Below are 128,402 nucleotides of genomic sequence, written 5' to 3'. Positions count from 1 at the left end.
TCGAGTTTCACCTGTATATATATGTTGTGAATGTTGTGCATACAATGTTCCTTCTCTCTGAAAATTATAACTGAATTAAGTCTCACCCGTCTCTGTGACAGTACTAGACTGTGTAAATAGTAAGATAAAACTGTGCTTTGGTTTCTGCCTGTCAAATATTTTGTAGGTTCTCAGTGTGTAGTAGTTGAAGCGGTTCTTTCAGGTTTTAATGTCATATTCTGATTCATAACAGTCGTCAGTTGAGGGCGCTATTTTGCTACTTTTGTGTTTGACAACCCTGAGAAGCTGCAATGCTGCTTAGATCTCAGCTACATCTGTGGAGGGCGGGGTTTATGATAGAGGGGCGTGTCTAATTCTACACCTCAGTCTCGTGAAAGCTCTAATAATATTTATGTTACCTGCCTTTTGGAACAGCCTTCAGGTTGGAAGCACACTTAAAATGCTGCCTCTGTAGGTAGCTCACTGGGTTTTGGAACAGAGGATATGTTTCAGAATCTTGCCTAATATTTGGCGAATTTTAACTACTACACCTGATTTTATTGAACTTATACATATGAATTAACTTGTACTCCTTGTAATGTAATGTATACAAGTGTTCAGGATTTCTGTAAAAAAAACTTCTATTGTTTTATCCTGTTAATTACAGTCTTTTAGGCTTAACAAGCCTTGACCTTGTATTTATTTTGATCAGAGCCTAATGTTTTTGTTAATCCAAAACTGTGTTTTCATAACTTAAACTGTGCATTGATTTTAAATGTTTACTCTGTTCATTTTTCTTAAACGAGTTACAACCCTATAACAAGATATCAAGGGTACTTGAGAGTTGGGAGGGGGGACATACAGTCATTAGATAGAGACATTTGTCTGCTGATCATAAATAAAGCTCAGAAGAATAGGGTCTTCCCATCCCTTTCAGGTTTTCAGAGGTGTGAACAACTGCGTCTTACAGTCTTTTGACTAAAGTATCATATGGGTGGAGGTCACAATCACTTTTCTAACACCAAAGTTTGTATACTTTAAAGTTGTGCCAATAATACTCAAAGTCATTCCTGAGACTTGATAGTCTGGCCTGAAAAGCCTTTATTATTATTATCATCAAACGGTACATTGTAACTGTAATGTACTGAAATGTAACCTGCCGATTTATTTTACTTATCATCCTGTCTGTTTTCAAGAGATCAACAAATTAGACTGTAAGAGACAATTACCAAGGCAAGAGAGAGGAGCTGAATGCAACACAATACTACGGAGCCTGTCTGCGCCTCTCTGTGACTTGCACCATTGTTGGCTTGGCATGATGAACTGATAGATGTGTTGGATATTCTGGTTCTTGTTCACTGTGCATTAAGTTTCTCCTGATGTACAGAGAGCAAATTAGGTAAACATACTGAAAAAAATATGCAGTATTTGAAGAAATAAATTAAGGCCTATTTTAAAAAATATTTGTTTGTGAAGTGATTTTCAAATGGTTTTGCTGATTTGACATTAGGCATCAAGTGGCAACCCAATCAACATATAGTGGCAAAATTGTTTATGGTACAAAAGTAAAAAAAAATATGTATTAATATATCAATGAACTGCAACAATACACAAAATTGGCGAGGGTTTGGCTTCTAAATGTCTCTGTAATTTAAAAGGTTTGCATGATCTCAGCAGACATTATGTAGACATATGTTTATCCTCCTTGCAAGTGAGCATGTATTTAATGTAGATATTTTCTTTTGCCTTGCATAGTTTTTATGGTTTTTGAATACGAGGGGATGTCACACAACCTTTGTACGTTGGCATTTGCCTCATATGGATAACTTCTATCAAACATGGCAAATGCATTTTAGGCAAAATACTGTTGTTTGATTTGAAGCACAACAACAATTATCGATACGGGAAGCGTTTTATCCTCCCCTTTAAAAGTTAATAAGCCTATATATTGCTATCCTAACTAATTGCAGTTTATTATTTGCATTTAGCATTGTTTATCATTGCTTTTCACAATCCTATCAGTACACTAGTGATGGGAAGTCTGATTCTTTTCCACAAACCGGTTCTTTTGGACAATTCTTTTCAATGAACTGGTTAAAAAAAAAAAAATTCACCAGTTCATTTACATCATCACGTAATAACGTCACTATATATCATGCTAATACGCTGGTATTGTAGAATATATGCACAAACACATTCAAAAAAGCCATGTGGGCATATTGCTGATTGTACATTTTATTTAATTAAGCTATAATAATAAGTGTGTTTATGGTCATCAGTGTTACATTCAGTGATCTTAGAATACATTCTACATTAAAGATGTGCACCTAAAGCACCTAATACTGACACTGATATACAAACGTGGATGTTCTACACATGTTTAAAGCATAAAAAGTGATTCAACTAGACTTAATCAAATGTTTTTTACAGAAACCTTGATCAAGCTCATCACAACTTCAGATATAATCTGCATGCACAATACTGTATAGTAAAATTTTTTACATCTCTCGACTGAAACGTTTCGCCCCCTCATTCAAGTCCTCAGTTCACACATGCTCATTATTCAGTTCAGTGTACTGGTGACCCGCAAACTGCTGTGATCAACTCAATGTACTACTGATGCGAGAGCTGCTGACCTCGGATCAGTGTACTGTTGACTCGAGAACTGCTGTCCTCGGATCAGTGTACTTTTGACTCGAGAACTGCTGACTCGAGAACTGCAGTCCATGGATCAGTGTACTGTTGACTCGACAACTGCTATCCTCAGATCAGTGTACTGTTGACTCAAGAACTGCAGTCCTAGGATCAGTGTACTGTTGACTCGAGAACTGCTGTCCTCGGATCAGTGTACTGTTGACTCGAGAACTGTTGTCCTCGGATCAGTGTACTGTTGTCTCGAGAACTGCTACCCTCAGATCAGTATACTGTTGACTCGAGAACTGCTGTCCTCGGATCAGTGTACTGTTGACTCGAGAACTGCTGTCCTCGGATCAGTGTACTGTTGACTCGAGAACTGCTACCCTCGGATCAGTGTACTTTTGACTCAAGAACTACTGTCCTCAGATCAGTGTACTGTTGACTCTAGAACTGCTGGCCTCAGATCTGTGTACTGTTGACTCGAGAACTGCTGTCCTCAGATCAGTGTACTGTTGACTCGAGAACTGCTGTCATCAGATCAGTGTACTTTTGACTCGAGAACTGCTACCCTCGGATCAGTGTACTATTGACTTGAGACCTGCTGCCCTCAGATCACTGTACTGTTGACTCGAGAGCTGCTGTCCTCGGATCAGTGTACTGTTGACTCGAGAACTGCTGTCTTCAGAGCAGTGTACTTTTGACTCGAGAACTGCTGTCCTCGGATCAGTGTACTGTTGACTCGAGAACTGCTGTTATCTCCTCAATGTACTGTTGACTTGAGAACTGTTTTTCTCGTATCAGTGTCCTGTTGACTCGAGAACTGCTGCCCTCGGATCAGTGTACTGTTGACTCGAGAACTGCTGTCCTCAGATCAGTGTACTTTTGACTCGAGAACTACTGTCCTCAGATCAGTGCACTTTTGACTCGAGAACTACTGTCCTCAGATCAGTGTACTGCTGACTCTAGAACTGCTGGCCTCAGATCTGTGTACTGTTGACTCGAGAACTGCTGTCCTCAGATCAGTGTACTGTTGACTCGAGAACTGCTGTCTTCAGATCAGCGTACTGTTGACTCGAGAACTGCTGTCCTTGGATCAGTGTACTTTTGACCCTAGAACTGCTGTCCTCGGATCAGTGTACTGTTGACTCGAGAACTGCTGTCCTCGGATCAGCGTACTTTTGACTCTAGAACTGCTGTCCTCAGATCAGTGTACTGTTGACTCTAGAACTGCTGTCCTCGGATCAGTGTACTGTTGACTCTAGAACTACTGTCCTTGGATCAGTGTACTTTTGACTCGAGAACTGCTGCGAATGACTCAATTGGTTCTCAGTATGTCGGACACCTCCGAAAGAGGAGATTCTCTGCTCAGTGTACTGTTGACTTGAGAACTGTTTCGAGCAACTCATAGTACTGTTGTGGCCCAAGCGTTCAGTCCAATTTGTGAACTAGTTGGGGCGGTTAATTGCAAAGAAGAGTTTGCAAAAGCAGATATCACCAGTTCTAGGATCATCTCACTCCCGGTTATCGGTTCTTTTCGATTCGGAGTGTCAGGCACATCCGAGAGACCGGTTAAGATAGAGTGACTTGTGGATCACTGTTGACTCAAGATGCAAACTGTTTCAAACAATTCAGTCCGATTTGCTGAACTAGTTCAATTTGTTCACCAAAAAGAACCAGATCAAAAGAATGATTCGTTCACAAACTGGACATCATTACAGTACAGACCTGCAACTCTTTTGGGGTCTTGATCCACTAATTGAAAAACTTTGTGTTAGAGTGTACAGTTCAAGCAATAAAAAGTGTCCTATTCATATCAAAATAATGTATGTATACACTTATAGACAGTAAAAGTAATCATGATCCTGATTTAAAAAGAAAAACTATGCACACAAAAAAATAGTCTTCTTCTGGTCTTCCTGAAACTATCTTTATTTTATTTTTTTCTGTCATCATTTATTTTTCCCTATAGACTTTCTGGCTGCAGTCGTGAGAAATAGATCCCTCACAACCCTTCAGGCCAGGACTGTAGTTCCTGTGACATGAGTGTGAAGGGTGTTAATGTTCCCACATAAGGCTACACTGTAAATTTAAATGACAGTGCATGAGTGAGCGACAGATCTGTGTTGCATTCTTTGAAGCTGACTCCTTGATCAAGCATATAAAATTGGAACAAATCATGCCCTGGGGCAAAAAGATAATTTCCTTCAATTACAAAAATAAAATAAAAATAAAAAAATCCCTTGACTTACACAGGATCTTTGTGGCTAAAAGTAGAATCTTTTTAATTATTGTAAACTATATATGTATATTTTAAAATATATTGCTCTAAGGATGCAATGGTGTCCTATTTTTCAAAATCTAATTACAGATTGCCTGTGATGAATGTCCCTTCTTTTCCCTTTCAACTTTTCATGTCTGTGGCAGGTTACACACATCAGCAGGTCAACTCCTGTTCCAACATGTTGGCTCTTGCCAGAGGCAGATAATTTCCTGTGACCACTTATGGTAGGAAGGGCTGCAGCCACTGGCAGGTCATATGTGGCCATTTGTATGTCACCTCCTGTGAATCCCCACTACAGGACAGCTGTCCCCTGCTGTCTACTGCCACTGACGGGCTGCAACCAACCAAGGGAAAGACTGCGCATTTGGAAAAGTCTGCTACAGTAAGTTGTTTTGAGATTACTGACAGACTAATATATCAGCTAGGCTGATTAATTGGCCAATATTTGGTAATTTGCCAGCATTGTAGCTAATATGTGTACAATAACATACAGTATTTTCACAAAGTTTAATTGCATAAGTTACATTTAAATGTATATAAGTATTGTTACTCCAGGGATGCTTGCGAATCAGATGCTGGAAATGTCCAGCCCCTTACTGAAATGGAAAATATGAAAGGTTAGCAAATATCCAATCGCATCTGAAATAAACGTTCTGATTGGTGGGTTGGCTTAGTCTGATTTGCCCATGCCTTCAGTTGCACTCCCACATCTCTTTCACACTTTTTAAAATAATAATAATAATAAAAAAATAACACAATTCACTCAACATTGCTGTGGCATTGCATTAGTAGATTGAAAAAGTTCCGGGTCAAAAGACTACTCATTGTACTGGCGGCCAGACATGTCATCAAATATTTTAGGTGGGCATATGCAAAATCCTAAGAAAGATAGGTGGGTATACATGCCTGTGTATGCCCTAGAATACCCAAAAATGAAAATTCTCTCAACATTTACTCACCCTCATGCCATCCCAGATGTGTATGACTTTCTTTCTTCTGCAGAACACACATATTTTTAGAAGAATATTTCTGCTCTGTAGGTCCATATAATGCAAGTGGATGGTGATCAGCACTTAAAAGCTCAAAAAAACACAGACAGTTGTAATAAAAGTAATCCATACGACTCTAGTGGTTAAATGAATGTCTTCTAAAACTAAACAATTGCTTTGGGTGAGAAACAGTTCAATATTTAAGTCCTTTTCACTATAATTGTTTACTTCCTTATGCTCTTTGATGCGTGTCCACAAGAGGACTCAGTTCACGCTGCGTCTCGTGTGATGTAAGTGCATTGGAATCTTAAATATTTATTTATTTATTACCGGAAGCGATCCTTTCACTTTAGAAGACATTATTTAAACACTGGAGTCATATGGATCACTTTTACTATGATTGTCTGTGCTTTTTAGGAGCTTTAAAGGTCTGGTCACCATTCACTTTAATTGAATGGACCTACACAGCTGAAATATTCTTCTAAAAATCTTCATTTGTGTTCTGCCGAAGAAAGAATGTCCTACACATCTGGGATGGCATGAGGGTGAGTAAATGAGAGAAGCTTCATTTTTGGGTGAAATATCCCTGTAACTTTCTGTTAAAACTTTTGCAATATTTGAGCTGTAAAGTTGTTTAAATAGTAGTGTTTACAGTCATTTTAGTGTTTATGGTGTTACGTCATCATGACAACGAAGTTGTAAAATTGGATTTAATTTTACACAGAAAAGGTTAGTAAATGATTTTAGCACCTTAAAATCATATTAACACATATAGTGTTTATGTCTTGTAGCTATACTTTTAAAATAGTGAACATTTTCACGTTTACTGATTGGTTCCATTCACTTTCATTGTAAGTGCCTCACTTTAACCTCGTTTTTTGCTAAAATACAATTTAACAATACAATTTAAATATTTTTTTTATGGTAATCAATATTTTGCCATTTAAATTGTGTGTGTATATATACATAATTCTACATCAGCATCTTTTTTACAATAAAAAAAGTCTGTGTTATATTATGGGAATCAATATTGACAATAAGAATAGTAAAGGTAAAACATCCGGACATGTTGCTGATTGCAGGTTACAGGAAGAATGAGCTTAATTATTCTAAAGATAAAGTCACAATGCAAACAAATAATTATGGTTTTTAATGTAGGATTCATTTTCTTACTGAAAAATGTGTCATATTTTTTAGAAGAGAATCTCTCACTGTGTCATATCCTGTTCCCAGCTAGATATTGTTATTGGTCATTTATAAACTCAATTCAGTTGATCTCTATTTTAGAGAACCTATAAAGGTATAAAGAATTACTAATGCACAAGTTTGTAGGTTAAAAATGCAACTTTGATTGCATTAAAACAAGGTAATACACTTGATAGACAATAAGTAGTCTATCTTCAAATCTACACTGAAGAGTCACAGCTATAATTTCTTTAGATGTAAAGAACAAAGGCAGGTGAGCCCTATGAAGGCAGAGGAAGAGTCGATGATCGTCAGTCCTCATAAATAGGAGGGGTGTTTCTAAAGACAAGACGCATGTGCTGAGCAGCGCATTGGGTGTCGAGGCAGGAACTTGAGCGCACGTTCAGTCGCTACAGTTGAGAGATCGACAGTCACCTGCCGTCATGGAGTTGTAGTGGATTAGTTTGCCACATGACGGAGTGGAAAGGGAGCCACAGTTGTTTTTCCAAGCCAAAGGAATATCTACCTCGCTGCCTTGGCAAACAGTTTTAGAGCGTACTTCGCTATTGATATTTATTTATATTTATTTATAACCCGCGTGTTTCGTTTCTAGATTGCACTGAATTGTCCGCCCCGATGCTTTTACACCAGTTCGTGAATGGGACGTTGGAAACGATGTATCCCAGTATTCAGAAAGACACGACTTTCACGAAGATCTTTGTTGGCGGTTTGCCGTATCACACAACGGACGCGTCGCTCCGAAAATTCTTCGAGACTTTCGGCGACATCGATGAAGCCGTGGTGATAACGGACCGACAAACGGGGAAATCCAGAGGATATGGTTTTGTAAGTAACAATGTCCTCTCGTCCATCACTAAATAACCCCACGGTCTTTTATCCTTAACATAACACCAGTAGCTATATGTAAGTTTTTCTTTGAAGTCTTTCTTTAGTACGCAAAATTGTCCAAATTGTTACTCATAATCTGCCGTTTAGTGCCTCATTTAACCGTACAAAAAACGACAGAAACGCAACTTTACGTTATTGCCGATGTCGATGTGAATGTTGTTCGTGCGCGTGCGGACTCCAGGTGACAATGTCAGCGTCGCGTGCCGTTGGCGCATGTCTTTTGTTACAGTTCTGAGGAACAAAAGCCAGTAGAGATCTATAAAAGAAACTCCAGCAACACAATGAACTGCATGTTTTTAATGATCTCCAAATTGCCTTTAAGTCCTAGTCACTAATGATGACCACTGGCTATAGGCTTATTATGATCCTTTTTAAGAGGCCTACATGTTTTTCACCTTGTCCGATTTAGTGCTGAAGGATCTTAAACGTAATCCTGAGATATTGCGAGATTTCAGAGGCACAATATGTCCTCACATTTTTGCTCCACAAGTGTGTGTGTGTGTGTGTGTGTGTGTGTGTGTGTGTGTGTGTGTGTGTGTGTGTAGAGAGAGAGAGGGAGAGAGGGGTTGAGAGTCGCATGTGGCACCATAAGTAGATTATTTCTAAACAAGCATGTCATCAATTATCTCCTTAGCCTTTTGGGTGAATTTTGAAAGCATGGCTTCAGATTTCTGTGTGGTGACCCCTTTTAAATACTTTTGCTAAGCTTTGTAAGAAAAATGGTCAAGGGTTTATCTGCTGTGATGTACAGCAAGGTCAACTGAATATGAAGGGGCCTAGAAAAACAGTCAATGAGTTCATTTGTTTGCCTTTATAATATCAAGCGAGCATTTTATTTTTCCCTCACCATACTTTTTCTAGGCTCTCTGCTGCTGTTTATACTGGCCTAACAAAAGAGTTCTGTGGTGTTACCCTGGTACATTAATAATATCACAGTAGTTTGATATATTCCATGATAATGAATGATCACTGTATTCATGTACTATGGGATTTACACAACGCATCAAGGTAGTATCAAAGAGTATCTAGTGCTTGTCAAAAAACAGGTTTTATTTTACTTATATTTTAAATACGTAATCCCATTACATGTATTCCGTTACTCCCCAAACCTGGCCATAGTACCATGACCAGAAAACCATAGTAGTACCTTGATACTTTTCAGATACTTTATATACTGTATACATTATATATATATATATATATATATATATATATATATATATATATATGGGTGAATTTCACAAAAAAATGAGTTCACATTTCACCCCCACAATAAATGAGAAAACTATATATATATTATCCTCATCCACTAAATGGCTCTATAACTCTACTTTCAGTGTATATATATAAATATATATACACTGTATTATTTTGATAATAAGATTTAATTTGTTAACATTAATGTATTAGATATCATGAACTAAAAATGAACAATATATTTTTACAGCATGTATTAATCTTTGTTAATAGGTAATAAAAATACAGCACAATTTAAGCTCAATCAACAGCATTTGTGGCATAATGTTGATTACAACAAAAATTGAGGTTACAAAGAGGCAATTACATTGGAAGTGAATGGGACCAATTTTTGGAGGGTTTAAAAGGCAGAAATATGAAGCTTATAATTTTATAAAAGCACTTACATTAATTCTTCTATTAAAACTCATGTATTATTTGAGCTTTTAATTTGTTTAAATACATTTTTTTTACAGTCGTTTTAGGGTTTTTTGACATTATCCTAGAGCGCTTTTCATAAAAGAGTAGGGGTGTATCCCCATTGTCCTGACTAAATTCCCCTCATTGGCCCTTCTCAATCATGGCCTCCTAATTATCCTCATCCACTAAATGGCTCTATAACTCTACTTTCTCCTCTCCACCAATAGCTGGTGTGTGGTGAGAGTACTGGCGCACTATGTCATGCAGGTGGATGCTGCATATTGGTGGTGGTTGAGGAGAATCCCCTGTTCACTGTATAAAGCGCTTTGAGTGTAGTGTCAGAAAAGCACTATATTAATGTAACGTTCATTCGTCATTCATTCATAACATCGTCATGGCAACAAAGTTGTAAAATTGGCTGTAACTTTACACAGAAATGGTTAGTAAGTGATTATCACACTAAAATCATGTCTGCACTCATTGTTTATGTCTTGTGGTTATACTTTTGAAATAGTGACAATTTTAACGTTTAAGGAAACGTTGTAAGTGCCTCTCCGGAACCAACATTTTTCTTTTCCTAAAGAAAAGGAAGGGCAAGTCAAAATATTTTTTTGTGGTAATCAGTATAATTCCACAGATGCTGTGGACTGAGCTTAACCTGTATTGAACTCGGAATTTTCTTTTTAAAGATTTATTACATGTTGAAATTAACATTAACCAAGATTAGGCTACTAAATGCTGTAAAGTATTGCTCATTATTAGTTCATGTTAACTAATGTTGTTTACTAATATTACCTTAATGATCCTAAAATATTCTTAATTTTCTATAAACAAAATATAATTTCTTCTTTTCATTTTAGGGTGAAATATGACATATATACCCATCAAGATCTCTTTTTCTCTTTCTTAGTTAATGCCTGTGTGTTCATTGGTATGGAACGACATTGCGGTTTGCCTTCAAAACCAGTTGGAGAGCACAGATAAGACCACACAGTTTCACTTCACGTGGTCTTTTTATTTTCGTGTGTCATCTGCCAAGGTGTAAACATGAACACAAGATAAACAAGAGGGCATACATTTAAAGAAACAGTATGAGAAGGCAACATATTTTGGTGTCTTTGCCATTAATGATAGTCTTTAATATACTGGCTTATACACTCCCTATGTGGGAGACCTCTTAATCTCTGTATTCAGGAATAAGAAAAGAAAGAGGGGGGTTGCCAGTGCAGTTCCCAGAAGATTACTACACAACACTAATATTTTCCCAACACACTCACTTCTGCTTGTCACCTCACTTACTGGCCTGGTTTAGTGACTACTGAGATAATTTTAACATGGTTGTAGCTGTGTATGTATGTGTGTGTGTGCACTTTTTTTTGCTCATGATCTGTCTGAGACACTCGCCACACAATGGCACTACAGAAAGAAAACATACACTCTGGTGTTTACCTGAGAGAAACCAGATCCCATTCTCTTCCTAACTGCTCTGCTGCTGCTGCTCTGGCTGTATTTCTAGTTCCACAAGCCCTAGGGAACACAGCTGCCACTGGGTCTCCACAGGGTGGGGCGTGTTTGTGTGTCTGTGTGTTTGTGTGTGTGTTCAGCTATGGCCAGGCAGCAACAAGCAGCTCGCTCGAAGAGTATTTGTCACGGAGTCCCAAGCTTTGAAAACAAGTCAGCAGTTCAGTCTGATCAACCATTTCACTTAAATACCCTAAACCCTTTGTACTGTCATATGATTAATGACATACACAATTTTTCAACCAAACTTGTTATGGATTGATGCCATGCTTGTATTTGTAGCATGCATTTAGCAATAACTTAAATACGTTTAAGTTCAACCTATTATTTGGAATAAATGCCATGAATTTATTAGTCGATTAGATCAAATATATAGACCTTATTCTCAGCAGCGCCATCTTTGATTTTTGACATGAATGACAACAAGGCTGTGATGGACAGACATGCAGTCACTTCAATGGGTTGTACTGCAGTTTAAAGGGTTTTTGGATCGTTCCGTGGACAAAACATGTAAAAAATATATTTTCAGAACACTCAGTAGACATGTAGACAACATGAGTTGTGGAAAATCAAATGTGATGTAGGAACTTTTTACAGCTTTATACTGTTCGTGCCATTGAAGAGATGGTTAGTCTATCCATCACAGCCCCATTCAAAATCATAGTTGGCACTAGCATGAATAAGGTCTGTGTATTGTACTCAATAATGGTGCATCATATCAGAGTTTATTACATATAGTATTGTAATAACAATACTATACACAGCTGAAGAAGCCTTATGGAGAACATAAGTTGAAAAAATGGTGAAGTGATTTTTCTACGTATTTGCCAGTTGGCAAAAAGACATGTCTAATAATTTAACCAAAGATACAAATTCTGTTATTATTTTCTAACCCTCACGTTGTGGTTAAACAGTCACAGCTGGACAAAACACATCAGGGCTGTGTTCTACGGTACTTCACATTTAACATACACTCGCTAACTCCCCTTAGCACTTCCTCTCGGGAAAATCCCCTCTGCCATTTTGGAAGTCTGTTCCTCCTCATTAATGGAGACAAACCCTCAGCCCCTCGATTTTGACCAAGTGAGTGAGCCTACTCCGAAGTATACTTCAGGCAGCTCCATATCCCACAATGCAAATCAATTGTGACATCACAGCAGATCGAGCTTTATCAACCCCCACCCCACACAACATTAGTGATATTAGTGAATGATATAATGGAAAGATGTTTACAGCTGTAAGTAAAGTTAGGCCAATCAAGCAGTTTAGAAGAGTTTACTGCATGATACTTAAACTAACATGTGTTCATTGCAATGTTACCATTTCTATTAGTGTAAAACTTGATTAATCCTTTCTAACAATTCATTTAATAAAAAAGTTAATTTATAAAAAAACATGACAAGATTTAACTATCCATAAGCCTCGGAAATTACAACTAAACTTTTCCTGAATCTGTGATTTCATCAATATCTGAAGTCATCTCAGGTGCAAATAATCGGCAAATAATTCCACAAAATGACATCAGCCTTATTGCACGAGTGACATCAAGTGATCAAGGGCTTAGGTCTTTCCTTTTCAACTCATTGCACAGTTTCCATTAGTAGTGGGCTATCGTGCAGCCTAAGCAGTGGTGTACATCCGAGTCCATGAGACGAAGGGAAGTTAGTGAAGTTACTTTTAACTTGACACAGCATCCAAAAAATGCGGCATTTATGACAATTAAAAACCATTGAGATGCTCCAAAACCATTCGCCTGATGCATATGTACATTTACTGACAGTATAATTAAATGTAGTGCAGACAGATTTTAAGAACACGTCCATAGATAAAACAGATTGACATACTTAATTGCTGTCGACTGTAGGTTTATTTTCAATGATATGGGAATAAAACAAACATTCTATTGATGTCTAAAGCCACTTTTTGTACTTGGCAACAAAAATGGCCAATTTGACCTTAATTCATAGTCTTGTGTTTGTGTGTTCTTTTTCTCTTTTCTCCTCAGGTTACTATGATAGATAAAACTGCAGCGGAGAGAGCTTGTAAAGATCCAAACCCTATTATTGATGGACGCAAAGCTAATGTCAACCTGGCTTATCTTGGGGCGAAACCACGTAGCCCACCGACAGGTAAACACATTTTCAAGAGTAGGTTCAAACTTCATTTAGAACCTATAATGACCAATTATTCCATCACTTTGAAAGTTAAAGTTTGTAATTTCTGTGCCATTCCATCACAAAAAAGAATTGCAAAATGAAAAAAAAAACACATCTGTTTTGAAACACTCTCCCATCTTCCATTGGTCGACAAACAATGTTACTATGATCGGGCTGGTCGGGATCCTCAAACAAACAAAACAATATAAATACTTGTCATGTTTTCATCCAAGTAACAAAGTTAAATACATTGGAATAATGTTTTGGAATAATAAAATTGGAGTATGGCAAAAACTATTTGTGAATAAAGCATAGTTTCCATCCCATGTGTTTAAGAGAATACCATCGTCACTTCTGGGGAAACTGGTGCAAAATAGAAATGAAAATATAAGTTTGAAGCCACTTTCATGAAATGTAATGAATTACTTGGGGTTTAGAGCATGCAGAACAAATGCTCTGTTGAACTTTATTTTGCTAGCGCTCAGCCCTACGTAGCAACATTGGCTCAACCAATGGCATGAGTTGAGGGCTGGGCTATGTATTTGTCCAACTAATGGAAGTGAGTGGGAGTGTTCAGAAAACCCTGTTTGAAAATATTGTGCAGTTAATTACATTTGATGATGCTAGTGTTGTACAAATGACACATTTCAGCTGTAAGTATTAAATGCTAAGTAGATTGCCTTTTGTTTGAAGTTGTTTGAAAGTTCCTCTGCCCATACATGGTAGTGCAGTTTGTTGGCAATTGATGCAGCTTTGCTGATGATTTAGCAGTGGATGATTCATATTTGCATAAAAACTGATGTCTGGCCTTCTTTTGTACTCCCCACAAATACAGAATACTTCACATACGCACAAAAACACTCTCTCACTCATAAATTCACACAACTCTGCCTAACGCACACACAAACTCACACTTATTTTAACGGGTCGTTTGACAAGTTAAACCTGTCAAGAAATTACCACCATCCTTCATTTGCATCTATGCATGTGTGTAAACGCCTGTGCAGAAAGTGATATCTGCTCACTCAGCATGTCTTTTGTTGCGTTCAACCTCCAACTTTGCATTTTTGTGTGTGTTCTATGACTAATATATCAGAAAAGAGGAAGGGTATTGTACAGGGTGCCTAAATCACCTGTCCTAACACACCATATTCACACAGGATATTTTGGCCTCTACTCTTGTTCCCGTCCAAACATGTCTGCAACTGTAGTCCTGTGTCAGTCTGTCTCTCTCTCCTCTGCTGTTGTGGGCATCATCGCGTGACTCGCGCCTCGGTTCAACAGCTTTCTCAGCCCCTGCGTGACTATAACGTGTGATGGATAATATGTTACTCTGGGAATGGAAACAATATTGTTCATGAATATAATTTTTGTATATGAGTGATTCTTCTGTTAGTACCACTTGAAAGCTTCTTATGAAATTGAAGAATGAATGATTGTGATGTCATTTAGAACAAAATCTGTTCAAAAAGGTGTTTTTGAGTTTGTTACAGCTCATCTGGGCATACTTTTAGGAAAACTTCTAATGGGCTACTTAACACCTTCTTACTGCCATTGGTTCATGCATCGGTAGGTGTGACCTGAAGATCCATCTTCTATGTTTACATTGTTCAGTCTGTCAAGAGCAGTCAACATGAACGCACTGGCATGCAGAGTTAATAGCAAGCTGGTGCAAATGTACCTAGATCTGTATGATCGCTCACGTTGAGACATTTTCCAAGACCATGTCATGTAATTTTGTTTTATTAGTCTACAAAAGGAATCAAATCTATTCTAATACTCTTTAAGTGCACATTCACTCTATTGTTTGATATGCTGCTTCACTTGCCTTCTGCAGCGAAAGCCATCATTATCATTCTTTTGTCTTTATTTTGCCCATTAACACTCTTTTATACACCAAACTTTGCTGTAGGATCAGTGTCATCATATATTACAATAGCAATGTGTAATCGGCACATATTATGGCCGCATAAACCGCGTTGGCACATTAGCGTTATTAATTCAGAATGTAAACAAGACAAATTATGCATTTTCTAGTGCATGTTACTTTAGTTCTTCATCGAGAGGTTAAAATGCATCTTTTACTGATTTAGTGTGAATTCTACTCATAGAATGAGGCATAAAGTAATTTAGAAAAATTAAAATTATTTAAAACTGAGCATCCTCATGTTTAAATGTATTTCTAAATGCCTCCCACAGCGTTGTGGCGGGTGTCTGAAAGTTGGTAAACAATATACCATTGCTCGGCTGTTTTTAGCTTTACCCCTGAACGAAGAAGTAGTTCTCCAGAAGTAAATCGGGGCCTAATTGACTTACAGACCTTATTCGCAGTAGAGCCATATTTGATTTTTCATGTGAATGAAAATGAGAATATGAAGGATAGACTTAGTCATTCACTTTAAGATAAGTAACTAGTCTTTTGAAGTGAATGACTTTTCAGGAACTTGCCCAGCACTATTTATTGTAGAGGGGAAGTTTAATGGTGTGTTCACACTTGGCAGGTTTGGTTCGAATAAAACCAACTCTGGTGCGATTGCTCTAAAAGTGCGGTTCATTTGAAGAAGTGTGAATGCTGCCATCCGAACCTTGGTACGCACCAAACAAGGCCCGGTCTCTGTCTGCTTCCAAACAAACTCTGGTGCGGTTCGATTGATATATGAATGCAGCATGGACCAAAGACGTCTAAACGGACCAATAACAGGAAGTAATTTGCCTAATACTTACCTCAACATGCCTGGATCTTCTCATAATAGGAGCTATGTTGCCCATTACAGTCGGAACCGCCGTCTCCTTACAGCATATCTTCGTTTTTGTGTGCAACGGAGGAATTCCGGCCACTGTTTTGACTCCTTTACAAATGTTTGTAGCTTTCGTTTGTTCTCAAAAATGCCACCATATATACATAAATCCAACGAGCGCATTTCGCCCAGAAGCCAGCATTGTTTTGGATGTTCGGCAAGTTCTGTCACAAAATATATGTCATAAAAGCTGTCCAATCAGGTTGTGACCTTATCCTTATACCTTTTGTTTTGTATCTTTAGGATTGGTGTTAAAAATGCCAGTGTGAATGCCAAGCAAACCAGGACTAAATGTATAATTTTCTTTTTTGGTCTGGACCAAGAGAACCAAGATAACTGAACTACGAGTGTGAACTATCCTACCTAGAAAATCTAGGTAGGATACAAGCCCAAAATAGAGAAATTCTGGCAACTGTAACATTTCAACACACTTGAAAATTAGAATAAAGAAAATTAAGAGACAAGAACTTTTTTTTTTAAACTGTTATCAATCCAATAAAACTTGAAAGATTGTTTTTAAAGAAAAATTATTATTCTTTGAAATCATCCTAGACAAAGGTGCGGGAGGGGGTTGCTGAGGGTGCTGAAGCACCCTCTTTTGAGAAAGAATTGAAAAAAGTATCAACGAAATCTCATATATTTCATTGTATTTATGCAGTATATATAATGCAATTTTCGCTTTCGGTATATGATTTATGTTAATAAAAATGGCGTCCTGTTTCGGAAAGATCTGCTGAACTGAAGAGAGCCCATGTGATGAATACTAGTGAACTTTATTTTATTCTCTTCTTATTTGTGCTTTTGTATCATTACTGTTGTTTAATAATAATAATATATATTGTAGTATAATATTACAGTTTATGAATAAAACAAATGAATCAATCCTCAAGATTCATTTCTTCTGAAGAATATTGTGCTTTACGCATGTGTAAGCTCATCCTTTGAAATGATGATAATTTACGAAACAAAACAGTACAGGTTAGAGCTTTTGTGTTCACGTGATTCGTCGCCCTGCGGAAGGCGCTAAAACCACAACTGAGCAAAAACTTCATCTTCTGGTGTTTGTTTGTGTTAAACATGAATCACTTGGATATTCTCATGAAGACATTTACTAGCAACACCTCTGAGTGCAAGGCCACATTTGGGGTCTTCAAGTAACCGGTAGGACATTTCTTAATAGCTTAATATTTTAGCACACAAGTTCATTTTGATAGCTGGTTTGTCTGAACAATTCTATTGTGTTTTATAGTTATTTCTCATTCACACTGACACCACAACCGATTTGAATGTGGTAGAATATAACTAATGCATTGGCTGTCTTATTGAATGACTTAATTGCTGGTGAAAGCATTCTATTGCAGGGTATTCAGCTTTACAGACTCCATATGGTTAGGATTACAGTGGAGGTGGGGTAAGGGCATCTGCTGTCTCTCAGGAACAAACTGAGGCACCTTTGTACAATGGCCGTACAGTGATAGGGAGACACGTGGTTCTCTGATGTTCTCGTTGCCTGAGCATGATGTGTAAATCATCCACTAAAATTGCAGCACCCCTTGCCAAAAATGTGTTCCCATGCCTTTGATCCTAGGGCACAGAAATATTACCCTAATTAAAGAATCACCCAGATTTAAGAGAGAAAAGAGCTTACTTTCTTTTTTGAAAGAAATGGTCAAAGGCAAGGATTTAGAATGACATACTGTAAGTTAAATTATGTTCAATGGAAGGTTTATTCAAAGGGTAAAGTGTGTGTTTATGCAAATGCTGCTGTGATGTGGGCGTGTGTGTGCGTGAATGTGGAACGGGCATCCAGGCAAGAGATGTTTCTCATCAGTGTCCGGGCAGATACACTGATACGCTAGAGAACAGACAGGCTGGAGTTTTTCACTTGGCTGCGTAGGAGCACAGAGACAGGGAAAGAGAGGGAAAACTAGAGAATGCATAATGGATGAATGGAGAGAATGAGTGCCAATTAAAGGCTAAAGGAATGAGTGTTTGTGAAAGGCACAGAATTATAAATGCATGTACGATAAATGTCAAATATGGGGCAAGTAGGAGATTGGAGAATAAATGACAGAGTTAAGAGGACAAAAATCCTGAAGTGATGGTGAAATAATGAATCATTCACATGTAGCATTCAGTCTGTTAAAGTAAGTAATATTTCGCATTCAATACAAGTTGACACTTAACTGCATACATTGGGTTTTTAGTGACCCAGAACCTCATTCCTCCCCCTTTACCTCATACATGTTGAAATCGGTGAAATTACTATCAGTATTATACTGTAAATCTAACAGGACATTTTATTAGAATGCAGAACAGTTGATGTTTAACCCTTTTTTATTTCTTTTCTTTTTTTGACACAGGATACTCTACTGGAGTACAGCAGGTTCACCCAGCTCTGATCCAGAGGCAGTATGGGTAAGCATCTCATTTCATTCTGCTAATGTCAGGGGTTGAGGGGGCTTTGTATATAAATAACATGAAATCCTACGGTGACCCCACAGAAACGGCTCTGCCAAATTGCCATTTCATTAAGCGGAAAAAACTAATTTATGCTTGCCAATCTGTCTTCCTCTGGTGTCCTGTGCTCCTCTCTCATACAACGCCTCTCTGCCTGTTTTAACTCAGCTTTAACCGACACAAGCAGTCAGTATTGGAGATTAACTCACTTAAAGTAGTGACGAGGTATGGTATACAGGATATATTTAAGCAAATACGCTGGTTTCTTGATAGTAGTACAACATATCACATACAAAACAAACAATAGTGCAACATAACAGTGCAGTGCAACAGTAAAGTGTCTGGTATAGTTCGGTAGTATGTAGGTGTATGTGTGTGTCAGTATGCTATGTTAGCTGATAAGTGGTTTTAGTTTAGTCTCAAAGTGTGTAGTAAAACAATCATAACTGTGTAATTTTAATTATGCTACCTCATCTGTCAGCATGATGCCGGTGAATCACGTTCAGTCTCTTTGTACCTTACGTCATTGTTTTTGCCGATGCATGCTTGCGTCTCTATGGAGTGTGTGCATGAGCAACAGGTAGCTCGCTGCAGTTCACTTAACGGCCACAGGTGTCATTAATAACAAGGGTTTCTAAATCTTAGAGACAGCACCTTTAAAGACCTTTTTTTTCTACAAAAGTAATTAAATGATGCAAATATGCAGATACTCTCAAGCATCTTTGCAGTAGTATCAGTATCATCATAAATTACAATAACAGTGTAATCTGCATATTATGGCCACGTATAGCATCACATTAGCGCATTAGCATCATGAATTCACAATGTAAACAAGACAAATTAAAAAATGTCTGCCGCATATATATTACTTTATATCATCGAGTGGTTAAAACAGTTTCTTTTAGTGACCTCATGTGAATTCTACTCATAGAATGAGGTGTAATGTCATTGATAACACTTTTTGTCACATTAGTTTATTTAAATGTACAGCTAAATGCCTCCCACAGTGGTGTGGTGTGTTTCTGAATGTTTGGAAACAGCATACCATTGCTCGGCTATTTAGAATTTATTTTTACTCCTGAATGAAGAACAATGAACTTCTCCAAAAGTATTTCTGGGACTTTACAATGAGCAGCATATTCCAAATATGGTGAAAAGTTCTCATCATCTCTCCACAAAACCTGGTGTCATAGGGATGTTTTTAGATTTGTAGAGTAACTTTTAGTGGGCAATTAAACTGAATTTGGAGTGCTGTATATATAACATACTCAACGCACCTTACCAAACCGAATCGAACAACACATCTTTAATTCTGTGCACTAGATTAAATTTGTGGAGCAAACACGAAACTGCCTGACGTGTGCTCCGAACATACCATGCAGGCTGATTAAATCACAGCCCTTTGTGGTTTAATATTCGAATAAGGTCATATTGGTTTTTTTTTTTCGGTTTTATTTTGATGGATCGTTCGGCCTTACACAATGCAATATAAAGGTATGTTGTTGAGTTATTTCATGGCACACGCTCTTTATAACATCACACTCAATTCAGCCTTCAAGCTCACAAATTGGGTACCATTCTTTTGGCGTGGAGCTGGAGATTTAGCGGCGGAACACTGCTGCTGAAAGCGGTGTAGGAAACACTGGTTTACAGTGTTATCTTCTTTACCTGCTGTGGTTTATTTTCATCTCTACCTCCTTGCCAAATTCCCTTTAGTTGTCACACTATCGCTGTTCATCTGTTTCTTACCGTTTACTCTTCCTTTTCTGTATTTCCCGCTTGGTTTATCTCTGTCTGTGCATTTCTTTTTCTTTTACTTTCTCTGCTCTCTCTCTCTGTCTCCCTTCCCGATCCTGTTAGACCTGTTTGTATGTCAGTTAGGTCACCACCTGCCTCAAGTCTGCTAAGCAACCAGGTGTTATGCAAAACAGTTTTTTCTCATTTTATCTCCCTCTTTGTCTCTGTCTCTTTCTGTATTTCTTTGTCTACACACATCTGTCTTGTTCTCTATCCCACCCACACACACACTCACAAATATTGTCATATGGCATTCAACAATATTACATTCAACAAGTCATATTTTTCTATCATTAAATAAACTTTGTCATTTGAAAATGCCATTCTCAAATTGTCATGCTCTTTCTAGACTGTAATGTATAGGTTGCATTAGACCACAGGAATGGTGGGAGCACCTATGGTGGATACAGACTGGGAGAACATTTGTGAATTGCACTTCTTGTCCATATCTGTGGTAGCTTCTATATAAACTCACTAAGTATGAATGTGATGTATGAACAGGTGTATTTGTACCCATTGTGGGTCTGATTTGCTTGGTTGGCTAATGGTGCTACTGACTAACCCTAATTGTCAACTTCCTCTGAGTTGACCAAGGCTAACTACCAATAGGTTTTTCAAAGTGTTAGATCTGAATATAATGGCACTAAAGTACTGTAAAAGCACAGGTAAACATGTTGACAAGAAAACAAACATGTCCTGATACAATATGTTACCTAAAATGGACTATTTAACCATTGGTTTGCAGTTAGCATAAGGTCTGATGCTAATGCTGCTCTGTTTAGTATTTAGCATCTAGTATTAACAATACAACACAATAGGATATATTTAAAGGTACACTGTGTAATTTGTTTTTGTTAAACAACAAAATGTTATTAACGAGAGAGTGCAACAAAAATCCAATAATAATAATTTATATTTTAGATCTGTCAGGACGGATTTTGCAGGAAATAGCATACATGCGTCATTCGCCCGTGCATGTCACATGATGTCCATACACAGAAAAATTAATATCCAGCTACTGTAACTCGTATATGTGTGGGAGTAGCATGAAGCTGAAAGTTTGTTGTCACAGCGTACAAGGAAAACTTTACCATGGATCATTCGAAACGGCAAACCTCTGGGGAATCACCGGTTGTAAAACCAAAGAAACCCCGAACCGAACAGAGTCTACAAGCAAAAAGGGAAAGCGACAAAGTCCGTAATAAAATCACACACACACACACTGTGTGTGTAGTGAAATACAATAATTATACTGTAATCGGTGCAGATCTTTTCCCTTGCTAGCACACGTGTGTATTTTTCTTTATAACGGCAATAATTTATATAAATAAATCCTTTAGTCCTAGACTTGCTAAGGACATGTGAGTCTTGAAATGATGTTGACCACTGGTTAGTAACAATGACAATCTATAAATTAGTTACTACCGTGGTCTATTTGGTCAGAATATCCTGCAATTATAAAAATGTACAACGTTTGACCTTATCAGACTAGCAATCATTGTGTCTAATATTAACAAACGTTGCCTTACTTTTGTAATGTCATTAATTTCAAAACATCAATGGTTCCAATAATTCAAAACAACAGCATAAGTTATGGCTCTTAACTGCTCAGATGACATGATTTTGGATATCCATATTTTCCTTTCTTTCATTATTTATTTGTCCATTCGCTCTGATTAGATGTCCTGTATCCATGTGTACACCGGTGCCTCGAACCACATTCATCTGCTCAGACGAGCAGAGCCGAAGTGCGACTTACGTCATTATCATAACAATGTTCTTCAGCAAGACACATGCAGTTCTCTTACGAGAGGTTCTCTCGTATTGCGTAAGCTAGCTTACGCTACGGGAAAGATTAATCTTTTCTGAGATATTGAAGCCAAAAAATTATCCTTAATTTTGTATCCATTGTCAACGCAGTGCGGCAGCTGCAGACCTTGAGCGGGCTAGCTAGCGAGCTCATTGGTTGCTCTGCGGCAACTGCTGCAGCCTATAGACGAGCTTGGGCGAACTCGCATCCAATGAGAGGCGTCCGCGCTCACTGCATCAAAGCCCGCCAAAAAGGGCGTGACTAGAGTGCATAGAAGCGTAGTTCGTAGGCTGGAACCCTGATTTTCATCTCTTCAGCCAAGCTCTTCGCATCACTGAACCGGAAGCCGCGTCGCCGTTTGAGGGGCATCAAGCAAGCGTGGACAGCGCTCGAAGAAGCCGGCCGTCTTCGCCACCTTCAGCCGTCCTGCGAGCTACGCCATCCGGCGACGTATCCTTTTTAAAAGCAAGCTAGTTCTTAAAGAACTTCACAAAAGAGTACGAGCGTCTTTTTTAAGATGCCTCGCTCCACTTGCGCCTCATGCCGCACTCCTCTCAGCTCCGGAGACCGCCACATCATCTGCGCTCTCTGCCTGGGACTGGGGCATGCAGAGCTCGCCCTCGCCGAAGGCGGATGCGATCTCTGCGAGGAGCTGCCGATGTCGACCCTGCGGGCTCGACTCGAGCGCTCAGGACCGAAGCCGCCGCGCCGGCCTCAGTTCAGCCACGCAGAAAAAAGCGCACCTCTCAAAGGCTGCCGGAAACAGTGGTAGAAGCGATTGCCTCGCCGGAGCCCATCCCTCGAGCATCGCCTTCACCCTCCCCGCCCACCCGGGACGCGCAGTTGCCGCCGAGCGGCTGCTCTGCTGCCATCTCGGACGAAGAAGCGGAGGATAAGGGCTGTTCCATCATGGCTTTGGACAGCGAGGAGTGGTCAGGCTCACGCGCCTCCTCCTCAGCCCAGGAATCCAGCAGGACCCGCGCCGGAGTCGAAGGGGAACTAACACGCCTCCTCACACAGGCCGTCGACCGCCTCGGGCTCGAGTGGTCACCGCCCCTTGAGCAGGCACCCAACAGACTTGACGGCTGCTTTCTACAGAGCCGCCGCCGTGCAGCACCCGCTACCCGGGCCGCTCCCTTCCTGCCGGAACTCCACGCCGAGCTTTCCAAATCATGGAACGCGCCTTTCTCGGCCAGGGTCCGATCCCACGTCTCCACCTCTCTTGCTTCGGTGGACGGCGCCACTGAGAAGGGCTACGCTTCCATCCCTCCGGTCGAGGATGCGGTAGCAGCACACCTTTGCCCGCCCTCCGCGAGATGGTGGTCTAAACCAGTGCTCCCGTCTAAGGCCTGCAGAACAACTTCCGCCTGTGTTGGCTGCGCCTATTCCGCCGCCGGCCAAGCTGCATCTGCTCTGCACTCTATGGCCGTCCTACAGATCCTCCAAGTGGACCTTCTGCGGGAGTGGGATGAGGAAAGCAGGCATCCAGAGGCGGTTGCAGACATACGGAGTGCTACGGACCTCGCCCTCCGCGCTACCAAAGCTGCAGCCCAAGCTATAGGGAAGTGCATGGCCACGCTGACTTTGACCGAGAGACATCTGTGGCTAATGCTAGCCGACATGGGAGAAGCAGAGCGCTCTACGTTCCTCAACGCACCGCTCTCTCCATCCGGTCTCTTCGGCTCCGCGGTGAGTGGTATCATTGACCGGTTTTCAGAGGTCCAAAAAGCCACACAAGCCATGAATCTCTTTCTGCCTCGTCGCGCTAGCTCCTCTGCAGGCCGCCCACGTGAGCCTCCTGCACGAGCCTCTTCACAGCGCCCAGCTCAACAAAGCCAGACTTCTCAGCGTCGACAGGGCGGCCGCCCTCGATCGCGCTCAGACAGCCGCCGCAGACTGCCGCCCCCCCGTGGGCCTCGGACTAGAATTGCGCTGAAACCTGAACAACCGAAGTCCTCTTAGCTTTGTTGACAAAACGACGGATCAGTCCCGCTGCGGCCGGACCACCGTCAAAGCTTCGCCCCCTGTCAGTCCCCTTCCTTCAGGCTACTACAGTGGTAGATTCAGCAGCCAACAAGCCGGTGTTAACGCCCGCTTGCCTGTGCTCAAACACCGTTTTCACGGCGACCCAAATAAATCTGGTAAAGAGCAAGCATGCCATATGTGTAGAAAATGTGCCCACAATCCAGTGTTCACCCCTACACACAAGCATTACACATCCCGTGGCCCTATCACGGCACACTCACATAAAGCGGTTATGAACCGCTCGAGTGTTAGGGTTAATAAACACACCCACGAATCCGTGTGCGCGCCCATTCTCTGGCCGCTCTGTCACACGACCAGCCTTATGTGTAGAAAATGTGCCCACAATCCAGTGTTCACCTCTACACACAAGCATTACACGTTCCGTGTCCCCATCAGAGCACACTCAAAAGCGGTTACGAACCACTCGAGTTGTAGAGTCAATAAATGCGCTCACGAATACGTGCACGCGCCCATTCTCTGCCCGCTCTGTCACACGGCCAGCAAACACTTCTCTGTATGTAAGTCCCGTGCCCGTGACTATGCTTGCGTATCACTTAACAGACGTGACTCTTTCCCCATTCACCTCAATCGGGAAGTCACTCACAGAACAGCCTGTCCATGCTGTCTGCGAGCAGTCCAGCATAAGCACAGTAAGCGCGCTCACACATTCTGTTCAGCGCGCTGAGTGCGGCAATCAGGGCGATTTGGCCACTCACCCTCTAACATTACGCTTCAAAGTGTGGGAAGATATTCCAGGGATATCCGAATGGGTGTTAAGCACAATAAAACAGGGCTATTTGCTACAGTTCGATCGCCGTCCTCCTCGCTTCAGAGCGTGGCTCGAAACTACTGTGAACACGGAAGCAGCGTGCATGCTTCGTTCAGAAATAGCAAACCTGTGCAAAAGGGCCATAGAGAGAGTGCCGCCTCCCCTGAGCGAGTCGGGGTTTTACAGCCGTTATTTTCTTGTCCCCAAGAAAGACGGCGGCCTCAGACCAATATTAGATCTTTTGAACAAAGCGCTTGCAAAAAGACCGTTCAAAATGCTTACAACCAGCAAACTCCTCGCGCATGTGCGCCAGGGGGACTGGTTTATTTCTCTCAATCTGAAAGATGCATACTTTCAGATTCAGATAAATCCCCGTCACAGGCCATTCTTGAGATTCGCCTTCGACGGCCAGGTTTATCAATACACCGTCCTTCCGTTCGGCCTGTCCTTAGCACCCCGTACTTTCACGAAGTGCATGGACGTGGCGCTCGCACCCCTGCGGAGTCAGGGTTTGCTAATTCTGAACTATTTGGACGATTGGCTGATTTTGGCACAATCACATACGGAGCTTCTGTCTCACAGGACAGTTCTCCTCAGTCATCTGAACAGTTTGGGCCTTGCAGTCAATTGGACCAAGAGCTCACTACAGCCCAGTCAGACAATTTCCTTCCTTGGAATAGAACTAGACTCTGTGGCAATGATGGCTCGCTTATCTACACAGCGCGCGCGCCGTGTTCAGCGACTAGCCGCGTCATTTCAGATGAACAGCCTCACAACTCTGAAGAAGTTTCAGAGAGTGCTATGCTACATGGCCTCAGCCGCAGCAGTACTTCAACTGGGTTTACTGCGCATGCGCCCGCTTCAGCATTGGCTAAACACCCGCGCGTCTCGCCGGGCTTGGGCCACAGGCCGCCAGCCAATCAGAGTGACTCAGACCTGTATTTCAGCTCTGCAGCCCTGGACAGTGGCCAAGTGGTATCAGCGGGGAGTGATGATGGGAGCTGTATCTCGCCGAAAAGTTGGGGCGCGGTCTGCGAGGGCTGTCCGGTTTTTGGCCTATGGTCAGTTCAGGAAAAGCTCCTTCACATAAATTGTCTGGAAATGATAGCGGTCGAGTACGCGCTCGTGCGCTTCCTCCCGATCATTCAGGGTCACCACGTCCTGGTCCGCTCGGACAACAGGTCTGTGGTATCCTATCTAAAACGTCAGGGCGGTGTCAGATCCAGGAACCTCTTCCATCTGACCAAACGCATACTGAGTTGGTCCCAGCTCCACCTGCGCTCGCTGAGGGCGACGCACATGCCAGGCCACCTGAACGACGGCCCAGACAGACTGTCCAGAGGCAATATTCCCCCAGGGGAATGGTCCCTGCACGCTCAAACAGTCCAGACGTTATGGCGCATATTCGGCAGAGCAGAGATAGACCTCTGCGTCAGAAGAGAACTCTCACTGCCCAATATTTTTCTCGAAAAGCGAGGACGCGCTGGCCCAGGACTGGCCCAACCGCCCGCTTTACGCCTTCCCTCCCGTCTCGCTATTGCCACAGGTAATGCAGAGGATCAGGGAACGCGCCACTCGGTGCTCCTCGTAGCCCCGCTGGGAGAATCAAACATGGTTCCCGGAGCTTACGCAGCTGTCACTGACAGCGCCGTGGCCCATCCCAGTGAGAGCAGATCTCCTCTCGCAAGCTCGCGGAACGATCTGGCATCCCCACCCAGAGCGCTGGGCGCTACAAGCGTGGTGATCAACGACTACCCGTCGCTTTGCCAGAAGGAGTAATAAACGCCATCATACACGCTAGAGCCCCTCCACGAGAAGACTCTATGCGTCAAAATGGTCTGTGTTTTCAAAATGGTGCACCGACAGAGACCTGGACCCACGGACATGTGGGGTGTCGCCGCTGCTCGTGTTTTTACAAGAGCTGCTGGATAAGGGCAGATCCCCATCCACGCTCAAAGTGTAGCGTGGCGGCCGTCGCGGCGTTCGCTGAACCCCTGCACGGCCAGTCACAGGGTAAAAACGAGCTGGTCATCCGCTTCCTCAGGGGAGCTAGAAGGATGAACCCTCCGCGCCCCCATCGGTTCCTATCTGGGACCTTTCTATAGTTCTCGAGCTATGAAAGCCCCCCTTTCGAACCGCTTCAATCCGTGGATGTGAAACACCTCTCACTTAAAACCGTTTTTCTAACTGCCCTATCATCAGTTAAACGGGTGGGAGACCTTCACGCGCTATCTGTCAGCGCTGCGTGTCTTGAGTTTGGACCAAGTGACTCCAAGGTCATTTTAAAGCCTAGACACGGCTACGTCCCCAAGGTGGTCGGTACTCCTTTCAGAGCACAGATCATTTCCTTGTCGGCGCTACCAGCATCTGATAGCGAACGCGACAGCAATCTCCTTTGCCCAGTCAGAGCACTGAGATTGTATACTGCGCGCTCCGCATCTTTCAGAAGCTCCGAGCAGCTTTTTGTTTCGTTCGGAGGGCGCACCAAAGGTCTTGCCGCCTCGAAACAGACACTGTCCAGATGGATAGTGGACGCTATTGCTGCCGCGTACGTGTCAAAAGACCTACCATGCCCGCTAGGCATTAAGGCTCACTCCACTAGAGGCATGGCCTCCTCGTGGGCATGGTCCAGCGGGATTTCCATTCACGACATATGTGTGGCAGCGGGCTGGGCTTCCCTCCACCTTTGTCAGATTTTACAATCTGGAAGTACCCGCTCTGCAGGCTAAACTGCTAGCGGTTTAATCACGCTACAGCTCCCCTGGTGAGCTGCATTAATGGGACACAGTCCACACAGACCGGCACCGCCGCTCTGTCTATGTGCTTATGTACTACACACACACTGGCCCGCACTCTTGCCGGCCAAATATTAATTCCCCACTCACAAGGGCTCCCCGGGTCCCCTTAATTCCCTGGGGCTCATGCAGTGGATGCTTGGCGCGACGGCGTTGACAAAGGGTTCCCGTAGCGTAAGCTAGCTGATGCAATACGAGAGAACCTCTCGTAAGAGAACGAATCGGTTACTAACGTAACCTCGGTTCTCTCTAGATGAGGGAACGAGTATTGCGTAACCGCCGTGCTCACGCCACGAGCGATTTTTCGCTTCATTCAATGAAAACCAGGGTTCCAGCCTTACGAGCTACGCTTATATGCACTCTAGTCACGCCCTTTTGGCGGGCTTTGATGCAGTGAGCGCGCGGACGCCTCTCATTGGATGCGAGTTCGCCCAAGCTCGTCTATAGGCTGCAGCAGTTGCCGCAGAGCAACCAATGAGCTCGCTAGCTAGCCCACTCAAGGTCTGCAGCTGCTGCACTGCGTTGACAATGGATACAAAATTAAGGATAATTTTTTGGCTTCAATATCTCAGAAAAGATTAATCTTTCCCGTAGCGTAAGCTAGCTTACGCAATACTCGTTCCCTCATCTAGAGAGAACCGAGGTTACGTTAGTAACCAATTCGTTTTATTTATTAACCGTTAGAGGGCCAAAAGTTACATATTGTAGCGTTAAAATCATGTTTCAAAGTGCATTGTGTTAAAACCACGCAGTGTAAGATCTTTTAGTGTATCTGAGGCAAATGTTAGTGTGACCTTTTTAGTTGTAGTTTCAGTAATATTTCAAGATTTACTTCATAAATTACACCCCACAGATTTTAACATTTAAACTTTTTCTATACAGTTTATTATATTTCTTCAAAGGATGGCTCCATACATATCAACAGATGTCTGGGCTAAGCCCAGAATAACCACTGACCCTAGAACTGCCCCTGCCTGTGACCACTTGTAAAAGGATATATTACAGTTGAACTAACATTGAAGTAACTAAAGACTTTGTCAGTTCTGATCTTTAGGCCACTAACCTGTATGTGAGACTTGTCACTCTTCACAAAAACATCCAATGTCAGTTTTGTTTTAAATCAGATGTATGTTGCATTATCACTGGTCAATTGGCTCAGTTGGTCAGTTATGTCCTAGTTGAGAGGAAACAGGTTATAGTTTGGGAGCCCATTCGAGGTCACTACTGCTGTGCTGGGTTACCACTTCTGCTGTCTGTTTGCTGGCATTAGAGAGATTTCTTTTTTTTTTCATCTGGAGAGTAGGGTGTTGGTGCTTCCTGAGGTAGGAAGCGTGAAACAAGCACACACTACACGGCATGCAGTCGCCACCCTACGACTCATAGTCTTGTTTTCTGTTGTGCACGACTGCTGGTAGACTGGGTGTATCAACAACATGACCATTCATCTCCGACTGAGGCCCTGTGTACACCTGGTATTAAGATGCGTTTTGGATGATCCGATCACAAGTGTACAAGCGAGACAAATCACTGTTAAGCCTGGCTGTCTCTTTTTCTTTCCCCTTGTGTTCAGATTTTGAGGGGAGAGTCTTTGGTTTCATGAGGAAATACATCAATCATTACATCTGTGTTTTAATGAATGATAATAAAAGTAAAAGAAAAAAGGGTGTACAGTTTATCCTAATTATTTGCAAACTTCTCATTAAGAGCAGAATTCTGAGCTATTTTAGTGCAGTACCTGTAACTGAGTTTCTAGTGTGCTTGCTTCAGATATCCGTGTACCTGCATGTTGATATCAGACACACTGATAGAATTTCTGTTCTTGTGCATGGACATGCATTGGCTTTAACAATGTTCCGATTGTATGGTTATTTCCCTTTAAATCCACATGTAACCAGTTTTAACTCTTGTTTTATAAGCCGCCACTCCGCTGCTGTGGCACAACGAGCCGGATGTCTGAATGTGTTTGAAGTGGCCAAATCTCAAAACAGTTTGGACCCCGTTACAACTGCCTTTAGCATCGTCCCATTTCAAACAGATCGGCCAAAACGCATCTTAAAATTAGTTTATTCTTGATAGCATGTCTACAAGTAGGAAATAACAGCTCGAGGACGTTTTTTCCCTTATTTGCAAAGGAAAAAATTAAGAAAAACTGCTGAAAATGCATGTAGGGAAATGTTTTTTTTTTATTTCATTTTGTACGAATTTTACAAAAACTGCTTCCCAGTGCCTTGCTCTCATCTTGCACTCTCCCTATATTTAATTAGCTTTGGCTCATTGTCGGCCTCTCACTTGTCGGGACAGTGTACACACCTGATGACAAGACCTTTAGCTATACAGCTGGTTTGAAATGTGTTGTAGCACCTGCAATTAGTTGGGGCGTGTCGCAGGAGTGTGCGCACTACAAGACCGTTAGGTGTGAGATCTGAGGCTTCTCATGACTTAGCAGTCGCCAACACAATACATCAAAGGAGACGAGCTTGAGTCATGTAGTGTGACATATTCTTTAGCAGGGTGCTAGAGGTGGGGATTAGGGACGTGGAGGGTGCCGCTGTCAGACCCTCTGTGTTTGGGGGTTGGGTGTGAGGTAGCAGACAGCATTATAGGAGGTTCTTCAAACCAATTAAAAAGCTAGACTCTGCTGAATTAGCACAATGAGGATCAAACTACTTGAGCATCTGAGATAACATACACAAACACACACCCTTGTTATGCTTAGATTGTCAGCTCATCACTTCCTCCTCTCTCTTCATTTCTTATTTGCCCACACCCCATGAGCCCCAAAAGTGGCCAGTTATGAAGTGTAGTAACTAGTAACAGACATAAATGTATTTGCTTTATGTAGTATATATTGTTTGTTATGTGTTATGCTTTGGCAATATCTACTAAGATATGCCATCCCAATAAAGCAATCTGAATTTAATTGAATTCAGTATATCAACCAGGGGCGCGTTTTCCAAAAGTATCGTTAGCCAAATATGGTCACAAGTTCCATCGATACCAACATTCCAACAAACATTCTGAAACGTTTCGTTCACGCGAATGCAGCCATTGCGACATAGTTACTACAGTTTCAGGAAACAGTCTTGACTAGCTAGTTAATTTCTCCAATGATTCATCATACTATGGTGGTTAACCTTTTCATGAGTAGGGTCTAGAATCCTCTGAAGTGCTGCTGGAGTGAGTTATTTTTGCATGTCACTGCACAGCCAGTAGAGGAGGCAGAGTGTAGAGGAGTATTTTTTTTTTTATAATTTTAATTTGTGAGTTCTTGCCATAATAAAAATACTATATATAATATTGTAAACGTGAACAAATGGGTTATGTCTAGTGTAATGGTTTTTGTTTTATTTAATTTTTATAGCTGTAAAAAACAAATGAACAAATAATATCAGCAGTCCAGTTTGCATATGCACTGTTTGACACCTCAGATTGTGTGAGCGTGTATTTATCAATTTGTGGGGACCAAATGTCCCCATAAGGATAGTAAAACCCGAAATTTTTGACGTGGTGGGGACATTTTGTCGGTCCCCATGAGCCAGCTTCTAACTCATACTAAATTATGTTTTTTGAAAATGTAAAAATGCAGAAAGTTTTCTGTGAGGGTTAGGTTTAGGGGTAGTGTTAGGTTTAGGTGATAGAATATAAAGTTTGTACAGTATAAAAAACATTATGTCTATGGAAAGTCCCCATAAAACATGGAAACCAAACGTGTGTGTGTGTGTGTGTGTGTGTGTGTGTGTGTGTGTGTGTGCACGACAAGTGCTAATGTAAACAGACTTGGCTGTGTGCATCAGATAATCGTGCTAAATCAGCATCTGTGAGTATATGAGTTTAAACTGTTATCGTGGTGCTTTTGTGATCTCTTTCAGAAAACAAACCTATTTTATGCCTGAAAAGACTGTTTGAGTTGCTGTTTGTGTGAATGAACCTCATCTGCACCTAATAAGTAGACGTGGATGTGTGCATGGGAAGATCGCGTTTAGATATGATGCTGATACAAGCTGTGAACAGTTATCGTGATACCTTGGTGACAATTTGGCTGTTTGTTACATAAAATAAACATATTATGTGCTTGAAAAGACTCTTCGAATAGCTGTTTGAGCTGAACTTTTTATCGTGGTACTTTGTTGATGAGTTGGATGCATGTATATAAAATATACTTATTCTGTGGTTTAAAAGACTGAATGAGTAACTGTTTGAGCAAATATAAACTACAGATGCTTAACCAGCGCAGCATGTGTCGGCACAAAAGCGAATTTGATTCTGACAGCTTGTAATGTAACTGGCTGTGGCAGAAACACATATGTGTGACACTACTCTGCAGGGCCCAGTTATTAACGTATGAAAATGTTAAGCAGAGAGTTGCATAGTTGTACTGGAAATGCAACCCAGGTCAAATAATAATGGACCGATATTTGGCCATTTTGAGATTATCTGCTTCATCGGATAACTTTGGTCATAGACATAAAGTTCTGATGGTGCTTTCCTGTGACACCATCATCAGAAAGAGCACATTATTTAATCTTTTTTGTTTGTATTATTCACTATATACTTAATCAAACTTTATTAGAGCAAGTGGTTGTCATCCAGATCAGTGCAGAAGCAAAAGTGAATGAGCGCGTGGTCACGTGATGTTACCTTACTCAAGAACCGAATGGACCAATCACATTCGTTTGTGATTGCAGGATCAGTCTTCTTTTGTTTATCTTTTCTTAAAGACTGCAGGTGTGGATGTCCATGTGTACCTCATGTACCAATCCTTGGATTCAATATATTTAAACAAACATATTTTTGGGGTACAGAAATCCCCCATTAAGACAAATTAAATGTGGCCTAATAGAGGATATGTTTTTGAAGCTGATAAACAGCTAGAGGAAGACACTGTTTTGTCTCATAGGCCACAGTTATTAGTTGACTATATTTGCCACCCAACATGCTTGACCAAATAACCACAATGGTAGTTCCCACTTTTATAAAATCTACTGACAGCTGCCTTCTTATTTAAATAAAATACGAATTTTAAATAGCGTTTAATTCCCACAATTTTCTAATTGTCTCATATGCTATCATTAATTTGTATACTATAATATATACTTTATATTGTATATACAGTATATACTGTGCATACACATTCACAGTATGTACGATTATTCTCATAGTTTTTTCGTACTTGTTAATGGTTTTAGTTCCTTTCCACTGACATTCACACACTTGTCTCACTCAAAAAACATTGACACTCAAACTGCATGAAATTTGCAATTATAAAACCGCTTTCCCTACACTTTATAAAAATAATCTTACATGTGTACAGATGTTTTCACCACTGTCCTGCAGTCCTCCGCTGGTGTTCGCAGTTCTTTGAATGACGGTGTTTCTCTCATGTGTGATATTTCACTTGAGCTTCGATGATAATTCAATTTCACCATACAAAGACTTTTGTTAAATGTCCTGTACAGGTTTATTTATAAATAAATTGTAAATGGAGAAAGACATTATTTACACACAGAGAATTGGGGTTTCAAGGACTAGCTACCCTGCTCTCTAGATATTGACATCGGTCATTTTAAAAGCCCTATCGGTCGACCTCTAGAAGTGTCTTTACGTCTATATTTTTGTGAAGCATGAGCATGTGATTTCAGAGACTTTATATTGCCAAAGCCTCAATGTTGGTTGTCCATCAGTGATTGAGTGATTCTACTGTATGTTTCTGTATTTGCTAAGAAATGACCTTTAAACCCCCTCTGTCTATCTCTGCCTGTCTCTGCCCCCCAACAACTGGGGCTGCTAAAAGTTATGTTCTCCTCTGGGCATGGAGACGTGAGCCAAGATTATCTGTCCTTTCTATGTCGTCATAATTTGCTCTCTGTTCCTTGTCTCTTCATTTCTTTTCTGTCTTTCCCTTTGTGAGTCTTTCTGTTCTTTGTCATTCTCATGGACAGACACTTTTCTTTTAAATGTTAATTCGGGTCTCCGAAACAACAGAACCACCCAAATCAACAACAGATAAATACTCCAACATACTGTTTAACTCATACTGGATGTAATTAAGCATTATCATTAATGCTTATTATTATGCTAATTAAAATCACTTATAATTCACTAAAACATATTTAAGAACAAATATGATCAATATTTTGGTCCATAACTATTTATGAGTAATTTTTGTTAAATTCAGCAATTTTGTGTTCATCTTATTTGCTATCATTAAAGTGTGTGTGTGTGTGTGTGTGTGTGTGTGTGTGTGTGTGTGTGTATGTGTGTATACTGTATATACAAAATGTATACCTTGCATTTTTTGTTAATTTCATTAAAAGTCAAATTAATCATGATATTTTTGTTATTATTTGTTATTTGTTAAATTATTATTATTTGTAGGTTTAATGAAGCACATTTAAAATCTATCCAAGTACCCCTAGACTAAAATATACTAATATGGCTGTTTTGGTGCATCTAGCAGCACATACTTCTAAAATTCACTTTATGCTATATAACAATATCAGGGTAAAAAAAAGAAGAATGTGGGATTTACTGATAGACTATACTTAATATTATAGAATTAACCACAGACCTTTAGATTGCATACTGAGCCTACATATGAAATTGTAAAGCCTTTTCACAGCGCCAGTGACACAATCCTATTAATTTTCGGTGAGGGAACAGCGACTTCCTGTGACACAAGTTGCCATGGCCGTTGGTGACAGAGATTGCCGTGGAGAGTGACCAGATAAGTTGAGAAATTTTAAACTTTATGCAAATGACGAGTGACATTCGCAAGCGACTACCAGTGAGAGTGAAGACAGCAGAGCTCACATTATACGTCTCCTGGCAGACTGGAGATGAGTGCAGGCAAGATGGAAAAGTTTCAGTTTCGTGAGGGATTTTTACTGTTCTATATCATTTGTCTGTAACCACATGCATGGATATAATAAAAAATGATGCGTGAAAAAGCATGTCAGAAACTGGGTTTGATTCATACATTTATGATGGATTTATTGACTTTTTAATGATTTATATTGATAGCTTGATCGTATTGTTAATTATTTAATGAACTGAACACTGCTGCATGATTTATAAAACACTCTACAATGCTATATTTTTAAAGACAAGAGAACTGATTCCTTGCCAAATTGAAATGATATCATACTTTTACTGCTATTAGGTCTCATCCGTAATAAACATTTTGAAAAGCCATGGCCAGACGTGCAGTGACAAACAGTAGGAATACCCACTAGCGACAGATCACAGAGTATATCGACACCAAGCAACAAAGTGGCTGGCGCTGTGAATGGGGCTTAAAGAATATTAATCAAACAACAATACTGAAAAAGAGAAAAATGCTCACGGCTCATTTTAATTTACAGACCTAAAGTCCGGTAGCATCCAATCTGTATTAATGTTTCTTATCTTGAAGGACAGTTTTTACCTGTATTATTTTTTCTTGTCATTATTGTCATAAGTGACTCGAACAAACTTCAAAGTTGGAAAAGAAGTGTTATTCTGGGTTAGTTGTGCCACTCAGATCCAGATTCAACTGAAAAGTGCTTCTGCATTGCTGCACATAATGTTCTATATCACATAAGAGGCACGTTATTGTTTGATGGCTTGTTTAAAGGAAATAATTAGAACTGAAAAAATGTATTATGGCATTATTTGAACATACTCAATGGAATTATTTCATAAAGAGAATACAGAGAAAAAATGTTGACGGTCTTGAGACCCGATGAACAACTATAGCCATTGTAAACCAGTACAAAATAAACTAAAAGACTTTACGTATTCTAAAACATAATCGCATAAAATATTTAAGATGTGTAAGAAACTTTAAAAGTGTTTGTTAAATTAATAAATATATATTTCACTCAGAGGGGCATCTTAGCCATTGTGGCCAAAAGGGCAGTTGCTTGGGCCACTGTAGCCATCACCCTGTTTCACATCCTTGACCCACCCTCATGTCACGATAACCAAACTTTTGTTACTTTCTTTCCTCTCTGAACGCAAGAGGAGAAATTCTGAATAATGTTGACGGGGATCTTTTTTCCATACAATAGCCACTTTTCCACTATTGGGCCAGTGAGGGCCAGGACTAACAACTGGCCAGCCGGGCTAATAGCCTCAGATCTCGAGCCGCAAGACCAAAATCGTACTGCATTCTCACCATCGGGCCAATAACTCTACAGCATTGCCCAAAAACCTGCCCTTAATTCACCACTATGGTGCCAACATCACGCACCCATTTCACAAGAAAGAGGGAAGCAAGCTGACGGATAAGCAATATCAAATGATAAGCAAGATAAGTTAGTGTTGACAACTTACCGATTGTAACTGCCATGGCATCCCGAATAGTCTCTCCACAAACAGTGGGACAATATCCCAGCACACTGTCTATGAAATTTCACCAAACCATGGAAAGTAATTTCTTTGGGTATCACTTTGTCCATTGGGTGTTTTAACAGATTAGTTTTTTTATGATTTTTCTTCCTCAAACCTGTACCGTTGTGTGCTGGATACACAGCCTGCGAAGTTCTGCGAAATTCTGCCTTTTGACCTGAACAACTCCCCCAGTCCCTGGCTGGTCTTTTTTGGCCCAATGGTAATTGGCCGTTGGTGACCAAGAAAGCCCAGAGGAGGCACATTGTATCCCCAGAAGTGACGGTGGGAAAGCAATTGGCACTGGCACGTACTAGCACGCCCTCATTTGGCTAGATAGTGGAAATGCGGCTAATGAGATTGAATGGGGTCTGAGGCTGTCAGTCCTTAACATTCTGCCTAACATCACCCTAAGTGTTCCATGGAAAGAAGTCAGATGGGTTTAGAACATTTGAGGGTGAGTAAAATGATGACAGAATTTTCATTTTTGGCTTAACTTTGGCCAACTACCACTTTAACACAAATTACCCTGATAATTGCACACACAAAGTCATGCACCATAATTCAGCTAATTTACTGCAATTGGTTTGCCCTACTTTGTCAGTCCTCACACCCTTGTCAACTTTGGTCTTTTTTATTTTGCCCCATCTCTCTTTCTCTCTCCCTTCCTCCTTGTCTCTTTCAATCCCTCTATTTCCCTGCCTGCATTAGGGTTTGCTAGGATGAATAGGGTCAGTAAGGACGACTCCGTTGATTTGCCTACTCCACAAAGCCACTGTCAGTCCCCATAAATCATCCTTCAGCCTAGAACGGCAACAAGGGAAAGGCAGTGGAATGACACTGCAGCTGTGTGTGTGTGTGTGTGTGTGTGTGTGTGTGTGTGTGTGTGTGTGTGTGTGTGTGTGTGTGTGTGTGTGTGTCTACAATAGTGTAAAAAGAATGTATATACTTGTGTGAATGTGTTTGGTTTGAGTATGTTTCAGGCTTTTTGTTGAAGATATTTTGTGCTTGGTGCCGGTGGTCCCTCTGGGTGCCTCTGTTTGGGGGGCATAAAGAAAAACAGTAGTTCATGGCTTTGGTGTAAGCATAGCCTGAGGTCATGTCTCTATGTTTGTGGGTAGCAGCCTCATGTCTCTCTCTGCAGTAGCTGTTTTCTGTGATGTTTGGCCATTATATCATCAGGCAGAGACCCATAAGAGAAATTAATGGGGTGAGTGAGCAGGTCAGTTTTCAGAAAGCAGTATCTGTACTTAGAATCCATCATGCTTTTTACCTCTTCTACTTGTTGTAGAACGGTTAGATACATTAGACTCAGTGGTGTTTGCATGACTCTATAGCAATTGAACAAACCCCTAACCTTTAGTTAAACTTTGGCGTGTTTTTGCCACACTGGTTGTGCTACAGACATCAGTGATACTCAAATAAAGAGGGGTGTTTAGTAGAGGCTATTACTTTTCTAAGCTATTGGCCTTGAATTGATTGGACTTGATTAAATGGGTAAAAATCCCAGACCCACTTTATATTAAGTGTCTTTTAACTAGTACTATGTACTTAAGCGTTTGATTCAATGTACTTATTATGTACATATGTGCTGTTGCATTGTACTTACATTTAAAGGAAATGTTTTGAATTACATCTGTAGTTACATTGGCTATGTTACATGTACTAATTTTCATCAATCCGAATGAATGCAGTCTGAGAATTGGGAATCCAGTGAGAATTTTGCCGAGCAACATGCAGTTACACAATAATTCATCATATTGTATATATTTTAATATATCACTCATATTTTAGTAAAAACAATGGCAAAAAACATTATCGATAATTCTAGTACAAAACAACTAAAAGAAATAGTCATATTTCATATCAGAGGTCATCATAACATGAGTGTCTGTTACATTTACCAGTTATATATATATACACACATACAATCTTAATAATCTTAGCATCTGGAACTTTTTGAATTTGACGAAGAATTTTTACTTCAACATTTAAGATGTGAATTCAGACTAAATTGAATTAACACCTTATTTCTATAGGACTAGTTGTTGTATTCTGACTGTACTGTAGAGCATTTTACAGAGTTATGACATTGCTAGAAAAATTTGAGTTTCCCAATCCATAACAGATATAATTTTTCCTTCATCAGGCTCCTAATGATTTAGGATACGTAATCATTACTGTGAGAAGGTCACTGTAAATAGTCCACCTGCCACAGTTATATTAAAACATATATAATAATTATTTAAAACTAGGGCTGTCAATCAATTAAAATGTTTAATCCAATTATTTACATGTTATGCCGATTAAATAAATATAATGTAAATAATTGCAATTGAATGCATATATAAATATTTGCTTAGAAAGCCCCTCAAATAACAATAATTCAATAAATGATGATTAAATACTTAGAAATAGTTATATTTAAATCATTATAAATAAAATGTATATTATAAAGGTAATAAGATAGATCATTAAAATGCATTACATTATTGTGGCTTACGAGTAAAGCATTTAAAAAGATGGTAACACTTTACAATAATGTTCCATTTGTTAACATTAGTTAATAACATTAGTTAACATGAACTAACAATGCGCGATACTTTTACAGCTTTTTATTAATCTTTAGTTAAATGTTCATTTCAACATATACATTTCTCAAATCAAAAGTTGTGTTTGTTAACATTAGTAAATGCATGCTTTTGGAGTGTCTCGTTTGCGTCGTGTCATAAACACAACTTTTTTAGGTCGCTGTGTCAAGTTGAGATCTTGAGATCAAGCAGCGTTTGAATGCAATAACGTGTTCTCATTTTGTTTTGTCTGCTATCTGTGAGTGTGGTTTGTTCTCTGTATATCCGTGTTGCCCAAACTGCTGAGGTTTCGCTTACTGCCCCCTGGAGAAAACAGGTGTTACTTCAAGCTTGACTTGCTCAGATGTAAGGAATATTCATATTACATGATTACTTGCGTTATTTTTTTTTTTACGTGTTTTTAATTCTATGATTTTTATATAATCACACTGAATTAATGCGTTAAATCGACAGCCCTATTTAAAACTTAAGATACAATAGTTACTGTCACTAGGCCTACTGTAAAGTCATGATAAATGTAAGTAAGGGTGATGATAAAATGTTTTTTTATTTTGGCGCATGCAGTGTGTTGTCTTTTTTTCCTCGTCAATGCCAAGTTGAATGTCGGGGCTGTCTAGCTGTTTGAGAGGTTTGACATTCTCGATCATGCTTGAAACTAGAAAGTTTCTAAATCAAATGAATCTTAAGTTTAGAAGTCTGCGCCTTGTGATCATCAATGTAGAGCAAACACATCACTTCCTCGAGCTTCTGTGATGTCTCTCGCCACACGTGAAAACCAGGCTTCAACTGCATGGCGAATTATTGTTTTAGTTTAGTCCAGTCATGTAAATGCTTTAATCCGACTGAAAACGCATCTGATTTTTGCATAGTATGATAAACACACCTAGATACTGCGATCTCAGCTTCATCCAGCATGTACAGTATTACACATTAATCGGACCATAACTGGCCTAACTGTTAAGTATTACGAATGTTCTCCCTTTATTTGAAATGCCCTTGATAATGTGTTAATTAAGCACTCTGACTGCAAAAACTTTTCAATTTAGACAAATACTTATTTTTCAATCTTAATACACAAAAAAATATTTCAGTAGGTTTTGGAACTGACACAAGGCACCACTTCTGCTAATCGGCCAATCAGGCACAGTTGTCAGACGATGCCTGGTCAGAATATCAGTCTATGACTAGTACACCATATATTTTATAGTTAATTCTCTCTCTCTTTCCAGGCTCGGCCAGCAGTATGTTTACCCTCAGGCCTTCCTGCAGCCCGGTCTGGTTCTCCCGGCTCAGGTTACCTCTACCGCCACAACCCCGTACCTTGACTTCACCACTGCCTACAACCAGTATGCCTCCTCGGCCTTCGAGCAGTACCCCTATGCCGCCTCACCAGGCTTCCTGAGTTATGTGTACCCTCCAGGCAACCCTGGCCCTTCCTCCACCAACTCTACCCCAGTTCCCACCCCCCTCTCGGTCGGAGGTGCCCCCTCCACAGCCTTCATCCAACTCCCTCCACATCAGCATCACACCGACCGCCTGTAGAACAGCGGCCGATTGAGTATGCTGAAATTGTACTAGAACATCATCATGGGACAGGGAATTGTGAGATCATCAGCTTATGACCAGTGGGCTACAGCGAATACACTGGGGTCTCATACAAAGGGCTTCAAATTTTTCTTCTATTCGTGATCTCTCAGTTTATAGACTTTTACTCTGACAGGTTACTGTTATTATTAAGAATTTTATTATTGTTGTTATTGGTAGAAGATTGTTTAATAACCAATATTAGATGATTGATGAGAGTAAATGGTGGATTGCAAGGATTGTAATGTAGATGGATCAAGAGAATGATAAAAGCAAAAGGTCATTCACAAGATACATCAGTGATGTGAGATCAACTGCATCATACAGTGGCCCCAAACCGTTTTTAAAGGAATAGTTCACCCAAAAATCAAGATTCTCTCATAATGTACTCACCCTCATGTCATCCCAGATGTGTATGACTTTCTATCTTCTGCTGAACACAAAGATTCTTAGAAATCATATCTCCGGTCTGTAGGTCCATACAATGCAAGTGAATGGTGACCAGAACTTTGAAGGTCCAAAAAACACATAAAGGCAGCTTAATAGTAATTCATATGAATCCAGTGGTTAAATCCATGTCTTCAGAAGCTATATGATAGGTTTTGATGAGAAACAGATCAATATTTAATCCTTTAATGTGCTTTTTGGAGCTAAGAATCTTTGTGTTCTGGAGAAGAAAGAAAGTCATATAAATCTGGGATGACATGTGGGTGAGTAAATGATGAGACAAATGCCATTTTTGGGTGAACTATCCATTTAAAATATTAAGTGGAATTGAACAATGTTTGAATGTTATTGCATAATATAACAAAATATCAAACCAAGTAGTACCAAGTTTATTTTAAAGAAAGATAGCACAAGCACACTTTTCAAGCAAAACATTTCACAAATAAAGACATTCTATTTGTCAAATGTTTGTGGAACATCCATAGTTAATCTAATTATACTGTTTGGACACATGCGAAATGACTTCATAGATCCTCTAAAAGTCACCTTGACACCAGTTGAATAGAATTCATTAAAATGAATAAACTCATAGTTTAGTTAGTTCTGAGAATACAATTCATGCATTTTAGGTGTGGCTCAAGTGTCCAAATACTTTGTGGGGACACTGTATTTTAGAATTGAGACCGAGATGGGTTGATTGGATGTATTTTCTCTCTTTGTGCTGAATGATGTTATTCCACAAACAAACACTGAAATGTATTTGAGCAACACAGCAAATTCATGAGACAGAAACCTCTGCAGAAATATCCGTTAAGCACAAAGCCTTAGATTTGACTTTTTCCTACTCCTTTCCTTTATATAGCTGTTATTATGAAACAAATGTGCTTCCCTCCAGTCGACCAAAGTCATGTGAATATTTTGTAACCTGACTTTTTTTCCAAGCATAGATAACTTTTCTAGAAATGTAGCATAGCAAAAGGATTTGTAATTCTGCTTATCTCTGTCTACTGCCTCAATTTCCATAGTTGCTCTGATTCCTTGCAATCTTAAGTAGCTAGTTGTAATGATGTTAGTCCAGCATTAAGTCATGGATTTAAGAGACACCGTAGCACCCTTTTGATTATAAATATGAGGAAATGGACATTAAAACATTGAGTATTAATAATTTTCTAATTCAGTCTCATCTGTGATGCTTTTTAGATCATGTTTAAGTCAATATTTAATCTGTTAAAATGACAAAAGAAAGAGTATTGTGTAGTTTAAGTGACAAATGTAAGTGTAAACTCTGTAGGTGGTTGCTTTGGTATCTCCACAAATGACACTACAGGACAAAATTCCAGAAGGAGCATACAGGAAGAGGACAAAAGCGTCAGTCTTGACTGAGCGTACATTTGGACAGCAAACAAGAGGACATATTGCTAGCACAATCTGTTTGTTTTCACAAGAACAGTGTTGTATTTATTTGCCCTGAGACTATTTCAATAACTCAAAATATGAAACCACCTTAAAATAAAAGCCATACGACCAGAACATGCAAAACAATTAATAAAGTAATTTGCAAAATTAAGCTTCATCGATGTGGTTCTTTTGATGGCGAAGTGTGTGTTCATCTGGGTCAGAAATTAGGGGGGCTCAATCTCTGGGTCGCTGGTAAGAACTACTGAACTTGAATGACTAAAGCTGTAACAAAAGACTTCATAGGTCATAGAGATTTTTGTTGTTGTTCCACATCTCAATGCTGTTTCTCCATTTTTAATGTTAAAATGGCTTGCCATACCTCTTCTCTTTTGTCCGTTGAGGGTTATATCTTCCTTTAAGCTTGTTTTGTGTCTGCAGACAAATTCATTGAGAAACAGCACTTAAGACTCAGTAACCAAAGGCAGTATAACAACCATTTATGAGTGATTGCAACAGTTCATGAACGTGTACGAAAACCTATGCAAATTCAGGGAATGGCGAGCATTACAAAGAGCATACAGGGCTTTATACATTTTTGTGCGTAGGCAAACTACCAGTATGGAAACCACGGGAAGTTGTATGCATGAAGCCTCAGGCCTCAATCCAAATGAGCACCTGTGGAATGACTTTACAAACAGTCCCCGTCCAAACTAAAGTTACGTGCATTGTTTATTGTGAGATGCTCCCATTATCTTGTCCACCACCTGCAAGTTGGAAAAAACAGTATTAGCAGATTTTGAACACACAATCATGACATTGACCTTAACTGTTTTAAGGGAAAAGCAGTATATACACCAACTGGGGTGTCATGCCTCTTTTTGACACGTAAAACAAAAGTCATTATTCAGCTATTTTACTCAACTAAATTGTTGAAATGCATAAAATTAAATATTGGAATCGATTTATTCCTTTGATTTAACCTTGACACACACACACACACACATACATACATATATATATATATATAATTATATCAGATGTATTTTATGCAATTAAAATTACAATTAAAATATAATTACAGCTGGGACAAGCTTACCTTATGATTATGATTACCTTAATTATTATTATTATTCCTTTAATAAATACATTACCAAATTTTTCCTATCATCATGTACATGATAAAATCATATCTAAATATGTACAAAAAAAAATCATAAATGTGTTGTTTTTTATGGGGCATAGTCCCCATCTTCCCTACATGTTTTCAGTGTCTATAATTTGTTTCTGTGTTGTTTGTTGTTTTTTTTTTTTTGTCTAATTCTTCTGTGGATTGAGCTACACGGGAACATAATCGCCCTCTTCTGTTTGCTTGTGCATTCAACATGGTTGATCTATTTCATTGCACATAACTGTACATGTACAAAGAACAGTGAGTGAGCTCTGCAACAAAGAAAAACTGGAAAATGGGGGAAAGACCAAAGTATTCGAAAAAAAAATATAGATGTATAATTTATAATATATTAAAAATAAATAAATTAGATAATTAAATTAAATAAAAAATAACATACATGTTCAATCTGAAAGAAAAACAAGGTCACAATATCATAGAAATGTGTTATTCTTACCATTATTTTTGATCATTCTGCAAACTATGTGCCTTTAGAATATTTGTAAATATTTTAAATATTTTATCAGACAAAGAATGCTGAATTTAACATTTTTAATTTATGTCGGGATATAGCTATGCCTTTAAAAGAAAGTAACATGGTTGATGGCTTTACAGTTCATTTAGCCATAGCCACTAGTTTTATGCTCATGGACACTACAAGGTCCTTATTAGAAAGAGAATTAATGCTGATATTCCTTCAAATACGCCTTTAACAAAATCATGGTTACATAGGGATAATTTATGATCGTCTTCTACTGACAAATTTAGAAATGTTTAAGGAAAAATGATAAAGCAAAGAGGATATACTTGTACTTTTGGGGTTAACATGCTAAGAGGATGGTGATGTTATTATATCAGAGTTTTATTTGTATTTATTTACATTATGTAGCCAACATTATTTTAATAAGAGGGACTTATGATGGTAACAGGTTCGACACATAACTCAGAGACAAATCTTAAAATATATATTATGTCCAATAAATAGTGAGTGAGAATACTAAATACTAGTTTTTATATATATATATATATACACACACACACACACACACACACACACACACATACAGTGGGTAGTAACGGATCACATGTAATCTGGATTATGTAATCAGATTACAAAGTAAAGTACTTGTAATTGGATTAAATTACTCGTAATTGGACGACTGTTACTTTTTATAGATTACATGATTACATATTAACAATGCAACTACAGTAAATTTATAATGTATTGATAATTTTCTTATCAATCATATCCTTAACCCGAAGCGGAATAGTCTCACAGATGTACATTTTAAGTATTTGCTCCTTTCTCAAGGTTTGAGCTGTTAGTTTGACCTGGCAATGTCATTGATGCTACTTTCAGGTTCATTACTTTGTTCATGCAATGTTTTATGCACTTAAATTAAAATGAACTAGATATGTTTAAAAAAAAATATATATATATATATATACAGTGGGTACGGAAAGTATTCAGACCCCATTACATTTTTCACTCTTTGTTATATTGCAGCCATTTGCTAAAATCATTTAAGTTCATTTTTTTTCCTCATTATTGTACACACAGCACCCCATGTTGACAGAAAAACACAGAATTGTTGACATTTTTGCACATTTATTAAAAAAGAAAAACTGAAATATCACATGGTCCTAAGTATTCAGACCCTTTGTTCAGTATTTAGTAGAAGCACCCTTTTGATCTAATACAGCCATGAGTCTTTTTGGGAAAGATGCAACAAGTTTTTGACATCTGGATTTGGGTATCCTCTGCCATTCCTCCTTGCAGATCCTCTCCAGTTCTGTCAGGTTGGATGGTAAACGTTGGTGGACAGCCATTTTCAGGTCTCTCCAGCGATGCTCAATTGGGTTTAAGTCAGGGCTCTGGCTGGGCCATTCAAGAACAGTCACGGAGTTGTTGTGAAGCCACTCCTTCGTTATTTTAGCGGTGTGCTTAGGGTCATTGTCTTGTTGGAAGGTGAACCTTCGGCCCAGTCTGAGGTCCAGAGCACTCTGGAGAAGGTTTTCAGTCCAGGATATCCCTGTACTTGGCCGCATTCATCTTTCCCTCGATTGCAACCAGTCGTCCTGTCCCTGCAGCTGAAAAACACTCCCACAGCATGATGCTGCCACCACCATGCTTCACTGTTGAGACTGTATTGGACAGGTGATGAGCAGTGCCTGGTTTTCTCCACACATACCGCTTAGAATTAAGGCCAAAAGTTCTATCTTGGTCTCATCAGACCTGAGAATCTTATTTATCACCATCTTGGAGTCCTTCAGGTGTTTTTAGCAAACTCCATGCAGGCTTTCATGTGTCTTGCACTGAGGAGAGGCTTCCGTCGGGCCACTCTGCCATAAAGCCCCGACTGGTGGATGGCTGCAGTGATGGTTGACTTACTACAACTTTCTCCCATCTCCCGACTGCATCTCTGGAGCTCAGCCACAGTGATCTTTGGGTTCTTCTTTACCTCTCTCACCAAGGCTCTTCTCCCCCGATAGCTCAGTTTGGCCGGACGGCCAGCTCTAGGAAGGGTTCTGGTCGTCCCAAACGTCTTCCATTTAAGGATTATGGAGGCCACTGTGCTCTTATGAACCTTAAAGGCAGCAGAAATTTTTTGTAACCTTGGCCAGATCTGTGCCTTGCCACAATTCTGTCTCTGAGATCTTCAGGCAGTTCCTTTGACCTCATGATTCTCATTTGCTCTGACATGCACTGTGAGCTGTAAGGTCTTATATAGACAGGTGTGTGGCTTTCCTAATCAAGTCCAGTCAGTATAATCAAACACAGCTGGACTCAATTGAAGGTGTAGAACCATCTCAAGGATGATCAGAAGAAATGGACAGCACCTGAGTTAAATATATGAGTGTCACAGCAAAGGGTCTGAATACTTAGGACCATGTGATATTTCAGTTTTTCTTTTTTAATAAATGTGCAAAAATGTCAACAATTCTGTGTTTTTCTGTCAATATGGGGTGCTGTGTGTACAATAATGAGGAAAAAAAATTAACTTAAATGATTTTAGCAAATGGCTGCAATATAACAAAGAGTGAAAAATTTAAGGGGGTCTGAATACTTTCCGTACCCACTGTATATATATATATATATATATATATATATATATTTATATTATTTCTTACTACCTCACCAACAGTGTGCAGCTCTGAACTTATACATTGAACTTAACTGCTTCAAAGGATCTTGTGGATGCCATCTCTAAGGTTCATGCAATGTTTACAAATGTCATAAGTAGCTCTTTTTGTGAGGCTGTTTTGTTAATAATTAAGAATAGAATACATTTTCTTCCTCTTTGTTCTTTTATGTTATTTTTTTTTATCCTCAAATGCATGTGACATAAAATAAAATAGAATTAGGTTTAAAGAATTCCAAAAGTAATCTGATTAGATTACCCCAAAATGTAATCTATGAGATTACGTTACTGATTGTATTTTTTGTCATGTAATTTGTAATCAGTACCTGATTAAATTTCACAAGTAATCCACCCAGCACTGTATATGTATATAATTTTTTTTTACTAATGCTAAAACACATACAAATAAAAAATGACTGGATTTTGTGTTACGAAAATGATCACTTTTCTCACAGACTTTTCTTTCTTTATGTACAAGGATTGCGAATCTTTTAATAATTTTTATAATAAAAAAAAAAAAATCCTTTGAATGTTCCCAAGATACAGTAAATAAATAATAGTCCTTGTTTTTACATGGGTTGGCTTATGTTATGACAGTTAGTAGTGCTAAGCCCATCTAAAATCCCTTTTTAAGGAAAAGGACCATCAAAATATCATGTAAGTTTATAACTTACAAACTAAAATACAGTGGCCCATTTTAGCTGATGTTGAGTCACTAAAATTGGCCAGTAGCTAAGCAGTCCTTTTCATCAAATAATTAGGTTGTTTTGCAAATCACTCATTTTTCTATTGACATAATTGTCAATAGATATTCAGTAGTTGCTGATGAATATATAAACCTTATACATTTAAAGGTGCAGTTAGTTATTTTTATTTTTTTTTTGTCCATCCAGCCTCTGTTAAAGGATTTGCCCTGCCTACCTTACCAAACTCAGACCAATTAAATAATTCTAAACATGCTATTGTGACAACTGTTTAAAATAGTTTGCAGTGATAGAATAATGAATCTTAAAGAACTGTCTGGCACATTTGGCCTGATGGCCCTCTTAAACTGACATCATCCTAATAAAAAAGAATGGTGTGCTATAGATATATGTCTAACTACTGAGTGTGAGATAAAAGTACTGCTGTATCTGCTTCAGCAACTTCAAAACATCTTGACCAAGGGTTTCCCACAACAAAATATTTTTTTGTCTAATGTTCAGCGGGCCTCACTCTTGGAGGGGCAGAGGACAGAGGCATAAGAAGGAGGGTGGACCAAACAGGGACCAGGCTGTTGAGCAGAACCGAAAACGTATTGCCCCGTTGCATCGGTATGACTATGTCCCCTTCCTACGCGTTAAGCCAGCGAGTCTCGTGTGCTGTCAAAGAATACTCATGGCCTGCTGCAGGAAAAGACTCCATGCAACCCAATGAACCTCGGCCACCATCTGTGCTTTAAAGACAGTGTTTTATCTAGTCGATGGCATTGCAGCTTCCTGTATGTTTAAGCCTTGGACTGATGTATGGAAATCTTGTCATGCATCGGGTAATCTGATCAATCAGTGAATTGCCTGAAAGTAAACATGAAAACAAATTAGTTTCACCATTCATTTCAGCATTTTATTCCAATGAAAAAGGGTCTTCCTAATCTTTTATAAAAATGTAATCACTTGTTCCACCTCTGATATGATTTCTTCTTTTTGGCCATGACATCTGTTGCAGGGCTCCCTGTTCTTCTATTCTAAACTTTTCTATTTGCAAAAGAAATGTTTGTGAGTCTAACATTATATTTCCTATTGACACTAAAGATATAAATAACCATCTTAAGACAAATGCTTTTGTGAAACATCTTTTATATATATATATATATATATATATATATATATATATATATATACACACACGCACACACACACACACACACACACACATTGCCGAATAACAGAAATGGAACGATGGGAATTATGTTGTGACTAAACAAAATTCAATATAAATCAAAACTATTTTATATTTTAGCATCTTCAAAGTAGTCACACTTTGCCTAGAATTTGCAGACATGTACTCTTGACATTTTGTCAACCAAATTCTTGAGGTATCACCATGGATGCTTTTTAAACAGTATTGAAAGAGTTCCCATCTATGCTGGGCACTTATTGACTGCTTTTCTTCATTTGTTCCAAGACTTTTTATTTGTATTCATTTTTTTTTATTTTTAAGTACAATTTTAGTTTTGCAATGAATAAACACGTTGACACAGTTATATTTTTTTTCTACAAAACTATTTCAAGCATTTGTGATTAACATTTTTATTGATTCATCTATTAAATAAAGAACATCAAAACATATACATACAGAATCAATATTTAACCATAACTAACACACACACTCACTCACACGCACACAAAACGCACACATACACACAACTTTGATCAAAAGTTATAGATATTGTGATTTAATTCATGCTTCTGTTTACCAAGGATGCCTTAAATTTGTCAAAAGCCTACCAAAACCATGAGTAATATATTACATAATAATATTACAAAATATCACTGTTTGAAATAACTTTTTATGTATTTAATTATTTAAAAGTACAATTTTACTCGTGATGGCAAATAATAATTTTTAGCAGTCAATGTAGGTTAGTTTAAATCATTCTTGGTGAACAAAATGATCATTTTATTTCCAAAACATTCCAAACTTTTGAACAGTAGTGTATTTTACTTTGTAAATACACATAGTGAAATCAGACAATCGTTCTGATTCAAGTGTAATGACATGAATAGCACTGCATTGTTGAATGTCATCAGCAGGTCTGGAGCAGCTGTGAGCGTCTGAATCACTGGAGAAACATGGGGGAAGAGGAGACGCTGTCATCGGAACAGAAACAAGCAGAAACCGGCATCTGTACACCCGATGAATCAATAGTATGGAGTCAAGAAGTAGAAGTGTGTCTTTTCCACGCCATGCTGGGTCACAAACCTGTTGGTAAGACGAGTTTGAAGTATGTGATGTAAATAACCCTGATATCTCAATAAATGACTGCACGTGAAATAGCAAACATCACCGTAAATAAGACCACGTGCGCTGTATAAGGGTCGTGTCGATTAAATAGTTATTAATGATTATGAACATCATGATTTTAATCTGTAATTGCAGAATTTAGTATTCATTTAAGCATTTCGCTGATCTTTAACATGATAGTGTCCAACCGCCAAGTGATATGCGAGTGTAATGTGCCATGGCTTTAAGGCTTGATGTTTAGTTCATTATTCCATCAAAATGTAGTATTAATGGGTATATTATTGTTTTGGATTTTGGAGGTAGTCGCTCCAAGTTTTTGTTTTGGTTGGTAAACATTAGCTAGGCTACTAACTAGCATGCTAGGCTAGGCTAATTAACAACAACAGAAACTGTTTTCCAGGTTTTTTGTTGGTCACAGTGTAAAAGAGCTGCAAAATAAAGCGTGTCTTATATTTCCAGGAGTGAATCGTCATTTCCACATGATCTGTATTCGTGATAAGTTCAGTCAGAACATCGGTAGACAGGTGCCATCTAAAGTAATCTGGGATCATCTCAGCACCATGTATGACATGCAAGCGCTGGTAAGAGACGAAAAAACTGATTTATTTACCTCATTATTAAGTGTTTACACTGTATTGCACATATCATGTTTATTTACTTCGCAAATGTGCTGTATTTTCCTTACAACATGCAGAATGTACTACAGTTGAAGTCAGAAGTTTACATACACCTTAGCCAAATACATTTAAACTCGGTTTTTCACAATTCCAGACATTTAATCGTAGAAATTATTTCCAGTCTTATGTTAGTTAGGATCCTTACCTTATTTTAATAATGTGAAATGTCAGAATTATAGTAGAGGGAGTGATTTATTTCTGCTTTTATTTTGTTCATCACATTCCCAGTGGGTCAGAATTTTACAAACACTTTGTTAGTATTTGGTAGCATTGCTTTTAACTTGGGTCAGACATTTTGGGTAGCCTTCCACAAGCTTCTCACAATAAGTTGCTGGAATGTTGTGTAACTGAGTCAGGTTTGTTGGCCTCCTTCCTTGCACACTGTTTTTCAGTTCTGCCAAAAATATTTATATAAATATTTCTGTGCTTTCAAACTGTAGTCTGTCTTTGTTATGGTGGTTTTGGAGCAGTGGCTTATTCCTTGCTGAGCAGCCTTTCAGGTTATGTTTATATAGGACTCGTTTTACTGTGGATATAGATACTTGTCTACCTGTTTCCTCCAGCATTTTCACAAGGTTCTTTGCTGTTGTTCTGGGATTGATTTGTGCTTTTTGCACCAAACTATTAATTTAGTAGAGAGAATGTGCCTCCTTTCTGAGTGGTTTGATGGCTGCGTGGTCCCATGTTGTTTATACTTGTGGATTATCGTTTGTACAGATGACAGTGTACATTCAGGCATTTGGAAATTGCTCCCAAGAATGAACCAGTCTTGTGGAGGTCCACAATTTTTCTTTCCTGAGGTCTGGCCTGATTTGTTTAAATTTTTCCATGATGCCAAGCAAAGAGGCACTGAGTTTGAAGGTAGGCCTTAAAATAAATCCACAGGTACACCTCCTATCAGAAGTTAATTGACTAAAGGCTTGTCATCATTTTCAGGAATTTTCCAAGATGCTTAAAGGCACAGTTAACTTGGTGTATGTAAACTTCTTACCCACTGGAATTGTGATCTAGTCAATAAAATGTGAAACAATCTGTCTGTAAACAATTGATGGAAAAATTACTCGTGTCATGCACAAAGTAGATGTCCTAAATGACTTGCCAAAAGAGTGGTTAAAAAATGCTTTTAATGACTTCAACCTAAATGTATGTAAACTTCTGACTTCAGCTGTGTCTGTCTGTCCATCCATCCATCGTTAGAATGCATGCATGCATATTATCTGTTTTCAGATAATATCTTGATTGAATTTTGTGGAAATATTGTATGGGATTTTTTTATGTCTCTGTGTGTGTGTACGTATGATATGTTATCATTTTTTGTAAGCATTATAGCCACACTGCATTGCCCAAATTAGTTGACCTGTAGTATTTACCTGGTGAAATTTCCCCACAGGGATAAATAATGTTTATGCTACTCTGCTTTGAACTCCTGCCTTAACATGATCTTTTAGAGCAAAGCTAATTAATGAGCTGTTTTCTGTTTCTGCAGCACGAATCAGAAATACTCCCCTTTCCAAACTCAGAAAAGAACTTTGCGCTCCTTGAAGAGATCATACAAGACGTCAAAGAAGGTGAACTGCTCTTTGTCTCTGTGTTGTGTGATTATTACTCATTCTGTTTGGTTTTTACTGCTCATTAAATGCTCTTGAATGTCTTTGCACAGGTAAAGTGGAATCTGAAGATGACATGAAAGAGGAATTCAAATTAGAGAGTGACCCTCCTGCTACCCATGAAGAAGGTTCGCTTCTTCACTCTCATTATTTCTCTCATACTCACCATTATCGTTTTTCTTTCCCTCTCTTTTTCTCTCTCTCTCTCTGATGTAAGCTGTCTTTTAAATCCTACGTCATTGCATCACTTTTTTTTCATTTATTTCTGGATCATTTTTCCATTGGCGTGAAGCTCATTGTGGCTCACACTGGTCATTTGTCTCATTTTCAAAGGTCTGGTTCCCAGTACGGCTGGCCAGGATTTTATGAGGTACGGACAGAAGAAAACATTTCGCTCTGTTCCAAAACTCCATACAGACCAGCTCATTACCAGAGGCCTCTGTTGACAGCTTTCAGAGACCTCTGACCATGTGTGTCTTTCTTTTGCTATCCTTCCTTCTCTTTTTTTATGTGTTCAGTTCATGTGTATCTGAAGCATGGCATGTGTAGGGTTTGTTCAACAACATCAACTAATGAGATCCATTAAAGACAGGTGCACCAATCTTTCAAAATTTACCATGAGCATGGTTAAAGAAAGACTACAAATAATTGTTAGCTATTGAAACAGACAATCAAAGGCCAATCAGTTGGGCCTTAATTTTTTTATAAAACATGATTCCAGGCTGTAAAAACATCTAAGAATTCAGTCTAGTTGTACCTAGCTAGTAACTGCTCTTGACATAACAGCATGGTTAGATTTTGTGAACTTATTATGTGCAAAGATTTAAACGTTTACATATCAAGTACTGATTGTGTCTGAGGCTTTATGTACTTAGGGCTGACACCAGGGTCTAAAAACCGTTCAAGTAACGAAAACCGAAAAATATATATTTTTTGCAAGACTTAAATGAAAGTGGGAACAAAGTGCCTTTCAATTGTTCTGGAGTGAAAACATTATTTTAAAATTATGTAATGGATTATAATTGTTGTTATTATTTGGTTTTGATAATGTTTTCATGAAACTAAAGACAAAAGGTTAACACGGTACATTTTCAGAATTACAACACTTCCTGTTTCCTGAAAGGAAAATGGGCTTGTCTCTTTTTAGTAAATCATAAGCATGTGTTTTGATCCTGAATTAAACCTCTGCAACACATTTATTTGCTTAATTTTACTTTGTGTGTGTAGCCTTCTGTAGCAGGTTAAACACCTTTTTTTTGTGTGATAATGTTCAGTTTCATATGGCTTATTACAGTGCAAGAGCCAAGAGTATTGCATGTATTTCCCTTCTGATGATTATTAAAGATGTATAAAGCTGATTGAGGATATTATTAGCTTCAGGAAAAACATGATCTGTGCATGTGCTGTCTTTGGGTACACACAAAAAAATACTAATAATTCACCCACATTTAGTCCAACTCGCCCATCTAGTGTGTGTATGCAGGAGAGAGAGAGATTTAGGCTATAGTAATTGATAGATGTATAATTGAAATACACTTATTGAAAAGACGTTACTTTAGGTAGGCTTTTATATAGTATGCTTGTTATGATTTTATATGCTGATAATTCCACCACATGTGGGGAAAAAACATAACACTTTTTTTGGGGTGAGTTAAGTCCTTTATTTTGAGCTTGTATTTCCAGTTTATGTTTGTTCGCAAACTCTGCTCTGAATGAACCGAAATAAAAACAATTTGTTTTATTTACTTGTTGATACTTTTTACAGCTTTTTTTTTATGCAATATTGGTGAGTATTACTTGATATTGACCTCAAGGATAATATAAAGTGCTTATAAGCAGCAAATCTACAGGTATTTGATATAGAATATCATGGCATGTTGCTATTTAGTGTACATGGAAGTTTGGGCAAAATATTGGATTTCAGAATTGGCTCATTTTCAATTCATCAGTTGGAGTTTGAATTGAATAATCCACGCCCCCCAAGAATTTGTATTTGAATGATAGGTAGTGGAATTTACTGAATTACATTTATTTATATAGCCTATCTGTTCCCTGATTGGTAGAATTACATGTTCTTTTTTTTACTCATAAATGTATCTTATTTTATATGAATAATATAGTATTTCTCTAATATCTAACCTATTAAAATTAAAACTTGCATCAAAACAGATTTTCATTTTGCCATACTGCAACAGGAATGTCTACCACATTGTTTTCAGATACATTAAAGCAATTTTAAACATAAAAAATTGATAAAAATTTGAATTGTTTTTGTAATATATTGAGTTTATTAGAGCTTTCCAGGAAATGGTGTGTTCTTCCACTAGGGTCCATAAAATAAAAACGTATTAGATATAGTGAAATAAGTGTAATAAACATTTCAATAGGTGGCATTTCAGACATTATAATTTATAATGTTTATTGTATTTTTAATTTTAAGTAAATGTACTGAATGTAAAATGTAAAAGTCTTCAAATCTGCCATCACTGTAACAATTATCTATTTTTATCTATTATCTATTTTATCTATAGTTCTGTAATCTAAAGATTTCTTAAAACAGATTTCTAAAAACAGGGTTCCCAAAAAACCTGGAATTTTGCAATACATTTTTCCAGTCATGGAAAATTTGAAAAATACCTAAATATTTGTATATATATATATAATATATATATATACATACATACATGCACTCACCTAAAGGATTATTAGGAACACCGTACTAATACTGTGTTTGACCCCCTTTCACCTTCAGAACTGCCTTAATTCTACGTGGCATTGATTCAACAAGGTGCTGAAAGCATTCTTTAGAAATGTTGGCCCATATTGATAGGATAGCATCTTGCAGTTGATGGAGATTTGTGGGATGCACATCCAGGGCACGAAGCTCCCGTTCCACCACATCCCAAAGATGCTCTATTGGGTTGAGATCTGGTGACTGTGGGGGCCATTTTAGTACAGTGAACTCATTGTCATGTTCAAGAAACCAATTTGAAATGATTCGAGCTTTGTGACATGGTGCATTATCCTGCTGGAAGTAGCCATCAGAGGATGGGTACGTGGTGGCCATAAAGGGATGGACATGGTCAGAAACAATGCTCAGGTAGGCAGTGGCATTTAAACGATGCCCAATTGACACTAAGGGGCCTAAAGTGTGCCAAGAAAACATCCCCCACACCATTACACCAGCAGCCTGCACAGTGGTAACAAGGCATGATGGATCCATGTTCTCATTCTGTTTACGCCAAATTCTGACTCTACCATCTGAATGTCTCAACAGAAATCGAGACTCATCAGACCAGGCAACATTTTTCCAGTCTTCAACTGTCCAATTTTTCCTATTTGTAGTGGAGATGAGTGGTACCCGGTGGGGTCTTCTGCTGTTGTAGCCCATCCGCCTCAAGGTTGTGCGTGTTGTGGCTTCACAAATGCTTTGCTGCATACCTCGGTTGTAACGAGTGGTTATTTCAGGCAAAGTTGCTCTTCTATCAGCTTGAATCAGTCAGCCCATTCTCCTCTGACCTCTAGCATCAACAAGGCATTTTTGCCCACAGGACTGCCGCATACTGGATGTTTTTCCCTTTTCACACCATTCTTTGTAAACCCTAGAAATGGTTGTGCGTGAAAATCCCAGTAACTGAGCAGATTGTGAAATACTCAGACCGGCCCGTCTGGCACCAACAACCATGCCACGCTCAAAATTGCTTAAATCACCTTTCTTTCCCATTCTGACATTCAGTTTGGAGTTCAGGAGTTTGTCTTGACCAGGACCACACCCCTAAATGTATTGAAGCAACTGCCATGTGATTGGTTGATTAGATAATTGCATTAATGAGAAATTGAACAGGTGTTCCTAATAATCCTTTAGGTGAGTGTGTGTGTGTATAATAAATATATATATATATATATATATATATATATATATATATATATATATATATATATATATATATATATATATATATATATATATATACACACATATATATAATATACCTGGAAAATATTTTAGTATAATAAAATGGTTTGACTGTGCGGCTAACATTTTTATTACATGTACAAAAACATTGTACGGTCAGGACTCGGAATACACAAATTTGTATTGTTTTGTCACCAAGCGTCCTTAACCACTGTGTAACAACATCAACGGTTAAGGATGCTTACACCCTTGTGATTGATTACAGCAGCGTCCAATCGTGTGCTTGGCAATCACGATCCAACCAAGGTAGATCACTTGACTGGTAACCGCTACAGCCAATCGCATGCTTGGCACGTGCACAGTGAGAAGCTGCACTTGTGAAACTTCTCATTCATAATCAAACTGAATGTCCTGGTATCAATCCAATTAAAGCAATTGCCATTTTTTTCTCTTCCAAATACATGTTCGCCTCGATTCAACTCATGTTAAATGTGCTTTGCAATGATGAAAGCACATTATTGAAACTCAAAATTAATATTATTATTAGGCTATTACTGTTGTCTTTTCTGATAAGTCATGCTCAGCAGTTTAAATACTGTAGGAAAATGATACAGTACATCTGCTTTGTTCTTATAATGCTGGCCGCTCATACACTGTAAACACCTCATCATGATCATCACGTGCACTCTTGTGTGTGTGTGAGGTGACGCTGAAGTGCGCAGCATGTACATACTTTGTATTTATTAAATTGAATCACAGCTTTATGGGGATTCATAACCACACTGGGCCATGTAGCATACTGGAGGTGAGAAACTACCATCACAAACACACAAATGGCAAAATAAGCTTGATTTAAATGGACGCATGTGTTTTAGCTAAAATATTACACTCGTTGGGTGCGTTTAAAATGTCCTGGAAAATTGTGTCTTGAAAAGATTGGGAACTCTGACTAGGGTGTCAGGATCTACACAGACCACAGGGTGTGCACCCCCTGCTGGCCTCACTAACACCTCTTCCAGCAGTAACCATAGTTTTCCCCAGGATGTCTCCCATCCAGGTACTGTCCAGACTCAACCCTGTTTAGCTTCAGAATTATCCTTCAGTCCTGCTTAGATCTAACCAGTATACAGACTGCTGAACTGTCATGAAATAAGTCTGTCACGTACATTCTCTGCTCATCTGCTGTCATCTCAGCTTTGCTCCGACTAAATAGTTTTGATATAGTGAAAACTATGATTTTGTTTTTCCATTGTGTTAACTACAAAAACATTTGAGTTGTAAACCTTAGACAATGGTTGATGGACAGACTGCTGATTTTTATGAAAAGGAGTTCACAAACCAAGGTGATGGCATGCCCTTTTTTTCAATATTAAATTGGGGACGAAATCACTGAATCCAGTCATAAAAATGCCAGTAGCTCTAACTGTGGAATGTATTGGAATTTGACATATTTGGGATGAAAAATAATATTTGAACGCACAAATAATGAAATAAAAATTGTGATATGTTCTAGAGTGATTATTAAACTGCAATTTAATTAAATGGATATATGATCTGCATGTGCTGCACACTTCAAAATGAATGTGTGTTATGAATTAAGAAAAATTAACCATTCAATAACCACAATATACATCATGACCACTTGTGTGTTATTTGCTTAAATACTACATCCGTCGGGAACATAAAATGTCCTGGAAAATTGTGCCTTGAAAAGAGTGAGAACCCTGAAAAACTTAAAGAGTCCAATGACAATTGCATTCTTCCAAAATCAAATAAAATTGCATCAAACAGAATGCATTATAAAGATTTAACTTAACAATGGTTATGAATTTCTTAGAATTTAATTCCATTTTAATTCTACTTCCTTATTCAATTTTGAATTCCAGTTTGCTGTCTCAGTTGAATTGGTATTCTTAAGTTTTGAATGGAGCACAAACCTGGGCTTGTTTGAAATCAGTTGTGAAATAACCTGGGAGTCAAAAGGTGATATTGCAACATAAATATGAACATTGAAGTTTCATATAGTACATTTATTTACTATATGATTTAGGTTTACTATAGTAAATGATTTGCCAGTAATTTGTCAAAAGTAATCAAATGAAATCAGTAAATGTTTTTGTACAGTGTATCCACAATTCAAATGTACACAAATGGTGCTGTAATTTTGAAACTCCTGTAAAGTAAATTTTGTGTATGATAGGATATGATGAGTTTGAACTGCAAACATTCTAGGCATGCAGTTGTCAAAAAATATGCTGGCAAATTATGGTGAAATAGTTTTTTTCCTCAATAGTGATATATAACTGTTTTGTTCTTTGTGTTCCCTTATCACACCCTTCTTTTTCATTTTCTTCTTCCTCACTCCTCTCCCTTCACCAGGCAGCAATTCCTCCATGAAAAGCAGCAGGCGCGAGAAAGAGAGAGAGCGGACCGAGAGGGGGGGATCAGGTGAGACGGGCAGCGGGTCCAAAGAATCAGCCGGAGACAAGAGGAAGAGGAACCGAGCCGTGGAGAAGGTGACGATCTCCAGCAATCCCTCCAGCCCTGGAGGAGCCAAGCGCCGCAGGACGTAGACCTAAAGTCTTGGACCACCAGACATTTGCAAAGACTGACCAAAAGTGTTCAGAAAGATGTAGCTAATATTACTGGTCATGGTAGAACCAATGTGAAAGTGACATGATGTGCAGAGAATATCTGATGTTCTGGTGCATTTTCTTCAATCCGGGTGTGTACACTTTAAGCATTCTGAGCTGTACCTTGAAAGAAACAGCAGAAATATAGAGAAAGGAAAGCCTTTGGTGGTCATGTAGGATCAGACTAGACCGATGGGGAAAGACAACTAATACGTTTTCCTCAGCTGAGTTTGGCAACAGGGCTGTGTTATGTCCTGTATTAAATGTTTTTAAAGATTGTTTTAGAGCGATAGCTTCATTTTTCTGTCATAGTCGAGCCAATGTTTTTGGGATGGACCAGATAATTAACTAGTGTATTTTGCGACTTACACTTTAAACAAGGTAGTCTTGTGTTATTAACTGTATGAAATGGCATATTACCAGACAGTCATTGATCAAATGCTTACAAAATAGTGCTTGATATTTGCACTATTTCTGAGTAATTTGTTGTATTGTTTGTTGTAAAAATGTGGTGTATTTCCCTAATTTAAAACAGTTATGTAGATCACTGTTCTGCTGTATTTCATCTTAAATTTCAGTCCCAAGAATGGAGAGTTTATTTAATAATGCCCTACACTCTTAAAAAGTGACAATTAGGAAGGCTATATATATACATCATCACCTGATATTCATAGTAGCCTGTAGGGGTGATGAAGGCAGTCTTCCACTTGTCCACCTCTCAGATGTGAATGAGATTATATGCGCTCCTTAGATCAAGCTTTGTAAAGATGGTCACACCTCTCAGGGTCTCTAGAGCAGCAGACACCAAGGGGAGAGGATATTGTATTGAATTATGGCATCATTAAGTGAGCAGTAGTCAATATAGGGCCTCAATCCACCATCTTTCTTAGCCACAAAAAAGAAACTGGAAGCTGTGGGGGAATTGGATGGACGAATGTTACCCTGTTTGAGTGCTTTGTCAATATACTCCTCCATGACCTTTTGTTCAGGTAAGGACAGTGGATAGAACCTTCCCCGCGGTAGTAGTGCACCTGGCAGCAAGTCAATGGCACAGTCGCAGGTGCGGTAAGGAGGTAGCTGAGAGGCTCGTTGGGGACTGAAAACATTGCTGAAATGGCCATACTCAGGAGGTATGGAACGGGGATGGTTCATGGTAGGACTCTCAATGGAGGTGGTGTGGACAGACAGAGCGACTGATGAGGGAGAGGGGCGTGAAGTAGCTTGACAACGTAGAGGGAGAGAAAGACAGACATGAAAACATTGATTTCCCCATGCTTGGATCTCACAGGAAGTCCTAAACAGGACAGGGGAGTGCTGAACCAGCCAGGGCCTGCCAAGAACAATGTGGGAGGTGGAGCCATCGAAGATGAGAAGTGGAAGGTTTTCAGTATGAAGGGCACCAGTTTGTAGTGTGAGGGGCTCAGTACGATGGGTGAATTGTCCTTTACACAAAATTTTCCCCATTACGGACAGGATGGGTAGGGGTGTGGGACATGGGATTTGGTGAGGCGGAGCTCTCTGCAGAGTGTTCGGTAGATAAAATTTCCAGCTGTACAGGAGTCAACAAAGGCCTCTACCATAACAGAAGTGTCTGCATAGTAAATCAGTATGTTAATACTTAATGGTGAGTGAATCACAGGGGTGCACTGAATATAACTCACCATCATACGAGGGGACACCAGATGACACCAGATGAATTTGCAGAAATTGAGAGCATAATCCGTAATGGTTCATTTACCCTGTCTGAGTTGATGTAACTGTTCGGCAGTGTGGGAATTGCAGACAGCACAAGCAAAGACTTCCTGAAAGTATGACATAAAGGAATCAATGGATTGGGTTACCAGGCCTCTCTGTTCCAAGATGATTGTGGCCCACTGTAATGCTCGCCTGGACAAAAGGGAAACGATGAAGGCTACTTTCGAGTGTTCGGTGAGGAACCGGTGCTGTTGCACTGTAGCAGAAAGCCGCGACATGCTATGGGACCATATGAACGATCGTCGGGTGAGGATGTTGATATTGGAATAGTGGAGGGATTTCCTGAGGCATCACTGGAGGAATGAGCTTCAGACTGCTCACCTTGTACATGGCTTGTGGAGGCTGCGGGTGAAGCTGTGAGTGATCGGTGCATCTGCTGAACCAGGGCTTGTCTGTGGTTTGCTGGATTTCTGATCCCGCTGGACAGGGGTGGACTGGCCATATGGAGAACCGAGACTTTTCCCAGTGGCCTGGCCATGAAGCTCCAAATATAAACAAATATAAATGAATAACATTTGCACATTTATATTTCGTAACAACACAGTCGCAGTTGTGAGAAATAAATTGACAATTGTGAGATATAAATTCACAATTATTATAAAAAGCCAATTGCAAGATATACATTCACAACTGTGAGATATAAAATCACTATTGTCTAAGGCATAATTCTTAAGTGCAAGAAGTAAAGTCACAATTGCATGACAAAGTTGCAGTTACCTCTTAAGTCACAGTTGTGAGATGTAGATGCAATTGTATAATAAAAAGTTATTTATTTAAATCTAGACAGGCCCCATTTCCAGCAGCCATCACTCAGACACCTTATCTTTGAGTAATCATGCTAAATTGCTACTAGAAAATCACTTGCCTTAATATCAAACACAGTTGAAAGATATTTGCTTTGTTAAATTAAGCTTAACATTGTCTTTGTTTTTGAGTTGCCACAGTATGCAATAGACTGGCAAGTCTTAAGGTCAATAGTAGGTCAGAAATGGCAAAAAAGAAACAACTTTCTCTAGAAACTCTTCAGTCAATCATTGTTTTGAGGAATGAAGGCTATACAATGCTTGAAATTGCCAAAAATCTGAAGATTTCATACAAAGGTGTAACTACAGTCTTCAAAGACAAAGGACAACTGGCTGTAACAAGGACAGAAAGAGATGTGTAAGACGAGATGTACAACTAAACAAGATTATAAGTACATCAGAGTCTCTAGTTTGAGAAATAGATGCCTCACATGTCCTCAGCTGACAGCTTCATTGAATTCTACCCACTCAACACCAGTTTCATGTACAACAGTAAAGAGAAGACTCTGCAGGCCTTATGGGAAGAATTGCAAAGAAAAAGCCACTTTTGAAACCGAAATCAAAAAGAAAATGTTCGAGTGGGCAAAGAAACACAGACATTGGAAAAGAGTGTTATGGATCTTAACCCCACTGAGCTTTTGTGGGATCAGCTAGACTGTAAGGTGTGTGAGAAGTGCCTGACAAGACAGCCACATCTATGGCAAGTGCTACAGGAAGTGTGGGGTGAAATGTCACCTGAGTATCTGAACAAACTGACAGATAGAATGTTAAGGATCTGCAAAGCTGTCTTGCTGCATGCGGCTGATTTTTTTTATAAGAATTCTTTGAAGAAATTTAAGAAGTTCTGAAAAAAATTGTTTTTTCAAATTGTAATAGTAATTTTTCACATTATTATTTGTCCTGACTATACATTGTGATGAGTTGAAGGCCACTTTGGTTAATAAAAGTACCAATTTCTCTCCATAAGAGCAAAATCTGTATGTTATTCCAAACTTTAGCTGCCAGTGTATGAATAAAAGATGAATGGGCAAAATATTATTTATTGATGAATAAAGTTTACTGTAAAACCTTGTTATAAGCCTGTCTGTTATTGGCCTTAATTACAGTAGCGCCACCGTTGATTTTTGACAGGAATTGGCTGTGAGGGATAGATTTACAGTCAAGGATGGTGCTTCTATATATAAGGTTTCTATTGAGAAATCCAGTCTGAAACCAGTCAGGCCCATATAATGGCTGTAAATAAACAGAGTTTCTAATTCCATCTTAACTCATCACATCAAATTATTTCAAATTGTTTAGTTGTAGAATAACAACATAACGTGTTGACGTGTCAAATTTCAAATCCTGGAGAAAACAGCACATACTTTCTTTCAGATGAAGCAATCAGATTCTTATGCAGGGAGAGATGATTCAAGATATGAATGAGTCACTGCACAATGCTCTATTGCTCCATGTCTATCCTTCATCTCATCTACTTTTCCTCTCAGCTCATTTCTGCTGTTCTGTTGTTAATGTCTCACTGCAGTCCCTCACCACCAGCCTCCCCCCTTTGAGTGCCGCATTGCTGTATCAAAGTAGGGTGAGTTCATTACGCACACAGTCTTGGACTGTGCCTCCACCTTTGCAGGAGCACAGATTATCTGTTTGCTGCGGGGAGAGCAGAGTGTGCCTGTCAACTGCAGGTAAGAGGCCACAAACATCCTCCTATTTAATTGTAGATTTTAACCATACTCATAATTAAAGGCATCTTACTTTAGACAACTGGGCGTAACTGTCAACAAGCAATTATTATTGAGAATGTAATATACCACATATCTCTAGTTTGTCAAAAGCTATAAATGACTTTAAATGGGTGGCTTGACTGATAAAAAAAAGAGATAAACTGAAAAAAAAATTATTGTACAGTATTTAATTTATTTATTTTTTTTTTATGTTTTATAGTACATGTACCTAAACATCCTTAAAACAAGATACATGTACCATACAAAGTTTTTTTACAGAACATTTTTATTTTTGTGTTGTTTTCTAGTAAAAATATACACATTCTTTAAAAAATTTAAATTTAGTTGAAAAGAAAAACTACATTTTTTATATTTTGACTAGTTTTCAGAGAAATCTAATTTAGTGGAGTTTATGCTTAATAAAACTATTTGCCAATGGGTTAAGAAAAAAGACCCCATTGGTATTTTGTATTATTTTCAGCATAAACCCCAATAAATTGTGTTAGATTTCTCTAAAAACAAGATTAATGTGTAATGTAATTCTGCTTTTCAATTAATTTGTTCTTGTTTTAAATATGTTTTGGTTTGTTTTTTGTTTGTTTTGAGTTTTCTTTTTTTTTTTTTTTTTTATACCAGAAAACAAGACAAATGATATTTTGCAGTGTACTTGAGAAGCACTTGGGTTATGGAATATTAAGTCTTGTTTTCTGAGAATTCTATCAACAATTTGAGAGTGTTGTGCTCAAAGAACTAGAAAAAACTATTTGCCATTGGGGTAAGAAAAATAAACTTAATTCAATATATACTGTATTCTCTGAAAGCTAGTCTTAAAGGGATAGTTCACCCAAAAATGAAAATGTACTCACTTTCATGCCATCCCATGTGTATGACTTTCATTCGTCTGCAGAACACAAACAAATATTTTTTTTTACATTTCTCAGCTTTTTAGGTCCTCAATGCAAGTGAATGGTGGCCAGAACTTTGAAGCTCTAAAAATTACATAAAGGCAGCATAAATTAATCATATGACTCCAGTGTTTAATTTATAGGTATGTCTTCAGAAGTGATGCTATCACTTTGGGTGAAAAACAAATCAATATTTCAATACTTTTTTATATAATTCTTCATTTTCACTTTCTGACTTAAGCAAAAAAAGGACTTAAATATTGATCTCTTTCTCACCCACACCAATCCAATTGCACTTTTTGCCTTTATGTGATTTTTGGAACTTCAATGGTCTGGTCACCGTTCACTTGCATTGAATGAACCTACAGCCATGGCCGAAAGTATTGGCAGTGACATAAATATTGTGTTTTGCAAATTGTTCTGCTTCAGTTGTTGTGGTGTCGATTCACATTGTTTCTAGATTATTGTGCAGAGTGATCAGATGCATTATAAATAATTGCAAAAAGCTTAATTGAACAAACTTATCTTTATCACAAAAACCCAAATTTCACAGTTTTTTGGTCCTGGCACAAAATGACCAGCTAACATAATTTCACTAATCATATCAGCAGCACCTGGGAAAGTGTGAACGAGTACTAGTCTGGTGTCTAATCACTCAGAGCAGAGCAGACTGTTTGCTATAAAAGGTGGGAAGAAGTGCTTCCAATCGTTGTGTTCTTGTTAGCAATGGTTACCTCTAAAGAAAGATGTGCAGCCATCATCACTTTGCATCAAAATTGCCTCACGTGCAAGGAAATTGCTGCAAAGAATATTGGACCTGAAAGAACCATTTACTGGATAATCAAGAACTTCAAGGAGAGAGGTTCAACTCCTGAGGTGTCAGCTATGGAACCGTGTCACCACTAGTGCAGAGCTTGCACAATATTGGCAGCAGGTTGGTGTGAGTGCATCTGCACACACAGTGAGGTGAAGACATTTGGACAATGGCCTGGTGTCAAGAAGGGCAGCAAAGAAGCCACTTCTCTCCAAGAAAAACATCAAGGACAGACTGAAATTCTGCAGGAAGTGCAAGGATTGGACAGCAGAAGACTGGTGCAAAGTTATTTTCTCTGATGAAGCCCCCTTCCGACTGTCTGGGACATCTGGAAAATCGATAGTCCGGAGAAGAAAAGGTGAACGCTACCATGAGTCCTGTGTCGTGCCAACAGTGAAGCATCCTGAGACATCCATGTGTGGGGTTGCTTTTCATCCAAGGGAGTGGGCTCTCTCACAATTCTGCCCAAAACACTGCCATGAATAAATAAAGGTATCAAAACAACTTCTACCAATTTGGTGATGATCAGTGCATTTTTCAGCATGATGGAGCACCATGTCACAAGGCAAGAGTTATAATGAAGTGGCTCGGAGTTCATTAAATTGAAATTTTGGATCCGTGGCCAGGCAACTCCCCGGATCTTAATCCCATAGAGAACCTGTGGTCAATCCCCAAAAGGCAAGTGAACAAACAGAAGCCCACAAATTGTGATCAAATCCGATCACAATTAAGTCAAGAATGGATCACCATCAGTTACTGTACACTGCTGTACAGTGCTGATATATTTTTCTAATTTTCTAAAAATCTTAATTTGCATTCTGCAGAAGATAGAAAGTCATACACATCTGGGATGACATGAGGGTGAGTAAATTATCTGAGAAATTTCCTTTTTGGGTGAACTATCATTTAATATGTTATGCAGTTTTGCATTAATCTTACTGATGATGTTTCAAGAGATCAAATAGCTTAAGTTATGCTGTATCATTCTGCAAAGCTTGTTCAGTTAATTTCACCTTGTGCTTTCTGTTTTAAAGAATAGCTTGCACTGATATCTACAACTTTTTATGACAGTCAAACCTTGAAGTAAATGTTCTGTTCTGCCTAATCATAGTTGATCTTGAGCAGGAGAACACTCCTGGCATTCCCATCCTATCTTCCAGCCCTGTTTGATCATGGGGAAAGCGAAGGTTCACGTCAACATCGTGGTCATTGGCCATGTTGATTCTGGGAAGTCCACCACCACTGGCCATCTCATTTATAAGTGTGGAGGAATTGACAAAAGAACCATTGAGAAATTTGAAAAAGAAGCTGCAGAGGTAAGATAAGTGGATATCAAGAACTTCATGTTTACTTCTCAAAACTGTTTCTTTTTCTACTTTAAGAGGTCTGGAGTCAAATTACTCTTGCATTTTGGCAGTATGATGACTTAATATTTGGAGTCTGCATGACAATTTAAAAAGTGATTGATAAAAAATTGAGAGTAGATTTACACTACCTCGTCAGCATAGCCAATTTGCTAATGCGTTGGGAGAGTTGTAGACTGAGTTGAATAATGGGCAACTCCAGCCCACTTACTGTGTAGGGTAAATATGTAAGAATCTGATTGTACATCACTCTGTGCCTTTCTCTGTGGTTTTGCAGTGGAGAGTGGAGTGAGAATTGCTGTGTAATTATATTGAGACATTTGCTCTTTGGGAGGCGCCATTGGAGATGAAAGAAAAAGATAAATGGATTTCTTAGTGTTGCTCTTTTGAACATTCTCAGCCTTAGATGGCTCACCCACTGACTGTCTAATAGACAGAATGATGCATTTTAAACACAAAAATGGTAAGGATTGGCTAAAATAGGTAGATTTGAAGAAGATGTGCTGTCCTAATTTAGAGGCACTCTTAATCAAATGAAAACCTTTCTACTGTAGGAGTTTTCCTCATTTATTCAGTTGAGTGTTTATATCCCTCCAAAAGCATGCGTGAATGCAGCGTTTCAACAGCTGGCTGATGACATCGCAGACATGGAGAAACAACACCCGGACTCTCTTATTATTATTCTGGGAGATTTGAATAAAGCTAACCTCACCCATGAACTGCCAAAATACAAGCAACTCATCACATGCCCCACCAGAGAATGAAATATATTGGACCACTGCTACACCACTGTAAAGGATGCATATCGTTCTGTCCCACATTAACCTTTAGGACTCTCTGATCACTGTCTGTTTTATCTTCTCCTGACCTACAAGCAGAAAATTAATGACTGTAAAGAGATGGAGCAATGAAGGAGAGCTGGAAATACAAATCTGCTTTGACTACACTGATTGGAGTGTTTTTGAGGCTATAGCCACAGACCTGGATGAACTCACAGATACTGTTGACATATATCATTTTCTGTGAGGATATGTGTATCCCTACTAGGACATTTTTATAATTCAATAACGATAAACCATGGTTTACAGGAACACTCAGACAGCTTTGTCATGCCAAAGAGGATGTTTACAGAAGTGGGGTTAAAACATTGTACAATCAGGCCAGGAACACATTTACTAAAGAAATCAGAGTGGCTAAAAGAAACTACTCTGAAAAGCTGAAAAAACAGTTTTCAGCCAATGATCCTGCATCCGTGTGGAAAGGCCTAAAAAGCATCACCAAGTACACCCCCTCACTCGTTAGAGTCATCTAACAGCTGATGAACTGACTGTGTTTTACTGCAAGTTTGAAAAGCCCAGTCTCACACCCTCCCCCACTGTGATCTTCACTTCATACACACACACACACACACACACACACCAACACCTTCTGGAACCCCCCACCTCCACAGGTCAGCTGCCTCATCCGCGATGGTGACGAGTCTGCATACAGATGGGAGGTTTATCAACTGGCTGTCTGGCGTGGTCACAACAACCTTGAACTGAACATAACAGTGGCGATGATAGTGGACATCAGGAGAAATCCCCCTGCACTCTCTCCCCCCACCCTCACCATCCTGAACAGCACTGTGGCAGCAGTGGAGTATTTCAGGTTCCTGGGCTCTACCATCTCTCATGGCCTGAAGTGGGACACCCATATAGACCCCATTGTGAAGAAGGCTCAGCAGAGGTTGTGCTTCCTTTGCCAGCTGAGGAAGTTCAATCTGCCACAGAAGCTGCTGACACAGTTTTACTCGGCCCTCATTGAGTTTGCCCTTTGTACATCTATAACTGTCTGATTTGGTTCAGCCACCAAATCAGACAGAAGGAAACTACAATGTTCAGTCAGGACAGCGGATTGTTGGTGCCCCCATGCCCACCCTCCCAGGCCTGCACGTCTCCAGAGTGAGGAAACGCGTAGGTAGAATCACTCTGGAATCCACACACCCAGCCCACTCCCTCTTTGAGCTGTTGCCCTCTGGCCGGCATGCCAGAGCCCTAGGACATCCAGGCACATTAACAGCTTTTACCCTCAGGCTATCCATCTCATTAACATTTAAACTGCCTCAGGACTCCCCCATAGTACAATAATGTAAAAACATAACTCATGTACATATGTAAATTCACATATTTAATTAAATAATTGTACATACCCCTACCTTACACATACATGACCACTTACACATTTACATATGCTATTCTGTTATATGTCCTATTATTTGTATGTCTATTTATACTCTTACCTTGTTTTATGTTCTGTGTCTCACTGTAATGTTCTGTGTGCACTTGTTTCTCCAATCAACAAAAAATGTATATAATAAAAAAAAAATCCTTGCGTACATGAGAACACATGGCAATAAAGCTTATTCTGATTCTGATTTGATTGACTGTTTTTTGTGCAACTTCTGGGTGCACAGGTTTTCTAAGTCTACTTTCAAACAAAGATTTGTTTACCAGGTTGGTACAATAACACTTCAGAGGAAGAGCCAGTCACAGGTTTTGCCAAATTATGCCAGGTCCATGTCATCACATTTTTTTAAGATTTGAGGCAGATAGTACTTAGCAAGTAAATGAGACATCCTCAAGCACATCATATTTTTTAAGTAATTTATTTGGTGTTGCCTGTACGTCCTTTCGCAAAGACTAATGCACCATTATTTGAATGAGGTGCCGCTTTGTTGCACGCCTGTCCATTTTTTACTCTACCAAAAGCATAATTTTAAAAAACTTTGGTTTGTCATTTCAAAGCAATAGCGATGCCAGGATTACATTTTTCATGTGTCTGAAAAAGTTGTGGGTGGGCCAATATTCTCTTTGAAAAATACGCACTCACATTCATTTGCGAAAATATGCATTACTTGAATTGACCCGTTTCATGTGACTTCACTGTTACCGCGCCACCATATTTGTGACCACAACCTTCAGTGTGCTGCCCATGGGATGTGGCAAAATTTGTGAAACCTTTATTTCTATTTATAGAAAATGTACAGAGTGATACTGCTGTTTACTTAGCAGAGAAAAAAACAAAAAACATTTTTCTTTTAATAAAGTTATATATTTCATGTAATATGACTTAATTTGACAGAATGAAACTGAATAAGATCTTGTTACTCATGCCAGCATGCTATGAAAAGAGAGAATACCTTTAGTCATTGTTTTGTTTGCATGTGTAATTAGTTCTTATGTACTATTATTATGAGGCACCTATTGTATCTGTTATTATTCAGGCTGAGAGTCAATGGCAGCCCTATGAACTGTAAATAGGACATTTATGAAATTTGGCACAATGATAGAGGTGGTCATGATTAGCCCTCATACCAAATTTGGGGCCTCTAGGTCATACTCCATAGCACCACCACCATGTCAGATATGAACTTTTCTTTAGTGCACATCTTGTGAAACATTTGTCCTAGAAATAAAATTTTGCATCTGATTACACTTCATTCCAATGAACCCCATACATTACAACTCAACCCATTACAGTGGCCGCCATCTTGAATTCCGTCATTTATAATTGTTTTGCTTCTCTTCTTTGAAATTTCATCTGATTTGCCCAAACAATGGCTCAAAATAATCTCCAGACCAAGATGCACAGATTCAATAATACATAATTTAGATTTAGTTACATTAACACAATATTAACGAGGTAAAAGTAAAAATATATGTATTGATGCCGCTATATATCTGCAACAATTTGACGTATCAGAACAAAACTTGGTATGCTTCATCGGGACTGTGACCTAGGTGAACATGCAAAGTTTGGAGACAACACCACCTATGGGTCAAAAGATGTGAAAAAGTGCTATATTGCCCATAACGTTTGACCTGTATGCCCTAATATCCTGTCTATGGATTTTATGGATCATGAGGATTTCAACAATAACAAATTGTATCATATCAACCATACTGTTCTTCAACCAAAGTTAGTTTTATTAAAAAGTGAGATATATTTTAAAAGCATTGGCAGATTTTTAAATAAATATGCATCATTGACATTATGTCCTGAAGATAACCGAGCAGTGTGAGAGACAGTCCCACCTATAGTTCAAAAGATAACTTTCACTTGTGTGCTGACTCTAAACTCTAGATGACTCGTTGCCATTGTTGAGCCTTAGCAACCAAGTGGCTCTGTGTGATAAACACTTGACTTTAATTCCAAAGGTTATGGGTTCCATTCTTGCCTCTGCAAGTCATGCAGTATGTAGTTCTGGTGATTTTATGATGTGCTTACCTGGTTGCTGGTGTTTTAAACAATGAAATAATAATTTTGTTCTCTTTTGAAAAGTTATATGAATACAAAGTTGATCATGGTGACTGTTGTGTTTGGCATTAATTAATTTTCTACTTGATATATCTAATGGTTAGTGTTAATGCTGTAGCTCTGTGGTGCAGTGGATAGAGCATTGACTTGTGGACCAAATTGGCATATATACTGTATATATACACACAAACACAAGGTGAGTAACAGAATACATGTAATGGGAATACAAAATATAAGTAAATGTATTCCTCTACATTACAATTAAAATAATTGGTAATTAGAATACAGTTATATTCAAAAAGTGTCTTGATTACTTTGCATTTTATTTTCATTTGTTTCATTTAATATTTATTCCTTTCAGATGGAAAACGTTTATCCATACAAATGATGCGATCCAAAGTGCATTTGAACAGCAGTGAAACACTTTCTTATGATGTGTTACATTCATACGAGCAGACAGAGGAGTAAGTTTGGAGCAGAAGAAATAGAAATAAACCTTGTGCAAATTGTCAGCTTTACGCTAAGCTAAAATGCTATTTCTAGCCATTTTACATGAAAATGCTACCAGACAAGATCATATTTTTTTTATCAAGGAAATTCACATTAGATCATAATTCATTTTTTTCTTGTAAGAACTTTGATCTTAGGGAAGAAAATTTATTCTTGATAATAATTTTTGTATATCAAAAAATATCAAAAAAATCCTTAAAACAAGATCAATTTGATTGATCTTGTTTTAGAAACAACACTGCATAAGATATTTCGGTTTTTCAGAGAATGTATTTTTAACATGTCTTACTGTTCTGGCAGATTTTTTATAGTCAAAACAAGTGAAAGAAATCCTGTGGAAAAAATAGCAGAGCTGAAGAAGTAATTCAAATTATTCAGAATATGTTACTAACCTTGAGTAATCTAACGGAATGCGTTACAAATGACATTTTACAGCATGTATTCTGTAATCTGTAGTGGAATACATTTAAAAAGTAACCCTTCTGACCCTGTCTTTTATTATGTTACTTTGTTTTTATACATGTGCAAAAGTAAGTCACCATTATGGTGATTAGTGTTCTCTTTGCAACTTGAACCTTCTATAATGAGTATGTTTTCTTTTAGATGATGCAATAATGTTTCAACATAACATATACAGTTGCACGGCGATGGGAAAGAAAACAGTTTGCAAAAAGCAGGTTATGCAGATTGTGAGACGAGATTGTACATAAAATCAATGATACATTAATTGATCATGGTAATATATGCAGTTTTCTGTGGTATAGTTTAATTTTGTTGACATAATATACAACCTGTGTTGTTTGTCGCTGGTTTTCAAGGAAACTATTAGCTAAATAATTCCACTGTCACAGTGACAAAACTGCATTTGCATTCAGTTGCATGGCGTGTAAGAATAGTTTTTTTTATTAATAATTTGATTATAAATTATAAATATTATAATTAGTTTAATGCTATTTAAAATGTATTTTGGACCCTATTTAAATTTCAGTTAGCATGTTATGTTTTGGAAAAACAACCTGAGAGCAGAAAACCCTCAGGATAGACTGAACAACCTGGCACCCCTCTCATTACAGAGATCTCATGGTGACTGCCATTGCAAGAACTTTTGGTAGTTTTAGTAGTTTTTACTAATTTAATGCTTGATTTGAATAATGTTTGTGTTTATTTATTTTTTTAATAACTTTTTTTTAAATAACCATATAAAACTATTTATAGATAACCCTCATCACAAACCCAAATTATTAAGGGGGGTCCTAAAATAGTTCTGTGCCCGGGGTCACTAAATTATACTTCCACTGTAATTCTGAATTTCATTTGATAATTTTACATTTACAAAATCTCAATTAAGTATACCAGAAATCATCCCAGTGGACCCTTTCCGTGTATATGTGTGTGTGTGTGTGTGTGTGTGTGTGTGTGTGTGTGTGTGTGTGTGTGTGTGTGTGTGTGTGTGTGTCAGATTGCTGTCATCAGCTGGAAAACAACATATGACTTGTAATGCTAATAATGACCAAAAGATGTCTGTAGAGCTCCACTTATTGATGCCCTGTCTCTCTCTCTCTCTCTCTCTCTCTCTCTCTCTCTCTCTCTCTCTCTCTCTCTCTCTCTCTCTCTCTCTCTCTCTCTCTCTCTCTCTCACTCTCTCTGTGTGTGTGTGTGTGTGTGTGTTCTGCATTGTGAGTGTGTTATCGTCTCAACCCTCCAGCTTTTGAGTGTGTATGTTTAGCATTGCCACTAATTTATTGGTTTTGACAAATGTACGAAAAAAAAGCATTGTCTTGAGATTTCACCAGTTCAATCTTGTGTTTGTGTAAGTATGTGTGTGAGTGGGTGTGTATGTTTTGCACTGAGGATGTTTTAGAGAATCACCCTTTTATTTTCTGTCTGATTTTTATGGCTGATTTATTGATTGTATTTGACAGCAAAAAATCTGTATTTGATGCTCTCATCTTTCCTATTATTTTTTTATTTTATTTTTCATTTGTGAAGCCTTTAGGTTGTGCTTAGTGTTGTGCAGTGGTTGCGATGCTGGTGCTTGGCCCCATAATTGCTGCTTGCAGATGTATTGTTTTATTTGTTTGTAGATGTTGGAGAGACACAATTTTAATCAGTTACTGGTGACATGATTGTGAAAGAAACAAAAATAATTTTTGGAGCTATTCACACCCTGAGATATATAATTCATATCTGAAAAATAAGAATTAAGTAAATTTTTGGCAAAAATTTCTATTTGTGATTTTTCAGCATTTGTGATTTCTTAGGCTGAGAGTGTCAGGGTTCTGCCCTTCATTTTGGGTTTTTTTCCCTTTTGTGACAGAGCCCGGACACATATGTGTGCTATGTCTGTTTTATGTCTTTTGTCTGAATTCAGCCACTTCGGTTAGTTTGATTTATTTACTCTGTGGCTGAATTCAGACACTTGTGTTTTGTCTCGTGCTGTGTGAATGAACTTGGGTTTGTGTTTTCTCATTCCCTTGTGCATCCGTGTCTGTCTTCAGTGATAACCCTACCCTCTCGTTTTGCCTTGTTATCTGTCTGATTATTAGTCGATTGTTTTCACTTGTCCTCCTTGTTATCACTTTGTTTTCTTCCCTATTTAACCCCATTGTTTTTTTTTTTTTGTTCTGTGCCAGTTCATTGTGGATTTCTTCCCTGTTAGGTGTCTGCCAGTCGGTTCCTGTTTGTCTGTTCCAGCCCTGCTCCAGCCCAGCCTGTCATCTTCTTTGTCACCCTGGACTGTGTTTTTCCCCCTTCCAGGCATTTTTTGTTTTTTTGTTATATAATTTTCGATAAATAACAGCCCATGTCGCTACTCTGAATTTGAGTCCTGCCAAAGCATCTAAGTAGGCATTTGTTAGCCAGAATAATGTACTATATGGACCAAACTTCTCGCTGATATTCAAAAGGCCAAAGCAGAGTACTAATCACTATACGACTATCACTATATTGGCAGATGGGAAAGGGTTCCTTTAAGTATGCCTGGGTTCTGGACAAGCTGAAGGCCGAGAGGGAGAGAGGAATCACTATTGACATCTCACTCTGGAAGTTTGAGACCAGCAAATACTACATAACCATAATCGATGCTCCAGGACACAGAGACTTCATAAAGAACATGATCACTGGAACATCTCAGGTAAAACAGTGCTCAAGCATTCTTCCAGTTATCTATAAAAAGTTCAGTTGTGGAAGAATTGGTGGCATATTTCAGGTCATTCCCATCCAATCCCTGCCATACCTTACCTACCCCATGCCAAACTTTACCATCAGTAGTTTTTAACAATGTGGCTCTCGTTCTTTCCCAGGCTGATTGTGCCGTTCTAATTGTGGCAGCTGGGGTGGGTGAGTTTGAGGCGGGCATCTCCAAAAATGGGCAAACGAGGGAACACGCCCTGCTGGCCTACACACTGGGTGTCAAGCAGCTGATTGTAGCCGTCAACAAGATGGACTCCACAGAGCCTCCATACAGTGATAAACGCTATGATGAAATTGTTAAAGAAGTGAGCGCCTACATTAAGAAGATCGGCTATAGCCCTGCCTCCGTTCCTTTTGTCCCTATTTCAGGCTGGCATGGTGACAACATGCTGGAACCATCCTCTAATGTGAGTCTCAATTGCATGTGGTGTTTTTGTGTGTGTGTGTGTGTCTGCTTTGACCCTACCAATTATATTGTATAAATTGCACCTAATTATGTATATACAATCAGTACATACAGTAGTTCCATATCCATATACCATGTAGCACTCTACACAATGTTTTGATATAATTACGTGAAGAAATTTCTCTAAATATTTGATGTCATAGGCTAATCGCTTAGTATGCTAACTACAAACACAAATAGAAATGTTTAATTTGATAATTTGTTCCTTTGGTTACTTCATGTGATATGTCATGCAGTAATATAGCTTCCTCATCATTAATTCAGGCGCGATTGTATGATTTACTATTAGGTAGCAAATAGAATACCTAAAACAACTTTCATCCAATGAAATTGGTTTACTGTCCTAGTGGGACAGTATTTCATGGGAACTGAATGCATGAGACCTGTCAAAATACTGGCAATTACCTTTTAAGCAAAAACCGGATGAATAAAATTATCCTCTTTGTGCTGTACAGATGCCGTGGTTTAAAGGCTGGAAGCTTGACAGGAAAGAGCAGCACGCCAGTGGGGTTACTCTACTGGAAGCTCTCGATACCATAATGCCTCCAACACGTCCCACTGACAAACCCTTACGTCTGCCCCTTCAAGACGTGTACAAGATTGGAGGTGGGATTAACCATAACCAAATAGATAGTACCATGATTTGTGATAGATCGATATGGACATAGAATTCTGATTTTATGGGGTGATTATTCATTAATATTTTTTAACCTATGGCAAGACTCGGAGTCCAGAAACCCAAAGTTCCTTTCAAAGCTAGTCAGTCCACTCAGTGGCCAATTTGGGAATGCTCGGGGGCTACTATTTTCTATGGATAAAAGCAGCATACTGTAGAAATACAGCTCCTATGTACTTGAATGTGGAAAGACCAAAATCTCAGAAACGGTTGATCAAAATTACCATTAAATAACATATTTCGAGTTAACAGTAAAATCTGAAAACAGTTGTATCATAAATTGTGCTTAATTAGCTCCGATCATACAACAAAATATTTTTTTTCAGCTGGTCCATCTAAAGCACATTCACATTCTCGAGTAAACTGACAGGCAATGTCTCAAAAAGGTCATTGGCTCTTTTACCAGTAAGGCAGGACTTTAATACAAGAGGTCCGTCTCAGCTAAACTGTCTCTGAAGCCCTTCTATCTGATATGGACTCAGTGTAACTGCTGTATAATTGTAAATAAATGTAAATAAACAATAGATCATTCTGATTGGGTAAGCCACATTTGAAACTGTTGTAAAATGGCAATTAATACACACTTTTCTTTATTAAAGAGGGCCTAATATGCTTTTTGAGATTTTACCTTTCCTTTAGTGTGTTATAGCTGTTTGTGCATGTAAAAGTTCTGCAAAGTTACAAAGCACAAAGTCCACACCAAAGGGAATTATTCTCCCACAGGAAACACTGCTCCTGAACTACATGAAATGCTTGGTTTGTAGTCCAGCCATTCATTCTGTAAAGTATCTATGTCATTATGTAACACATTTGCATAATGCCCACCTAAGGGCTACTCTGGCCCGCACTCAAAGAAATGTAGTTATAGCTGTGGCCAGGATGGATTGGGTTAGTATTGTTGCCAGGTCGAGAAGACGCTGTTCTTCACTGCTAAAGAAAAACATCTTTGTTTGGACTTCCAAAGGCAGATGAATTGATGTATCAGTGGTTAAAATTTATTTATATCACTATTTCTCAACAGTACAATCAATGCTGGATTTTCAAGACAATCACTCCTGAAAAATGGTGCAGTTCCCACTTTGTTGGGACAATCTGGCACTTCAGGATCACAACCTGTAAGAAGGCATGATTATTTGTGGATTTATCTGCTACCGAGAGTTCAGATGTGGAGTTGTGTATTGTATCTACGGTGTACAACCGGTGCACATCTGAAGGCCTCTGCTAACCTGCGAGCTAATGTTATTGTGTTGAAATAGTTTTGCTAATCAGCTGCGGGCCCACTTTTATCTACAATTGTGTTGAATTAATTAGTTTTACAGATGGTAATTTTACGTCTGCAATCCATGGTAGTGCTCGGCTAACATGCTTTGTAACATTATTGTTTAGATAAGGGTTTACTATTCAGCTGTGGGCCGGCTTTTACCTAAAACTGTGTAACAAAATGGTCGATCTCAAGAGTCTTTATCAGTGGTAAAGTGTGGAGGTTTACTTATAATTACAATCTGGAATGTTACGGCCGCTATCCACGTTAGTCCATGGCTAACTTGCTCACTATCTCTCTAATACCCATGGTAATGTCCCAGCGGGAGTAAGCCTCTGTACTCTGTTCATAGTTCTGGCTAAAAAAGTTTGGCTACACCCATTCCAGCAAAAGATGACTAATTTAGATGCACTGTGTCTTTTACTTGAAGCTTTGTTAGGTTCACAATAATCAATGGTGTACTTGTAAGAAAGCTACAAACTTAAGACTTACCACTGTGAAACGTCCTGCTCAAGTCGTGCTTGTGAAGGTGGTTTGGGTCGATCAGCTTGTTCTTCCAAACTTTCATTATTGGATTCGGTCTCGAACTGGTTCGGTTTACAGCTACTCAGGAAGCCTGCAACTCAGTTATGGTTAGGGGCGTTACATTTCCGTCACACGCTCTAAGCTGTTGACCAATCACAACAGACTGTGCCAGCTGACCAATCAGAGCACACTGGGCTTATCAGAAAGGGGGGCTTTAAAGAGACAGGAGCTACAACAGAGCTTTTCAGCCAGAAGGTGAAACGAAGTGCTGCAGCAATGTACAGTATGAGAAAAATAATGTGCTTTTTGAACATTAAAGCATGTTAATAAAATTATGAACCTGTAAATTAGCATAATATGGGCTCTTTAATGCACCAACATGCTACATTGCTTGGCAACCATAAACAGCCTAGGATATTGTGGAAGGATCATTTATTTTGATATTCATTATAATTACAAAATTTAGATATTTATTGAACATTTGTGTCTTTATCATATTGCTGTTACTACAATTTTATAAAAACATTTGTATTGTGTGTAAGATCACCCTGGTAACCATGGTAAAATTAATGTAATGCATGGCCTTTGTGGCTAATTGGTTTATTAGTTTAGGTGTCAGGTGTATACTCTTATTAGATTATAAATCACAAAAAAGATTTATACTTCAATATAAGCCTTTGAGTCAAATTTGTACTTTCTTCGCCAGTCCTCTGCACTTCAGGTTGGTTTGGTTCAGCTACAAAATCGGACATCAGAAGATTACAAAGGACAGTTCGCACTGCTGAGCGGATTATTGGGTGCTCCTTGCCCTCCCTTCAAGAACTGTACACTTCCAGAGTGAGGAAAGGGGCTAGTAAAATCACTCTGGACCCCACTCACCCAGCCCACTACCTTTTTGAACTGTTGCCTTCTTTTAAGGGTATAACAGTTATGACCCGGATCAGATAAGGAGAAAGAAAAACCAGGAGTCAAGAAGTTCAATTAAAGAATCCAAAATTTACTGAAGAATAGTTTGCAGTGAAATTGGTAGAGCCAGAGGCAAAGTCTCACGAGGAGATCGAAAGCCAAATCATACATTACACAAAATCTTACATCAATTATACCATTTGCAAGGAGTACATTCTATTATTTCACTCCTGATTGGCTAACAGAGCATAAAGTCACAACATATAGATAGCTATAGCACATCAACATTAATCAGCGCAATTGTCGTCCTGGCCCGAGATTTACATCTGAAGTGACCTTGCAGATGGTCTCGGGCGTCTTCGAGTCTGCCTGCTGTGTCTCCCTGGGTTCAAAACCTGGGTAGAAGGTCAATACGCACACACGAAACACTGATGAACGACAGTTCTTCTCTGGGCACAAGGGAACCAGAGCACACATTTATCAGGTCATTTTAACCAAAACAGTGAGATAAGAAATATTCACCCCTCAGGCAAAGGAGAGGAAAGAAATAATAAGAGAAAATTTACACTTCTACTTATTCAAGTGCTATTACATAGGATTTTAAATCATATAATTAGTCATGGACAGGTAAAAATCAACCACAGAATACATCTGGAACATATGTTTAACATTCTCCCTGGTGTCTCATCTCAAGCTTATTCCCAAGACGACCTTCAAGTCAGCCTCCGTGCAGAACAGAGAGAGATGCTTCAAGGAATGTGCATGAAATCAAAAATTAACTCTTAACACACATATGATTCAGGGTATATTTCAGTTATGCATAAGAAAAATAAAATTGATTATGTGATCATGCATATAGTTAATTCATCATTTTATTAAAGAAGTTAAGCAACAGAATATAGATAGATATTGATATAAAAGGATATATATATGTATTGATATATCTGAAGAGACAAGGGATTTCGACCCTCACACTTCACTTCTGACTGGCACTACAGAGCATTAAGCAACAGAACCGGCAGGAACAAGAACAGTTTTTTCCCAAAGCTGTCCATTTAATTCCAGTTAAAACTATATTATAATTACGTGCAATACACAACCTAGTCAATTATACTATTTAACATATCATTCCTCTTCTGCATTACATTACCTTTCACTGTATATAACAGATTTGTATTTGAACATACTTTATGTATATTTTTGTCTTATTGTGTATATCTATATATACTTCTATTTTTATATTTCTGTTCATTTTTTTTTTTATTATATTTTTATATTATTATCTCTGTCTTGTTGTATTGTTTGTGCACTGGAAGCTTCTGTCACCAAGAAAAATCCTTTTATGTGGAAGCATACTTGGCAATAAAGCTGATTCTGATTCTGAGATAATGCAACAAATCAGGACAAGTCTAGAACAGGATTAATTACATTCACACATAACTCACACATAAGCTACACATAAGCTTTCTCAGGCACTCATTGAGTCTAAATAGATGCATAATTTACATAGTTTCAGTAGTAAACCAAATGACAAGTTATACCATATTGTTAATGTGTTGTACTTGCTATAGTTTACTTCCATGTTGTTTCTTCATCAAATAGTAATGTCAAATGTAAATCAAGTCAATCACTAAAAAAACAGCAATACCTTGAGGAAGGAATAGCATGTATAATATGTGTGTGTATGCATATGTAATACTGATAAATATCACGTGATGCCACGTCTTTGTCTTTAGGTATTGGCACAGTACCGGTGGGCAGGGTGGAGACTGGTATCCTGCGGCCCAGCATGGTGGTGACCTTTGCCCCAGTCAACATCACTACAGAGGTGAAGTCTGTGGAGATGCACCATGAGTCTCTGAGTGAAGCAATGCCAGGAGACAATGTGGGCTTTAACATAAAGAATGTTTCGGTAAAGGACATAAGAAGAGGTAACGTGTGCGGGGACAGCAAGTCAGACCCGCCCCAGGAAGCATCAAGTTTTACTGCACAGGTGGATTAATACTCTATTTTAGCTTGTTTATTATCATGATTTTTTTTTATCTCTGAATTTATATTCTTTCACTCGTTTACCCATCAGGTGATTATTTTGAATCACCCTGGACAGATCAGCGCAGGTTACTCTCCTGTGATAGACTGTCATACAGCTCATATCGCCTGCAAGTTTGCTGAGCTAAAGGAGAAGATTGACCGTCGCTCTGGCAAGAAGCTGGAGGACAATCCCAAAAGCCTGAAATCTGGAGATGCCGCCATTGTGGACATGATCCCAGGGAAACCAATGTGTGTGGAGAGCTTCTCTCAGTACCCGCCACTGGGTAAGAGTTGCTATGTCAGAGTTGCAATTGCATTACTCATAAACAATTTACAGTGTTATAGCAAAGCAACGTGTACTGTATACTCAGTCTACACATAATCAAGATGAGATAAAAGAAAATCATGTTAAAATCCTTCTCAGGTTTTTGGTCTGACTCATACTGTACTTTACCAAATCTTCCTCTTCAACACAAGTTCATTCTAAAATTTCACTGGCAGTGCTGTGCTCCCTTTCTCTCCTGATTACATCTCTTCTAACATGCAATTCAGATTAAATTGGTTATAAGGCATGCTTTATAATCTCTCATAACTTTTAACTGCTGTTTCCCTGCAACATATCATTGTTATTCCATATTGTTCTTATTATATTTTCCTAATATCTCATTTAAAAGTCATATTCACTAAGCTGAATCTGGCTAAAAGATGACTGTGATAAGGTTGAAGTCCATAGACTGCTTCATACACTTACACACCACAGATAAAGATACTAGGGGTTTCTCTGAAAGCAAAGGCAGCTGCCTTAGTGCCTCACTGCTCAGTCAGTCAATGATTTCACAGGCAGCGTTTTGTGTCTATAAAATAGATCTTCAAAGGACACTGGTTTCAAAAAGCCAAGCCACGATAAAGTCATGTCTAATCACCTAAACCAAATTCAAGTGAACTATCAAAATAACCAACTATTTAGTAAATACAAGTTACACATTTCAATCATCAGTAAAAAAAAAGAAAGAAAGAAAAACGGGGCATTTAAAAACTATTTATTGCTTTCTTCTGCTCCTTGAGATGCCATTTTTATTCTTTCAACCATCCAGCAAATCACATGCATAAGATTTTGGGATATCAAAGGCAGCGAAGGCTGGATCTTTAATGCCTTCAAAAACTAAACAGATGAAGACATATAAGCAAACTGGATGTGATGCTAATTTTGGGACATGCCTTGATGCCTCCATATAAAGCCTGCGAAGGCAGCATTTGCTAGCTTCCAGATGCAGCCTTTGTCTCCCAGTCATCAACCAAATCATGTATTGTTTTGTGCAAGGACCCAGGTGATTATAGTAGCAGGGCTCAACAAAAGGAAGTTTCAAGCCAGTTCTCAGGCCACACTGTAAAAAAATATTTTTGTGAGGTGTGTCTTTTGCTGACTGCCAGAAGGTGCGAGAGTCTGCTGCAGCTTACCAGGAGATGCCTGTTCTTGCTCCAGAAGGCACCTGAATTTGCTTCTGATGCCTAGTCCGCTGCAGTTTTTGTCACCACTCATAAGAAGAGGTGGAAGAAACAGATCCCAGTGCCTGTGCTTGTTGCAGCTTCCCAGAATGGCCCTGAGTCCAATGCTGCTCCCCAGGAGGGGCCTGTTTGCTGCAGTTCCCCAGGAGGGGATCCAAGTCTATTGCAGATCTTCTTTTATTTTCAAATAAAAGTCCATTGATTAATTTTTGTGTTTGGGTCCTACCTCCAGTTCTGTGACAGAACAATCTGGCCACTACTGAACCCAGCAGACATTATGGGCATTCTTTGAAACCCTGTTCCCCTGCTGTCCATGCAGAGAAACTTTTTTAATCTTCACCACGGGGAGAGGTCGGTGAGGAAGTATGCCACGGAATTCCTATCAGGATCCTTTCAGGTCATGTTTTTCTAAATGGGCTTGGAGGTGTCTTTCAGAAATAGACCTGGCTATCAACTTGTGTGAGTTCATCTCAGCATTTGCCTTGGATGACTCTCTCTCTTTGCCCCGGTCTGAGGCCAACGATACTCCCACACCAGAAGTGATCACCACAGCAGTTCTTCCCACTACTCTGAAGAGGAGTTGGAAGAAGAAACAGGTCCTGGTGCCCGAGTCTGTTGCTGACCGCCAGGAGGCACTAGAGTCTGCTATTGACCACCAGGTGGTGCCCGAATCCACTGCAGTTCTTCCCACCACTCTCAAGAGGAAGATGAGGAGGAAACAGATCCCAGCACCTGTGTCTGTTGCTGACTGCCAGAAGGTACCAGAGTCTGCACCTGTTTATGCTGCAGCACCTGAGGAGGGGGTCAGAGTCTGCTGGAGATCTAAATTTATTTATATATTTTTTTCTCCCCTTTTCTCCCCAGTTTGGAATGCCCAATTTTGAATGTGCTCTAAGTCCTCGTGGTAGCATATGGACGCATCTCAGTTGCCTCCGCGTCTGAGACCATCAGTCTGCACGTCTTATCACATAGCTTGTTGAGCGCGTTAGCACAGAGACATAGCGTGTGTGGAGGCATCCACACACAGCTCACCACGCGCCCCATCAAGAGTGAGAACCCCATTATAGCGACCAGGAGGAGGTCACCCCATGTGACTCTAACCTCCCTAGCAACCGGGCCAATTTGGTTGCTTAGGAGACCTGGCTGGAGTCACTCAGCACGCCCTGGATTCTAACTCGCGACTCCAGGGGTGGTAGTCAGCGTCTTTACTCGCTGAGCTACCCAGGCCCTATCTACTTTTATTTTTAAATAAAAGCCCATTGATTCATTTCTGCGTTTGAGTTCTACCTCCAGTTCTGTGACAAAACAATCTGGCCACAAATGGGCCCAGCAGAAATCATGGGCATTTTTTTTTTAAACTCTGTTCCCCTGCTGTCCACAGAGCATTCTCAGGTCAGTGACAAGTATATAGTAGAGAAGTATGACTATTCAGATGCAGCAAAAGTCTAACAAGGTTAATGAGACTAGTAACAAGACACACCTAGAACAAATCAACAAAGAAAACAGGAAACAAGGGGAGGACTTTAAAATAAAAGAACACTATAAACCTAGTGCCCTCTACTGGACAATAGAGAACATCCCATATATGAAGACTAGTCCAACCAAGCTAGCAGAACTCAGAAATGACTTAATTCTGCTCACATTCAAATACACTCACCTAAAGGATTATTAGGAACACCATACTAATACTGTGTTTGACCCCCTTTCGCCTTCAGAACTCCCTTAATTCTACATGGCATTGATTCAACAAGGTGCTGAAAGAATTCTTTAGAAATGTTGGCCCATATTGATAGGATAGCATCTTGCAGTTGATGGAGATTTGTGGGATCCGCATCCAGGGCACGAAGCTCCCGTTCCACCACATCCCAAAGATGCTCTATTGGGTTGAGATCTGGTGACTGTGGGGGCCATTTTAGTACAGTGAACTCATTGTCATGTTCAAGAAACCAATTTGAAATGATTCGAGCTTTGTGACGTGGTACATTATCCTGCTGGAAGTAGCCATCAGAGGATGGGTACATGGTGGCCATAAAGGGATGGACATGGTCAGAAACAATGCTCAGGTAGGCCGTGGCATTTAAACGATGCCCAATTGGCACTAAGGGGCTTAAAGTGTGCCAAGAAAACATCCCCACACCATTACACCACCACCACCAGCCTGCACAGTGGTAACAAGGCATGATGGATCCATGTTCTCATTCTGTTTACGCCAAATTCTGACTCTACCATCTGAATGTCTCAACAGAAATCGAGACTCATCAGACCAGGCAACATTTTTCCAGTCTTCAACTGTCCAATTTGGTGAGCTCTTGCAAATTGTAGCCTCTTTTTCCTATTTGTAGTGGAGATGAGTTGTACCCGGTGGGGTCTTCTGCTGTTGTAGCCCATCCGCCTCAAGGTTGTGCGTGTTGTGGCTTCACAAATGCTTTGCTGCATACCTCAGTGGTAACGAGTGGTTATTTCAGGCAAAGTTGCTCTTCTATCAGTTTGAATCAGTCGGCCCATTCTCCTCTGACCTCTAGCATCAACAAGGTATTTTCGCCCACAGGACTGCCGCATACTGGATGTTTTTCCCTTTTCACACCATTCTTTGTAAACCCTAGAAATGGTTGTGCGTGAAAATCCCAGTAACTGAGCAGATTGTGAAATACTCAGACCGGCCCGTCTGGCACCAACAACCATGCCACGCTCAAAATTGCTTAAATCACCTTTCTTTCCCATTCTGACATTCAGTTTGGAGTTCAGGAGATTGTCTTGACCAGGACCACACCCCTAAATGCATTGAAGCAACTGCCATGTCATTGGTTGATTAGATAATTGCATTAATGAGAAATTGAACAGGTGTTCCTAATAATCCTTTAGGTGAGTGTATGTGTGTTTTTGTGTTTTCTAGGACGTTTTGCCGTCAGAGATATGAGACAAACAGTTGCAGTCGGTGTCATCAAAAACGTGGACAAGAAGATCGGTGGCAGCGGAAAAGTCACCAAATCGGCCCAGAAAGCTCAAAAAGTTGGCAAATGAAGTTACCTTTTCACCTCAGGCCCCATCCAGCTCACTCAGCCAATCAAATGCCCCCCACTTTCATCTGGGCATGCTCAGTTTGCTCCCTCGTGTGCTTGAAATATATTACTCACTGGATGCAACTGCTGGACTTTGATGGACTCAAGGTAATAATGTAATAAAGTACTGATATTAATTATCATATTTTGATTGGTCGCACTGTATATTCCTCCATGATATCAGACTGATACACATGTTGTGCATGGATGTCTGTCTTGAAATAGGCACGGCATCTATTAAAAGAATGGAACTGGTATTGTTCATTAGTGTGTGTGTTTGTACATTTGAAAAGGGAAGAAATTAAAGTGTGTTTGTGTGAATGAATGCCACACTTTGACCAAGATAATGCTAATGTTTGAGATTTACAAAATAAATAAACAGCTGCTAGAAATTTTGTATTGTTTATAAATGAGCTTTGATTAGGGGCTAATCAATCCAAAGCACCACTTGTCTCCTCTGCTGTCAGGTTTTATCATAAGGCCTGAATTCTGACCCTTATAGCTGTAACAACTGATAAACAAATAAAATATCAACAAAGCTCTGAGTTTATAAATTAAATATGCTTTGTGTGTTTATTGTATCTGAGAGAGAAGAGAAAACATTTCTAATGTCTTCTACAACTGGCATTGTCATTTGTTTCTTTTGTGGTCCACATATTCTACTCTCAGACTAGAATTGGACATTTTGGGACCTATACTAAGACAACAAGAAATGAGCACCAGATGAATCCTCACCTGCATACTTAAAGAACATACTTTAATAAAGGAATCATTCAACCCAAAACGAAAATTCTCTCATCATTTACTCACCCTCACGCCATCCCAGATGTGTATGACTTTCTTTCTTCTTCTAAACACAAAGATCTTAAGAAAAACATCTCTACATCTCTATGTTTGGTCAAAGGAAACGTTGAAGCTCCAAAACACACATACAAGCAGTATAAAATGAATCCATATGATTCCAGTTGTTTAATACATTTCTTCAGAAGCGATATGATGTTGTGGGTGAGAAAAAGATAATTATTTAAGTCCTTTTTTACTATCAATCAACCCTTTCACCATCCCTCCTATTCGTGTTGATGAGAGGTCTTCTTTTGTTTTTTGGTGATTTGCATTCTTCGTTCAAATCGCCCTGGGCTGTTGCGCAAATATGATTTATTTATACTTTTTCTTTCCTTTATTCCTCCCTTTTTTCTCATCCCTCCCCAGTAAGTGGTGATATGCACAAATGTTTCCATTTTGGGTGAATTATTCCTTTAAGGTCTGAGAATACTTTTTTTTTTGCATCTCATGACTCAACGTCAGATGTGGAATGCTTTTGGTAAATTCAAATGACCATCCTTGAAAAAAACTTAACAGGTTTCTGGGCACAGAATATAAGCATAATTCTACTTTCTATATAGTTGAATATACCTTTTTTCTGACTTGTCTCTGCAAATGACATGTAAAATATGTAGTGATTCTGAGGCTAATTTATAAACATTCCAAAAAATATTAATTTATTTGAATGCCCCAAACAATATTTATTGTATTACAGCTGATGGAGATAAACACACCAAGCTAAAACTAATAGGCTAAATAAACAGTCATGACACAGCAACACTATGCACAGTACACAGGCTATATAACTGAGATTTTGAGAGAAAGGCCCATCATTCAAATTTCTGGGACATAATAATAATAATAATAATAATAATAATAATTAGATCAATCTGTTTATGATAACCAATATGAGATGTTAAACCATATCTCTCATCATAAATACAAACATGCCAGGACCCTGGTGAAGTGGTACATAGGCTACAATGTAAATATTCCTCTATTAATGTGAAATATCCTGTCATCTTTTGTTAGACCAAAATATTTGAGCATAGTTCCAATTTATTTGGTATACTTGTCTTTATAAAATTTGTACAAAATAAAATGATAAAAAAATAATATATATCTATATATATATTCCATTAGACATCCAAACTCATAACACTCTACAGCTGTATACTGCCACTTATCTCTGTCCTACCTGTATTATTAGTATTCCTTCTGCACCCAAAACCTTTTTCTCAAGTTATGCCCATGAGGCACAGTAAAGCTCAAAGTAAAATCTTAGCTCAAAGCCATTCATTGCAGACCTGTCTACCACTTCCTTATCTCTGTTATGCATTAAATTATCATGTAAATACCAATGATTGATGCATGCTAAGGCATCACTATAACTATTTTAGCATTTTAACAACAACATATTAAAATCATAATAAGTGGATGAGCTCTTTTGACTTGGGGCATTTACAGAGGCAACATAATTTAACACGTGCAAGCTCCACTCGATTTCTTTATCATTTATGTGGAATTTCTTCTTTTTTTGTTTTTATTGAAAATAAGGTGAAAATGTAATTATTAAGTGTTTGAAATGAATGTACTCTATGAACAGTCTGGTTCCAATAGGTCTTGGTCTAGATGTGTGAGTTTTAGGTTTGGCTATTGGTCTGGGTCGTTAGGGGTCTAGTACAGGTCTTTGTGGAGAACCTGTGATGGAGTTAGACACAATACAGCCACAAGGGGTCACTAGTGTGCTGGGTTGAAGGTAATACCAAGCCATTGGTCTGGTCTTTCTCTCTCTCTCTTTCGTTCTTTTAAACAGGTGACTGCTGGTTTTTGATTTTTCAGTGGTTGAATACCAGCTGCAGTCTACACTGAGAGAAGAGACTAGTTTACAATATTTGCCCTTTCAGAGGAATGTCTTAAAAATTCAAGATTAACTTCAAGCACAGTTCACAAGCAATGTGAACCCACATGCTATTTCGCTTAAGTTTAGCAATCCTGAACACTTAACAGAATTGTCTTAAACAAAATGACTCTTTTAAAGTGTCATGATAGCTGGAGAAATGCATTGTGGGTAGGGTCTCCACACAGTGCCGCATAATGGTTTTGGACTCTTTTAAAGTGTCATGACAGTTGGTGAAATGCACTGTGGGAAGGGTCTCCACACAGTGCTGCGTATTGGTTTTGGTGACAGGGTTTTGTGCAGTGAAATGCTTTCTTCCCTTTTTCTTGTCACTATCCATTCTTTAGAATTCCACTCAATGCTTTTTAAATGGAGTTTTAAATGAATCTGAGGCTAAAGCACAGCAGTAAATGGCAGTTGGCTCTTACCCTGTTGTGGTGAGTGGCAGTGGAAGCCAGCAGCAGCCTTTTAATATCAAAAGTGACATAATTACGGTGACTGAATAGAAATGCCTACAGAGTACCAATGTCGGGGTGTTGTGTTTGGTGCAATAAATTAAGTTGTCAGGCGTTTTGTTCAACCCTTCAATTGTGGAACATGAAACATTCAGGAAATGTACCCAGTCACAGGGAATGTTTGGAATGTACAGCCTGCATACTACATTATATGAGGAACATTCATGGAAAATGATTACATTTATTTGCTAGGTGTGCTGTTGAATGAAAAATATTGCACTTTTGTCATCTATGTAGCTTTTTTTATTATTTATTTTTTTACATTTTATATATATTTTTCTTTTTTGCATACTTTGTCCATAACTTTCTGTTCAACCTTGTCATGCTGTGAAAGTTTTGCTGCTGAAAGCGGCCTGAGCTTTGCAGAAATGTAAATCACTGCCCCCAGTGGCTGAAGCTGGAAGTGTTGCTGAACGTATGGCCACACATGAGCTACAGTTTCTGGGACAAATGTCCACACAGTGGTGCCAAAACCTAGTTGTATTTTAATGAAGGTCATATACCCCTGCTACAAATGATGTAATACAAAGAATGCATATTTTATTAACTCCACTCCCAAACCCCAACCCTAAACCTTACTGTCAGAGGAGTAACATTTTTATTTTAGAGTGAAAGTGCAACCTTGACAATGCAACCTTCAAATTGCCCAAACTATTTTGTTTATGTGAACGCGATTACTGGTTCCAAGGGTCCAGACCCGTGTCTGAACCCATGTCTCATCACTAGCACTAGTAATTCTGCTGAAATTCTGGTAGTCTGAAATACAGTATAAAAATGTAGTTTTGCCAAACTTGAAGCACTTGCAAATGACGTACATTTTAAGATTGCAGTTTATATTGTTTCTTGTTCAATCCTGTAATGGATGGTCAAGTTAAGCGCTTTATATTGAGGGGAACAGTTTCTCACACAGTGTGCTCTGGTTGTATATTGCACATTTTAGTAAATGTAGGAGGTAAATGTGCATACTCTGTACATGAAACATGCTGCATTATATTAGGACTGGTATGATTGTATGCCTTTACAAATGTACCCATAGTGTGATGTGTGGAAGAGCGTGGAAAAACAATATACATCCAGAATTTGTGCCAAGTACTAAAAATAAAATGATGCACATAAATAAGTAGATAAGTATAAGTAAATAAAAAGTAGCATGTCCAAACCAACACACAACCAGTAATGAGTAGTGAGAAGTGAGATAGCCTGACATATAACCATTTGCAGTGAGGGAATTTTATAACAGGGGCATGTGACCTTATCACTATTTAGTGGTCTTCTACTTTGCACTGACATTTACAGGAAGTAATTGGTTGTGGAGCACAGAGACCTTGTTGACCTGAGGTCTCTTGTGTTTGTAGACACACTCAGTCCTCAGGGGGGTTAGGAGGAAACAGAAGCCTGGAACATGAGACTTATTGTCATTAAATATGCGGACAATGCCAAAAGAAAACCTGTGGCTACAGAGATGAAACAATAAACTGCATATCAATCACCACAGGTCTGTAATTGGTAATCTTTAGCAGCGTTTATTTAATCAAGGCACATTTTCCCATAAACCAGCTTTATTTTCTCTGGCTTATTTATGAGGACTCCAGTAACAGATTCATCACATAGACAGTTGCTTCGAAGAGGTGATAAACTTGTATTATTGCTAATAGATATGCACTGTCACAGCTCTAACAGACTTCAAGCCAAAATCAAAAATCTGATAATCTCTATTTACTTGTGTTCATAAAAAATGGCTTCTTACCAGGCTCAGACGAAATCTGTGGAATTGATTTAAACTTGATCAAATTTGTCAGGAAATGAGGATCAGGACAATCAGTCCAAAAGTTGTAAAAATATATATATACACATTCAAACAGCTCTCCTTGTTGACCGTCCCAAGATGAACAGTTGACCGCTGTTGACATATCCAAACCAGCCGAATGAGGCATCTACGTATGAAATTCTATGAACCTCTATTGTAAACAACATGCGCTTCAGATTTTTTCATAGTTTACACATCAGTTCTTGCGTAAACTTGCGTGCTTACATCACAAGAGAGGCTGCCAGACCTCGACCCTCGGGAATTTTTTGTAACAAAAAGGTTTTAAATCTTGATCTATTCCTTACTCACACCTAGAGTTTCACTTCAGAAGATTTCATTGAATCCACTGGAATTGTATGGACTACTTTTATGATGGCTATATGTGCTTTTTGGAGCTTCCAAAATTTGGAACCCATTCACTTGGACCTACATGGCTGAAAAATGTTCCACAAAATCCTTGTTGATGTTCAGCTGAAGAAAGAAAGTCATACACATCTGAGATGGCATGAGGGTGAGTAAATGATGAGAGAATTTTCATTTTTGGGTGAACTATTCCAATAACTATTTGCTTATAATAGAGCTGAATCTCCGTAATTTCAAAATAAGAGTCCCATTGCACTGCATGCTTGTATATAAGTAAAAGTCCTGCATTATAGCCTGGAATTGTAATCATTTTGGATGCTTGTAGCCTCTGTGTCTGTGCCCGTAACAGTAAGGAAAGAATTTTAAAAACTATCAGCCGATTAACCAGTTATCGTTTTGGCAAAATCCACTATCGGTTAACCTCTTTTTTAAAAATGCCTGAAAATCACTGTAAAATTTTGTTGACTATTGATTTGAGACAACCAAATTCGTAGAAAATACATTTAATACCTAAATTGTAATTTTAGGTTGTTGAATGCTGATTTTTATTTAAACCTGATGAAATGTAATTTTGTGTGGTTTAGAAAATTCCAGAAGGTATTCTATTTGCACATTAATGATATATGGATTTCTCTCTCTCTCTCTCTCTCTCTATTGTTGTTTTTGGTATATTTGAAAATATGGGATTTGGATCTTACTGAACCTGTATTATGTTCAGGTCAGGTCTTTTTCTTATGTTTGATTGAGTTGAGTTCTGAGTTGAATTCATTGATGCCGTGTCAACCTAGTGAAGAAACCTTGAAAAGAGCATACCAAAGATTTCATGACCTCATATTAATTGTGGGACATTTACATTTATTTCACACCACAGAAATATTTAAATGGACCAATGAAGGCAAAAAGATGATTTAAAAGAAATGATGACCAAAGGACACAAGAAATACACTAATATAAATTTCAACCAAAAATGATTATGTTGTTAAAAATAAAGGCCATGAGCATCTTATATGTCAGCTACCTATTTAAAAAACAAACACGCAAGGGCGGGGGATGTGTAGAACTTCTGCTCATACAGATTCTGTATGGGCCTGCACCTTACCTGGTATTTTATGGAAAGAAGGACAAATTATGTCTCTCAGAATAGCTTTAGACTTGTATCACATGCACAGTGTGTACGGATGGCCCACAATTCCATCCAGCAATCTTTTAACAAATGATCCAAATATTCCAGAGACTGATAAATAATTAAGTGTGAGCTTTGAATAATTCAACACAGCTGTTAAAGTCTGGTCGCTGGGAAGGTTTTGGCGAATGGGTGAAAGGGAGACAAATGTTCAGTTAGAGGAATAGAGGGCACAAGTTTTGTCTCACATCAGCACAGAGATTTGAAAGCAGTCAGAACCTCTTTGCATGTTTACTCAAGGCATAACGGGAGCTAAAAACAGCTTGCCTCCATCCAAACAACTTCTACAAAATTTTGTTGGCATGACATTCTTTTTTCAACCTTTGTATGGGACTTGCTTTCTTGCTGTTATCTTGTCTTAGCTCACTGTGATGAGGTCAGAAATTAAGTTGTCATGAGCCTCCAGGGGAAATAGAGGAAGTCGTCTTGAAGTTAGCCTAGTTTTCAGCCCAGTTAGAATAGCACAACGGTCATCACTCAGTCCACTAAGAATAGTGGCGGATGGTGATGCTCAATGGATTTGAAGTTACAGTACTGAGCTTTGAGAAGCATGTGCAGGCCCTCTGTTAATGCCTAAAGCCATTGAAATACACATACACAGTTTTTAACAAAAAACACATTTTTTTTTTTACACACTTTTTGTGTAAAAGTGAATAAAAAGCACTTTGTTGTAGCACCTCTAGTGTTCATTTCACCAGGAAACTGTGGCAAAATGTAGAACAAATATTCATTCTATGAGATTAGCTTATCTAATGTTATAGTGGGTTTACACTGATGTTTAGGGTCCATTGTCCCAACTTCTACTGAGCTTCAGCTGGGACACAGCGACCCTGACATTATCCTGTACGATATCTTCATAAACTTGGTGTGATGAGGAGGAGGTTGTGGCACGATGATGGATGCACGGCCGGCGATGAATCAGCTGATCAGCTGATCAGCAGGTGAGCAAGATAAGGGGTGACCGGAGCCGCCAGTTTGAGAGAGAGAGACGTATGCGGTCGCGTTGCATATGTGTCTGTCCGTCCTTTATACTGTTACACTTGGGAATACATTTTTCCTCCGATGATGGAAAGCGGTCCAGGCCCCAAAGCAGCAAAGCAGTCCCAAATCATGATGCTCACACCACCGTACTTCAACGTTGGGATGATGTTTTCATATTGGAATGCAGTGCCCTTTTTTTGCCTTACATAGTGCTGCATGTTCTTCCCATACAACTCAACCTTATTTTAATCAGTTCACAAAATATATTCCCAGTTGCTTTGTGAAGTGTCAAGGTGGTCTTTGGCAAACTTCAGTCACACAGCAATGTTTTTGTTGAAAAGTAGCAGCTTTCTTTGTGGTGTCCTGACATGGGCACCATGCATGTTTAATAATTTCCATATAGTAGACTCATGAATAGAGATGTTAAACAGTTCCAACGATTCCTTTAAATTCCTTTAGCTGTCACTCTAGGGTTCTTTAACACATTAAGCATTCTGTGGTGTGCCCTTTAAGTCATCTTGGCTGGATGGCCACTTCTAGGGAGAGTAGCCACAGTACTAAATCGTCTCTATTTATAGACAATTTGTCTAACTGTGGACAGATGAATATATAAGCTCTTTAAAATAACTTTGTAACCCTTTCCAGCTTTATGCAAGGCAACAATTCTTGATCATAAGTCTTCTGTGATCTCTTTTTTGTGAGACATGATCCATGTCAGCGAACTCAGCAAACTCAAAATGTTTGAGTGGTTTTTATTAGTCAAAGTAGCTCTAACCCACACTTCCAATCTTGTTTCATTGGATGCAAGATTTGCCAACTCCTGAATCTAATTAGATTATGTTGACATCTTTAGCCTAGGGGTTCACATACTTCACACTAGGTTGAGGTTATTGCTGCCAAAGGATCGACCAGTTATTAAATCCAAGAGTTCACTTACTTTTAGCACATCACTGTGAATGTTTAATGGGATGTGTTTTATAAAGACATGAAATATTATAATTGTTTGTGTTATTAGCATAAGCCCATTGTGCTTTGTCTATACTTGTGACTGATGAACAGGTATGGGAGGGTTACTTTTGAAATGTATTCCACTACAGATTACAGAATACATGCTGTAAAATGTAATTTGTAATGTATTCTGTTAGATTACTAAAGGTCAGTAACATATTCTAAATATCTGGATTACTTCTTCAGCACTGGTAGATTTTTTCCACTTGTTTTGACTATAAAAACTCAAAAAATAAATCAAATTGATCTTGTTTTAATGATTTTAAATATTGGGGGCCTGAGTATTGACGCTGACTACCACCCCTAGAGTTGCAAGTTCAAATGAAGTGATTCCAGCCTGGTCTCTGTTTGCTAGGGAGGTTAGAGTCACATTGGGTAACCTCCACGTGGTCATGATTAGTGGTTCTCTCTCTCAATGGGGCATGAACCATGAGCCTCTGCATGCTGGGAGTCTCAGCAGTGTCATGTACAACGAGCCACGTGATAAGATGTGCGTATTGACTGTCTCGGAAGCGGAGACAACCGAGATTTGTCCTCCACTACCCGGATTGAAGTGAGTAACCGCCCCAACATGAGTACCTACAAAGTGTGGGAATTGGGAATTCCAAATTGGAGAGAAAAGGGGAGAAAAAAAAGAAATTATTATTTTCTTTCTTACTAGTGTAAGGCAGGGTGCCAATGTGTTTGCATTCAAAGGCAAAGAGCAAATGTATGATCTTTGAGAAAATCAACAAATTAACTTTCTCGCAATTAGCAACTCTTCCTGAGGCACCACACCCCACTGAGCGAAGACTTCAAATTCACACCTCATTGTTGCCCTTCCACATCTGTCCCATTCTCTCCTCTCTCCCCCTCACCCATTCTCCTTCAGCTCAGAATCACCTAAGATCTGTATGTAACAAAAGTCTATATCTGATGTATACAAATAATGTAACTAGTGTAACATTTTTGGAATCATTTAAAATGTCTCAGTGCGTCTGGTATAGTGCTCTCATTCCCAGGTTTGTAAAACTTAATGACAACAAAGTAATAAGGTCTTTGCCAAATGCTGTATAATTCTGGAGGTCTGTCCCCATACCTGCTTGTATGTTAATGAGGTATGTCCCCAGGACTTCCAAACCAAACCATTCCCAAAATTCCCTTTGTTCATGGTTTGGGTATTTAAGGAGATGTGACACATTGTTCATGGTTCTCTGTAGTCAGACGATCCTACACAGTTTACTGTGTGTAATTTATATCAGGTGATTGCAATTCGGGGGCGGCACGGTGGTGCAGCGGTTAGCACTGTCGCCTCACAGCAAGAAGGTCGTGGGTTCAAACCCTGGTTGCCCCGGCCTTTCTGTGTGGAGTTTGCATGTTCTCCCCGTGTCTGCGTGGGTTCTCTCCGGGTACTCTGGCTTCCTCCCACCATCCAAAAGACATGCAGGCTAGGTTAATTGGTGTCTCCAAAAAATTGCCCTAGGTGTGGATGTGGATGTGGATGTGGAGGTGAGTGTGAGTGTATGTCTGTCTATGTGTGGCCCTGCGATGGACTGGCGACCTGTCCAGGGTGTCCCCCGCCTTTCGCCCAATGTTAGCTGGGATAGGCTCCAGCCCCCCGCGACCCTGTACACAGGATAAGCGATGGATGGATGGATGGATGGATTGCAATTCGAATTTCTTATGTTTAGATAAAATGTCTAACTTTGACTTATCACTGTCTAATTGGAATTGATGAATTGATTATGTTACCTGGTCAATAAATTGTCAACATTTGATTTTATTCTGACTGACTCTGACATTGTGTTTCCCAAACAGATTAAAGAGCAACATGCAGGTTGAATTTATAACTGAATTAATACTTTATATTGTCTGCAGAGGTCTTTTAAAAACACATATGTAGAAATTACTAATGAAATCTCATTTGATGTAGAGATTTTGATGAAAATGTGCTAGGCTCTGGAATACGCCTTTCCCTCTATAGCAACGCGTCATATGACGTAGGGCGAGGCAAATAAAAGAGCTCGCGGTCAGCTCTCTCATTGTTGGGTGTTGATGTAGTTAGAGCAGTAGTGAGAGACAGAAAGTTTTAGATCGAGTTTTAGAGAAGCCATAATGGTAAATTATTGTGTTTGTGCTGGTTGCACGAATTCCAGCCTGTCAGGACATCGTGTCCATCATTTTCCTTCTAGGAAAAACAAGGCTTTTCGGTCTTGGAGTGCGTTTTGTGCAGGTGAAGAGAGCAGACTTCACTGCCGCGTCTGTTACCACACACTCGGTCGTTTGTGGCGCACATTTCACTCCGGAGAATTATCGACCTGGAGATTTGTTGGAGTCTCGGATGGGATTTCGGAGTAAGGACCACGTGAGGCTGATTACTGATGCTGTTCCTCGGTGCACTCGATGGAATCAAGTCCACCGTCAAAGTTTACACCGGATTTTGGCGTGGCAGGACTGGAGGACCAAGTGCTAACGTTAGCAGACATTCTGTGCAACGAAAACAAGCACTTAGCAGAGTAAGTCTTACTTTTAATTATTTTAACTCTTAATTTGTGTAATTTCGAAATAATAATAGTATAATATTTTTATATAATATATTTTTTATAATATTAAATATTTAATATTTATTTAGTGTAATAATACAGAGATAGGGAGAGAGACTGAGCTTTAGGACAGGTTGTCGTAACGTAATTGTCTGCCTTCTGAAATGAATTTAGTAGTTTGCACAATGCCATCATAGGCATGTTCTTCCACACCGGAGAACTCGGTTTCTTCATTCGCATCCATTGTAACCTGAGCTTGATCTTGACCAGACTCCCTCGGCCATCGTCACTTCCGGTTAGTGCTTTATAGACGCGGAAGTTATTTTATCACAATTTATCTCAAAATATCGTTAATGGCTATATATATATTACTCCAGTTCAGAAAATCTAGTTGTTTTATCATCATCATACACTATGCTATATAGGGGTGTCCAACCTGCATGTTGCTCTTTAAACGATTCGTATGTTACCGCAAGTCTGCGTCAGATTAGTGACGACTAATATTTGGCATCAATTCAAGTGTACTTGGTTTGCGCAGACAAAAAGGGAATTTCCGTTTAGAACAGCAAATGCTGCTTGACCAATCTAAATTCAGGTGTGTCTTACCTCTGTTTTGATTTGATGTTTGTCCAGATAAGTGTACGTGGGAAACCACGCATGGCCAATCCAAAGCTATTACAAGAGAAGTTATGTTGGTCAACTTACATCTGTAATAGTGGCCGTGACCTCTACTGAAGAAAACATTAAGTTAAATTCAAGTGTATGCAATTCCATGGGGCTATACTGAATAATATCCACATTTGCTACTACAGAGGTTGAGTTACGGGTAGGTTTAGGAGTAAGGTTAGGGTTAGGATAAGGGGTTAACGTTAAGTTTTGGGGTAAGGGTTGGGAGTAAAGTTAACAGTGATACTTTAAATGTAATTACAATGCAACAACATGTATATACATAATAAGTGCATTGTATCACATGGTTAAGTACATAGTATTTAAGGCCACCTTTTCTTGCCACTGTATCTTGCTAGCCTGAAATATAAAGTCATGTGACATCAAAGGCATTGCACAATACATTTTTGGGGCAGGAACATTTGCTGCATGTTGTCCAGAATACAGCACAGGTGAAGTGCATGCCCTTTGTTTTGTTGTGTCTCTTATTAGAAGTTATGTGTGGTCTTGTCTCGTTTTTTACTCAATCATTTGAATTCTGTTGAAGACTTTTCATTGGTTCATAGTCTTGTTACATTGTTTTTTCCAGTGTATCTGCGACACTAGCACCACAACAGAATAGCAAAAATAAACGTTGTTTTCAAATCAGCTTTCTGAATATGCCCCGTCTGCTGTTGGTCAAACAAAGAGATAGTCCCACTCTCAACTCATGCAATTGGTTGAGAAAAGTAGTTTGGGCGTGTCTAAATGGGTCGCTCAAAACAAACAGTGCAGTATTTACAGTGTTTACAGTTTTCAAGAAAATTTACCTTAAATGGCTTATAGTTGTAACTACATATTAAGCTGGGATAGGGGGAAATTATTTTAACACAGAAAAAGTTACATACTTCCGCTTTAACTTCAACTGGTTTTATTTCATTCCTACATTTAATTAATTCTGACTTAATTTACCTGATAAATCAGTTTATGCTAAAAAAGCAATTATTATGGTTAGATCAAGTAGATCATTGAGGTAATAATTAGCCTTTTTTTTTTTTAGGACATCTTCTGTCCTATCCAGCTGTATCAGAGTCTTTTGTACCATGTTTTGTGTCAACGAAATCTTTGACAAAGTTGATATGAGTTGGTAGGCATAGTTTTTAGTTTCATTTCCTTTGCTATAATCATGGCAGCACCCCACAGCCTCAATTAGTTAAATGGACAATTTAGGAAAATTAACCCAGCATGACATTTCTCTCTTAATCACTGGCACTGCATTGTGAGCCATGTAATAGTCTCATATGGAAATGAAACATCATATTATACCAGGAATATTTTCATTAGCGATAATTCATAAGTTATATATATATATGATTTTAAGATCCTCACAAGAGTTTTCTCCTTTGCAACACCTGAAAGACATTAAACAGAGAAATTAAACATTAAAACAATACTTTTTCATTAAACTCTCTTTCTCTCTTTTTCTTTCTTTCAACAATTTTTATTTGACCATTTTTATTGTTGGTGGTTCTGATTCATGTCAGACTTTGTTTTTGTCAGGATGATGGTTGGAAATGGACAGTTTAATAGTCTGGGATGATAAATGTGACTGGAGAACAGAAGATCAATATAAAAGCAATTATGACAAATGTCAGAGGTCTTTGTAAGACATCAGGGCAAAGTGACTGATCAGAGATAGCACTGTCATCTGCAAAATGGTAATATACACTTTTTTCTTTATACTTCTTTCCAATAAAAAGAAACCCTTTGAAAAAATGCATACAGTCTGAATGTCATAACAGTTATGTGTGGGTAATATGGGTAAACCATACAACAGTTTCATAGTGCTCACACTCAATATCTCTAGTAGCCTACACTAAGTCTAGCTAATGTAAATCTTTTTTTTATTTGTATTATTATCTTAATGAAATATTTTGCAACTATATACTTTAATATTCTGTATTCTTTTTCTTCTTCTTTTTTTTTTATTTTTTTACAAATGTCCCAAAAGAGACCAATTTAGCAACTTCACATGTACACAATTTAAACATACATAAAGTTGATGTATATAATGTTTTTAATGGCTCATATAGTGTTCATATTGTATCAACAATCCCATTTTCAGTTCTGTTCAGGTGTGTCTTGCTCCTTAATGCTCCTCTGAGTGACTGTTCAAAGAGACATTTCCTCCCCAGCGAGACCCTTCTGCACTGTGATTCATCTCATTGCTTTACCGATGTGGAAAAGTGAAAGTGAAGCATTGACTGGAGCAGAGACACAAAGCCTCCTTATTCAGACTCTTAACACACTTTACAGGATAGAGTTCTTAGGTATATTTCCATCCATTTCAGCAAGTTAGTGGTAATTACAGCCCTTGAAGAGGCCCTTATTCTGATCCCTCTTTCTTCCACTTAGAGCTGATCTTCTGTGTAGCTATCCCATCTTAACTGCTACAGCACCCGTGTACATGATGTTGTCTTTCTATCTTCCTCTTTCACTCTTTCTCTGTTGTCAATGCAAGCAATGACTTATAGCAGATTAACAAAAGTCAACAGAAGAAAAAGTTTGAATTATTAGAGACTTCATTGCATAAAAATCTGTATTTTTGTCTTGTTTTCCAGTAAAAAGACATCCTTGAAACAAGATACATTTACTTGATCACAGGGCTGTAGCAAGGTAATCTGGACCCCCTGACTGTACATTGCTCTTGGCCCCATTCCTATTAAAAAATTCAGTTTCTAATTTGTTGTGGGGGTCCCCTGGACCATTGGGTCCCTGGAATCTTTTCCACATTTCACACAAAAAGCTACAACCCTGCTTGAGAAGTAAAATTGCATAAGATATTAAGACTTCAGAATATATCTTGAATTTTTATCACACCATTGGCAAATGTTTTTTTTTCCTCTTGGTTTAGTATATTTCTAAAAATATATATTTTAGGGGCCAAGCCCCAAAGGATGTGAACAGGCCCCTATTGCTTTTGTAGATTTCTTCTTCTTCTTCTTGTTATTATTCCGCCATTAAACCTATGGAAGCTCTATGAACCGTACATAGGAAAATGCTGAATATAACACACCGATTGGGGTGTGCATGACTCGCCACCATAGCAAATTTAAGACCTCTTGGACAAACTCCATAGTGCCACCAACAGTTAAAAAATTCCCTTTTCTTTTCTGCATATGTTTTAAACCATTTGGCCAAGAAACTATATATTTTTTTGTCTGATTACTCTCCTCCTGCTTATTCAAATGAAACCCTTACATCAAAACTCTGCCCATTCCAGTGGCCGCCATCTTGGATTATGATGTTTACAGTTTAAAAGTTTCACATCCTTTAACTTTTATGATTTGTCCAATCAAGATGCGAAAAATGGGTATTTTTGCTCTTAACTTTTGAACCGGATGTCTAAACTCATGCGGCGTGTGTCTTTAGATTCATTGGGTCGAAATTCAACGATACCATTCTTTCCAACATCAGCCATATAACCTCTCTGCCATTTAGAATTTTAGGACATTTTGAGATAATTAATATAAATCCTTTATTTGTGGATGCGATAGAAACCGAGGTAAGTTTATATATATATATATATATAAAACTCTGGAAAAAAATTATGAGACCAATGCAAAATTATCAGTTTATCTGGATTTACTATTTATAGGTATGTGTTTGAGAAAGATTAACACTTTTGCATTATTTTATAAAGTACTGTCAACATTTTTACCAAATTCCAAATAAAAATATTGTCATTTAGAGCATTTATTTGCAGAAACTGGTCAAAATAGCAAAAATTATGCATTGTTTTCAGACCTTGAATAATGCAAAGAAAACAAGCTCTTATTAATGTACACAATACTAATGTTTTAACTTGGGAAGTGTTCAGAAATCAATATTTTTGAGAAATAACCCTGATTTTCAATCTCAGCGTTCATGCGTCTTGGCATGCTCTCCACCAGACTTTCACATTGATTTTGTGTGTTTTATGCCACTCACTCATGGTGCAAAAATTCAAGAAGCTTGGCTTTGTTTGATGGCTTGTGGACATCCATTAGTAATGTATTGTTTAAAATGAATATGAACTTAAAAAGAAAAAGATGCAGTATAAAACACTGCATCTTTTTTGTTATTTTGACCAGTTGTCATTTTCATTTGGAATTTGGGAGAAACGTTGTCAAAACAAAATTTTTCATTTTACTCAAACATATACCTATAAATAGTAAATCCAGAGAAGCTGATAATTTTGCATTGGTCTCTGAAAATTTTCCAGAGCTATATATATATTTCATATATATTTAATTCATGTATATGTGTATTGTACTTTTAAAGTAGCCTTTACAATGTACATGATCCAGTAAGGATGTAATACGTAATTAATTGCCCCAAAATAAATGTTCTGTATGTACACAAAACAAATAAGGAACATTTAAATGGATACGTTTTTTTTTTTTTTTGCTTGCTTTCCAACAATATAAAACTTGTTTGACCTTCAATAATAGGTTATTGTATTCGTGAGATCACAATAACTTTCCATGGACCCGTTACAGTTTTCTTTGCATAATTTTGCGATGTTTGGCATAGAGACCAGTAATTTTATTTAATTTTGTACCTATGGTAAGAAAGGAAAATGTTTGGACAAACTACTTTAATAAGTTGGTTTTAAGTATGCAACAACAGTACACAGCATTATGTATAGTCTTGTGCTTGCTGATGTTTGCCCACTTCTGTACGTTATTATTACGATTTTATATTTGTATATATTTCTACTGTTTTGTCTATGCTGAAGCTAATGTTTCTTTGCAGCACCGTACTGTATATCTGCTGTATGTTGAGAAGGTGTTAATGACATTTTCTAAAGACATAATTGTTTGCTTGAACAGACTGCAAATGTAATAAAACAAACAAATATTAAGTATTATAATTAGTAAACATAATAACGTAATTTTGATGACGTTCATCACAAAGGGATAGTTAAAAAAAGGCAAAAATGAAAATTATCTAATCATTTACTCACCCTCATGCCATCCCATGTCTATGACTTTCTTTCTTCTGCTGAACACAAACAAAGATCAATTGTTCATACACATCTGGGATAGCATAAGGGTGAGTAAATAGGCATAACATTTTAATTTCTGGGTAAACTATCCCAAATGCATAATTCCAAGTTCTCTTCACATGTGATCTGGTCATGTGTTTCCCCTGTTCATGTGTCTTGTTTTCATTGGTTCTTTGTTTGATTACTTTGTTATTAGTCTTGTCTTTTCATTAGTTATAGTTAATTTAGTCTTGTTTTCTTGTTTATAGTTTAGTCTTTTGATTGGTTGTATTGTTTACCTGTTACCCATGACCTTGAATTTAAGCCCTCATGTTTGCCATTGTCTAGGGTCAGGTACTGTAAAATGTAACCTAGTTCAAGTCAAGTCATGTTTATAGTCAAGCCAAGTCTAGTTTATGCTAAGTTCATAGTCAAGTCATGTTTATGTTTTGTTCAATTAAAGTTTAGTCAAGAGCATGTTTTTGCTTAGTTCACGTTTTGTTAAATAAACTGCTCTTGGGTTCATTTCCACGCCATTGTCTTCATCTGCCATTTACTTCATCATTGTCAGCGTATCGTTATGGCCATATTGTGAATATAGTCACAGTTGAAGTCACGCTTCATGTCGTGCCTAACAACGCAGTTCAACAGTGACTACATTCACAATATAGCATGTCCGGTCATGCCTTATTGCTTAATTAATACACAGTACCTCATAAACATTACCACAATACCACTGTATACATTAATGTTTTTTTTTATTTTTAATTCAATTTGTTAAGTCTGTGTCTTTCCATGATCCACCTGCCATGCTTCCTGTACCTAAGCACCAGTGGCTGATGCAGTTGTATGCTAAGGATGTGCTCCAAAGACTGGAAGAGATCAAACCCAGCATAACCTCACAGACTGGACGTGTTCTAAAGATAGACTCCACCAAGAAAGTTGCACAGAAGCTTGCTGGTCACAGTGCCAGAACTGCACTGGGTCGCCAATGTCGGCAATGAGCACGGGCGGGTTATAATGTTAATAAAGGCTTCAACATTCTACTGTAAGGAATCATTAAAAGGTACAACGATGCTGGTGTGCCTCAGCCTGCACTGCTGTATGTCGACCGAGACTGCTGCGGGTCCAATTACCTCAGAAGGATTTTTGAGGAGTGAAGGAACATGGAGGTCAGACTAGACACCTTGCTCTTCATGAGAAAGATTGCGGTGGGTTTCACAACAAAATCACATCAGCTGTATGAAGTTATATGCCTTGTCTCCGCCACTGTATTTTATTTTGAGACCAGGAGGATCTGAACAGGCTTAAAGAGGCAAAACATGCAGAGCTTGATTCACCACTCATGCGAACCTCAGATGTGGACATTTTATGTTGCATCAGCAAGCAGCACATGTGGAACAAGACTGTCCATCGCATCACCCAACTCATCCAGTCCTTCGAAGGTGAAAGGGGATGTGACACTATGGGTGTGCCTCTAATTAATTCTGCATGAATGGCTGAGATATGGAAGTCTCAGAGGAAACATGTGGCCTGCGCTCAGGTTCCCGCTGGTGTACAGCTCTATGTGCAGACTGGGACATTGAAGAAGGGAGGGCATATGTTGCCACTTCACTTGAATCAGTTCATTCCAGGTAAATGCATTGTTTTGTCCAACAGACAGCATTTAAAGTTGTTTAATTATGGATTTAAAGTAACATTGTGTTCTGTCAATGTAATTTCAAGCAATTTGGACAGCGATAAATTTTTCCAAGCATACTTTTTGGATGGATTGGCCAGGTGGAACAGAGCAGTTGCTGCAACCTCCAATCCCCACTCTCATAGTGGCCTCCTTCATGGTGTTAACGTGCTGGCAGAGGGTGTTCTTGGAAAGAAGATTGTGTCCTTTGTTAGTCCACGTAAATATACTGGTACGTTCATTATACACTCACCTAAAGGATTATTAGGAACACCTGTTCAATTTCTCATTAATGCAAATATCTAATCAACCAATCACATGGCAGTTGCTTCAATGCATTTAGGGGTGTGGTCCTGGTCAAGACAATCTCCTGAACTCCAAACTGAATGTCAGAATGGGAAAGAAAGGTGATTTAAGCAATTTTGAGCATTGCATGGTTGTTGGTGCCAGACGGGCCGGTCTGAGTATTTCACAATCTGCTCAGTTACTGGGATTTTCACACACAACCATTTCTAGGGTTTACAAAGTATAGTGTGAAAAGGGAAAAACATCCAGTATGCGGCAGTCCTGTGGGCGAAAATGCCTTGTTGATGCTAGAGGTCAGAGGAGAATGGGCCGACCGATTCAAGCTGATAGAAGAGCAACTTTGACTGAAATAACCACTCGTTACAACCGAGGTATGCAGCAAAGCATTTGTGAAGCCACAACACGCACAACCTTGAGGCGGATGGGCTACAACAGCAGAAGACCCCACTGGGTACCACTCATCTCCACTACAAATTGGAAAAAGAGGCTACAATTTGCAAGAGCTCACCAAAATTGGACAGTTGAAGACTGGAGAAATGATGCCTGATCTGATGAGTCTCAATTTCTGTTGAGACATTCAGATGGTAGAGTCAGAATTTGGCGTAAACAGAATGAGAACATGGATCCATCATGCCTTGTTACCACTGTGCAGGCTGGTGGTGGTGGTGTAATGGTGTGGGGGATGTTTTCTTGGCACACTTTAGGCCCCTTAGTGCCAATTGGGCATCGTTTAAATGACACAGCCTACCTGAGCATTGTTTCTGACCATGTCCATCCCTTTATGGCCACTTCCAGCAGGATAATGCACCATGTCACAAAGCTCGAATCATTTCAAATTGGTTTCTTGAACATGACAATGAGTTCACTGTACTAAAATGGCCCCCACAGTCACCAGATCTCAACCCAATAGAGCATCTTTGGGATGTGGTGTAACGGGAGCTTCGTGCCCTGGATGTGCATCCCACAAATCTCCATCAACTGCAAGATGCTATCCTATCAATATGGGCCAACATTTCTAAAGAATGCTTTCAGCACCTTGTTGAATAAATGCCATGTAGAATTAAGGCAGTTCTGAAGGCGAAAGGGGGTCAAACACAGTATTAGTATGGTGTTCCTAATAATCCTTTAGGTGAGTGTATTTTCTGTTTAAGTAAATTGTAGGATATTTAGTATGCAACATTTAGGAGGGAACTTTAAATTGCCCTCATTCTCAATCCATTATAAAAAAATGTGATCTATGGACTAAATTAAACTGTCCTTATTGTATCTTATTAGGAATGTATAATGGAATTAGTCACGTTCGACACCCATTATAAATTTGATATATGACAAATAACTAGATTATTTGTCTTAATAGATTCTCCACCATTGAAAACGTAATACAACGTCTAATTGTATCTGCTCACAATTTCTACTGTAAGGAATTAGCTTTAATAAGTGAATTATGATTAATTCACTTATTGGAGTGATATTATTTTCATGGCTTATTGAAAATAATATCACATGTATTTAGGTACAGCTTTGAAGATAAATCTTTTAGAAACAGGGATGAGATTATTTATCAAAATATACTACAGTCACGTCATCTTTGAACACAGACAAAATGTATTACATAAATATAATCTAACACATATACATGAGACAAGTTGGTGAAAAGAGTGAAAGAATGTGAAATACATGATCAGTACAGTGAAAATGAACTTTATGGAGTCTGTTGACAATACCTTAAGAGCCATTTATCCTTCTTTGAGTCTACGTCGATTTGCTATCGGATTACCCAAATTATTGAATTAATACACCAGCACTTTGAGCACAATATTGGAGATGTACTTGCGTGTCTTTGTAGTGTTTCCTTACATTATTTGTGTTGCTTGGTTCTTGGCACTCGGTCGAAAGTTCATTTCGTCGATGTTTTTTACTTCTGTATGATCAAAGTTATTGTCTGTATGAAAGATGATTTTAGCTTTGATGAGAGGCCTTCTCATGGGTGTGTGTGAACCATAGAGAGTGATGAGTTTTCTCGGGATGTCGAGCCCCGAGCTTCCTTGGGCCTCACATGGCATGGACCTGGCAGTCAGCAGAGCGACCAGATGAAGCACGAGCAGGCAGAAGAGAGGAGAGCTGAAGAAGAAGAGACAAGAGCATGAAGAGACGATGAAGAGCAGTGTTCTTCCTGTTTGGAAATATTTGAACTGAAATTGGCCGCATCCCCAAAGGTGTCCTGGGCCAATCAGAAGTCACATTTCAGAGTCACATTTGACAGTTGATTTATGGTCCTTTGTTTCAGAGTCTTAAAAATCTTCCACTGAAAAATAGTGCATATTTAATCATGAGCTTTTATATCTCGATAATGGTAAAAGAGACATGATATTTGTTGTCATCAGCTTTCTCTGCATACGCCAGTGAACGCTTACATACTAAACATGAATTTTTTTTCATGGATGTTATACGTGTAGGTAACAAAACATGAAAATCCCTGGTTACAAAATAATACTGGTTAATTCGGGTTATACAACATGGATTTTATCAAGTTAAGCCTCATAGTTACCATTCTTAGTAGAATGAGATGAATCATACAAAATTAAAGATTATATTTATCAATTATAGGTGATTGCACATCACTACACACATTTTAAAGAGGTCCATCAGTCTATAAACATGAATTTTTCAGGTACAAACTTTACCACAGTTCAAAGCGATTTTAAGCATTGTCTAGCAAGGCTAGATTAAGATGAAATGTCTTAGAGTTGTGCAAATCTGATGGTCCTTGTAACCTTACACAGAACAGCCTGGTTTAACTCTGTGTGGGGGTTCCAGCTGAAGGCCTGCAATTTATGATGTGGAAACATTCCAAACTGAAAGGCTGGGTTTTTCCTTGATTCAAATAATGTTGCTGGAATTCTTATGGATATATAATCTTACAAAATGTATCATTTGTCTATAATTATAACTGTATATAATTTAGTTTATTGCTGCCTAACACAATGTTTTTCTTTGAGTTTTAGGGGAACTGATTGGAGTATCTTTACCAGCAGACAGTTACTGTAGCCCAGGTCTACAAGTCTGCAATTCAGGAATTAGAGACCACTGATGTCTCTGTTGCAAAGGATGAGGGCTATTTGGAACCCATGAACTTTTTAGGATTTTACTATTTCCACCATGGCTGAAGAAGAGCATCCTGCACCATCTACAGTCACCTCATTGGTCCCATGCTTATTCCACCTGCCACACAGTCTGCACCACCTATTCACCCACCATACACACAATCTACACAATCAGCGGCCATTAACAGTGAGTTTTTGAATGTTTGTGTTTTGCTTCTGTTTATCACACAAGTTGTGCTATAAATCACTCTTTGCATTTAAATTATGGAAAACATGCATTTAGCTTCTGTGAATCCATCATCAGTGCACACAAACCTGTGGAGTGAGCCATCTTCCTCTACTTGACAATCTTCTTTTCCTGATGTAAGATTCCAACTACATAATTTTCAAGTATTGTGTTATTGAAACAAAGGTAAACATGTTATAATGTTTTAGTTTTCCTTCATTCAAATGTACACCTTTTCAGATGTTTTGTTGGTGCACATGGTCCTGCACAGTGGCCTGACTGCAACAGAATTGTTGAGGTGGTATTCATAAAGCTCTGTGCCCTTTATCCCAACCCTGTGTGTCAGGAAGAAATTAAAATTTCAATATTTTCTCTGATTGGACATGTATACAAGTATATCAGAGATTGCATTCTGAGCAATGCTGAAGTGATGCAGCAGACAACCTTCCAACTCCTTTAGGTTAATACAGCCACACTAACACAGTGGTGAGTGATTTGATTGCTATTTCTCAATCAAATGAAATACAGAAAAATCCCTTTCTATTCAATAATTATTGCATCAATTATGAATTATGCATGCTAATTTCTATAAATTCTAGGCACAGCAGATGTGTCAAATCTCAGGAGAGATATATTTTGACACAAATAATCCCTGCACAAGATGCACCACTGACAGCACCAGACAGAGTCTGCAGAGTGGTTGTGATAATGACCCTCACATTTTCAGCTTGTTACCAAACACAGCTGGGATGGCCAAGACTAGATCTGGGCTAATAGTACAAATAGTACTTCAACAAGCACCAGCACCTGCGCTTCCTCAACCATGGCTGCCACAACCACCTACACCTCCTCAACCAGGGCTGCCACATCCACCTACACCTCCTCAACCTGGGCCATCAACTAGGGCTCTCCCGGTTATCCTTCCAGCAACTGCTGCATGCCATCCAATTATGCTATTTGTAGCACTACCTGCACAAAGTACAGAGACATCACTGGCACTGTCACAGCCTTCTGTCCCATACACCACTCAGTACTACAGAAGGAAAAAGCAGGAAAGGGAGCAGAAGGAATCACTAACAAGGAAATATTTGCGCAAGACTGAAGTCATCCTTTGCAAGAAGTGCAACAATGAAAAGAAACGAACATCTAATCTTCTGTATTTTCGAAACCGGTACTGTGATGAGACAGCTACAGAAACGACTGCAGAGTGGAAGGCAGCTGTACAGACGCAGGGCTATGGCAAGAAGAGAGCACACAATGAAGAGAAGAAGGGGAAACACCTGATTAAACTGCATCACAGTTCTTTTGATTGATTAGTTTCTTGCATAATATTGTTATATTTATACAGTATGTGTGTGTGTGTGTATATATATATATATATATGGTCTGCACTTATATAGCATCTTTAACCTTAGAGGTTACCAAAGCACTTTACACTGTGTCCCATTCACACACACAAACACTCATACACCAAGGCGCTAACCTGCCATTGGGAGCAACTTGGGGTTCAGTGTCTTGTCCAAGGACACTTCGGCATGTGGAGTTATGTGGGCCGGGAATCGAACCGCCAACCCTGCGAATAGCAGCTGACATGCTCTACCATCTGAGCCACTATTTTGGTTTATAAATTGCACTATTGTAAATATAGATAACCTGTATTTTAAACTTGATATAGATAAACTTGAATTTTCATTCAAGTTTTTGTTTTTATTTCAAAAATTTTAAGTAGGTTTTTAACTATTTGTCCTTGGATTTATTTATATATATATATATATATATATATATATATATATATATATATATATATATATATTTGCACTATATATATATATTTGCACTATATATATATGTTTGCACTATAATTACAATTATAATGTATTATTATTATTGTTATTATTATTCTACACCTTTGTCCTCACATTATTGTTAATATTATCTGTATTTGCACTTTATTTAATGTTTTTTTATGATTCTTATTATTATTGTCCATGCATTATTCATAAAGCGAGCATTTTAAAGTTGGTGACTACTAATATTTGCACAGTTGTTTATTATTATTATTTTATATAGTATTTGTCATTTGGTTGATTATCTAAATAACACCTAATTATGTAAATATTATATTATATTGGTTTTATGTTTACAAATTGCACTGCTGTAAATATAGATAACCTGTAAATTGCATTTTTAAAATCTTAATTACTTATTTTAATTAATTTAAAAAAACACATATTTAAACTTAACTTTCAATTGTAAATTATTATTATCATTATTATTACTACTATATACCTTTGTCCTCACATTATTGTTATTATTGTAATAATCAGAGTTGTTTATTTTAATATCATTTTTATTTTGAATCTACACATATAATCTATTACACATTTTAATTCAAATAAACAGGTTTGTAAGTATTTGTGCTCAAGCAATTTAAAAACAAAAATTGCACTTATATTTACAATATACTTACAGTTGTAAAGCAAGCATTTTAATGGTGGTGATTACTAATTTGCACAGTTTTATATTATTATTTATTATTATTATTATATAGTATATTTATAATGTAATATTTATTTCATGTGGTTGACTATCTAAATAATAACTAATTATATAAATAACTCATTAGGATTTTCTGTTTACAAATTGCACAGCTGTAAAAAAAAATTTTTGGTCTCTAACATGTTAGTTTCTCTTAGGTGGTTAAGTGTTTGTCCTAACATTATTAATGTTATTAGGATATATTTGCACTACACTTACAGTTGTATTTTATTATTTGCTACATTTGCCTTCATATTATTGTTAATAAGATTACTTATATGTGCACTATGCTTACAGTTTTTCTCTAATAATAATAAATATTTTATAGATACATTTTATAATACTTATTTATATATTATTTATCATTTGATTGATTATCAAAATAATACCTAATTATATAGTGAGTATATTAACAAATTTACAGTTTAACTGCTGTAATTATATACAGTGTAACCTATAATTTGTTCCCTTTACAAAAAGCTTCACTAGGATGCTGTGCTGAGAAAAGCGCTTTGGGTATAATCCTACATGTTTGTGGTCAGCTGAAATATGGGTGTAACACGTCAATGAATATTGACCGGAATTTATAGCCTTGGTTGGTGTAATCATTAGATGCACCTGTGACCGGGCTATAAATGGACGTGCCACCAGCGTGTCATCAGATCCTTTTCTTCAGAGCATTCTCTGTGTGTGTGTGTATCACAAGCCTGTCAGAAACTTTCTTTCGTCTGCTAGGATTTAGAATTTGGTTAGGCAGTGCGCAGTGAACCTTTTCTCCTTTCTCTCTTTCTGATATATATATATATATATATATATATATATATATATATATATATATATATATATATATATATATATATATATAGGTAGTTCCCCTCAGGACAGTGCGTGTGTACCATCCACTTCAGCCCTCCCGATACCCTCACGAAACCTCTTCACTCCCGCCGCCTTTGGTGTTTCGGGTGACAGAGGCTTCAACAAAGAGTTGGGTGTACCGTTGCTTCCTGCCTTAATCCAGGATGTGGAACACTCAACACCCCCTCAACAGGAAGTCTTAAATTAATACCATCTCAGAGTACCTGGCAGCGTGGAAACTTCTGCCAGATACTTCTATGTGGGTCCTAAGAACAGTAGAAAAGGGCTACAGAATTCAATTCGCTCGCCTCCCTCCATGTTTCAACGGTGTGGTCCCCACTACCGTAAACTGGAGCAAGCATTTCTACTGTGGAAAGAACTGCGAAATCTCTCGGTCTAGGAGCCATAGAACATGTTCCCCTTCCAGAGAAAGAGTCAGGTTATTACAGCGAATACTTCCTGGTTCCCAAGAAGGGTGGGGGGTTGCGTTCGACCTTAGATCTTCAAAGCTTGAACTGCCCAGTCAGGGTGTTCAAGTCCAAGATGCTAACTATCAAGACGATCGTGTCACAAGCCCAACATCACGTTTGGCTGGTCACAATTGATCTCATGGACGCATATCTTCATATAGAAATTCCGCAACAGCACAGGAAGTTTCTGAGGTTTGCTTTCGGGGGCGAAGCCTTATAGTATCGGGTTTTTCCATTTGGCCTAGCCCTATTAACCCGCACATTCATGAAATGCATGGATGCAGCACTGGCTCCTTCGCAACTCCGGGGCATTCGCATTCTGAATTACATAGACGACTGGCTGATCTTAGCGCAATTCCAAGAACTGGCAGTTCAGCACAGGGATATTGTCTTAGCTCATCTGGTTTCTCCGGGTCTGAGACTCAACGTCAAAGAGCATTCTCTCTCCCACCCGGGGAATCACCTATCTGGGGGTTATATGGAATTCGATCATGATGCGGGCACCGTTGTCTCCCGCTTGATTCATGTCCAGTCAGAACACCCTGAGCAAACTCAGGCTAGGTCAAGGTTGCACTGTTCACCAGTATAAACAAATACTAGGTCTCATGGTGTCTGCATCCAAGGTGATCCCTTTGGGTCTTTCTCCATATGAGACTGTTTCAGCTGTGGCTAAAAGCCAGGGGATTTCATCCAAGGGCCAGCCCCCTAAGGCTAATAAGGGTTACGCGCCACACACTTCCTTCCCTTTCTATGTGGTTCAGACCCCGGTTTCTTACCTTGGGTCCCACTCTAGGTGCGTCTCGTCAGACGCCTCCCTGACGGGCTGGGTAGCGGTCTTAAGTGGTCGTCCAGCTCAAGGGGATGGGAGGGTCGTCAGCTCGGTTGTCACAGTAACTGTCTCGAGTTGATGGCTGTATTTCTGGCCCTGAAATACTTCCTCCAGAGGCTACCATGTTTTGATGTGGGTGGGCAATACAGCGGCTGTCTCTTACATAAACCATCAAGGAGGACCACGTTCACATCAGCTGAATCTCTGGCATGTTGGATTCTCCTTGGGCCCAGGGCAAGCTCCTGTCACTCAGGGCAGTTTATATCCCTGGATGCCCGTATGTGTTGAGCAGATATACTGTCCAGACAGATTATACCGATGGGGGAGTGTAAACTCCACCCACGAGGTAGTGGAACAAATCTGGGTGAGATTTTACAGGGCAGAACAGGACCTCTTCACCTCTATGAACTGTGCAATGTCTCCTCTACTTCTCCCTGAGTCACCCAGCCCCCTGGGTCTGGACGCGATGGCGCATACATGGCCCGGAATGCGTCTGTATGGGTTTCTTTCCCCAGTTTCTCTGCTTCCGGGAGTCTTGGCCAGAGTTCGCCAGCAAGGGTCTTGTCTCTTACTGATAGCACTGCGCTGGCCGAACAGGGTATGGTTCTTGGAGTTAATATCTCTCCTCGACGGCTTGCCTTGGGCGATTCCGAACACGAAGGACCTTCTTTCTCAGGCACAGGGGATAATATTTCATCCCCTGCCTCGAATTGTGGAACCTTTCATGCTTGGCCCCTGTAGGGTACCAACTGAGGTACACAGGGCTTTCTCCTGAGGTTATCGAGACCATTTTAAGTGCTAGGGCTTCCTCCACTTGGAACAAATATTGTGAGATTTTATAGGGCAGAAGAGGACCTCTTCGCCTCTATGAACAGTGCAATGTCTCCTGTACTTCTCCCGGAGTCACCCCCATCCCCCCCCCCGGGGCTGGACGGGTAGCGCATACATGGCCCAGAATGTGCCTGTATGCGTTTCCCTCTACTAAAAGTTCATAATGCAGATCCAGTTATCTGCCAGATTGTTTCAGTTCTGGACATTCTGCAGGAAAAACTGTCAGCAGGCCTATGCTCCGCTACTCTCAGGGTTTTTGTGGCCACCATTTCGGCTTGCCACGCCTTGATTGATGGGGTGCCTTTGGGGAGGCATCCTCTACTCGCTCGCTTCATTCGTGGAGCCATGCGACTGAGGCCTCCTGTTAGGACCAGGACTCCTTCTTGGGACTTAGCAATAGTCCTGGAGGGTCTGGTTGAGACCCCCTTTGAACCTCTAGAGTCAGCATCTGACAGACTTCTGACTCTCAAGATGGTCTTTCTTAGGGTGATCACCTCTCTAAAGAGGATTGGGGATCTACAGGCTCTGTCTGTTTTGCCGGCCTGTTTAGAATTTGCTCCAGGTATGGCTAAAGCAATTTTTCACCCTCATCCTGACTACCTTCCTAAGGTGCCTTTTTCGACATTACATCTGGTCACTCTTGAAGCTTTCTGCTCCCCGCCGTTTTTAACGCTGGAGCAGGAAAGACTTCACAGACTTTGTCCAGTCCGTGCCCTTCAGACCTATGTCCACCGCACTAGCCAATGGCGTAAGTCAGGGCAATTATTCGTCTGCCATGGGGGCTGCAACAAGGGGGTGGCCACCACCTAGCAGACTATGTCGCATTGGGTGAGGGATGCTATTACCCTGGTCTACGAGGCGTGCGGTCAAGCTTCGCCAGTAGGTATCAGAGCTCACTCCACCAGAGGGGTCGCCTCCTCTAAAGCCTTGGCTAGAGGGTTCCCTCTGCAGAACGTTTGTGATGCGGCAGGCTGGTCCTCTCCACACACATTCATCAGATTTTATAGTTTGGATGTTCATGCTACTCCGGGCTCTTATGTCCTTGAGTCGACATCTCAAGCTCTTGTCTGAGACCTCTCGCATTCATGTGAGCACACTCCACAACTGCTGGGGTGCGGACAGCCTCAGTGGGCGGCGTGGGTATTCTCGTTCCCAAAGCACTTTTCTCAGCACAGCATCCTAGTGAAGCTTTTTGTAAAGGGAACGTCTCGGGTAACGTATTGTAACCCTTGTTCCCTGAAAAAAGCAGAACGAGATGCTGCGCTTCTTTGCCGCACTGGGATGCCACAGGACTGCTCTTCAGAAAAAATATCTGATGACACGCTGGTGGCGTGTCCATTTATAGCCCGATCACAGGTGCATCTAATGATTACACCAACCTAGGCTATAAATTCCGGTCAATGTTCATTGACATGTTACACACATATTTCAGCTTGCCACAAACATGTAGGATTGTTCCCAAAGCACTTTTCTCTGTGCAGCATCTCGTTCCGTTTTTTCAGGGAACAAGGGTTATAATACGTAACCAAAGACGTTTTATCATTTTAATTCAAAATAAACAGGTTTGTAAATATTTGTCCTCACATTATTATTATTAAGATATATTTGCATTTACTATATATATGTACTATACTAACATTACATTAAGCATTTTAATGGTGGTGACAAAAAAAGACCAGAAATATCATTAAAACATAAAATCACATAGTATTATACTACAGATTAAAAAAATACATTACCCAGTATTTTTGATATATCAAAAGATTTTTTACACCATTGATTTCATACAACAATTGAGCAGTACAGATAAAAAAATCAATTTCCAATATAAATACATAAAAAATCAGTTGCACCATTTATACCTTTCCATGTATACTTGTAACAAGCATTTTAATAGCGACACATACAGTAAGAATTGCACAATTAATTCTTATGTGTGTGCCATTGAAACGTCACCAGATTAAAATCACATAACTAATTTTTAACTAATATCATAAATATTAGTTATTTCTCAGTGATGACTGGTGGTTTTCTTCTGCATGGGGGCCTGCAGAATTTAATCTGAGGGTTTGCACAGAAGTCTGCCTAGAGGTCTAAAATGAAACCCGAACCCTACCTGGCCCGAATGATGCCGTCAGATAATAAGCTTAACTCAACCCAAACCCGCTTACTATCTAATTTCTTCTTCTAGATTCTTCTCCTAGTGTTTATAGGCAACATTCTTAACAGTACTGAAACAGTAAACATACACAGTTTTAAAAAGGCACAGCAGCCTTTAGTACACTAGAGCAGAAGGGTAAAAAGAATTGCCTTACTGTTTATTTGCTGAAACTTGACCTGGTGCAGAACAATAGATCCATTAATTACAAACCTGAACCCGACCCAAAACCTGTCAGGTTCTCAGGTCCCATTGGGTTGTTGACCTCTAAATCTGCCTAATAAACCTTATATCTCAGGGGGGCTCCCCCATGAGATTTTTTGTTGTTGTTGAAAAACACAATACCAAAGCGTTCAATTCTGGTGACTTTGAGATAAGCATTTATTCATTTTCTCAAGTATGAGTCGCAATAGCAACTATTGGCTAAAGCATTTGTTCCAGTAACCGCTCAGACAGACGTGTTTTTGCACTAACAAAGAAAAATGCACCACAACGAATAGAGCAGAATGCAACACGAGACGAGTTTATATCAGTTGAAGAAGTTCTTTTTAACTTGGCACAGCATCTAAAAATGCAGCGCTCCCATGAGAGATGCTAAAAACACAATGAAACGTGACTTTATATGCAAGTGATTTACTTGCATTGTAGAAGGTTGCCTCAAGGGCTTGATATTAACACCTGCCCACCTGCCAAATGCGGGTAGAAATCAGCAGTGTCGGGTAACACTGTCATCCTAACAAACCACTTTGGTGAGTGGCCACAGCCAAAGAAAATGTAATTGTATTCATCTCGCGTTCAGCACCTTATAAGCACTAAATATGCCTCTCATAACTTACAAGCTCATCTGTGAGATGGCGAATGAAGCGTGCTTTCGCACAAACTTCTGCAGCGCACATCAGCGTGCTTCAGAGAGAAGATCGGCAGAGCCCTGGCCAGTCACATTGCAGAGCGAAACTTGAGTGATTCTGTCGGGCTTCACTCGATATCGCGTCAGCCGATGGAGACCACAAAACTTAAATGGCCCATTTGAATTCTACTGCGATTCTTTTACTTAAACGTGCTATATGGAGGAAGTCAAACCTCTCACACTGACGAGGTAAAGAGAAAACAGTGTTGCCTTGCATCAACATACATTACAAGATCACACAAACTAAAATGTTTTTACTGAAAATACACTAACTGGCAACTGTTAAAGATGCATAAACCCATAGGACATTCTTTCTTCATTGATTAAAAAAAATCTAACATCTTCTTTTGTACTCCATGGAATTATTAACTGTTATAGTGCTGTTTTCTTTTAGAAATACTATCTACATTAGCCTTACTACAGTAATGAGAAGCCATCCACTGTCTAACCTGTACATGTGGCCTTATTACAAATGCCACAGTTAAAAAATTAAAGAACAATGGTAAACATTCATGAAGGCCAATACTATTTAGAATGGTTAAAGAAGAATTTGGACTTCCTTAAGTTATGGAGTATTCCCCTTGTCCTATCCTACTCCTGCTCTAACTGGTCATGTTTGCCTTCAGATATTCTAAAGGGGACTTAAATCCAAGAAATCATCCGAAAATTATATCTTCATTTTAATTCCTGAAAGTAGTTCTATCAATCAATCATCACTTCCCATTGCCGAGTACTTTTGCTAACGCCACAAAGTTCTGAACCTCCAAGCGGTTATTTCTAGAAGAATTTGTTTTTGTATTCTCCAGGCCACATAAGCCTTTTCTATTTCTCTCACTATCGATCACAGTCTAAAAAAAATGCCTTTAGGGAGCATGATCAGCGAGAAGATGAAATAATAAATTTCACAGCATCAAATGAGCTAGCGGGCTAGTGATTCAGAGTCCTGACTGATTAGCCGGGCCTGGCCTCCTTACTGTGAATGAAGTGAATGGTTATTTAGACTCCCCACAGACTGAAAGATAAAGAGTGATACGGATCACCTCTAATGGCCATGGACAGGTATCTGGGACTGTCTCGTATATATCCTCACCTAATGTAATTTCACTTAACAGCTGCTTAACTGTCAGCTCCATCCATCCATCTATCTATCTATTATGAAATATTCTTGAAATATCATCTTGCAGAATGATGTGCTTTCAGTTCGTGTATACAGGAATTTAATGGCCAACAGAGGAAATATGGAGGGTGGTCAGGTAATACGGGGTCACTGCATCTTTTAGATTCTAAGTAACTATGTTGCCTGGAAAATAATGCCCCAAACCACTGGTCTAAGATCAGCATGTAGCAAGAGAGTCATTGTGGTCACTGGATTCATAACTTTTCCTCTCATGCACATTAGCCAGGCAGGTCCACTGATTTAGTTCAGGGCACTGAATGGCGTTCACACTGTATCTCCAAATGAGAAAAATGGTTCTCTTGGTTCAAGCAAACTGAAGCTTTTCCTACTTTAAATTACTTTTTCATGCAGCTCCTTTCAAACCAGTCCTTTTAACCCAGATTAAATGTACCATACTTTCATTACAATTCTATCCAGGACCTACTGGGCCACATAATAAAAGTGATTTAAAGGCAATTGCCCATTACTATATAATACACTCTACTTACTTTTCATTAATATTTTGTTTAGGAATTAATTTGCAATAAGCCACTCTTCTCTCAAGCTCTTTTAGTGTGGAAAAAACTAAACTAATTGTGTTTAAAGTGTTGGCAAGTAAATTATGGCACAGATGTCCTGATAAAAATATTTCCTAAGAAGAGAAGCAAGATTAATCAGTTTCCCATTATAAAATTCTCCATGAGGTGTAAAAGATTATAAAAGGTGAAAGAAAAGAAGTGAAATATGTTAATCACATAGAGATGTTTTCAGCAATGGAGAGATAGTGGGGATGGCAAGCACATCTGTCAGATAAGCATTATTCTATTGTTCAGATTATTCCCAACAAGAGGACAATTACAACATCCTCTCAAATTTGTCAGTCTTAAAGCATTTCACAATTAATTCACGCATTTGTCTCATTGGAAGGCCCGTTTAATCTCTACTAATCTCCTATTCTCCTCCCATTAGAAATTGAGAGATTTTGGGGTAGAAAGGTCTAATCACATCAATAATGAAACACAAAGGGGAAAAATATTCTCAATGGTCATTGAATTTTTCTTAAAATAACGAAGATGGACCAACTCCCTGAAAGAAACAGACTGATCAGCCAATGAATTTGGCATAAGTAGGTTGAAAGTTCTTCAGCTAAACGTGGTCTGTGCTTACAGAAATTCAAAGCACTGCCCCTGTAGCTGAAATGGGAAGTGTTTTTGAACGTATGGGCAACTGTTAGCTCCAGTTTTCAAGTGAAATGTCCACAGAGGGATGCCAAAAGCTTTAGTTACGTGAGTTGTTTATAGATGATTACATGATGTTTTGATGTAATAAAGTAAAGAAGAATGCATATTTTATTACCTCTACCACAAAACCCCATACATAAACCTAATTGTCGATTGGGACGCAACCTCCAAATTGAACCCGTCATTGATTTGTGTAATTAATTGCTAATTGTTTTCTACCTGGTTTCAACAACAACCCATGTCTCTGGGGCATCACAATATCAGTGAGTACGTTTATATGGGCAGTTATAATTGAGCTACTGTGGGTTTTTGCGCTGCCAAGGTACAGTCTCCGTTTCTCTGTCAAAGTATACATGACACCATGCTTAATCAAATTGCTTAAGAAAGGATGTCAGCTGAGGAAATGATATAAACTCGACTTGACTGCACATCCTAACACAGAAAATGATTGAGATTGAGAAGGACCTGGCCATTTAGCATGCTGTAGCCAGGTATACTTGTAGAGTCTTAATGCCAACTAGAAAAAAATTATAATTTTAAGGTTTTAAACTTCAGCAAATAAAACTTCAGCATTCAATTTGTTTTACAGTATATATTTATGTACAGTGTCTCATATGCACTAGCAAAGCACTATAAAATGTATCTTGCCAATAAAGTTTGTTATGAGTTGAATTTGCCCATTTCATCCTGTGGCATGTTTAGATTGTAAAACACCAGAAGATTTTGCCCAACTTTTTATTACGGCTTGTCCACTGATGTATACTGATGATCAAAAACATTATGACCACACACAGGTGAAGCTAATAACGTCGAACATCTAACAAGGCCGCATTTCAAGGTCTGGGCAGATTAGATGGTAATCTAATTTATTTTTAGTCTTTATTCTTTTTTATTTATTATTACATGTCTTGTAGTTGTACTGTTTGTGTACTGGAAGCTTGTGTCACCAAGTCAAATTCCTCGTATGTGTATGCATACTTGGCATTAAAGCTCATTCTGATTCTGATTCTAAGTGAACAATCAGTTCTCATTGTCAACATGTTGAATGCAGGACAAATGAGCAGGAGAAAAGACCTGATAGACTTTGACAAATGCCAAATTGTTATGGCCAGACAAATTCACTGAAATGGCAAGTCTTGTGGGGTGCTCCCAGACAGCAGTGGTGAGTACCAACCAGTGGTCCCAGGAGGCATAAACCACAAACCAGCAACAGGGTGTGGGGCGCCCAAGGCTCATCGATGCATCAGGGCAACAAAGGTTATCCCCTCTGGTTCGAACCAAAACAAGGTCTATTGTGGCACAAGTCAGAAAATGTTAATGATGGTTAAAAGATTGAATGTTTCACAACACACAGTGCATCGGACCCTGCAGCGTATGTGGCTACGTAGCACCAGACCAGTCAGACCGCCCATGTTGACCCCTGTCCACTGTCGAAAGCGGCTACAATAGGCATGCAAATGTCAGAACTGGACCTTGTAGCAGTGGAAGAAGGTCTCCTGGTCCGATAAGTCCCGTTTTCTTTTACATCTCATGGATAGCCATGTTCGTGTGTGCCATTTACCTGGGGAAGTGATGGCACCAGGATGCACTGTGGGAAGATGGTGGAGGGAGTGTGTTTCTCTGGTCAATGTTCTGCTGGGAAACCCTGGGTCTGGTCATTCATGTGGATGTCAATTTGACACGTGCCAGCTACCTAAACATTGTTTCAGACCGGGTTAACCCCTTCATGGCAATGGTATTCCCTGATGGCAGTGGCCTCTTTCAGCAGGATAATGCACCCTACCACAATGCTCACATTGTTTGCGTGCCCTGGCCTCCAAATTCCCCACCTCTCAATCTGATTGAGAATCTGTGGGATGTGCTGGACCAACAAGTCCAATCTATGCCGGCTCCATCTCACAATTTACAGGACTTAAAGGATCTGCTGCTAACGTCTTGGTGCCAGATACCACAGGAAACCTTCAGGGGGTTTGTAGAGTCCATGCCTCAGCGGAGGACCAACACCATATTAGGCAGGTGATCATAATGTTTTGGCTCATTGTCTATACATATACTTTTATCAAAGATTTATACCTGTAACAATTTGTCTAATTACCTCTAACTGCAAAAAAGAAAAAGAAAGAAAAGAAAAACGATTTGAAATTAAGATTTTAACGTACATATGTAACCTCTTTTATTGTATTTTATTATGTAATTTGTGAGAAATAAAATTAAACACTTGTTTTTAAGAAAGACATTTGGGGATTGTCAGTAACTTGGCAAAATGAGGTTGATGTCAGAGTACTGGAAGATTCTGTAACAACATGTTAAATATCTGTGTGATCATGTTGGGAAAAAATTGTTTTGTCGTCGGACAAATTTTGTCCCTAGTGTGAATAGATTTATCAGCATGCTTTGTGTTGTTTCAAAGTCCTGTTTGCAAGTTTGATATTCACTCCTGAAATTAATTGATCTTAAATCAAAATAGGAATTTTGTGGTTCATGTCTGTTAGCTTTAGGGCCAACTATACACTAGTGTTTACTCCTTAAAGTTGACAAAATTATCTTTGGCACACGTATGCATTTAAGGTTTACAGTCTTTCTCTTCCAATGCATCTTGCACCAACAAGCTGACTGATCTACAGCCAGGGGTGGAAAGAGTACTGAAAAATCATACTCAAGTAGAGGTACTGTTACTTCCCAAAAAATATGTGTGAGTAGAGTAAAAGTAGCTGTCCTAAAAACTACTCAAGTAAGAGTAAAATAGTAGCTCATTTAAAAGTACTCATGAGTAGTGAGTATAGAGTACCGAGTTGCAAACCCTATGTCCTATTATAATGAACACAGTATGACAATTTTTAAAATACATCACTTATCTATGATAAACACTACATGAATCTGCTACCAAAAAATAAAAGGGAGACATAATAACAGAAATGAAAAGATTAAAAAGTTATTTGCAATACACTGATAACCATATTAAATTGTAATGTATTAAACTATTAAAATGTAAAGTTTATGTGTAGGGTCTAAATTTCCCTTAATGCTGACAGAGCGTTATTGTAGTGGATAAAACATGTTCAAACAATGCATGGAATGCAAAAAAAATGCTAAATAAGCAGGATCACTTGGCACGTCGTGTCCTGCACAATAGAAGCGGTAGAGCAGGCATGGGAAAAGTTTGTATGGTGCAGGGTTTGTTTGGTACATCACGCTTAATGAAGAATAATTCACCCAAAACTGAAAATTCTCTCATAATTTACTCACCCTTAAAAATATTGGCAACAATTCACTTACATTGAATGGACCTACATAGCTGAAATATTCTTCTAAAAATCTTAATTTGTGTTCTGAAGAAAGAAGGTCATAGACAGATGGCATGAGAGTAAGTAAATGATGAGCGAATTTTAATTTTTGTGTGAACTATTTCTTTAAGTAGCACATGGGGGGCCACATTGTCATCCTTTGAGATACAATGTTCAACATTGATTTAGTTCTTGTATCTTTTAAGCCAAGAAATATTTGTGTTCTCATTCATTAGCATGATGCACAATTTTCTAAAGTTTGAGACAGGTGGAATATTCTGTTGAATTATTGCTCTACAAATGTTTCTACTTTTCTATCTTTTTAAAGGCTAATCATAATTATTAATTATTTTATCATCTCTACTTTCCTGGTAATTTATTACATCAATTAAAACACTCTCTACATCATTGGTCAGTATTATTTAAAAAACGAACAATATTATTAAAAAATATTATAATTAAAAATAACACTGTTATATTATATCTTTTATATTTCATCTAGATAAAACAATCAGTGGTACTCTTGCTATTGCAACTGATGTAATGAACACCCCTGTTCTAGATGTAGAACATAGGCTAAATATAGAAAATTACTTAAAAGTTTGATCGAGGAAATCTCTCTTTTTTCAGATAAACTAGATCATTTTATTGCCCAGCCCTATTGATAACATTGCCTTAATCTCTCACATCAAACCCAGTAATCTCAGTGATAGATAGCTAATTTACAGACTACATTATAGACACACAGAATCTACTAAGCAGAAATATGAAATTTACCTTGATATGTTTCTTCAAATTAGAGGCAGGATTAATGCAGATATCTGGCTTGAGCAAGTTAAACTCACATGACACGATCATGCAATTGGCCTTTTTCACTGCAAAAAGGTGCGGCCGAGATGTTCAGCCATAAACTGTGCTTGAGGCATTCTCCACAGTTGGCGCCAGTTCTGCAGCTGCCGTTCAAGTTTTTTATGTGTGATTTGATTTGACAGGAGTCACGAGACGCTTCCAAGCCAATCATATTGATAGATACAAATAAAAACAGGACAGGGAAGTAGCGAACACATATGGTGGGAAAATAGCGCAGTAAAAGTACAGTTACAGCACTTAAAATATACTCAAGTAAAAGTATAAGTATACAATTTTTAAACTACTTAAAGTACAATTCCTGTGAAAAACTACTTAATTACAGTAACGTGAGTATTTGTAATTTGCTACTTTACACCCCTGTCTATAACATATGCAACATTTCTACAAATATAACATTTCTGCAAATATAAACAAGGCTATGAGGAATAGACATACAGTCTGTTTAATTCGTTGTAGGCCTACTCTTTAATACCGTGGTATTGATCATTCAGCTGTCTCGGTCATGCCAAAAAATGACAGAGAACAAAATACTCCAGAAAACACAGGTTGTGATAATTAAATGATCTTGAATATTTAGATAGTACAACCCATTGAACAGACTGAACTCGTATCCCTCACAGCCTCAATCGCAAAAAATTTAATACGCCGTCATCCCTGATTAATGTGTTTGCGTCATGTCAAAATTAGTTTCCAACTTGAAAAAAAAAAATACATTCTCATCTTTGTAGAACTCATAATTAAACTGAATTAACTCTGATTTTATTAAAGCTCGATAATATGATAATATGTCAAACGTGAATGAAAACTGTACACACAAAGCCATCCATGGGATTCAGCTGCATTAAGAGTTTTGTCATGTTACATAAAAAATAAAAACAAAATGGTGAGAATGGGTTTGAAGATGCCACAATTGAGTCCCCTGGGTATTCTAAATGTGACCATCAACATTCACTTTGGTGTTTATAGTTCTCTAATCAAAGAAAGCAAAAGATAAGAAGTGGTTCTGGTGTCTTAATTTCATTATAATATGTCTAGATGACCTTATTTGGGCAAAATTACCTTACATTGTGTTGTAATGGCAGTCATCAAGAACTGCATTGTTAGTAATGAGCTTCTATTGAGAGACTTATACTTAAAACATCTGCTCTTTTGTGATGAGCAGAAGAACCGAAAATATCACAATAATAAAATTAATATATTCAAAGAATGGAATGGAATTGTGTCAGCTCTCATAAAATTCTTCCCAAGTGTCACAAGGAAATCGTGCTGTAAAATGTCAGCCGTTGTTTGGACCTTTGTGATCTAATTCCCTGACATTAATCAGCACATTACATGCTGGAGAAATGACTCCGTTTGATGGATGAAAATGATCCTGCATTTGTACAATGACACAATCTGCCTACTGTATTTCCTATAAAATACCCCAACTAAGGATTTTTTCAATGAATTTTAATGCTCATAAAGATGTAATTCCTTGCGGTTACTTCCTCCCCTTCTTTCTCACTCATGTCACATTCATAATGTCAGTCTTGACATAAAAGTGAGGAAAAATCTCTATGAATAGTTCACTCAGTGCAGCTGCGTCTCTATAACATAATGAGTCACTTGAGTGAAACTATTGATCTGCGCCATCACCATGACATTTAGAATACAAGTGCCACTAGTTTTTTACAGTTTGTTTAGACCAAATGTAATTTAAGTATATCGTAGTTATTTGACCCAGGAGATAGAAAGAAATATTTTCAATGTTGCAAAACAATATTGCTCAGTGCCCTTCTCAAACAGGCTTTTCTGGCTGGAATTTTCAGAGTTGAATGAAAGTTGTGTAAGTATGATTCATACATCTATGATGATTCACATTCAGTGCTGGGTGTAATCTGATTACAAAGTAATTAGTTGATTTATATAAATATTTAGTGGTGCTGGCTCGTGCATGAAGAGCGAGATCAGGAGATTAGAATGGTAAGGATCATCACCTGGCATTGATTGTCTCTAACAGCTGTTTATCATTGCAGTGAGAGTGGAGATGGGTTTTAAGAGCGAGCTGGATGCCAGTGAGGAGAGAGACACATGCCCAGAGAGACTTGTTGGAGTGTAGTGCTGAAAATAAGTTACCTGTTTGAGTTTAGTTTTGCCATCTCCCGCTTAATTGCACACAATCCTATAAGGCATTTTTTAGGCAAAAAAGTAGTGAAATAAATTGCATCTTAAATTCTTGTTCTCAGATTACAATTGCTGACTTTAAATTAAGTACATTATTTACAGTAGTTTATATACTTCTAAAATAGTGTTATTTATGTTGAATTTAAAACATTAATTATTTTGATCTGTACATCAGTGACAGCTGAAGGGCATACGCCTCCTAATGTGTCATTGTTAGGAAGAAAGTTGCCATGCTACTGAATAATTAATGACTTGAACATTGTTACGGGCAACATCAAAGAACAAGGAGGAAATATAAACATTATTTGAAAAACGAATTATGTGTAAAGTGTTTTAGAGTAAAAAGTGAAGTAAAAAGCAATGTGATTACCAATAACTTCGTCGGGTAGCAAAGTAATCTGTTTACAATTTTATGAGTAATTAGCAGTGGATTACATTTTTACTCACCCAACACTGTTCACGTGGACGGACACTGAATGGAATACCTGACTTGAACTATACTGAAATGATATGTACCCTACTGAAATGTTTATGAATTGTACCTGTACTGATATTAGTCTTTTGAACTGGCAGAGTATGGCATTAGAAATGCCAAAGTCAAAAGTATGGAAAGTTTCTATGAAAATATTTGTAAAAATGTTAAGTTGAAATTTAAGGAAAGTTGAAAAATGTTAATGTAAATGTTTAAAAGTTAACATTTATTGAATTTGACATTATAACAGGTGAATTTGGATTTCTAAAGATTTGTAGAAAATCATGAGATTAATCACAAAATCATGAGATTCCTTATTTTGCTCACACAGTATCAATTGACCTTAATACATACAAATGTACTTTATATTTATTTTTGTAAAAGGGCTACCTCGCAAGGCGATCATCATATTTTGGGGTCCTTTGCTTGATTACAGCTCATTCTTTTTTTAAATTAATTAAATTAAATTTTTGTAAAGAAATTTCGTACAGGCACAATTCACTGTATATTCACTGTATACTAATTTAAGCATTTATGCATAAGCCTTTAGGTCAAGTGCTTTTTTTTTAGAATCTTCCTGTGGAACACAAAATGGGGAATTCTGAAGAATGTCTCATTGATATCAATACCAAGGCATTATTCCAAATCTTCTGAAGGCATAGGGTAGATTTTAGTGAGAAACAACCCAAAATGTAAGTCATTTTACAGTGAAAATCTTGACTTCCATCATAACTGCTTTCATGAGCACATGTAATAGCTCATTCACAATGGTTCATGCTTAAACCTCGTGGAAGTTCCTGCATGAACAACACAATTTCTCACATTTGTAATTTTTGGGTCAAACATTCCTTTAATCTTGAATATACAGACCAGCCAAGCATGATCACCAGGTAGTATGTTAACATAGGTAAAGCTGTAAGTGTGAGTGTGTTACACTGATTGATCAAACTGAGAAATAGAGGGATAAAGTAAATGTGTGCCTGCTCAAATGTGAAAGCCATAGATAGATACAGTAATGTGAGGGGAGCCTGTGTATTTAGCTGTCAGAATCAGAGCAGAGCAAAGATGGGGTAGGGAATGAAGTGGGTATAATTAGAGTAACAGTGAAAGGGGCGGATATCCAGGCAACTATGTTATACCCCCCACACACAAACACACACTACAGAGCTGATAATTACTGTCACACTTGTCTGAGCACTGCGGTTCTCCTCTTGTGCAGTCTGAGGTAAGACATGTGAGACAGCTGCTCTTGCAGTGAGGGGCGTGGATGTACACCTGCCCTGCTGATTGCCCCCTTGATACTGTGTGTGTAAAAGTAGGAGAGGGTCTCTGTGTAGTTTATCTTTCCAGATGTCTTAAAGTGTGTTGAGGTCTTGTTTATGTATGTTTGGGGTGTTCCTGTTAAGTGTGCTTTTCATTCGTATAAATATAGTGTTACTGCATGTAGCTTAAAGGAATAGTTCATCAGAAAATGAAAATTCTCTCATCATTTACTCACCCACATGCATCCCAGATGTGTTTGACTTTCTTTATTCTGCTGAAGACAAATTAAGATTTTTAGAAGAATATCTAAACTCTGTAGGTCCATAGAAAATAAGTGAAAAAAAAGTCATCCATGAAGCAAAAAAGTAATCCATATGACTTCAGTGGTTAGATACATGTCTTCAGAAGTAATGTGATAAGTATGGGTGAGAAACAGATCAATACTTAAGTCAGTTTTTACCATAAATTCTCCTCCCTGCCCAATAGGTGGCAATATGTGCGAAGAATGTGAATCGCCAAAAACAAAAGAAGAAGAATGTGAAAATGAAAGTGAAGATTTATAGTAAAAAAAGGACTTAAATATTGAACTGTTTCTCCCCCACACCTATCATTTCACTTCTGAAAATATCGATTTAACCACTGGAGTCATATATGGTTATGCCGCCATCATGTGCATTTTGGAAGCCTCTACAGTCACCCCAGTTGCATCTACAAGTATACAAAAATACATTGTATTATACAACCCCAATTCAAAAAAAGTTGGGACAGTATGAAAAATGAGTGATTTGTAATTTATATTCACCCTTATATTCACATTATATGATGTTTTACCTTGTGAATTTCATTTTTCTTTTTTTAAATGCACAGTATTTTCAAATCAGATGATTGCAACATACTCCAACAAAGTTGAGATGGGGCAAAAAGACTAATAACAATTTGACGAGTTGAAATGAGAAGGCGATGTGAAACAGGAGATGTTAAACAGGTGAGGCAATTGCGTAATAATACTGTATAAGGAGCCTCCAAAAACTTCAAGAGCAAGGATCATTCAAGACTTGTCAATTTGCCAACAGATGCCTCAGCAAATAATCCAGCACTTTGAGAACAATGTTCCCCAAAGACAAAATGGAAGGATTTTGAGCATTTCACTCTTTACAGTGCACAATACTATTAAAAGATTCAAGAAATCTGGTCAAATCTTGGTGCGTAAAGGGCAAGACGAAAACTATTTCTGAATGTGCGTGATTGACGATACCTCAAATGTCAAAAAAACACTATTCATCTGTAATGAAAATCATTAACATGGGCTTGGATTTAATTTATTAAACCTTTGAGTGACAAGGACCGGCCGAGGAGAGGGAACTGACACATTTCATTGCACCTACCCCTCTCCTCAGCTGATTAGCCCGATTGGGGGCTGGCCCCACCCTCCTCCTTGTCACACTTTGTTAGTCAACACCACTCGCCGCTGCATCCACAGATGCAAGTTAAGACTTTACTATGCAAAGCAGAAGCCATACATCAACACATACATCCAGAAGCGCTGCCGACTTCTCTGGGCTCGGTCTCATCTTAGAAAATAGAACAGTGGAACTGTGTTTTTGGTCTGAAGAGTCACATTTCAAAATGTTTTTGAAAAACACAGCCATCCTGTTATCTGTGCCAAAGAGGGAAAGGACCATCCAAGCTGTTATTAGGGTCAGATCCAAAAGCCAGAGTCTGTATGGGCCAGGGGTGTGTCAGTGCCCATGGCATGGGTAACTCGCACATCTTGTACAAATTTCGGAGCAACATATACTGCCATCCATCACCGTCTTTTCCAGGGACATCCCTGCATTTTCCAGCAGGACAACTTCAAACCACATACTGCCTGGATAACAAGTGCATGTCTGTGTAAGCACAGAATGTGGGTGCTTGATTGACCTGCCTGCAGTCCTGACCTGTCTGCAATTGAGAATGTATGGTGCATTATGAAGCACACCATATGGCAACGGAGACTCTGTACAATTGTGCAGCTAAAGACCTGCAATAATGGATGAATGAGGGAAAATTCCACTTTCTAAACTTAACAAACTTCAGTGCCCAAATACTTAAGTATTATTAGAATAAATGGTGATGTTTCACACTGGTAAACACTTGACTGTCCTTACTTTTTCACATGAAATGCACAGGTTAAAACATCATATAATGTGTAGTTGTAGTGCTTTCAAAAAGCAAATGTTGAATATAAATTACAAATGGCTCATTTTTGTTTTTATTAGCATTTTTCATATTGTCCCAACTTTTTCAGAATTGGGGTTTTATCACAAAATATCAAACGAATTGGCATTTATTAAAAACAAAAAAAAAGATAGTACAAACACATTTTTTGGCAAAACATTTTACAAAAGCTGATTTGCGAAATACTGATATAAGGACTTAAGGAGGCACCTGAAAGGAACTGACTTCAAACATCCAACAAAAATGTCTTAAAACTGCAAATGGCTAAGGAAAGTAATGTTATTTTTTTAAAACAAATGGTCAAGCATAATTTGTTTACAAGTGCAATTTGATTTTATATTTAATTATCTATGTAATGAAATTCATACATTTTTAATAGTAATTAAGTGTTCAACTACCATATGGGTCCACTTTGCATATGTATTATAAATACAATGAAGAAGGTTTTTTTTCTAAATAATGACTTCCTTTCTGGTGCTTGAAAAAAAACAAACAAACAAAAAAAAAAAAAAAACAGAATCAAATAGAGCAAATTTACACAACAAAATATTAACATGTTTTTAAACTTCCTTGTCTTCTCTTAGAAAACTCCTAATACATGTATGTTGATCTTGTTTTGATCTTTTGCTGTAAAATAATCCCAAAGTACTTCAAAATCCTGTTAAAATCCTTATTGGCTGAAGTTTAGTCTTGTTCAGAAGGGCAAAGTGAACATAAAAAACGAGCAAACACTGTGAAACCAAATGAATATTTATCACCACCTGAACAAGGAATGTTCTCAGTAGCCAGGGGACCACAGTGAAATGTTTATTCATAAAGGGATTATGTAAAATAGCCAGAGGGGTGTGTTGGTACATTCAGACAGGCCCTAATGCCTAAAAGCCTTCATTGGCAAACTAAGAAAGGACAATGCATCTATGTGAATGTCTGCAGTTAATCCAGAATTGGCTTCAAAGACATTA

The 128,402-nt window shown here is 38.5% G+C and overlaps 2 protein-coding genes and 1 pseudogene across 4 annotated transcripts; all 3 read left to right on the top strand.

Moving 5' to 3' along the window:
- Positions 1-7,443: 7,443 nt before the first annotated feature.
- LOC127619195 (RNA-binding protein 38-like) lies at positions 7,444-42,301 on the top strand (annotated as a pseudogene).
- Positions 42,302-49,230: 6,929 nt separating this feature from the next.
- On the top strand, positions 49,231-61,850 carry LOC127619196 (MRG/MORF4L-binding protein-like). Of its 3 annotated transcripts, XM_052092001.1 has the most exons (6): positions 49,232-49,432; positions 49,928-50,049; positions 51,632-51,713; positions 51,806-51,880; positions 52,086-52,122; positions 58,048-58,268. In XM_052092001.1, exons 1-6 carry the CDS (start codon positions 49,297-49,299, stop codon positions 58,118-58,120), a joined length of 525 nt encoding a protein of 174 aa, XP_051947961.1. In that variant the 5' UTR covers positions 49,232-49,296; the 3' UTR covers positions 58,121-58,268. The 3 variants fall into 3 exon arrangements, with proteins under 3 accessions (XP_051947959.1, XP_051947961.1, XP_051947960.1); XM_052091999.1 differs by lacking the exon at positions 52,086-52,122 and having other exon boundaries at positions 49,231-49,432; positions 58,048-61,850; XM_052092000.1 differs by lacking the exon at positions 58,048-58,268 and having other exon boundaries at positions 49,234-49,432; positions 52,086-53,493.
- A 606-nt stretch (positions 61,851-62,456) lies between these two features.
- Positions 62,457-84,813, top strand: LOC127619192 (elongation factor 1-alpha 2). The gene is made up of 8 exons (XM_052091996.1): positions 62,457-62,541; positions 65,411-65,615; positions 73,426-73,605; positions 73,775-74,071; positions 74,586-74,736; positions 79,235-79,491; positions 79,579-79,813; positions 83,929-84,813. The coding sequence occupies exons 2-8, from the start codon at positions 65,472-65,474 to the stop codon at positions 84,054-84,056; spliced, it is 1,392 nt and encodes a 463-aa protein (XP_051947956.1). The 5' UTR covers positions 62,457-62,541; positions 65,411-65,471; the 3' UTR covers positions 84,057-84,813.
- Positions 84,814-128,402: the final 43,589 nt, after the last annotated feature.

This window comes from Xyrauchen texanus, chromosome 25 (genome assembly GCF_025860055.1).
Source record: "Xyrauchen texanus isolate HMW12.3.18 chromosome 25, RBS_HiC_50CHRs, whole genome shotgun sequence".
NCBI classification, from domain to species: Eukaryota; Metazoa; Chordata; class Actinopteri; order Cypriniformes; family Catostomidae; genus Xyrauchen; species Xyrauchen texanus.
Note: the sequence above shows the minus strand (reverse complement) of the source record. Positions and strands in the feature narration are given on the sequence as shown.

Coding starts and splice junctions, on each gene's coding strand:
- LOC127619196 (XM_052091999.1), top strand. CDS start 49,297: ATGGGGGAAGAGGAGACGCTGTCATCGGAACAGAAACAAGCAGAAACC. Junction 49,433..49,927: donor GCTGGGTCACAAACCTGTTG/GTAAGACGAGTT, acceptor TTATATTTCCAG/GAGTGAATCGTCATTTCCAC. Junction 51,714..51,805: donor CATACAAGACGTCAAAGAAG/GTGAACTGCTCT, acceptor GTCTTTGCACAG/GTAAAGTGGAATCTGAAGAT.
- LOC127619192 (XM_052091996.1), top strand. CDS start 65,472: ATGGGGAAAGCGAAGGTTCACGTCAACATCGTGGTCATTGGCCATGTT. Junction 65,616..73,425: donor TTGAAAAAGAAGCTGCAGAG/GTAAGATAAGTG, acceptor CTATATTGGCAG/ATGGGAAAGGGTTCCTTTAA. Junction 79,814..83,928: donor CTCTCAGTACCCGCCACTGG/GTAAGAGTTGCT, acceptor TGTGTTTTCTAG/GACGTTTTGCCGTCAGAGAT.